Source organism: Chamaea fasciata, unplaced genomic scaffold (genome assembly GCF_029207755.1).
Source record: "Chamaea fasciata isolate MVZ Bird 193981 ecotype frontalis unplaced genomic scaffold, bChaFas1.0.hap1 SCAF_10, whole genome shotgun sequence".
Lineage (NCBI taxonomy): Eukaryota > Metazoa > Chordata > Aves > Passeriformes > Sylviidae > Chamaea > Chamaea fasciata.
In genome coordinates this window covers 2056258-2179344 of record NW_027094095.1, presented here as the reverse complement: position 1 = coordinate 2179344, position 123087 = coordinate 2056258, and the positions used below count along the sequence as shown (strand labels likewise).

The 123087-nt window shown below is 54.4% G+C and overlaps 6 protein-coding genes across 9 annotated transcripts; all 6 read left to right on the top strand.

Moving 5' to 3' along the window:
* The first annotated feature begins 30594 nt into the window (after nt 1-30594).
* NOS1AP (nitric oxide synthase 1 adaptor protein) lies at nt 30595-68674 on the top strand. 3 transcript variants are annotated; one of them, XM_066191995.1, is made up of 10 exons: nt 30595-30760; nt 40374-40445; nt 59413-59505; nt 59906-59964; nt 60570-60678; nt 60863-61004; nt 62196-62335; nt 62882-63049; nt 64902-65067; nt 65625-68674. In XM_066191995.1, the coding sequence occupies exons 1-10, from the start codon at nt 30656-30658 to the stop codon at nt 66026-66028; spliced, it is 1458 nt and encodes a 485-aa protein (XP_066048092.1). In that variant the 5' UTR covers nt 30595-30655; the 3' UTR covers nt 66029-68674. The 3 variants fall into 3 exon arrangements, with proteins under 3 accessions (XP_066048092.1, XP_066048091.1, XP_066048090.1); XM_066191994.1 differs by having other exon boundaries at nt 59891-59964; nt 65628-68674; XM_066191993.1 differs by having other exon boundaries at nt 59891-59964.
* CUNH1orf226 (chromosome unknown C1orf226 homolog) lies at nt 66123-73178 on the top strand. Its single transcript, XM_066191997.1, has 3 exons — nt 66123-66188; nt 70676-70943; nt 71043-73178. The coding sequence occupies exons 2-3, from the start codon at nt 70687-70689 to the stop codon at nt 71530-71532; spliced, it is 747 nt and encodes a 248-aa protein (XP_066048094.1). The 5' UTR covers nt 66123-66188; nt 70676-70686; the 3' UTR covers nt 71533-73178.
* Nucleotides 73179-73762: 584 nt separating this feature from the next.
* Nucleotides 73763-88424, top strand: UHMK1 (U2AF homology motif kinase 1). Its single transcript, XM_066191992.1, has 8 exons — nt 73763-74136; nt 75141-75433; nt 78017-78208; nt 78980-79074; nt 80007-80083; nt 83379-83477; nt 84355-84443; nt 84890-88424. Exons 1-8 carry the CDS (start codon nt 73845-73847, stop codon nt 85034-85036), a joined length of 1284 nt encoding a protein of 427 aa, XP_066048089.1. The 5' UTR covers nt 73763-73844; the 3' UTR covers nt 85037-88424.
* A 1502-nt stretch (nt 88425-89926) lies between these two features.
* Nucleotides 89927-97407, top strand: UAP1 (UDP-N-acetylglucosamine pyrophosphorylase 1). Of its 2 annotated transcripts, XM_066191990.1 has the most exons (10): nt 89927-90230; nt 90302-90506; nt 91192-91367; nt 91639-91811; nt 92928-93121; nt 93501-93644; nt 93997-94185; nt 94630-94677; nt 96549-96615; nt 96844-97407. In XM_066191990.1, the coding sequence occupies exons 1-10, from the start codon at nt 89927-89929 to the stop codon at nt 96934-96936; spliced, it is 1593 nt and encodes a 530-aa protein (XP_066048087.1). In that variant the 3' UTR covers nt 96937-97407. The 2 variants fall into 2 exon arrangements, with proteins under 2 accessions (XP_066048087.1, XP_066048088.1); XM_066191991.1 differs by lacking the exon at nt 94630-94677 and having other exon boundaries at nt 89974-90230.
* A 1894-nt stretch (nt 97408-99301) lies between these two features.
* Nucleotides 99302-112658, top strand: DDR2 (discoidin domain receptor tyrosine kinase 2). Its single transcript, XM_066191989.1, has 16 exons — nt 99302-99485; nt 105016-105118; nt 105239-105470; nt 105554-105701; nt 105842-105947; nt 106312-106495; nt 106567-106810; nt 106927-106989; nt 107114-107244; nt 107754-107964; nt 108442-108665; nt 108781-108917; nt 109287-109478; nt 109612-109840; nt 110388-110537; nt 110969-112658. Exons 2-16 carry the CDS (start codon nt 105039-105041, stop codon nt 111104-111106), a joined length of 2469 nt encoding a protein of 822 aa, XP_066048086.1. The 5' UTR covers nt 99302-99485; nt 105016-105038; the 3' UTR covers nt 111107-112658.
* An 853-nt stretch (nt 112659-113511) lies between these two features.
* Nucleotides 113512-119796, top strand: HSD17B7 (hydroxysteroid 17-beta dehydrogenase 7). Its single transcript, XM_066193076.1, has 9 exons — nt 113512-113585; nt 113667-113870; nt 113975-114067; nt 114910-115024; nt 115487-115681; nt 116603-116707; nt 117736-117792; nt 118325-118423; nt 118826-119796. The coding sequence occupies exons 1-9, from the start codon at nt 113551-113553 to the stop codon at nt 118919-118921; spliced, it is 999 nt and encodes a 332-aa protein (XP_066049173.1). The 5' UTR covers nt 113512-113550; the 3' UTR covers nt 118922-119796.
* Nucleotides 119797-123087: the final 3291 nt, after the last annotated feature.

Genomic DNA, 123087 nt, shown 5'->3' with positions numbered 1-123087 from the left:
CTCAGCACAAACTGCTGTCCCAGCCTGCCCCTGAGAGTTTGCAAAGGACCAGGCGGTGCTAATGGCAGCTAGCCGAGAATCCCAAGGGAATATGAGCTGTTGCCTTCCTTCAAGATGTGTTTGCTGGAGCACTTTCCAAGGAGAAAGCTGTGCAGAATGCTGAGGGCAGAGGGGCAGCTTGCACAGGGCTCAGGGACTCACCGGACAGGGGAAACAGCAGCAAATCCCTCATTCAGTGTCCCCCCTGTGCAGGGACCCACGCAGGCCATAGTCCCTGCAGCCTGGGCACAAGCTCTTCCCTGTTCACCCCAGGCTGCCTCCCAGGGAAGGGGGATTTCCTCTGAGCAGGGCTTTCCCCAGGTAAATCAGGGAGTTCAGCATCCTGCTGTCTGTCCTTCAAGGTTATCACCAGTGTCTCACAGCGTTGTTGCCTGGCTGCTCCTGCTGCACCTGCCCTTACTGGTGAGATTTTCTGGGCCATCAAAGCATGCAGGGCTGGCTGGGACTCCTCATTTGGAGAGCAGAGACCCACTTGCCTTTCAGGGAGTGATAATAGAGCTGTGAAATTTCATCTGCTTTATTCCACAGGCAGCCTCCAGCACACTGGTGTTCCCACAGACTGCCAAGTTGTGTGTTCTCACACCACATTAGCTGTGCTCACTGCAGGCTCTCACCTCTCCTTGTGAGCACCAGCATCTCCCTGATGGATGCAAGGATCTGCTCCTCAAAAGTCAAGCTGCCAGCCCCCGGTGCTCACACAAAATGCAGTTTTCTAGGTACTAAATCTTACTCTTGCAGACTTTGCACTGCCTGAAATTCAGGTCCTAGTGAGCCCTTCCCTGTCAGAAAGATGCTACTGGCAGCCTCTGGCTTGTCACCCACTGAGGAGCTTGGGGACGAGCTCCCAGCAGAGCTGCACAGCCCTTGGCACAGGGACACTGCCACAGGACCCTTCTTCACTTGCCTGGGCTGGTGCTTCTCACCCTGAATTCAGAACTTCAACGTTGCATTAAAATCCTTCCTCGTTTAACATTCCATCTCATCCACGGAGGATCTCCCATTGAGACCCAGGGCCACCTTTCCGTTTCATTCAAGGCCATCACCAGACTCCATCTTACAGTTACCAAATGCAGCCATTTATTCCCTCTGCAAAACACCGCCTTCCTTGGCTTTCAGCACGGTGCTGCCACTGTCCTGCCAGGAAGGAGAGCCACAGGAGCTGCCTCTCAGGAAAGCTGTCTCTGCCCAGCTGCTGGTGTGGCTGTCAGTCACACCTCGGACAGGCTGCAGTCAGTGGGGGTGTTGCATTCTCCAAGCCTACTGCTTGGCTCCATCCTGACACTGGAGACCCTGGCTCATACCAGGGAACAAACCCTGTGAATTATTTTGGCTCTGTCCCTACCAGTTGCTTTCCCTGGGGCCTGGTGGTTGCTCTGCTGGTGGAGCAGAGGCCACAAGTGGCATTCTGCAGCTTCTGGCTGGTCTCTGCTGCTACGTTCCCCTGTCAAATGCTGACACAAGGAGCACAGTCAATAATTGGAGCTGATCAACTGCTTGAAGCAAAGACTCTTACCCCATGTTAACATACACCACCAGGATGCAGGAGAATTAAGCAAACTCATGAAGCAGAAGCCAAATTATCTGCAAATGAGTTTTCTTTCCAGAGGTGTCAGTCACTTTTCAAATTATTTTCCCTAGCTGGGGCTGATGAGGGAAGACATCTGGGATAAAGGTGCCTTCTGCTGCCGTCATGCTGAGCGGCTGTGTGACAAGCCTCTCCACCTGACAGGCCTGAAGAATCAGATCTTTTCTCTGTAAAGTCAGCTTTCACAGCGATGTCCCTGGGAGCCGAGGATGACAGGCTGGCAAGGAGCAAGTAGCCATGGCAGGATGAATGCCAGCAAGGGGCAGAGCAGCTGGAAAAGTATGTGAGAGCAGCCTGGCCAGTGGTCCGTGTGCTCTAATGGAAAACGAATTCCAGTCCGTACGTTTAAACAAAAAATTGAATCCTGTCAAACCCTGTGTGGTTTTTTTTCCATCTACTTACAAGGTTGATGGATAAAAGTGAATGTGTTGGCATTACACATAGGCACCTGTCACGGTATCATCCACCAGCCTGATTAATACACAAGGTGTGCATGTGTGCAGTTTATAGCCTGAAAATTGGCTCACAGAGGGATATCAAAGTACCTGGGAATGGAAAACCTTCACCCAATGGTGGTAATTCTGCGGCACCCCTCAGACAAGCAGTCTTCTGTTGCATTATTTTCTCATTGAGATGATTCAAAGTGAGCAGGAATGAGTTTATTTAAATAATAAGCAGGCAGGGCCGGGCGCTGCTCTGCAAAGCTCCACATCTATTTGCCCCTCGAGCTGCTGCCTGCAGCATCCATTGCTCAGCCAACAGGATGCTGCAGGACGGAGAGCAGGTCAGGCTGTGCTGCAGGGCAATGCTCTTCCCCTAAAATCTCCTTCCAGCCTGGAGGGCTCTGATACAGCCTCTGAAGTGCACATCAAAGCAGCAGCATCAAAGGAGACAACGGTGGGGGAGAAAGGAGCTTTCAAAGGCACGGGGCCAAAGAGAATCTATTTTTTATCACTTCCTCCTGCCCGTTGCACTGGGCTCTCCCTGCCCGAGGCATGCAGTGAGTGAGGGCAACGTCTGCTGCCACTGGAGCCAGCAAAGCAGGAGAGCAAGAGATGCTACCCAGGGCTAACGACATGTGAGGAGTTAAGCCCGTAAAAATAAGAGGTCCCTGAGCTTCCCTGGAGAGCGAAGGCGTTGGGCAGCTGGGGTGCTTCTGCCTGCTCCAGCTGTGCCCTGGGGACAGCCGCTCCTGCCCGTGGTGGATCCTCCAGCACCCAGCCCTGACAAAGCAGAGGCAGCGGAGGTTTTCATCAGTCACATCAGGAGGCATCTTGCCTTGGGAATTACTCCTGACAGGCAGCTTGCTTCCTCTGCATGCTCATGTGCTGCTGCTGCTGCTCTTCCTCCTGCCACCCTGGCCTGCACCTGCTCCGAATTTGCTCACATTTTTGGGCTGCTTCTGAGATTGGTCACCCTATGCCATACAAATCCTCCAAAAAATCCCACTCAGGACCAAACTCAGGTGTGAGACCAAAAACATCCAAGCCAGAAGTCAAGATGCTCTTGAGCCAATCTGTCCCAAGGAGCCTTCACCCTCATCAAAAGGAGTGAATAAAATGATTGCGACTGCCCAAGTTATTGCAGAAGAACCCAGCTGCTTTGCCTTTTCAGTGTTTATGACCCTTTTTATTTGTGAATGCTCGGAAATATCAGCTTATGCTCACATTGGTGGAAAGGAAATGTATCACGTCTGTTTAAGAGCAGAAAATAAGGAGGGAATCTTCCTGTCATATGGAAAACTCCTTTTATTATCTGTATAATAATTGCACAGACTTCCAGTCTGCAGATAATTTGCAGAGGACAAGGTGCTCTCATTAGGGATAAAATCTCATCAAAAATAAACCTCTTTTTCTGAAAAAATATTTAATTTGGATTTGGGTCTGGGTTTTAAGCTCATGCAAAGTGCCTTTGCAAATCGCCCCCCACGCACATGGTACCACCTGTCTGATGAGCACAACGAATGTCTGTATCTCCAGGGTTCAAAGGAATTCACTGTTTCCAACATCAAAACATTTCCTGACAGTTTTTCAGCTGAAACACACAGCTTCTTCGTAAATGCTTGATCTCTTGGAGTGCAAGGGCATTTTGCTAAGCCTCGTGATTTGTTTTGGGATGGATATCCACCATGCATCCATGGGCCTACACCTGAAAACACGGTCTGGGGGTGATAATTGGCAGTGCATTTATGGAGGAGGCAGCTTCAAGTGCTCCAGGAGATGGACACCATGCAGTCTAACCATGTCTACCTTGGGCCAAAAGCAGCAGGGAGCTGGTCTGCATGCCAGGACCTTGCTGGGCCAGCCTGGACAATCCCATACCTACTGTCCTGCTCTGTTTCATATGTTTCATACATAGATTTGTTTCATATCTAGATTTTTTTTTAAGGAATAAGCAGGCATTCATACAGTATCCTGGCACCAGAACATGCAGCATCCTGAAGTACCAGGGTGAGGCAGGGCAGGGAAGGGGTTGTGCTGTGGGCGGGCTGTTCACCACATGTGCTGCTGGCCTTGCATCCTCCACTGCTCAGCTTCCACCCAATACAGCCCTGACTTCCCCAAGGCCCCCACCAGCCAACGGCTTTTTCCTTCCTCTTCTGCTTCCAAATCAGTGTGAAGTGGAAAGCAGGAGGAAAGATTTCCATTTGAACGCTTCGAGGCTGATTACACTAGAAAAGCAACTGGGAATAGGGCAAACATAATCATAGGTAGCGGTGTGAGCATCATTAAATCAGGCACTGAAAAAGCAGCCTCTTCCAAAAAAACTTCATTTCCTCTAATTCCTGCCTTTTGCCAGCCTGGCGAGGTATTTATAGCACCTTGTTTGGTATTAAAATCTCTGCAGATGCTGTCCATGGAGCAGCACACAGACTTGGCCCCCGATTAATGGCAACCTGTCACAAGTGTCACCTCTCCAGCCCCGGCAGACAGGGCTCAGCCCTTACTGCTCTGCAGAGAGGATGGCACCTCAGAGCTTCTCCCCAGAGCTGGCAGACTGTTTATGTGTTCCCAGCTATGTGACAGGGAAGGGAAATTCTGGGGAGGCAACAAGCTTTCAGGAGAACAAAGCAAAGACTTCCTTCATCATGGCAAGGAAAAGCCCTTATGTATCAAAGTTGTCAAAAGGATGGCCTGAATTATTTAGGGAGAGCTCTGTGATGCCTTCACAGAGTGCAGCAAACTGCTGTATCTACAAGGTGTGTGGGAAGCAGCTGCTCTGGCATCTGACACTGAACATCAGGAGAGGGCCCAGGCTGGAAATGTTGTTTTTACAGCACTAATAATGGATGCTGCTCCAGCAGATATCCTCTGCTTGGAGCTTTGCTGCTCTGCGAGCTACACTACATCAGCCTGTCCCTGGGAAAGACAAGTTCCACGAGGCAGGTGGAAGAGTGCAGGGGCAGCACGAGGAGTCCTTGGATGAGGCTGGTGGACTCAGTAGTCACATGGATTTACTTTTCAGATGTCTCCTTTTGCAGGGACACACCAGCACGGCCAGGTTACAGGAACGCCTCTGGTCCTGGGTTTGAGTGGGTTAGGTTCCCTGGAGTATTTCAGACGTTTCTTTTCTTTTCTAAATATATGCCAAGCCCTCAGCAGATAGGATCTCTCCTACTTCAGCATTTTCATGCAAGCTTAATTCTTGATTTTACTAGAAGCTGGTGTTCTCTCAGAGTTGCCATAGTTACTGATGCATGCGTTTCTGATTTCACATGCTAATGACTGTCCCAACCTCTTGTTTGTGGAATAAACTATGTAACCCTGAAAGCAACACAAAATGAAATATTAAAGCACTTACGGTTCAGAAAGCAGACATCATGAATCAGCAATTGGAATTAATTGCATTATCAAGCCTGGATTAAAATAATCCAAGCCTCTAGGCCAACCAAGAGATCAGGACGCCCCCCCAAACCAGATTTTTTGGGGATGCTCCAAGTCGGAGAGGCAGTGTGGTGTTGTGAGGAGTGTCGGCCCACCCCTGCACACCAAGATTACCCAGGCAGTGTTTCCAGCTTTGCTGCCGCATGAAATGATGGAGAGATTTGGCAGCCTGGCACCAGAGGGAGGACGGGTGCAGAAGCCATGCCCTGGAGCAGCCTGTCCTGAAGAGCAACTTCACTACTTGAGGGACCACCCCCACTTACAATGCTTTTTTCCTGCCCCAAGGAAAGAGGAGATGCAGATATTCTGGCTAGCATTAGACAGCGTCCAGAGTGGCGTGGGGACGGGTGAAACAATGGCCATGGAGCAAAGCCCAGCCCTGCAGCCTGGCTCTCAAGTGTCCTGGTGGAATCTGTAGTTCCGACTCCCACTTGGAAGGCTGATGATGCTCTCCTACCACCCCAAAGCTGCTGTCTCTGCCTGCCCCCACACCACAGCCATGCCCTGGGGACTGCCAGAAGTTCTGATACATCCCTGTGCTAGCCCTGCTAGCCCCAAGCCTGATAGTGTCTCTGTCCTCAGAGAGGTCACAGGGCAGCAAGGGGCCCCTGTCAGGGGCATTGTCTTCACCTGAAGACACACGGGGTAGGTGAGCAGCGGGTGGCAGGCTTTTACTTATGCCTGTGCTGATACAACTCATCACACCCTTGACTGGCTTGAGACTAAATTATAATAAATGAAATATTTGAATTTCCAGCAGTGGGGTAGAAGCGCAGCATTGCTTCCCCTGCCAACAGCAAGCTCTGCTAACAGTGGGCCTTTCCCCAGGCACTGGGAGGCCATTGTCCCATGTCCCTGGCAGCTCCCAGGGATCCCATTCCTCCAGGCATGGCAGCTCCCGCTGGGAACCCACTGTGGTGTGCTGACCTCGGCTGTCTGGCAATTGAAATAAATTTGGATAGTCACAATTAAAACAAACACCAATTAGAGCCGAGGCAGGCTGGGGAGCAGCAGCAGCAGCAGCAGTGTGCTGCCCTCGACGCTTGTGCTGGGTCTGTGTGCAGGTGCCACCCAGAGAGCTGGGCCAGCCCTGTCCGCTCCATGTGCTGGACAAGCACTCACCCCATGGCAGGACAGAGCCCAAATTTAAGCAACCCTTCCAAAGGCTGGCCTGTCCTCTGGCACACACCCTGTCCCTCTCCACTGCTCAGGAGCACAGCTGAGCTCTGCCTGGGAGCAGTTTCCAGCCTCAGTGCCATGGATGCAGGGTTATTTTTAACCCCCTCTTGGCTCTGGCAGACGCCAGCTTTGGCAGGAGATCTTTGCCATGTCCCAACGTCAGGCTAAGCTGGGGTACATCCCTCTGGGAGGGACTGCTGGAGGCTGGGACAACCAGTGGGCTGCAGCTGCACGTGTGCCGTGCCAGGTGCAGGGCAGAGCCCCTCTGGGAGAGCCCAAGGTCCGAGCCAGGCCACTCCTGTCACCACCTTGGCCGCTGTGGGCCGGGCAGCACACAGGGAAAGCAGCAGGAAGGTTCCTTCCAAAGCCTTCTTCATGCAGTGCCAGGCCAGAGACCAAAGGGGGGTTGCACTGTGCTGTGGGCACCGGGCTTTGGGGGCTTTGGCACACCAGGACAAGGGAAGTGCCCCACGCCCCATGGATGCTGCTTGTGCTGGAGCGCTCAGTCCTGCTCTTGGGCCAAGGCAGCAGGGAAATCAGTGGTCCTTCTGGTGGGGCTGAGACCCTGGTGGGTGCACTGAGGTGCAGTGGGGAGGAGCTTCATCCTGGAGCTGTTCTCTGCTGCCCCTGCACTGGGGAATCCCCAGGGGGATCTGAGGCTTCATCTTTCTGTCAAGGAGCTCTCCACAGCCAGGCCAGCAGCTCATCAGGCTCCACTGTGTGCTCATCCCAGGCTCATCCCACCGGCCGCCACCATCTCCCAGTCCACACCTCCCTCTGTGGGCTGTCAGCACTGGGAGAGGCACACAATGAACCCATGGCTAACCAGCCCCTGGGGCACTAGGGCCTCGCCCCCATTACACCTAGGGGGTTACACCTGCCAGGTCCCTGCATCCAGGAGGTTTCCAGCCTGCCTCTTCCTGGTACGGAGTCCCTCTGACAAATAGGGTTGCAATAGCTTGAGATGAGGAGGAGACCACAGGATGGGAACCACAGACATAGAGACAGAGAAGCAATAGGCACAGAGTGCACTGAGTGCTGCTTTCCATAGGAAGCCAGGATAAAATCACTTCTGCCAAGCTGTGATCACATTGCTCTGTGTGATATGGGAAACATACATGCATGTGAAAATTCAGAATTTTAGAAGCATATAATGCTTCTAAACAGGTGAAGGGGAGAACAGAAATATATATAGCTTATTTAGCAATTTAGTAGAAGTAGAGAAACAACTTCTACCAGAACACATAGGGGTGTAACTTGTTAGGTAGAAACAATTAACAGAACACACAGGAATTTAGTTGCTAGGTAAAGGCCATAGAGATAAGATGTAGATTGTTAAAATTCAGTAAAGCGGGACTTAGGTATTGTGAAGACCTCATAAAGCAGAACCAGTTGATTAAGAAACCAGCAAGAACCAGGCTTCTGGTTTGGACCAGGGCAAACTGACCTGGGAATCAGCCAGACCTTCACTGTGCCTGCCCAGAGATGGAGGAAGGCTTCTTACTTCATGAGAAGACCCCTGCCTGTGACCACCAGGAGGTGTGGCACCACAAAAGGCTAATCTGAATCTCAAGAAGGCGGAGAATGGGCGGAGAATGGGTGGGCTGGGGAGTGTGGGTTTGTGGGATCTATGTGTACTTAAACCAGGAACCTGTCTCGACCAGGTAGGCGTGTATGGTGGAAAATCCCCCATGCATCCCAGCTGGAAATAAAACATACCTGCTTTACAATTTTAATTCTAAAGTCCTTATTCCGGAACTCATGTGTCCCAAATCCTGACTCCAAGGTAATTAGCTAGCCCTTCAGCTGCCTTTACACCAAAGAGTGACTTAAGGAGCTCAGTCTGTCTCGCTTATTAAAGAGCTGGGTAAAGAACAAACATGTCCACACTCTTTTAGCACCTGCCCATGGAGACGATGTGTGACATTAAATAGGTTTTTGCAGTAGATGATGAAGAGAGTACAGTGTCCAGCACAGAAAGCACCGCGAATTTCAAGCAGAAAATGCAATGACCACTTTGCTTGCAGGAGCAGCTGACTGTCCAGGAGATTACCAAGACCCGATGGGCTCAGTGCCACTCATAGTCAGGTCACCAGCAAACTGTTGGCATCCTCTGTGGATGAACAGGGAGACGCCCTGGCTCAGACTTATGCAGGTGCCCGAATGCAAAAACCTGCACAAATCCTGCTTGTCCCAAATCTGCATGTGAGCACAGGAGGGCTGCCCTGAGCAGGGGGTGATGGATGGACAGATCTCAGGAGAAAGCAAGCACTGCATGGAGCAGGAGGACAATCTGTGAGTAAAGGGAAGATTTATAAGAACCAAAACTAGAGAAGGAGGCTGAGCAGGAGTCCTTTAGAAAAGGCACAGGAGAGAGTGTATTCCAGGCAGGCTTTCACTGTGTGCTCTGTAATGAGAGTATTCCCTATAAATACACTGAAATAACGGCTTTCCTCCTCCCTGCTGTGGGCACCAGTGTATGCTTTAAGTTGTCCCATCATTGCCATTTCCAGTTCTTCAGCTTCCCTCTGAATTGCAGCTTTACCTTATCTCTGTAAGTACAATGGAGGAAAAATTGTAAAACGAAGAGAGCAACTAATAATGTTAAATTTTAATTTTTTGTTAAGTTGTTGAAAGGACAAAACTGACATAATTCCTTAGCGCAGCATGTGCTCAGAAAAGACACGGAGCAAGGATGTAGAAACACATGATAGCCACATCACTGTCGTGTGATGGCATGGAGCTGGCCGTGTCTCGCAGGTCCTGGCTCCTATCTTTGTAGAAACCCAGAGGTCCACAACGCCAAGGGACCCTGAGGGTGATGAAAAGCAGCATATAGTATCATAGAAAGGCTTGGGTTGGGAGACAACTTAAATCGTTCAGTTCAAACTCCCCTGCCATGGGCAGGGACACCTTTCACTATCCCAGGTTGCTCCAAGCCCTGGCCAACCTGGCTTTGGACACTTCCAGGGATGGGGCACTCACAGCTTCTCTCTCAGAACCTATGCCAGGGCCTCACCACCTCCACAGGGAAGAATTCCTTCCTAACATCCGACCTGAATCTCTCCTCTTTTGGAGATGACACATTTTGTGAGACAGCCCAAGGTGTACCAGGTACTCGGTGCTCCTGCCAACCGCAGCCATGGGTGGGGGGGGTGGCAGGGGGGTTCAGGTCTCTGAGCAGGTCTCACAGGGCCTTGGGGATGGTGGTGAGCACCAAAAGTGTTCTGACACCTTTTCTCTTCCATGCCCTGGCAGCCTGCACTCCTGGCTATCTGCATGGAGCAGCAACTCAGTCCAGAGATTCCTCAGTAATTCAGGGAGGTGTTTACTTTACTGTTTCATATTATGTATTTGCATACATCCAATTTACAGTTCCCATCATTGAGCTGCCTCAGTAATTGGGCAGCTGGTCTCAGAAATGCTGATTTACTGCACTACTGATGACATAATATGTGTTTGTGCTTACAAGAGGCAGCCACGAAATCCCTCTCCCCTGAACTGAATTCCACTATTGATTTTTTTCTATTGGATTAATATTACTGTGAGCTGCTGTTTGAGTCAGCACATTTGATCCACTGGCAAGGATGTGCCCATGCAGGTCTTTTGCCACAAACTGCATCTCCCGCATGGGGCACGTGCACCTCGCCTCTACTGGCACTCTTGCAAGGGAATAATAATCCCTGACCACTGGGAACAGGAACAAGACTGCAGAGAGAGTGCAAGCAGTGAATATCACCTTGAAATGTTTATGGTAGTGTTGGGCTTTGCTCTGCCAACACCTCCTGGTCTGGGAACAAATTCCTGCTGCCTCTGCAAAACTCACGGAATGGTTTGGTTTGGAAGGGACCTTGAAGATCATCTTGTTCCAACCCTCCTGCCGTGAGCAGGGACACCTTCCACCAGGTCAGGTTGCCCAGAGCTCCATCCAACCTGGCCTTGAACACTTCCAGGCATGGCTTATCTCCCCCTGCCCACCACCAGATCTGGCTTGGTAGCTAAGCAAAGGGTTTTGCATGGCTGCTGGACTCCAGACATCAAATGTCACCCGCACTGGCAACAGCAGAGATGCCCAAGCTGCCCATCCCACATCAGTGTGGCTGGCTCACGGAGGACGATGTGCAGGACAAAAGAAAATGGCAACAAAGTGTTCCCATCACAGAGCAAGAGCACTCCGAGCCAGCTTCCCACATGGCCAACAGCCTCCTGAGCTTTTTACGTTTGGTTTCTGTCCAAACTGAAATAAGAGCAGTCTCTGTAGGGAGGCGTTTGTCGCTGCCCAAGAGGACTTGCAAGCAAGGTCAGCCTGGAATGCTGCTGCTGCAGCGTGTCTTGATGCTCCCTTGCTCTGGAGAAGGGCATCAACCCCCGGGCCCCAAACCTCCATCTACGTTCCCTTTCAGCCTCCTGATGAACAGCAAAGGAATCAGCTGCAGTACAGGCTCGACACAAGTAAAAAGAGCAGGAAAACAATTCAACTTGTAGACATCCTTATTCTTACAGCCTGATTGATTATTTTTTCCCTGTAGCTGGTAATTCCTGTATTTTCTTATTCCTACAGGAAAGCTTTCTCTTCAAAAGCAGAAATGACAAGTACTGGTGCCAGGTTCATGCAGTGCTTCAGAGGTTTGCACATCCCTGGCACAGCAGAGAGCTCGTTCCTGGGGGAACACGGTGTCACTTTGCATCACCCACTGCCTTGGGACATCCAGCAGCACAGGGCAAGGAGCTTTGAAAATTTCTGTGCAGTCCTTATGTACCATGACTTACGAGACTCTCTTTTTCCAGCACTACACAACACAAAGGATTCAGACATTCACCTTCATGTGCTTTTTTGGGTAGCAGAAAACAGGCATCAGGAAGATAAATGCAAGCGAGCGAGCGACAAGGAGAACATCATGAAAATTAAAAGCACTGGAAGAGAACACATGCAAACAGCAAGCTGAGGCTGCCTGGAGGGGACTGGGGAGCAGATGTCCACCTCTCTGATGGGAGCAGCCCCAAGGCAATGAGTCCCAATCCCCAACTCCATGCAGCAGGTGGGCTTGAGGAGATTAAAATGCCAGTCTCCCCACTTCGCCCATGTTAATTTTCTCCTGTCTCTTAGTAACTGGTTGGTACAGGTTATGTTAATATGGATATAAATTCTCCAAAGAGCAGAAAATTAAAGGAAATTATGAATCAATTTACATTTCATCTGATTCATAAACCTACACACTCTACAAAATGAGTTGATTTGAAATAATTAAGGTTAAGAATGTCCTCATCACCTCTTCAATACTCCTACTAGATGCACTGCATCTTCCCTGTCTGCTCCTGCTCTCTTTAGCATTTCAAATTACACATCCTCCATTGTTTTCTTCTAAGATACTGCAATTTTACCAGGCAATTAAATAGTGATATGTAATAATAATAACAACAGCAAAGCCAATAATGATGGCAGCAGGCCGTGTTTGCAGCAGAAGGAGTAGAACGCCAAAGGGAAGGAGACGGATGGGGAATTCCTGCTTAGATACAGTCCTGGCAGAGCAACTCCAGCACATGCAGTTTGTCAAGCTGTGGGAATCGAGTTGTTTATCAGCCCTTTCACGTGTGAAAGCAGGCCACAGCAGGGGGACTCCTTCTCTGCAGGTAGGCTCTGCCTGCAGCTTCAAACACTCTCCAGCCAGCAGCCTCTGACTTCAGCAAACGTCTTCCCCAGAGAGCTGGTGGAGGCTCCATCCTAGAAATGTTCAAGATCCAGCTGGACAGAGTTCTGAGGAACCTGCTGTAGTTGAAGATGTCTTTTCTTGTTGCAAGGGGATTAGACTAGATGACTTTTAAAGGTCCCTTCCAACTCAAACCACACTGGGATTCTGTGATCTGCCTTTCCCTAGCAGACATCCATGCCCTGCTCTCAGAATTCCTTCTGCAGAGCTGTGAGGACAGTCGCTCCAACCCTCCTAAGAATTTCTCATTAAGGTAAATTTTTTCCCAGCAGGTTTTACTGTCAGGATGATACATTTGAATCAGCTCCACCACAGCTGACTCATATGTGAATAGCCCCCAGTGAAAAGCATAACCCACTCACCACACAGAAATTTTAAGGGGAAATAGAGAAGGGACTTTTCCATTGCCTCAGACCTGGCAGGCCATCTGTATGGGAAGGTGACCCAGCTGAGTCTAAGGCCCCACGGAGCAAATGTGTGGCAACTCTCTTTACCCAGTGAATGTAAAAGAGGCCGAATGGCAGTTCTTGTGGGTGCATTTTTTGGCAGTGGGATGATGTGCTCCAGTACGTGCTTGCTTCCATTGGTGTTTATTATTGGCAATTATAGATTTGTCAGTGATTACAGTAATTCTCCTCATTGGGAAATAAACATCAGCTACATGCAGCTCTGCGGTGGCAGCAGTATTTCTCTCCAACATACAAGTTCTTTCTGTCCAGATTTTTCCGGCCATAAAGCAGAAGGAAAATGTCATGTACCTCCAATACTGCTTCCAAGGGTCTCTGGGAGTGATGATGTGTTTTTCTCCACCTGACCTCAGAAAAGCATTATGGCAGGGATTTGCATGCAGGAAATTCCCCAGTTCCCTGCTTGGAGTCAGAATGCAGCAGGGAGAAGGGTTCCCAAGAAGCAGGGCCCATTGCCATGAGGAGGCAGTGCCAGCTGAAAGACTCTGCAGCATTTCCAAGGGAGCAGAAGGGCTCTGCAGGCACCAACTTGTGACGTTAAATAGAAGTGAATCCTGACTTTCCTTGGCTTGGCTTGGCTTGGCTTGCTGAACCCTTCAGTGCTTTGCGAGAGGCAGGGTGCTGACTTGATGGGAGTGACGCAGAAGCTCAGCTTCCTCCTCTGTGCATTGACCCAGCTTCATCCACTGCCAGCCCGAGCATTTCCTCCATGGTGGATGACCCTGTGGCTGGTGGGCAGCTCTCTGCCATCTCTGGGAGGACAAGAATTTGTGTGTTCCTCCTGAGAAACAAGCCCATGGGCATGCCAGTCTGCACAAGCATGGCAGGACAAGGCAGCCACATCCTGGCCTACTTCAGGAGGAGCAAGGCCAGGAGATGAAGGGGACTTGCTACCCTCCTCTGCTGGGTGCTGACAAGGCTGCATCTGAAACAGAGACAGTTTGGGTCCCTGCCCCCAGGTCAGGAGCAACCTGGAGAAACCAAAGGCAACTAAAACAGTCAGGACCAGATGCAGTGCTGGTGATAGCCCTGTCCTGAGCCAGGGGCTGGACTAGGGCCAAACAGCCAACTTTGGTGATTCTGAGGTTCGACACACAAAGCCTTCCCTGGAAGGGAAGGACTGTGATGTCTGTGGGGAGGCAAGCACATCACCTCTTGTCATGCTGCAGAGACAAGCTGAAGATGCTGAACCCCTGTGAACAGTCTGAATTTCAGCCCTGCCAAACTGACTCAGCCGCGTTTGAATGGCGAGACTTATATCCAGGGGCGATGTCAGACCCTGGGAAATGCACAGCAATTACAGCAGCCCTGCCAACAAGGCAAGCCTGTGGCTGGGGAGAGCAGCTACGCTTTTCCCTTCCAGCCTTCTGGTCTGTATCGTGCCTTGGGAACTATTCCTGATATTCCTTCTCTTCCTCCCTGTGGTGTGGACCGGCAGCCGTGATCCCACTTGTTGACACAGCTGTAAATCACTCTTGACAAGTTTAACTATGACTCAAGGGCAGCAAGGAATCAGCAAAGAATGGACGTTGTTCCTGCCAAAACCGAGTGCCTGGCCAGGTGCTTCCCCCACGGCCACCGGTGCCCGGCTCCGTGGGGCTGGGAACACGTGCCCAGCGCAGCCAGAAAGGTCACTCACCCCACTCACAGATAAAATGCCAGATCACAGCTGACATTTAACTTAGACTCCTCTTACTGAGTGTGCTGCAACAGGCACTGGAGCCTGCTCCAGGCAGGCTGTGCCAGCCAGGGCACAGGGAGCCCTTGGCACTCCTGCACCAGGCTCTCCTCCCTGGGTGTTGGAGGCTGGGAGTGCTGTCATCCCCAGGAGCTAATGGCCACAGGCAGCACAGGTCCTGCTTGAATCTCTCCTGCAAGCTGCAGCCCTCCACAATGAGATACTGGATCCCGTGGATGCTGCTGGCTGGCAGGGGCTCCCGACCAGGCATCCTGCAGAGCAGCCTGTCTCTCGTGTCATGCTGCCAGCAAAACAAGGGCTGAGCTTTCTCCTGGCAAAGAGGCTGGAAATGGAGCCACAGCTCACTGTGCCAGTAATTCCCCTGGGGGGCTGCAGATCACTTCTCTCCTAAATAAAGCCACGGGGCACAGTCATGAGACCAGACCCACAGCCCATTAGCCAGGATGGCACATGCCCTTCTGCTCCCTGCTCCGGTCCTCAGTGGCACGTCCAGAGCACACAGTGGGCACTGTGAGCAGCCCAGAGTGGGTCCCGGGGACCCACAACCGGGAGGGTGTCTGAGACTCCCCTCCAGCAGCACCAAATCTGGCACTTGTCTACCAGGATGCCTGGTTCTTACTGCCCGTGCCCTGAAGTCACCCATCCCCACTGGCCTCGGAGCAGGGCTTTTCACGAAGACAGGCTCCTGTCTCCGTCTGTTCTGCCTTGATTTGCATGTTCTGCTCTGCAGACCTCTGAGCTTGGGTGCTCAGTGTGCTCCCAGCAGGACTGCATCAGCTGGAGAGGCAGCCCGGGCTGGGAGAGTCTGATGGGCTGTTTGCACTGAGAGCAGCAGATATGATGGGAGTGAATATCAAGCTGTCATCTCCGTCGTCTTGTGGCCAAGGTAACGGTGGGAAGTGGGTTTGCCTTGTTGAATCCCTCTTCAGATGAAAAACAGTGAGCATCAAGCTGCTCTTGTTCACAGATTCCTCCTGTTCGGTTTCTAATATAATGATCCAATTTGCTCAACACAGCTGCAGTTTTTGGGCTCCTTCCAGCTTCCGTGTGTGATACAGACACCCTGCCTCTGGCACTGAAACCAGCTGTCCATCCGCACACGGGATCTGTCCCCCTGCCCTTGCAGTGCTCCCGGGACACACCACCCCCATGCCCCAGGGACGGGCACACACAGAAACCTTCCCTTTACCACCAAGGATTTCTTGCCCATGGCAGAGAGTTTGAAGAGTGCAGACCAGAGAGGGGATGCCCAAACTGACACTGTGCAGTCACATCATCCCCTTTTTTACCCGCTGCTCTTTCCCAAAGCACTGAGACCTCTCCCTTTAACAGAGGTAGTGTGGCCCCTGAACTCCTTTGCTGCAAGATAAAGGCGTGTGGCAAAGAAGCAGAGCTGTCCAGATGGTGTGGCCCTGGGACCTGCTTGTCCAGAGACCCCTATTTCTCAACTGGATGGGGGAAGCAAACACTCCCTGAATCACCCCAGTCCCGCAGGAGAGGAGGCTAACGTGGAAGGGGATGCCCTCATCCTCCCTACAGGGTTCTGTGCAGATAGCTCAGAGCTTATTCTTCTTAACCGTGGCTTTTTCTTACCCTGAGCAGCAGTGTGGGTCAGCAGAGCCCCCTGCCCATGCCACACCACCTGTGGGTAGGATCCGTTTTTCCATCCCTGCCCAGAGCCATGCTCTGACACCGCTTCCAGGGGGAAGCCAGCGTGCTTGCAGATCCAACAACCTTCCCTCTGCTTCAGCAACAGCCCTCTAAAATACAGCCTTGCCCTGGGCAGCAACTTGCCAAGCTTCCCAGGTTCTGTGGGATCTGTGGGGCTGTGAAAGGCACAGGAGGGCTGCCAGACCCTGCCCATGGGGCTCAGCACCCACAGCCAGGCACTCGCTGCATCAGCTCTGGGGCTGCTCTGGCTGACAGACCCCTCTGACAGCCCCCATCTTGCTGAGCGGCCCTGGGAGGGGATTTATCCCCCTCAGCATCCTCCCACAGAAGGACAGCAAGCTCTGCACCTTGTCCTGTCTGTGCCAGGCCCCAGGAGGGGAGCCCAGGGAGCTCTGATCTGTGCAAGGGGAGCACGCAGGGAGCAAAGCAAACCCTGCCCCTCTGCTGCCAAGGCCAGGCAGGCACAGGGCTCCGCCACTGATGCCCCCCAAGGGTCGTTCCTGCCTTGCTGGCAGCGAGAGCAGAGCGAGACAGGCATGGGAGCAGGCAGGGGCACAGCACAATGCTGGCCAGGCAGGCACTGTGCTCATGCAGCTCCAGTCAGCTTCTGGAAAATGTTGTCCTACTTATTTAATCTTTGGGAAAGATGCCTGATGGGTTTTATAAAGTGTCTGAGTGTGGTTTATGCTCTTGGGTTGCAGGAAATTAAATGCCTTTCGGTTGTCTCTGAGGGTAGTAAAGAAAGAGTTCAGGAGCCTTATTAGACTTCATTTCCATTTCTCTCCGTGTTGAAGGAATACTAAATAACTTCATCTTGGTGGATTTGAAGTATCTGTCATTTGCTTATCTGCAGTACAAGCCACAGTATAGAGTATTACAAGTTCAAAATGGAAAAATAATCTTACTTATTTTCTTATTTACTTTACTTCTCACTTTTTTCCTGTACCCATCGTCCTGCAACTGTAAACAACTTGGGCAGCTGAACTACTGCTTCTCTCCAGTTTCACTGCCCTGACTTGAGCCTCTGAGACTCCCTGTAGAAATCCAGACATGAAATGGCTCCCACAGGTTCTTATGCTGGGATCACATTTCTCAATTAGAAGTCTCCAGGAAAAAGTGCATCGTATTTAATCTTCATTCTGGGCTCAGAAGAGTTTTTCTGCCGTTTTGGATCTTTTTCTCTGAATGGAGCAGCCTGAGGAGGGCCAGGCACAAAGCAAGTGCAGGCTGAGGTCTCCCAGTCACTGCACCTGCCTTTAAATTGGCCCCTTTACTTCGTCCCTGAGTTCTTGCACCCAGGAAGGCCCCAAGCCCTCGGGACTCCAGGAACTGGACAGAAAGGGAACAATTGACCTCCAGTGAGGAAAGGCAGCTTTCCCTTGGGTTGCTGTCTGACTCTACACCCCTGCTTGTGCCATGACTTCTCAGGGCTACTGAGCAGGTAGTAGGAGTTAGTGGGAGCTGGGTAGAACTCAGGTCAGGTCCTGGGAAGCAGGAGGGAGCTGTTTCTCATTTTCCTAAAAACAGCACAAAAAGCCACTTGCTGACTTACTGCTAGAGATGGAATTCATGCTTTTTTGACATTTTTGTTTCCATGGGACATTTCTCTTTTATATTCTGTGTATTAAAATATATTTGAAATGATTATTATGTCACAAGGAAATGGCATGGCTATTTTAGTAATGATCTGATTTATAGATTCATAAGCTCTAGGGCCAGAAGGGACTATTATGATCTGCAGAGCTGTGGCCAGAGTCACTTGCCTGATGAGCCCCTGCTTCAAGCCCAGTGTTTCTGGCCGAGTGACAATCCATCTTCACAGACAGAAACCCTGTTAGAACCAAAACGCACCGAATGCTGCAGAACTCACATCACCTGCAGACACCCCATAGCTGTGTGAGGTGCTTGGCAATTGTCCCCAGCTCCTCAAAGCTCCACTGTGGCCAGCTCCCAGCTCACTCTTCCTTTAACACAGAGCTCTGTTCATCGTAGGAAAAAAAAATTCTGCTTCAACCATTTCCTTGCAAATGTCTGGAGCAGTTTCAGGGGCAGGTTTGGCCGTGGCTCTGATTCAGTCAGCGGCTGCCATCAGGGCGGGAGCATGCACAGGCTCCCCTCTCCTCACCCTGTCCATGACATGCCTTGTCCCCACGGGCCAGAGCCTGTCACATCCAGGGCAGCACAGCCAGACAGCACAGACTCTGCCAGAGCTCCTGAGCATTTCACTTATTTTCCTTCCCTTGGAGCAGAAATGCCTGGAGGTGGGACCCGGGGTCTTTGCAGAGATTGCTGCTCCAGTTCTGGGGTTGTGAGGACATTGAGGAATTGCCGTGGTGTGAGTTGTCCATCTGTTACCTCCAGTCCTCTGTGGAATTTTACGAGTGAAGTGGGCAAAGACCAACTCATTCCCCACATCATGGGGCCCCAAGGAAGCCACCACCCCCAGTGCCAAGTCCCTTGGGCTCACTGAAGCAGCCGTGGGCCATTGTGGCACCATGAGCTGTTTCACCTGCATGCACAGCGGGGGACAAGGAATTAAGTGGACTCCAATTTTATCGTCAGGGTTCATTAGGTTAATTAATACTGTGGATGCACTCTGTTAATCAGCTTTGCAATGGGAGAGTGGTTTCAGCAGGAGTCGAGGAGCTGCTCAGAAACTGCTCTGTTAATGGTGCTAAATCCAATTTCATGCAGTGGCACAGCACAGGGAGATGATTAATGGGTTTCATGTCTCCCCATCTGTGGGGGCTGTCCCCCAGCTCCCATGAAGATAGAGAGAGCAGGTCGTTGCTGGCTATCAGTGTGGCAGAGCCCCCTTTGCTCCTTGAAACAATCTCAGGATATGGGCAAGGGAGAGAAAAAGTTTTTCAGTGCTGATGTCAGCATCCCAGTGCTGGGCAGGGCCAGCTCAGGTGAGCCCACCCAAGCACCCAGAAGTGCCAGGCCCCCATTCCCACTGAGGTTCCGGCTGGCAGGGAGATGCTGATTCTGACAGCAGAGTACTCCGGTGCAGCACTGAGGCAGTGCCAGAGTTTCCAGGTCTGGAAACAAATTTGCCACACAAATAAATTGCTGGAGTCAATGCTCTAATGCCATTTGGAAAGGATTTGCATTTTCATATGTCTGAGAGGAAGATTAGAGACACCACCTTCAAGAAAGCTCTCACGGGCTATTCCCTCCTCTCTCCTCGAAACACAAAAAGTGACTTTGAAATATGAAACAGCATTGACTGCAAATTAGTTGGAAAAAAGATACTCGTTACGTGACCCAAAGGATTTCCTTGTGGGGAAAGCTATCACCTGAACAAGTAGGAGGAAGTGATTGGTGCTGGCTTGAAGCCTGGGCTGCCGGCAGAGCAGTGACACAGCCGTCCCTGTGACAAGGGACAGCCCCAGGCTGCTGAGCTCAAGCAGGAGGAGGGAGGGTGATGGGAAATATTTTAAAAAGTATATTTTCCCCCATGGCATGAGAAGGAGGAGAGAAGAGGTGGGCATCAGTGCATGCTAAAGCTAGGTACGTTGGTTGAAGGGCCATGAAGGTGCTGGTGAAGGGCTGGTGCTGGGGATAGCAACCCTCAAATAAGGGGCATGTTTACTGGGATTCGGTAGTTTTGGAGCTGGTGATAAGGAGAAAACCCATCCCCATCCTCTGACTTCTGCAGAGACTCTGTGCACATCAGATAATTCTGATGTTGCTCTTTGAAGAGATTATGTCTTTGGCCAGTAAAGGTAACAGCACAGACACAGGAAAACACTTTGGCTTTGCTGGCATTTGAGTCGGGACAGCCTGGCAGTCTGATTTTAAAAGTTATCAGGAAAAGACACATTATGTGAATTAAAATGTGGCTGACAGACTTTTAGACTTTTAGAAGGCAGCTGAGCCAGAAGCTCCCAGCTGACAGCATTGGTGGGGTCAGGGCTTGGCATTTCTGTCAGTAACTTCACTGCTGGCAGCATTTATTCCTTGACAAGGATGGGCTGAGTGGACAGGGCTGTTTTGCAGCCTATGCCAAGCACAGGGGCCCAAGCACAGGGACAGAGGCTTCTCGAGTGCTCCCCTTCCCTGGGCTCAGCCAATGTCACTCTCATCTCCTCCACCTACAGCCTGTGCTGCTGGGCTGGCTGCCATGGTGGCATCGGTGGGGTCCCTCCAGGATGTCCCTGTCCTTGTGCCAGCGAGTCCAAGCAGCTGCACGAAGCATTTTCCCCCCATCATCACAGAGGCTCAGGTCACAACGCTATTTTAGAGGCACAAAAAACATCCATGTGTGCTTTTCTTACGGGCAGTAATTTCAGCATCTGTTCAGGCTGCAGAAGCACCTTGTAGCACTGGAATCGCGTGCTCCAATATTTGTTAGAGTGCAGCATTATTTTCCGTTGATTTCAGGCTAATCACACAAAGAAAAGCAACATCTGCTGAGTGAATGGACTCCCAAGGAGAATTAACTGCTCTCACACACAAAAGAATGGGGAAGAGTTGAACCAGCAAGATTTTTTAGCAAGAACATTTATTTTTAGTGCCTCGTGTGGCCCAATCCCTCCCTCCCTCCTTTCTGCCTGCACCAGTTGGAGGCAGGAAAATACCGCTGGGATTGGCTTTTCTCCTTCTTCCCCATCCACCCCATCCTCACATTTTGACCCCCTCACTGACTGAGCCATTCAGGAAAAAATGCAACTTCTAGCAGGCCATCCATCTGCGGTGCACATAAACTTGTTTGCCAGTAAAATGAGAGCAACTGAGATGATTTGAATCCATGCCAGGGTTCCCCATAACGCACAAGTCAGCTGCACAAAGGTGGAGTGGGGAGCCCGGGTAATAAGATGGAAGCAGTAAAGTATCCTAACGAGAGTGTGGTAATTAGGATTGGGCTGTTTGTTTCCCTTCCCAGGAAGAGTCAAGCCATAAATCAGGGAGGTGTCTGCCATGCAGGATCCAAGGGCTCTCAAAGCAGTAGGAAAAAGCCATCCATCACTGTTAGCAGAAGGAGGATTCAAGTTTAAATTACAGATATTCGAACTGTGCATTTACAGCTGTTTGGAAACGAAGTTTTCCCTGATATCTCCCCTGAGTCTGGGAGAGGGCTGAGCCAGCTACGGCAGGGTGCAGTTGATGCCTAATCAGGCCCCAAAAGGAGCAGAAAGTAAAAATCTGATGGGGACCCCAGACACCCGCACCCACCACTCACCTTCCTTGCCTTCTTCTCTTTGTGGGCATTTTTCCACAGCACGTTTCCAAAATAACCTGGTCCTTGAAACCGAGAGAAGGCAAAAGAAGGACAATCTCAAGAGTTTCTTCCAGCTGAACAGTCCCTGTGGCACATGTTCCATGCCACTGACCTCTCTGTGCTTCCACAGGGACGCAATTCCTGCGTGCCCAAGGAATGCTTCTTCCCCCACACCCTCCTGAAACGCCAGGCACCTGCTCACAGCCCAGGGCAAATCCCTGCCCCCTGATTTTGGATAGATGCCATTCCCTGGGTGCTATATTCAGCTAAGGCTATGAAAATGATCCCAATTGGATCCCAGCTCCAAGCTCCTCTTGTGAGGCTTTATTATCCCCCCTGTGCCCATCTCACAGCCTCCTGCCACATCCCTGTTCCCCACTCTTATCCCACTGGCATGCCCAGCACCTTGCCACATCTCTTCCCATTCCTCCTTCCATCCATGTGTCCACCTGTCCAGGCAGCAGCAAGCACCTGAGCCCCCGGGCACCCACCTGAGCTGCTCATCCCTCCTTTCCCCAGTGTCCAGGCGCAGTGCAATTATGTAAATTCCACAGTGATGGAAGCCAGGACTGTTGACTGTGCTGCTTTAATTCTCCCCTGGTATTTACAGTCATTGGGATTTGGGAGCTGGTATTTATTATTGTTTCATCTGAATATATCTCCAGGCAAGAAAGTTGAGCTGCAAGCCCAGAAATGTTCATTTCTCAGATATGAGAAGTCCCTTAGGAGAATATATCAAGAGCTACAGAGTTAGCCTGTAAAATATGTGGGCGTGAGAGTGAAATATTGCCTTTGCTGGCCAGCACCTATCAATAGGATGAGAGAAGGGCTGTGGGAGAAAGGCAGAGCTGGGGGAGGTTTCCCAGGTAGGGATTGGCACACGTCCCCAGGGGTTCATGTGAGTGCAAAGGCAGGGGTTTGCTGTGGCCTCTGCCCCAGCAGGGCTGGGCACGGGGAGCGTTCCTGGGAATGCTGCACCCATCGGCAGGCACCTGCCTGTCCTGCACCGGCACTGCTGTAGTCTGTGCCCTGGGGGATTTCCACGGCCCCTTGCCCTGGGAAAAGTGTACAACCATTCCCACCGAGCCAGAGAGATCCTGCCCCAGCCCGGTGGGCTCCACAGGGGTGTCCCAGTCCTCACCTCATCACCCTCCTGAGTCACCACATGTCAGTCCCCGGATAAATGCAGGCTTGTGGCAGAATTAATCATTCTGGCAAGTTTACAAGGCAGTTAAAGGAAGAGGCCGTGTATCTGATTATGCAGCAAATAAGCCTTGGTGAATTACAAACGTACCAAAGGTAGTTCCAATTAACTGCAGTGATCCACAGGAGAGAGCACCCAGGGTAACGCCTCCTCCTCTGGCCGGTGTCCTGCACTCGGGAACTGAGCAGTAACACGTGTGAAGATCATAAGCTGCATTCCCACATGAAGAAGCATTGTATACATTTATCAGCCAAAATTGGGGGATTGCTGCCAGAAGCCTGAACAGCTAGACACTGCAATTAATATATTTGAACATGGCTACATGCTTGCCACGCAAATGAAGATGTTCTTCTTGCTCCTCATAGGCTGAGAAAAACCACACTCCTTCTTGTCTCTGATGCAACACAAAAGCCACATCCAACATCGCGTCCTCTGGACTGGGATCGTAGGGACAAGATCAGCCTGGAACCCCTGGTGCCTTGACCACTTCCTGCGGAGATGGGAGGTCTTGCTGTACTAGTTCCTCCACACAGAGACAAAAACAACCTCAAGACCATTCTTTCTGCAGTCATTCCACCTTCAGAACAGCATCATGACAAACTGAGAAGGAATTTCAGATGATGTTGTGCCCCTGGAATGGCTAGTTGTGGCGACAGCCCTCCCTGCCAGCCCATGGCACCAGCCTCTCACTGCAATGAGCATCTGTTAACACAGTTACTGATTAGTTCGCTGGCAATTACTACAGCTGATAAAGCTGAGAACGGCCAAGAGTGATGTTTATGCACGGTGTGCTTCCCAGAACACCTTTTAGGGGTGTTCAGTGGGATGCCAGTGAGATAAGAGCAAGAGGAATATTATATGGGATGGCTCCTGTAAGGCTGTGAGATGTTCAGGGCATGTGGACGCTGCTCCAGCCTGCAGTGGGAATACTCCTGCTCTGTATGTGGAGCCCTGTGGGAAGTTCCGAGGAATGGGCTCCCACTGCCACCGGCTCCCCCACATGGCAATGGGACTCTGGGTGCCCCAAACCTTCCAGGCTCTCACGGCTGCCCTGCAGTCGGTGGTGGGGCTGGCTAGGGCGGGCAGGGAGCAGTGTTAATTTTAGCTGGCACCTGCTCCACTGCGCACGGAGCAGAAGCACTGAGTGTTTGTTTTTCTGTAACAAAAATGTTTCAAAACTTTTGGTCTGTGGAGAACTTCCAAAATCTTGGGATAATTTCAAATTGAAAGGAAACCACGGTGTGAAGATCCAAAATGTCTATGAAGACAAAATCTGAGTTTTCAGGTGGTTTGATTAGCAGTCTGCCTGCACCCCACTGGATATCAAAGATGTGCCTGTTTTCAAAAACAGCTCTGAAGCTGTTTCCAGGCCCACCTTTAAAATAAATAAATGCATACATAAGTGTGTGCCTGATGAGAATGAGCTCTGCCAGCTCATCAGAATAAAATGTCAGCAAATGCCAGCAAGTTCCTGACCTTAATTCCAACAGACTTCCCTTCCTCCCCTCTCTGAGGTTATTTGCTTCCTTCCCAGACCTTGCTCTTTAGATGTTGATCACTGGGTTTTATTGGGCAGAAAAAGCATGTGCTGGTGGTGCTAACCCACACACTGCTTGGTGCTGCTGCCTCCTGGGGCTGTGCGGGTGACTGGAGGGACAAGGTGACTCCCAGCACAAACCCACCGTGGGCTCACAGGTAGCAAGCTTCGGGATGCCCTGATGCCATGTGTGGCTCCAGTGCACTCTCCAATTGCAGGGCCATGATCCTGAAAGAATGTGCTGCTGTAGGATATTGTGGAAGGACATCAAAGAAACGGGGAGCACCGACCTGTGAACTGGATCCCAACTTTGCTGTGTGACTGCCCGCCTGAGGGCCAATTTGCTTTACAAATTACAGTGCAGAGCTGCAAAGTCTGCCATCTGCTCGCTTCTTCTCACAGCCGCGTCCTGTGATGTTTCCCATTCCCACCTGCATCCAGCACAGTAAAAAATACTTGCACTCCTGGCCAAAAGCCCTTTTATTATTTCTCTGGGAGGAGGAGCCTCCTGAGCACAAGCTCAGGGTATATTCCCCAAACGCACTGTGCTGTGCTACATAAATGACAGCATATTAAACCCCTTGTTTTGAGAACACAGGCAGCAAGGGAAGGGAGTACCGGCCTCCCGGGGCTGGGGTACGTGCTCACCTCTGAGGGCATCTGTCTTCTCCTCCCACGATGCTGTGGCACAGGAATTGTGGGGGAAGTTTTTGGGAAGGTTGCAGTTTCGTCATGCTGGCACTAACAGCGTTTGAGGTAGAAAGTGCTCTGCAAACGTTGCATTTTAGGTTACATAAAAGAGGCTCCTGCTACAGACAGTGGATATTAGAGTAACATATAAGACTTTCTGGTGGAAAAAGAGTGGTATTTTCACCGTGGTGTTTTATAAGGGTGAGACTAGGTGGTGCAGGCTGCTATTTATAACATATTCGTACCACATGATCTCTTTTCCACCTCTGAGACCTGCCAAGACTTCGGGATGCTTTTGGACAAACTTTAACCACCCTGACCTGCTCTTTTAGGTCCTTTGCTGGTGGGGCGTGTGGCTCACTGCAGACCAATGCACAGGCGTGCTCCCAGGCGGGATGACGATCGTCTCTCCCCGCTGCACCCCATGACACCCCAGCTGCTGCTGCTGCTGCTTCGGGGCTCCACAGCTGGAGACGGCCCCTCCGCGGGCACACAATGACACGGGCTCTGTCTTCCTATCGCATGAGCTCCGCTAGAACTGCCAAAGGCAGTCTGGGAATGGCAGGAGGGGCTGGTTTCCCTGGGGCTCTGATGCAGAGCAAGGGGGGAGCGACCTACAGGCACCTACACCCCGAAAGCAGGGGAGAGGCTGAAGAAGGCGATCGCGGACCCTCAGTCCAGTTTGTTTTCCGTGCCGCATTTCTCGGCCTTCCCAGGAGATGGCAGGCCAGCCTTACAAATCCACATCCCGCAGATTCCCGGGAGAGGGGGCACCGGCACCGGGAGAGGGACAGAGCCGCCGTCCCCGCCCGCTGCCGCCGCGGGGCTGCTCGGAGGGGTCACGGGCGAGCCCTTGGGAATGCCCCAGCGGTGGCTCAGGGTCGCAGAGCCGTGTTCCCTGCCATCCGAACCCCGGTCCTGGTGGGATCCCCTCGGGCTCGGGGGACACCTCAGCCCCAGAACGGCGGGAGCAGACGGGAGAATCCCGGTCCCGCCACCGGGTGGGGACGGACAGGGATGCGACAACGAGCAAACCGGTTACACCACCTCGACGGGTTATTCCAGGGCTCGTAATTATTGATTTCGAATGGGAGGAGACAGGTCCTGGACTTGCAGGACAAACACGAGTGCGAGTGTTAATTTCCTTCCCTGTCCTTCCCGGATCTCCTGTACCTTGTGGTGTTGGTGAGCTCAGCTCGACACCCTGGAATCGGCAGCCCGGAAAGGCTGGCCCAGCAAGAGGCGGTGGTTTGGCAGGGAGGAGCAAGGGCAGGGAGGTGTAAGGTCACAGATCACAGGGATGGAAAGAAAAAGAAAAAAAAAAAAAAAAAAAAAAAGAGAGAGAGAGAGACCTGTCTGATTTTTGTAACATAACGAGAAGGTGGAATAATGAGAAGTGCCGCAGGTGTCCTAAGCTGCTTGTGTGAATGGCTGGAGCACTGCCTGATTGTAGCGGTTTCACATTTGCCAAATTCTGTTTTGCCAAATTTAGTGTAATGGCTTGAGTGTCTGCTTTTTTTCTTCTTCTTCTTTTTTTTCTTTTTTTTTACCTCTGGGAGATAGGATTTTGGGAGAAAAAGGCGAAACAGGCCCAACTTAAAGGTAAACAGATAGTTTATTAACATACACTAAAGAAAAGAAAAGAAAAAGAAACCTTCAAACAACTTTCCCCCTACCACAAACTGTTCACTTTCCCACACAACATAGAGAGAAAACTGTGATTTTCAGTCAGTTGCAACCATCTAGACATAATCTTGTGCTACTTTGGGAGAGGAGTCTCTCTAGAGTGTCATGGAGACACGTGCCACAAGAAAAAAAGTCTGGGGGCTCTCAATGTCACAAATCTACAACTGCACAGAATTTTGCAAATCTGTGCAGTCCCAGCCATTAGCAGCCTTTCTCCTGGCTGCTCATGGGCCTTGGCATATTTGGGGTACCATTTTAAGAATGCTTCCTCTAGTATAAAATAAGGATTCTCTTCTTCTATCTCCAAAATCGTCTCCGTCTCAAAAGAAATGGAGACCTCCCTTTAGCCCAGGAGCCAGGGCTTTAAAATCACTTCCTCTCTAGAATCATCTTCATCTCAAAAGCTGAGGCCTCCTTATTTTACCCCAGGAGCCAGTGGGCTTACTCTGTTCAAAATTCTCAATTAAATCTCAATGATATCAATACACACAACCTTTGGCTAGAACCTGCATTCTCCCAAACAGCATTATGATACTACAAGAAATAGTCCATTTCTCCATGGTTTACATCCAGAGAAATCCAGTCAAAAATGTCCACTTCCTCCGTCCCTCCTTCCGATAGTCTTTATCAATTCTTTCGCTGACTTTGTCTCGTGCTGTCTCTCTACGTTTTAAATCACTGTCTTCCATGGAGGAGGGAAAGGGTTAATGTCTTTGCCCAGAGCCTTTCTTTTTCTCCAGCTGACTCCTGGAACTTCAAGGCCGAGCAGGTGATGGGGGTGTGGGAAGCACGCTCAGGAACGCTGATGACTCTCCCCCATCCCTGTTCAGATCCAAAGCAGACTCAAACTTGGATCAGCTCCCTGGGGCTCTGGAGAAAGATTCTCTCCTCCCCTGGGCCAGCGGCTCCGCAGCCAAGCCAAGGGCACGGCCGCGGCGCAGGGCCAGCACCGCCAATCTGCAATCTCCTCCTCCTCCCATCGGGAGCTGACGGGGGAAGAGGGGACACAGCCGGCCCGGGCTTCTCTCCCGTGGGGCAGCGGCTGCCGGAGGCCCGGCCCTGACTGCTGGGAGGGTGGCAGGGTCTGCACCAGGACTCTAACTTACCAAGTGATATTAACTCCTTGCCCGCCGGGAGAGCAAAAAAAGGGCCGAGTCACCTGGGGTCTCTGATTTAAGCCTGGGCTCTCCAGAGGCATGAGCAACTCTCCAGTTGGTCAGCCAAGCTGCCAATACCTGTCACAACTTCCTTAGAGAGAAAAAACCCCCTCACACCCGTGCTAAACTACCACGCTGCTGCGGTGAGTATCCCCCGGTTGCACCTGGGGCATCAGGCAGGTGGGTTTGGGACAAACTGATCATGGCAGAGCTGCTGTCCCCCATGCTGTTGTTTCCCGTGCCCGTGGTGCTAAAGACCCACGAGTAACTGCAGAGGGAGGCTTGTCCCTTGGTTCAACCCCAATATCTTGAGAGCTGGCTCCAGGCTGGCTCCAGACACTGCAGCAGACGGAACAGTCACCACACGGCAGGAGAAGCCAGAGGAGCAGGCTACGGACTGCCCAGGGCATCTGTCAGGAACCCCAGTGCTGCCAGGCAAACCCACTGGGACTGCCTGGAAGGAGCCGGTTTGTTCCCTAGGCTCTGAAGGCTTTCCATCAAATGCCCATGCCTGCACCTGGGGGAACACCTCCCTGAGGGCACCATTCACTGGAGAGATGCTTGCAAGCCCTCCCACACGGGATTCAGTTCTTCCCCAAATCCATGGGGCTTTGCTGGCTCTGGAAATGCTACAGTCTGCAAGAATGTGTGCCTGTAATCAAATTTAGCACAGAAACAGAGAGGCTGTGGGATCTCTTCCTGGGGATACTTGCAGTATGCCTAGACACGTCCCTGAGCTGCTGCCTCTCCTCTCAAAGCTGAAACTTATCCTGCTTGGAGCAGGCATTGGATGAGAGACTCTCAGGGGACTTATGTGGTGTCTGTATCATTCCTATCATTCCCGGCACCTGGGACTTCCATGCTGTCAGCCAAACCTCCGCTAGAGATAAACAGAAACCTTCAGCAAGAACCATGGAGCAGATCCAGACTCAAGAATGTTCCACCGCCAGCTTCTGCCTGTCCCAGGCTGAAGTGAGTTCAAGCAGGTGCACAGTTCTCTGTACCGTTTTTCCTCAGGGATCTCGGTCACTACTGCAACACACGAGACTGATCCCCTGCCCTCTCCCAAAGCCAGGAATAAAAGTTTTCAAGAGCCCAGGGCTCGCTGGTGTCTTTCTTTCAGTGGGAAACCATCCTTTGATTCACTTGTCCAAGCGCTGACAGCTCTGTAAAATCCCACCCTGGGCCTGGCATGGGGAAACTGGCAGCACAACAGCTGTTCACATACACTTCTCATGGCATGATGGAGCACAGGGATTTCTCAGCTTGTCAGGTAATTGTCTATGCCCAGACTGCCAGCTGAGCCTCTGGGGGTGGTGGGAAGCCCGCTCCATTTTGAGTGGAACAATACATTTTTCAGATGTGGCTGGAAGTGTTGTGGCTGGCACTGAACCATCTTAGAAACTCAAAGCAAGCTTCACCACATCGATTCAGGCTGAAAAATCAATGGCCCTGGATCTGTTCTGCCCGGGGAATGATCAACAATCAGTGCTGCTCTTTGTACTGCAGTAATTTGGAACCCTGAGGGAAGTGGGCTGTGGCTGTAGGAGCATGCAAGCATGGCAAGGCGAGGGTTTTGGGAGTTGTGGTTCTCCTGTGGAGAGGAGTGCCTCTGAGGCCAGTGTTGGCTCTTCAGGCACACTGTGGGAAGATGAGCTCTGCAGCATCCGTGGATATCTGAACACAGAAGCTTGGAGCCCTATCTGAGAGTGCACTGTGCACGTGGGGGTAAGGGATGCAACAGCCCAGACTTGAGGACAAATATATGTGAGTTGCTCCCTGAACAGCTGGAAAGCAGCTCTGGGCTGCTCTCAGCGAGTGGGAAGCGTATTCATAGCTTTGAGGACTTTGGTAAGGGAGGTCCTAGTAGGGTCGGGGGTCTGGTCTCAAGACCTAATCTTTCTTTAAGCGCACGATGGAGATTTTCCACTTCCAGCTTGCTTGGTTCCCACCGTGTCCGGCGTCGAGAAAAAAGAATTGCTTGCGGAGCTCCTTGGCGCGGGCTCGCCAGCCCGGAGGGACACGGGTCCCGCTCCCAGCAGCGGCCTTGCCCTGCGCTGCCCCGGGGGAGCGGCCGGCGCCGCCCGCCCTCCTCGAACCGCTCCTGAGGCATCGTTTGCCATTATCCCTTCTTTCGTTTTCCGCCTATTTGAAGTTTGGCGGCGGGGCGCAAGCCCGGCCCCGCGCACTAGGTCTCCGCGCCGCCCGCCCGCGGCGCTCCCGCTCGGGTGCTGCCTGGGGAGGGGGCTCGGAGCCCCCGGGGCCGGTGCTGCCCGGGGAGGCGGTGCAGAGCTCCCGGGGCCGGTGCTGCCCGGGGAGGCGGTGCAGAGCTCCCGGGGCCGGTGCTGCCGGGGAGGGGGCGCGGAGCTCCCGGGGCCGGTGCTGCCGGGGAGGGGGCTCGGAGCCCCCGGGGCCGGTGCTGCCCGGGGAGGGGGCTCGGAGCCCCCGGGGCCGGTGCTGCCGGGGGGGGGGCGGCGCGGAGCTCCCGGGGCCGGTGCTGCCGGGGAGGGGGCTCGGAGCTCCCGGGGCCGGTGCTGCCCGGGGAGGGGGCTCGGAGCCCCCGGGGCCGGTGCTGCCGGGGGGGGGCGGCGCGGAGCTCCCGGGGCCGGTGCTGCCGGGGAGGGGGCTCGGAGCCCCCGGGGCCGGTGCTGCCGGGGAGGGGGCTCGGAGCCCCCGGGGCCGGTGCTGCCGGGGAGGGGGCTCGGAGCCCCCGGGGCCGGTGCTGCCGGGGGGGGCGGCGCGGAGCTCCCGGGGCCGGGGCGGGCCGGGGAGGGGGCTCGGAGCCCCCGCCGCCCGCCCCGCTCACTCCGCGCGGGCGCGTCCCCGCCCCGGGGCCGGCCGGGGCGGGCTCGGCGGCGGCGGCAGGGCCGAGTGGCTGCGGGGCTGCCCGGCCGCGGGGCCGCCATGCCCGCCAAGTCCAAGTACAACCTGGTGGACGACCGGCACGACCTCCGCATCCCCCTGCACAACGAGGACGCCTTTCAGCACGGCATCTGCTTCGAGGCCAAGGTGGGCGGCGGGCGCGGGGGTGCCACGGGGGTCGCTGCTCCCCGACGCTCCGGGATGCCCGTTTTCCCAGCTCTCTCTTGGCATAGGTGTGGGGGTTTTCTGCTTTCCCCCGAGCCCTTTGACTTGGCGTTGCCTGGTCTCCCCTAAACTCAGCTGCGGAGTTGGGCGAGGCTTCCAACCTGTCCGGTAGGGATGCCCAGGCTGCTGGGATGGGTTAGGCTGGAGTAGGGTCACCCTCCTGCTTGACCCCAGCATCCCTCTCTGGCCCTGCATCCCTCCAGGGCTCCGCGTGGTGTTGCTCGGGGACGCTGGCCCCAAAAGCGGGGTCCGCGTGCATCTTCCCAGGCAGGGAAGAGCAGAAGGCTCAGGCTGTGCTCTGTGGCTCCGGCGCCGTGGGCAGTGCCGGAGCGCCGCTGGGCTGGGACGCGGGTGGTTGGGGTCTGCAGGATGCCTTGGACCCTGGTGCTCCTCTAGTGTGAGCAGCCTCGGATGAACCGTGTGCCATTTGCGGTGCAGGCGGTCAGGGACGCACACCCGAAATTAGCGCTTGTTGTTTCTCTTTACGTATATAAACCATCCTTGCTAGTGGAGTGCTCTTTTCTTTTCGTCTTTTCCATTGGGACTTTTCATTCTCTCGCTCCACGTCGGCTGTGGCTTCCCGCAGGCTGGCGCTTGCCATCTCGCAGCAGGCTGGCAAAAGCCAAGCTACCGAGCAAGGCATGCTGGCCAGCAGGAAATTGGGAAGGAGCTGGCCAGAAGATTTGGAAAGGGGAAACGTAAAATCCTGCTCCCTTTGCTTCTCCCAGGGCTCACGGTTATCATCCGACGGAGATACTCAAGTGTGGTTGACTTAGGAAAAAAGCCTGGGCTAAAACCGTTTTGAGCGGCAGGAAGACAGGCGTCTGTCACACATTGTTGTCTTTGGAGAACATGTGCTGTCAGGGGAAGGAAATTTGGCATCTAATTGTGTGCGATGCCCTCGGGGCAAGGGTGCGGCTCGTCGGAGGGTGTCAAAGTGTTATTTTCCTCCTTTTCTCGGGGCCGGGGGGCGGGGGGGGGAGGGGTGGGTTTGTTCCTCTGCGGAGGCCATCACCTGCTCGATGGCAGGCACTATGCTGCAGAGAGCAAACCAGTTGAGGAATTGTTTATGGAGCAAACTTAAATCCGCTTTGCAACTATTTCTAGGAAAGACTGTTCAAGCTCAACTCTGCAGCCTTTTGCTCCTGGGTGGTTGGAGCTCATTGCTGTTTTACTGCCAGCACCTGCTCACCCCTCACTCGCCGGGAGGCTGCAAAGCATCTCACCTTCCAAATCCCAGGTGCCTCTTCCATGCAAGGTTCGGGTGACCCAGCTTGGGGGCTGGGGCGTGGGCCAGGGTGTCAGCAGCCCCTGGGTCTGCTCATGGCTCATCTGCTCCGCGCTGCTGGTCTGACTGTGTTAATGCAGTGCTGCATATTAGCCTTTGTTAGCTCCTCTTATTTGGTATCCGGTGGCATGCGCTAATGCCAAGCACAATCCGTAAAAAACCCAGCTTCCGAATTCCTGCCTTTCTCCAGAAGCCCTTGATGCCAGATACAGAATGCAGATAGCTGAGGCAATTACTCTATCCTTTTATTAGATTGCTGGAGATTAATTAAATGCTTACACTTCTTTACTTCCTTTTATCCCCAAGAATCCCAAGCGCTTACACTCGCACAGTTCTTGTTGCAGCCAGGCACCCAGAGTGAGTCGCAAAAATGTGGAACTCTGGTTTAGAGCAGAACTTTGGGGGAAGATTAAACCAGAAAAATGCTCGTCTGGGGTGTCGGGACTCAAGTGGCTATCTCCTCAAATCCTACTGGGACAGTGATAGTGCAGGCGGTGGGGATCCTGGTGTTACAGCTCAGCAGCTGGACCAGTGCTATTTGCTCCGGCAGTCTGAGATTCCTGACGAGCTTGCTTGGGGCTCACTGTAGGGGGGGAGTGTGGATCTGCGTCAGTAAGTCCTGATGTATTGCTTTAATTTTTAATTGTATTTTTACACTCAGACCTGCTGCTGTCTTTTAGTTGCACGTGCGGTGGATGTAGCGCATGTTTTGGTCCACCAGCAGCAGCAGGCATCCGTGGTGTTGTCCCCCTTGTTTCTCTCCTGAGGGTGTCTTGGCATCCCAGGGGCGACTGGGCGGCCACAGGCAGTCAGAATTTGAACCTTTGTCAAGCAGAGGGTGATGCATTTGATGTGAGGTGAGCGGTGCTGTCACTAGAGCTGCAGTGCCATCGGGAGGCTTGTGCCCCTTGTCCACACTGGAGCCACTTGCAGCTGTATGTGCTGGCACAGGGTCACCGAGCCCGAGCAAAGTGTCCCCTAAGGATTATGTTAATCCATTTTCTGGAGATAAATCCAAGGTATGGAAAATCCCACTCCATCTTCTTAGGAACAGTAATACATTTCACGCATTTGGATCTGTTTTCATTGGGCACTTCTCTTGGCACCAAACCCCACTGTATCCCAGAGATGCCTTGGTCAGGCTGCAGGGAATGAGAGGAGCTGGCTCCATGGGGAGACAGGACATTTGTTTTCTTCTGTGTCTTGCAGTTTGAATTTTTGATTAAAATCAAAAGCCTGGCTTCTTGGGTTAGCTGAAATGTTTGGATGAAAGAACTGGGAGCTGTAGCATAGTGCAGGGGAATGGACAGAAATTCCCACTTGTGCAGTGGTTTTCTGGTTAAATAAACGGAGACGTAGAGAGGAAAGACACCCCCTGTTCTCTTCCACCTCGATGAGGAGGACAGGGATGTGAGCTTACTCCTTATCTTCCCGAAGCCCTGATGCTGCAGGACAAAACCCAAGGGCCACCTTGTGCAACACCAGCAATTTTGTGCATTCAGAAATTATGACTCAGGCTACTCCCAACGCCTCCAGAGAGGGCAGCAGGCAGAGGGAATGGAGTGGTGGAGCCTGGCACTGGACTGCTAGACCCCTGTCTGTTGGAGTGCTGGGTTTGCTCAGGGAAGTGGTTACTATCCCTGTCCTGGGAGCTGGGGCTGGGTTGGGTTGGGCTGGGCTGGATCCTCCTGCCCCAGAGGTCTTGTGGTCCAGAGCAAGGTCCCACCTACCAAACACCCATTATTTGGAAGCACCTCTTACTCCTTCAGTCCCATTAATCCCTCCTCAGTGCCTTGATGCGCGTGGTTTCCAAAGAAGGGGCAGATGGGTACGAGGACCCTCTCTGCTGCTGCCCCCTGTGCAGGCAGGGGGAGAAGTGGCTGCCCAAACACATCTCAATCCTTGGTGGATCCAGTGCCTGTGGTCTGGGACTGCCTTGGGCCTGGGCATCCCATGTGCTGAAACCTGCTGTTCCTGATACCAGACCTGCTGACAGGTAAATGTGGGACTGCAGGCTTGGGAGGGTTGCTGTTCTTCTGTGCAGCAGGTGGGGGTTTTGTGTTTGGCTGGTGGGGTGGTTTTTCTTCCCTTAAGTGGTCTTGGCAACCAGGCACTTTCTGTCATTTTTGTCAGTGCTTTTCTCTGCTTCTGTGCGTGGGAAACTGAAGTTGAACTGAGCATCTGCTGCTGTCTATGTTTGGAGATGGGACATGGAGGAGACTTTAGTCTGCTCTGTTAGGTCCCTTCCCCTGAACCAGTGCAGCCCACCTGCCTGCCACCTTCCAGGGGCTGTGAGCACCGGCAGGTGCTGCCAGTTGCTCCAAAGAGAAATCCTTTATCAGGAAAACGATTATAGCCTCAGGTGAGCACTAAGCAGGGAGTACATGTGTGTTTCCACTTGTGTGTATATTTTTATGTACGTAGGGGCTGCCAATAACAGTGTTGGAAGTGAACTGAATTGCAGGCAGCCCTGATGGAGGTTTCAGTTCCCTTGCACTGCTTCAGGCTCCCTTCCCAGCAAGGAAGGGCTTCCTGGAGGGCTGGGAAGCAGGAGACAGGTTTTGTGGTGCTCTGCACCAGTTTGGCTGGCTGGGAGGGAGTTGGCAGCTCTGTTTGGGGGCTGTTTGTACTGGCAGCTCTGGTGTGCTCTGTCGGGGCTGCTCAGCCCAGAGCAAAGCTGCAGTGTGCCTGAGCCCGGGATCGCTCGCTCCAGGCTATAAATAACCTTCCCAAGTCTACAAAGGTTCTTGTCTGAAACAGTGGCATATTTCTGCCATGCTTGTTAAGTCAGTTCATAGGCTGCTTAGTGGAGATCTCAGCAAAGAAAACTCCGTCTGGCTTTGGCAAAGCCGTGTGTGCCCAGGCTGTGGGTCCCAGGCGGGCGGCACGTGGGCTCTGCAGATGCCAGGAGGTCCTGTGGGAGCAGCAGTGGGGGTGGGATGCTCCCAGCCCTGCTTTCTGCGGTGCTCTGGGCTTGCACATCCCTGTTGTAGCTGGGCAGAGGTGCAGGAAGCTCAGGCCCAGTGTGAGGGCAGCTGTGGGCGGCTGAGGATGGAAACACGGCGAGTGGACAGTCGTGCTTCACTGGCATGGCAAATCTCCATCCCTCCTTGGCGCCTGCTGGGTCCGTGCCCTACTGGCCCCGCTGCACGGTCACCTGCAGCAAAGGTGTCCCTTTTTCAGGTGAGCCCTGTTTTGGCTGGTGGGAGGGAAGGGTGGGTGTGGTGCTCGTGGCTCTGGTGAGTGTCCTGGATGCCCCAGAGCTCCGTGTTTCTGGCGCTTGAGCCCCAGGGCAGGTCCTAAGCAGGGCAAGTGCTGCTGGGACCAGCAGACACATAGGCACTGGTGTCCTTAAGGGTTCTGCCTGCCTGCTCTGAAGGTCCCTGGTGTGTCAGTGCCCAGTGTCCAGCTGCATGGCTCTGACACACTGCCTCAAACTACCTGGATGTGTTGTCCTCGGGGTGCAGAGCCCTGCTCAGGAGGAAATGGGCAAGGCTGAGGTGCCCAGCTCAACAGAGCACCCATCTGCTGCACTCAGAGTAGAAGCCATGGCCTTTTTCCATTAAAGTCAGCTGGCATTTTGAATTTTCCATCCCTTTTGGCCTCTGAGCCCGCACCACCACAGTCTGAGTAAACGTCCCCCTTTCCGTCCAGCAAGGCAGGGTGTTCCTGAGGTGCAGGGCAGAGCCAGGGCCGTGCCAGCCCAGACCCTTGGCTCCCCGGGCTGAGGCCATGCGTGGGCAACTGGAGAGCAGGAACAGTGGGACGGCCGAAGTCCTGGGAATGGATTTCTTCCTGTTTTCCCTGACAGCAGCAGCCTGGGGAGAAGCCCTTATCAGCCAGACTGCAGACTGGGTGTTCCCCGGGTGCTGAAGGAATATAGAGGTTTCAGACTGGTGCTCGAGCACTTTGTCCCTCACTTCGTGGCACAGCCATGTGTGGCAGGGTCAATGTCCCAGTACCTGGGGCAAGCCTCCCACTACCCTGGCCTCTGTAGAAATTTGGGGACCCTTGTGTCCTGCATCCGGTGCCTCCCACCTGGCTGCTGGTGCCTCTGGTGACCCCTCCCTAACGTGGGGACAGGACTCCTTGCCCAGACAGGGCTCTCCTGGCCCTGAAGATGGGCTGGTGCCAGCATGTCCCCCACCCTACTGCCTGCCTGCAGCTCCCATAAAGAAGCAGTGGCTCCTCCTCTGTGGCAGGGTCTCTGGCTCAGGGTGGCTCTGGAAGCTGGCAACCGGTAGCCAGTCAACGCAGGCTCCCCTGTAAGCTGGGGATGATTCAGCCCTGACCTTTGCACGCAGTCCTGGGCTGTCGGAGCAGCAGGAAGGCAGCATCTCCTCCCCAGGAAGGCTTTGGCTACCCACCTTTGCCCACCACCAGTCTCATCAACACCCCTTCCGAGGTGTCCCCCGGCAGTGATGCGATTGGCCTTCAGTTTTCCGAAAATATCTGCCACCTGCTGTCACAGAAAAAGCGACTTCTCAAGAAAAGACATTTCTGACAGAGTAGAAAACAAGCACTATTCAACAGCCACGAGGAAAAATGAGAAACTGAGTGACTTGTGCAAACAGTGCTTTGGCAAAGTGTTCCCCTTTGTTTTCTGTTTAAAAAACAAATTTATTTTTTTTCCCTGGCACTTCCCAGAACTTGGGCAGGTCTTTTGTAAGCCATGGGCAGAGCGTGCAGTGGTGTAGGCTGTGTGCAGGGGCGCTGCCCACTGAGCCTAGGACAGAGGGGAGAGCCTGTTTGCATGGGGAGGGAACAGCAAGCAGAGTCCCTTTGGCTGCTGAGCAGCCTTGATGGGTGCTGCCACCTCCCACGGCAGGGGGAGGGATTGCCCCTTCTGGGGCCCTGGAAGGATGGATGGAAAGCTGCATCCCATGGGGATGAGGAGCAGCGGGGTGTATGAGGGACCGAAAGCACCCTACAAAAGAGGTGCTTTGTGCTGGCATCAGTCTGGAGCAGCACCGGCGGTTGGCGGTGTGAGGGCTGCCTTTGTGGGGCTGCCAAGGGCACCTGCTGCTGAGTGACCCGCTCGGCTGCCCATTCGCCCAGCGGGTGGCCTTTCTTCCCCTAATTGGGCTGGGGAGGGAGGAGGAGGCCGCCCCGGACTGCCCGTGGGGATTTGTGACCCCCTGATCCCACTTGGCTCTCCTGGGTGTGGGACTCCAGTTCTGTCCCTCCATCCCTTGGCGGGGCGGTGGGGCCGTGGATCTGGAGGTGATTATATGGAAAAGCCACATCCTGCACATGTACACATGTTCTCCCCCGTGGTTCGCGGGGGCTTGGGGAGGGTGAGTTCTTTCATGGCTTTATTTTCTTTGTCAGCTCTTTTGCACAGCTTTATTTTCTTCCCTTTTGTCTCGGGCACCTTCCTTTCTCCTTCCTGCCTCCCTTTGCAATGGGGTCAGCTCTCTGAGCCCTGGGAGCCAGGACAGTGGCCCCTGCAGGGACCGGGACCACCACTGTGTGCCTGGCACCTCGCTGGGGGCACTTGTATGTTAAAGGAGGGCAGAAATCTGTGCCTGGGAGTTCCCATGCTTGGGGGTCTGTGAGCTCCCGCCCTGGCAGAGAGGGAGCTCAGTCTCAGGGGTGGGGTGAGTGGGAAGTATTGCACTGTGGAAGCTCTGGCTGCTTTGCTTATGCTCATCTTTGCCTCACCTGCTTGTTCCCACACCTATTCCCATAATTAAAATCGCTGCTGTGAGTAGGAGGGCTGCAGGAGAGTGGAGCAGGAGCAGCCCTCGGTGCGTTCACTGCCTGCAAATCACTGCTGGATATGGATGGTTTCTCAGACAGTGCCCCCAGCTTGCCTGGGAAGTTGTTTAGCTGGAAGACCGACCCCCAAGTCCACATTTTGGGGGCATATTCACCACATTGTGAAGGGTTACTCTTCTGCAGCGCACTTGTCACATGTGATTTCTGCCCTGAAGGCAAAAATAATCTGGAGAGACTTTGTCCATCTGCTGAGTTGTGTGAAATGTGTAAAAAAAATACCTGCCTCCAGAGTGGAGGGAGAGGGGGATTTTTTTGAGGCTGTGAGCACAGTCATTATGGGCAGTGAGTCCACCCTGGGGCTGGATGTGCCATGGGCTCTGGTGGGAGCACCGCCAGGCTGTGGAATACAGCAGGATGCTCTGGAAACCAGGCTGGAGAGCAAAGGTGAATCCTGCAAGGGTTTGTGACCCGTGTCCCTCTGTTTGGGTACAAGTGGGCATGAGCACAAATAGGGCAGCTTCCAAACAACCCTACTGCTGATGCTGTTTCTCAAGAGGCCAATCCAAAGAGGTGGTGCCTGGCCCAGGGTTGTGTCTGGTTGTGCTTGCAGGGCATCCCAGCCCTGCTTGCGCACACAGTTGTGGCCGTGGGGTTTGGTGGGCAGCCAGGAGCTTGGCATGGCTGGAGTTCCTGTGGCCGTGGGAGCCAGGGTGGTGCAGCTGCCTCCTGCCCAGCTGGCACTGCCTGCCCTGTCCTTGGGCATGGCTGTGTGCTGCACCTGCCTGGGCAAGGAAAGCACAGGGGAAGGAAGGGGATTACGAGGCAGTGACCTCGTGCAGCTGGGAATAGCTGGAAGAAGACAGGCTTCCTCTGGCTGCGAAAGTCTGTCCTTCTCACATAGCATAAGAATCCTGCATCCCCAGGTGGTCCCTGGCAGAAGAGTGATGTGGGAAGGCTTGGTGGGGAAGTACAGCAGGGATGTTTGCCTGGCAGAGCAGGATGGGGAAAGGCTTCTTCCTTAGGTCCTGCATGGTGACTGCAGGTTTGGGGCTTCAGCTGCCTCTGCCCTCCTTCTCAGCTCCTGCTTTTTACTGATGGTTTCTAGATCTTACCTCAGAAAAGGTATTGATGTCTGAGATGCCTCTCTCAGGTGACCTGCCCCTTTGAAGGGGTGGCAGGCTGTGTAGGGGGTGTGCCAGGGAACTTACCCGGAGCTGTGTGCCCTCAGCAGGGCGCCATGGGCTGTAATTCCCACTTACATAAGGCTGCCCTGCGCCACGCAGCCTGCGTGGCACTTGATGGACATGCCAGCTGTTTGGGGTTTATTTTTATATCCTCTCTCTGCACATCTCCTCTCGGCACCGACTGCCCTGTGCTGGTCACTGGACGCCTGCCTCTATGTCCCCCCCCAGGCAGGAGCTGCGCGTCTGGGGATGGCCTGGCCATGGGGTGGACGAGCAAGGAGGTCTGTCCGAAACGTGGGGCTCCCTGAGTTTCTGTCCCAGAGGGCCCTCTGGGGCACCTCACACACAAAGCCCGGGTGTGGTCGTGCATCCCCTGCACCATGCCATCCCTCCTTAGAGGTGGCAATGCCGGCGCAGGGGAGCTGGAAGTCCTGCAGCGATGCTGGGAGAGAGATAAGCCCTCTCAGCCTCTGGCTGAGCACGTGTTCAGACACTTGGGCACGCATCTCGGTGGTGCTGCTGCTGGGAACCAGCCACCTGGGCTTTCGGGGTGTCAGCAGAGGTTATGGCCACATTGCCAGGAGCACGTAGCTCTGCTGGGTTCGGTGCCCACACTGTGCTGCCGAGGGTTACGTCAGTCCTTGTGTCGAGATGAAGCGTGGGAGCACAGGGGGCCAGTAAATAGGCTCAAAACGCTTTTCTTCTAACTACACGTTTTTAGTGCTCAGCATTGACTCTTCACGGCTTGTCTGTTTTCTGATCCTTCTTCAGAATCTGCCCTCTTCCATTTTATTTTTGAAAAGGTTTTGTTCTGCATCTCTCCGTGCTGGGTCGCAGTGGCGCTGCCTTTGGTCCCCTTTGAATAGCAGAGTGGCTCTTTGTTCAGGAGGCTTGGCCTGGAGGCTCAGCATTCCTGCAAAAACAGCCACGGGTTTGGCAGCGCTGCAATTAAATAATGGAGGGCCTGTCAAAGGACAGGTTGGTGTGGCTATTTTAGGGATATTCCAATATCCAGGTCTGTAATAGCTGACTCACCGCCACCGAGGGGATATTTGCTTATCCCTCTGTGCTTTGATCATGGCCTAGATGAGTGAGTCCTGCTGGCCTGATGGCTGAAGTTATTTCATTGCTAGAAAAAGGGGTTTTGACTACTTGCTCTGTTGTGGCGAGGGAACAGCTTCATGGCTGGAGGCATGCAAAGATTCAGGTGCAGCAGGCAGAACGCTGCTCGTTCCCCAGAAGTGACCCTGCGTTCCCTCTGCGGATGCCACTGAGGCCATGGCGGGGCTATGGGGTTCCCAGTGCTGTAGGAAGCGGACTAATCTCCTTCCTTTCCTTGCAGTACATCGGCAGCCTGGATGTGCCACGGCCAAACAGCCGTGTGGAGATCGTGACGGCCATGCGGCGCATCAGGGTGAGTGTCGCCAGGCTGCTCCTTCCCCTTCCCCGTGGCAGTGCCCGGCCTCCTCCTCCCTGTGCCCCTGCAGCTTTGTCTTGCATAAACCCTGTCTCCCAGCGAATTCCTAACTCTGTTTTTCCCTCTCTCCACGGCCATCTCCGTGTCACCCGGGCATGGTGCCTGCAGGCTGTGTGGCACAGAGTCCTTCCTGCAGCGTGGCTGTCCCCCGTGGTACCCGGGTGTTGCTGTGGCGGCAGCCTGGGCGGCGGCAGGGCTGTGTCTGTGCTCCCAGGGCTCCGTCGCAGGAGGCAGGGATGGGCTGGAAGGTGGATGTGGCATGTCAGGCTGCTGGCACCCGATGGTAACTGTAGCGTGCCCTTGATTGAGAGCATTTCCTCATTTGTCAGTCCCAGTAACAAAGTAACAGCAAGCTATTTGTGCAAGAGTGTCCCTGGAGTTTTACTGCTTGTGAAAGAGTCTCAGCAGCACCAAGATTTGGGTGCTGCCTGGATGTGGCAGCGGGTTAGTGCTAAATGGCAGTGTGCAAATTAAAGTGCAGAGTATGGAGCTCTGGGGCTGGCCAGCAGTGAGCTTGTTTAATGGTGAGTAGTTCAGGGGGTATCGTCTGGTAATGAAATCATCTGGCTTCCCAAAAGTACTAACAGTCAGGATACTGGACGCCCTTGCTGTATAATGCTGGGCCAATAGCCAAGAGAGGAGCTTTTCTTCTGCTCCCCAGCCTCTGGCCAGCAAATCTGCAAGGTGTTCAGAGCGGGCTGGGAGGGGAGCAAACCATGCACCCCATAACTCGCTGCCCCCCAGGCGGAAAAAAGCAGGAGCTTGGCCCTTCTTCAGTCCTCTGTCCCAAGCTGGCCCTTGGTGTGGAGTCTGTGCCCACAGGCACAAGTGATTTGATCTGTCCTTGGGCCACAGCAAGGAGTGTGCCCTGTCCTCCAGGGATGGCTCTCTCCTGGGAATAACACCCTGGACTGGAAGGGCCTGAAGGCACTTGGGTAAGGGATGAGCTGTCTTTCTGCTGGTCTCATGGGATCCCGTAAGCACCAAAGCTGCTCCTGTCACTGAGCAGCTGCTTCAGAGCTCTGCTCCTCTCAGCCCTTCATGTAGACCCTTGCTATAATCTCATTTTCTCTTTCACCAGAGGAGGAGAGGGGTATCATATCCCAGGGTAAGGAGTGCCACATTCAAAGGACAGAGATTTCAAGGCTCTTCTGTTTCAAACTTTCAGGGTATAGTTTGTGGGCTTTCCCCAACAGCTTTCCTACCTACTGTCCTGTCCTCTCCATGGGGGTTATTGTTGTGATTCGGGCACAGGCTGGGAAGGCCTTTATGGCATTAAGTTTGCTCACCCTGTGTCCAGACAAAGTTTGTGTCTTGGTTTGGTATCTGCCAGGGAAAGCTGAAGTCTCCCTTGGAATGGAGAAAGTAAACCACCCCCCCTCTTTTTCCAATTATAAATTTGCAGTTAGAGGCTTTTAGGCAAAAGATTTGGGGATAGAAATAGCAGTTCTTTACTAGTATATATAACAAAGCAAAGAAAAGCAACGACGACAGCTTTTGAACAAATGCACTTCCAGCCCCAAAATCACAGAACTCCATCTCAGTGTGGAAGGGCTGGCACAACTTCGAGGGCTTAAGTAAACCCTGGGGGAAGAATAAGAACACCAGAACGTCCTTGTTGACCAGTGTAAGTAAACTGAGGCACAGTCTAGAACATTCATAGGTACAGCTCTGAGTGGCAGCGAAAGGACATAGAATAGGGTAAAATAATGGTTTCTTGTGGTGAATGATGTGTTTGAAGCATGTGCTCAGGCTTTCTTCACCTAGTGTAAGACAGGAGAGATGCAGGTCATTGAAAGGCCATGACTTTGCAGATCAGATCTACCAGAGAGATTTTGAATGTGTGTTTATTTGCTGGTGGGGGGGAGGGATGCTGTTTGTGAGGGGGATGCCAGGATGGTTGGTTTGATGCCTGTTTAGATGCAAAGCCCTCCCCTGGTGTGCTGTGCTTTGCCCTGGCTGGGTGCCTGGCAGCAGGAGGGACCACAGCCTTGCGGAGGACATTTCTGGCTGGGCTGTGTGCTGGGGGCTACTTTCTGTTTGGCTGGAGCTGAGGGAATGCACGTCCTCCTTACAGAGCACGGCTACCCTTCTGCTTTAAGGCATAAAATAATCCCATAATACTGGCATGGAGAAACCAGAGGAAGAAAAAATTTTCTTTAGGCAGAGAAAACAAGTGGTGGGAGATGGTCAAGTGCAAGCAGCAGCAGTTTTGTGTGTAGGATGTGAAGCAGCTGCTGACCCTGAGATTTGTGTGGGTTTTAATGCAGTCCTCGGTTTAGAGGGACAGTGCTCTGTCTCAGTTTGTTCCAAGTTAGTCACTGCTGATGAAGAGACCCTCACCATCCCCTCTGCTGCCTCAACTCCTCTTTCTCAGTGCTGCCTTCACCATAGCTGCTCCTTAGGCTTTGCCTCTGGTTACTGAGTGATTTAAAAAATGGCCCTGCAAAGAAGTGAGAATGCTGTCTGCCCGAGAGTGGGGATCCCAATTGGGAGAATTCCCTGGAAGCCTCCCATGACTGCCTGAGCTGGGCCGGAAACAGGGAGGGACTGGGACAGCAGCAGCAGCACCTCCTGTAGCACTGCCTCCCTTCTACTCCCTCACACTCGGGGCCTGGCCTCCTTTTTAGATGGAGACCTGACCCTTTGAGGGCACAGAGGACAGTGCATAGCTGACATTGCTGGGATGCTCTCCCCAGGCAAGCCCACCCTGCACGGCAGAGCCACGGGTGAGCAGGACAGCTCCACCTGAGCAAAAGGGGTAGGTGAAGCCCAAAGCTGGTCCCTTTTGTGGGCCAGGGCTGAGAGGAACTTTAAACAGGGGGTTGGTGTTGTAGGCAACAGATGCCATCCCTGTCTCCCCACATGGTCCTGGCCGGAGGGAGTTTCTGTCCAGAAGCAAGAGAATGTGGAGAATTCCTGGGATTTTTGCAGCTCAGCTCCGGGTGAGGAGAGAAGGGGAGGTGCTCAGTTGACTGTCTGCTTTTCCTTCCTGCATGGGCTGGGCTTGTGTGAACACAGCCCTCTCTGCACTACCCCTTGGTGTAAATCCCTGGCCCTGAAATGACTCGGTGGAACGGGACATTAGCCACGCCAGAGATGCGCTTGGAGAGCAATTTTGTGAGCGTTTGCTGCAGCTTTCCTCCAAACCCTACACCTCTCCTGCAGATCACTGATGGCCACATAGGTAATAAATACAGTAGACCAGGGCTTGTTTCCTGGGCAAGCAGTGGGGCTTCTGTTAGTACAACTGGCTGCCGTCTCCTCCTCATCCCAAACAGGCTGACCCAGTCCATGTTGCTTCATGCTGGAGTAGGTTGGCTTTCCAAATGCTCCTTGGCTCCTCTGGATGCAAGATACAAGGAACTGATCTGTGAGTCCAGAAAGTCACCTGAACATGCAAAAGCCCCAAACTAAGAGTGGTGTATCTTCCAAACCCTAAGGATTATGGGCTGTTGCGGATTTTAGTTGAGAGTGCCTGAGCAGGTGGCAAAATATCTTTTTCCTTCTCCTCCCTTCCCCGTGAGCTCATGGGCCCTAAATGACAATGACAACTGTATATTTCTTACATTGTCATGATGTAAATCCATGCAAATGCTTTCCTCTCCATGCCCCTGGCATGTCTCCACGGCAGCCAGTGCTTCCTGGCTGAGGTTTGGTGCCGTGGTTCTAGAGAATTTGGAATCAACCCTTTTGGATTGATGAGTGCAGCTTTGATCCAGGTTTTCTTTGGAGCCAGAAAGGATAAAATCCTGTATCGGCACTTCTTGAAAGCTGCCTCTGTGGAAGTTTTCTCTGCAAGGCTGTTTCTGGGAAGTGTCCAGCTGAGTTTTGCAGGCTCAAAACAGGGAGGCATTCCAAGCACTTGAAAATCTTGCTCCTCTACACCTCCTACTCTGTCAGGTACATCTGATTTTGTGGGGCTTCTGCTGCTTTGCATAGCTGAGCTCAATTTTAGCAAATTGGCAAAATTGCTGAATTTCTACAAGCTTGTGTAAAGCAAGATTTCACATCCTCTGCAGGCCACAGTTGCAGTTGGACTGGTGTGAAAATTGATGTGTGTGGCCAGTTATTAGTGTGGAGCTCCTGGTGTAACTCTGAGCTCATTTAATGAGAACATTTCTCATCTATCCCTGCTCTTGCCATGGTGAGTTTTTAAAAGCATGAGGCCATTTACAGTGATGCCTTCCTTTTTCTTCTTTTCTCTCCCTGTGCACGGGCATCCCTTCTGTAAAACAGAGCAGGATTTGGGAGCAAGCTCGCCCTGAGTGCCTGGGGCAGCCCACCCCTGTCTGTCTGTGAGGACCAGCACAGTGGGAAGTGGGGTAGCCAGGAGATGCTCAGGCTCTGGCCACCTGAAGAGCGCAGCCTGCTTTGGGCCAAGTCATGGCACTCGGTGCAAGGCGAATTTTTGGCAAACTAATGCCTTGATGTGGTTGTCCAAGATGAACAAGATTATGTTGTATTAGATCTGGGAGAAACTGAAAGGATGTCTGTAATAATTTCAGTTGCTCTTTCAGTGCTCTGACAGGTACAACAAAGGGGTGAAGGCTTCTGGGCATGCTTGTATTTCTCCTGGCATCACTCGTGCCACTTAATAAAATAAATGTTAAATTTAATAATAAAATAATGACTAGTCTGGTATTGCTGCCACCATGGCATGAGATAGGCCAGGATCTCATCCTGTGGTTAGTATTTAATCAATGAACCGGTTAAATTAGTACCCAGATTGATTACAGCAGCCTTTTGTCCAAGACTGCCCACGTTTCCAGGAGAGCTGTGGCCAAAGCCTGGTGACCCTGGCTTTATTGCCTGCCTTAGGGTCATGGCCAGGATGGGGAGTGAGTGTTTTTCGGTGGAGCTGCGGGCTCCAGTGGGGTGCTCTCCAGTGGAGCAGTGAGTTACAGTGCGCACGAGTGAAGTGAGTTCAGGGTGGTAAATGGCTCCATGTGGCAGAAGACTGGCATCTGGGCTGTTGGAGAGGTGTGAAGTGTGAGCCATTAATGCTGGAAAGCAAGGGCTGAGCCCTGGGGGAAGGCACTGAGCTTGGGGCATTGCTTGCCGGAGAGACTTTGGAGAGGCAGTGAGAGCACCGAGACGGGAGCGAGTGGTGCCTGTGTGTCTCCTGAGCGTGCTGGGTCCTGCAGCGGCAGCAATGACAGCGCCCAGCCGGACGAGTGACCCTGGCCGAGAGTTCCCTGCCAAACCTGCCACAGCAGCGCGTCCCTCGCGGCCAGGCTCCAAAACAGGGTGGGGTGGCCAGCCTGGGGCAGGAAAGAGCAGGGGGGTTCCTAGAGGGATGGACAGCTCAGTCGAGGAGCCATTGAGGATGAAGGAAACCATAACCAGGGGAGGGAGTGTGGTTTGGGGAAGCTCCTGAGCCAGGAGGTGCGTGCCGTGTGGTCTTCCCCGTAGCTCCTGTGTCCCTGAGGAGCTCAGCGCTTCTGCTCTGGGCGAGTGTCCCGCAGGCAGGCGACGCTCGGGGCTCTGGCAGGGACACATGGGCTGGCGCTGGGCGTGCCAGCACAGGCAGCAGCCTTCCTGGTGGGTGATGCTGGCCTGGAGCCAGCCCAGTGCCTTTGAGAGGACTGGAAGCCAAGTAGGCACCAAGCCCAGGGCAGGACTGGAGTTGCCAGCAGAAGGCTGGGAGGCAGCAGTGCCTTCTGTCCTCTACACCCTGTCACACATCCTTGCCCTCCGTGTGCTTGGGCTGGACTTTCCTGGGCTGGACTCTGCTCCTTCTCTGGGAGCCTGCGGTGTCTCCCTGTGATTCATCTCCCTGCCTGCCTGGGGGCTTTCCCCACCATGCTCACACTGAGTCACTTCACTGCCTTGCCGTGCCACTGTCTGAGCCATCAGCAAAGATCTGCAGGGACCTCGGGGGAGAGGATGGGGGATAATGTCTGCCAGGCTCCCTGAGCGTGGCGAGCAGACCTCTGCTGTCACTCCTTCCCAGCCAGGGGATGCTCTGCTGGCTCCCACCCCTCTCTAAGTTGATGGCCAGCATGAAAAGCCAATTCACCACTGTCCGTCCTCTGTGTGCCCTTGTCTTTCCTCCTCTTCCTCCTGCTTCCCAGTCGTTTTTCCTCAGAAATGGTCCTTCAAGCCTGTTTGAAGGACTGCACTGGTGGGTTGCACTATCTGTGGGGCACAGCAGGCTGGCTTGGTAACCCTTGCTTTCTCTGGCTCCCTCCTGTGAGACTCCTGCGTTGCACAGATGGCTCTGGCAGGGCGGCAGGCTGAGCCCAGTGCCAGGGCTCAGCTGCACCAGAAGCAGGGGAATGTGGAGCTGCAGACCCTGCTCCTGGAGCGCAGGCACATGCGGAGTCTGCGGGACTGCAGATGCTACAGGAGCTGCCGACGGGGCTCTCCTGCCCTGGCTTTTCTTCCTGCCTACAAAGGAAAGATTTGTTGCTCACTCTGCCTCCCAGGCATGAATGGTTTCGGGTTTCAGCCTGGCTGTCGAGGTGAGGAGGTCTGCAGCTCGTTCTGGGAGGTTTGGGGTTGTGCTAGCGCTGGTGATTGCTGGTGGTGAGTGTTTGAAGAGTTCCTACAGAAGCCATCATCCTTTGATAGCCTTCTGCAAGGTGACAGAGCTTCCTTTGATGGCCTGAGCCTCAGGCTTGCATAAACCTCTGCTGAAGGTGTTACTGTGGGAAAGGGCTGTGTTCAGTGTCACCAGCTGTCACACACACAGAGCTCAGTGCAGAGCAGCCCCACCACTGTCACCAAGAGGGTGGGTGACAGTCTATCCTGCTGCTAGAAAATTGCTGCTAAAGATATCTGTCTGCCCTTCCCTTTGTATTTTAGAGTAAATTTCTAATTGTGCCTAAGAATAAGCTCCTGGCTACCTGAGAGGTTGTTGATATGAAAAAATAGGTTTCAGAGGTGTGCTGAGGTTTGGCTGATTTCAGGCTCTGTGACTCATCCTAGCATCTCAGCAGGATCTGGGCAGTGCAGTGAAGAACTGGACCTTCTTCCTGAGTTTGTGTCTCTCTTGACATTGCTTTTATTTGGAGGGTTTTTTTTTTTTTTTCCCTTCTTATTTACTACAACATGGAATTTTCGTGTGTTTTTTAGCAAAACAGTGTTTTCATCAATTTTTTGCCATCTTGGCAACATTTTGCTCTTGGGATGCTGCATGGACCTGAGCAGTGGAGATGCAGGCAGCCTTATTCTGGGCAGCCACATCTTCCAGCCAGGCTCGAATGTGTCCAGAGATAATATCTCACTCCTGCTCCATGGTTAAAGGGCGAAATAACCTAGGAAAAGGAGACCAAAATGTTACTAAAGCTCACAAGCAGGGGTCGAGCAATATTTAGTATCCATTTTATGGGTGAGAACCTAAGACACAGGGAGGCTGTGACTTGTCAGACTCCTTCCAAGGGAGACATCCCTGTGCAGGGAACCAGGCTGAATTAAAGTCAAACCAAACTGAAGTCAGCCTTGGCTGCTTCTCCTGTGTATGATCCGTTCTGCTCTTGTGCTTCCCTGCTGGTCCTCAAAGGCCAAGGACCCTTTAATTTAATCTGTTGTGGTGTTCTCTGCTGCATCACCTCAGAAGACAGACAAAAGCCTGGGGCTGCAGCCTTCCAAAAAAAAAAAAAAAGAGCCAGCCACGTGCCCCAGTTTCTTCCCTGCTAAAATGTATTCTTGGTGGTTTTGGCTCGGTGGAGCAGGAAGATGTTCCAAGGGAAGCTATGCCCCAGGGAGGCAAGGAGTCAGAGCCTGCCCTGCTGCCCGCAGCAAGGTGAGAGGGACGTGGGGTGTCACTGCTTCCTGCCCTGTGCAGGAGCACAGGAAAGCAGCACATCTGCTTAAAAGAAGAGGTTGCAAAATCTATTGTGTGAGCTGGTCTGTGGAATGGGACTTTAATTAGGGAGTGGGAGGAAAGGATGGATCTATTGTAGGGCAGCAGAAGGAGCAAGCCTGCCCAGAACAAGGGAAAGGAGCCAAGCACTCTCCTACAGAGCATGCTGAAATCCCTGGAGGTTCCCTGCCTCCTCCTGCCTGCTCTTTGTCACCTCACGGGGAGACTGCCAGGACCACACGGGGCTGCTGCTCCTCCACGTGGCACTGTGGCCGTGGCTGCTGGCTGCTCTGGTGTCCCTGCAGATGATAGTTGGTAGGGAATCTGCTCCAACTGGGATTTTTGGAAGGCACGGATTTTCCCATCTTGGAGTAAAGTCTACCCAGGGCAAAGACTCTAGACTAAGAATTTCCAGAATAGGAAATGCTTCCTTGTCAGGCCAGGCTTCCCTGACAGAGCACGACAATCCCAGTGATTCTTAATCTGTCACTTGGTTTTCACCAGTGGGAGTGTAACACGGTCGGGAAAAATCCCCAACCAAACCAGTTCCCTGTGTCATGGGCTTGCGTGTGGAAACCGCTGAGCTGTTCCAGCAGAAGCTGCAAAAACCAGCCTGAAGGGTGTATTTGCCACTGGAAACTTCAGCACAGATGGTTAAATTTCAACTTAATTCTTTAACAGGAAACAGCCCGACCTGTGATGTTTTACAGTGTTGTTGTTGGATTGCAGTAGTGATATGCATCTGAGAGAGCCATCTCTTTCTTTTTCTCTTCGAGGCCTCCAGTTTTGTTCTAGCATTTTGCTCCAATAAGACATTTTCTTACTCCCTCTTAACATGATGGATGGGACTGGTCTGGACTCCTTCAAACATTCCCTGATCCTTGGGAACTTGGGGGATGTGTGTGTATGCCCAGCACAAAGAGCACATCTGTGCTGGCCTCTGCTTACACGCTAAGAAATCCACATTATCTAAAAGGAGAAGAGAAATCCAGAATAATTGGCCAAAGCAGTTGGTGAGTGTGACTCGGGGTGCAGGTCCCCTTGAGCTTTCTGTGAAAAGGCCTGTCTTTCCGTGGTTTGGGTAGATCCAGCTTCAACTCCCAGCTGGTTGATTTTGTACATTTGCCTAAAGTCAGGGCCTGCAATGTGAGGAAGCTCTTCCCAAGTCCCAGGTCTGAGCTGTGGACAAGTGCCCACTGAGCCTGTTCTGTGGACAAGCCAAACACAGAGAGTTTGTTTTAACCTCTGGGATGCAGGAGTCTGGGGAAACTGCCTCATGTTCTTGTTGATTTTTTCTGAATTGTTTTCTGTTTCTTCTTGGAAGTGTGTGTTAAAGCAGAAGATGTTCTGTAGGAATGGATTATATTGGTAGTGATTTCAGTGGTGCCGTGGTTTGAGATAATGTCACATTTCTGTTTTCCTGCACGTTGCCCAGGCCCACACTGTCTTCATAGTGTCCTTTGAACTGGGATGACACCTTGCAACGCGTCCAGGGTCTTTTTAGGATACATTTCTGCATCTTGGCAGATGCAGCTTCTCTTCCTTTATCCTGTGAGAGGCTGCTTGGCCAACGCCGTACAAAATCATCCTGAAATAAGTGGATGCCAGATTCCTGTACGCTTGGCCTTGATAGCAAATACTTTTTTTTTTCTTCTCCCAGCCCTGCATAGAAATGAGCATTGCTGAGCTCTCCTCACTGGGAAGGAAGCTCCTTCTCCTTCCTGGAAGCACAGTGACATTCTGTCCTCTGTCCCTCATTGCTTCATCTGGGGCTATGCTGCTGAGCTGGATTTCATCCCCTCTTTCTAACTCCACCTAAAATCCTGGTACTTTTATTTCTTGGAAATTTTTTCTATAATTCTGTCTAAGTCCCTCTAAAGGACATTAGTCTTGCTGCCATCAACATGTAGAATTTAGTGAATGGGTTTTAATACCTGCATTAGTCATTGTTGAAATAGGAACTGTGACGCAAGAGTGATATGAATAATTACCTCTTTTCTCCAGTTACAACTCAGAAACATTGTTGAGCACTGCCAGATCTAAAGAGCCCCACAGGGCTGGCTTGTTTCTGATGCACCAAGCGTTTAATGCTGCCGCTCATTCATTCTTTATTAATTGTCTGAATTTCACAATTGCTGATTTAGTTACATTATTCCCAGCCTGCCTTCCTTGGCGTGTCTCTGCCTGGCTATTCTCATTTGCCTTCTCGACTGGTCTTACTCAAGCTTTTTATGCAACAGTGGGAGAGCAGCTTTGTGGTGAGCAGTAAAAAAAATACCAAAATAAATCCTGTGTTTCACAACTTGGGGCATAAATATCACCGCGCTGCGATTTGGCTCGCTTCCTGAGCTGACACCCTTCTGAAGTGCTGTGTGGAGATCTTCTTAGGGTGCCCCTTGTTTTGTCACCTGCCCTCAGGGTGGATTCGGGGTGACTCTGTGCTCCTCTGCAGTATCGGCCCTGCCTTCGACCCATCCATGTGGGCAGGGATTTCCTCAGCTGCCTTGAGGCAGGGCCCGTCTTTGGAAGGATGCATTTGTGGGAGAAAGGTGATTTTGAACACAGGAATTTTGTTTTCCTTCTCAGATGGAGGAAAGTGCTGGGCTGGACGTTGCCTGTACTGCTCAGTCCTGGGGTCCCCCAAGGCACTGGGGTTAGCTGGTGCCAGAGAGGGAACAAATGCAAATGGCAGCACTGCTCTTTAAGCCAAGCTTGTTTTAGCACGTGGGCTCAAACCCACTCTGGGCTGGAAGAACAGAAGCCATTTCCAGGCTCTTGTAGTTCCTTACCTTCTTCCAAGAGTGGTTGCACCAAACAGCTTGTGCTGCCTCTGCCTGCATAGGTCAAACCAATGCATGTCTAATTAAAAATACCACGAATTCCAGTCAGATGTGGGCTTTCCAAGGAATGCACTTCTGCTTATTCTAGCAACAGGTGGTAAATATTAAAACGTGTACAGCTCATTTCTCGTGCTCTCCCTCCCGGGCCGTGAAAAGCAGTGTGAGAGCGGTGCCCGCAGATGCACACAGAGCCCGTCCTTGTTTTCCTGAACTGCAGGAAGCAGCTCAAAGCCCGGCTGTTATTTTTACAACCAGTTTGACCAGTGTCCCACACACACCCACACACCGGTTAATTCTCACCCCGCTGTGGTCACCAGAGATGGCGGCAGCATGTGAAGGCGGGGGGGAGCTTTGCCACCTCCCACGTGGGTCCAGCCCGTGCTGTTATCGCTTCCTCGGATTTCTGAAAGGAGTTTGGAGATGTTTTCAAGGCTGGGGGATAGCAGGGTCTCCACTGACCTTCGTGCCTGGCTGAGAGGTGCTGCTTTTCCCAGCCCATAAGCTCTGCTCCCACTTGGAGCTGTCACTGAACGTGCCCAGGCTGGAGGAGAAATTACATGGCTGGGCTGGAGTCCCCAGCTTTTGTTCATAAGCTTGGTATTAATCAAGCCGCCATGGAGTGAACAGTGATGCTTGCACCGGGACCCCAGTGGCTTTGGTGAGCTGCTGGTGGAACTGAGGGATGTAGCTGGGAAGTGTGCTGCTGCTGCTGCTGCATCCCCCATGGGCTTCTGTGGCACACAGCAAGCTGCTCGTGTGCCTCAGGCCTCCTTTGAACCTCTGACTTTAAGGTGTTTAAAAAAAAAACCCACACAGGTGTGGAACGCCTGAGGATTTCTTGTAAGGGAGGTAAATCATCATGCAAATGGAAGCCTTCCAAAGAAAGGGTTAGCAGAAGTTGTTGCCTGTTAACTTTCTCCATTTAACTCTGTGACTGATACTGATTTAATTCTTACCAGTTCTGATTTCTCTGAGCTTCCTGTGAAGCTGCATCTCCTGCAGATGGCTCGTGAGTGTGTCCCAGTTTGCCACCTCAACTTGTGAAACTCGGAGGTAGTGAGGGGAGGCTGGAGGAAGCGGATGGAGGCAGCTCTCCGGGAGGAAATAGCAAACCGAGCAGAAGGCATTTATTGTGAAGTATTGGATGTTATTGGAAAACATATTTTGTGTGATAGATGGGTATGCTGCAATCCTGGGGTGGTTTTGAAGCAGCAACCTTAACTTTGCTCTGCTGCTCTCACAACACGGGTATTTTTAGCCTGATTCCCATTTATACCCATCGATACGCACAACCATCACAGACAGTTACCGAAATTAAACCTGAAGTTGGATGGGAAAATAGGCATTGACCTTGTCAGTGCAAACCAAAATCATATCTATTTCAGACAAACACATGTACCTCAGAGCTGCATTTCCCATATGTGCAAATCCAAACTCCAAGGAGCTGTGGGAGGGTTTTAAAAAGCATAGTTAAGCCCAAGAACAAGCATCCAATACTTCATTATTCCTCCTCTCTTCCAAATTACTGTGGCCTTAAATTTAAGTCCAGCTCGTGCCAAAACCACTAGCAATGGGGTGTAGGCAGGAGGACAGGGGTGATTTAATCCTGAGGAATAGTTTAAACCCAAACTATCAGGAGAGCAGAAGTGTCCAGCATGTTTGGCCATGCCATGCTGGCAGTCTTGCCGCTGCAACGGGTAAGAACCTTCATCCTGGCCCCAAATATCTGCGTGCTTCTGTGCCCCACAATGGGACCCATCCCTGCTGCAAGTGTGAGTGCCACTGGCTGGTTTTGTCCTCAGATTTGGTGGCAGGAGCAGGGAGCCCAAGCAAAATGACCACACTGAGGAGATCCCCAAATTTCCCCGCTTTTCTTGTCTTTCCATATCCCAGCTCCTGGAGGGAGCAGGGAGGTGCTGCCGGCATCCCATGGCAGGTGCCCTGCTCATGTGTGGAGCATGGGCACAGCCATGGCCTGATTTACAGATGCACAGAGGAATTGGGGTGCAATGGGATCCCCCAGTGAAGGGTATGGGAGTCCTAAGACACAGCCACCAGCACAGCGCTTTGGTAGGAAGGCTTAAAGCAGTGTTCTGAAAAAGTCCATTTATTGCTGATCACATTAGTAGGCTAAGCAGGTATTTCAGTGTGCTCCCCTTCAGCAAGCCGGAGTCCCCTGAGGGCATCAAGTGTAGCCCAGAATAGTGGACTGTCAGATACTCTGAAGCCTTGTTCAGATCAGAAATGCCTTTTGGATGAATCTGTCTGCCCTCCTGGGAGGTGCCCTGCTTTCCAGCCCTTTCATCCCCTGACACCTGCTGCTGCTGCTGCTGCCCCAGCGGGGCTGGAGGAGCCGTGGGCCAGGGCAGGCTGGCAGGTGCCTTGCTGTTTCGGGGGCAGCAGGCTGCAGCAGCAGCAGGGAGTGATGGATGCTCCATGGCTGGGGAGCCCCTGGCAGGACTCCGGCCCTTTGCTGCCTTACCTTCTGACCCCGGGCTCTGGGGAGAGGCAGTGCTGCCTCTGCTCCCTGCCCAGCTGGCTGCTGGACACCGCACATTGTCACAGCTCGGATGGTTGCCAGCTCTTCTGACCGGCAAGGCTGCTTCTGGCCAGATTATATCTGTATGCTACTTTTAAAACCCAAAGCTGTATATAAAACCATTCCCTTCTCTCCAGTGCTCTTTTCTTTCAGGCTGAAAGGTACACTTCTCCTCCAGTTAATCAGAAAGAAGAAGGAAGGTGTTCTGGCTGCAGTCTGCTCCTGGTGCTTTGGCAGGACCCCGGCACCAAGCTCTGGATGTTGGTTACCCCACCAAGGGCTTGGGGGAAGCCAGCGCTGCCTTCCTGCTCCTCAGGTTTTCCCTGCCCAACGCCAGGGTGACTCGGCACCCCTGGCCAGGAAAAGAAGTGCCTTTCCCTCGCGGGTTCCCATTCCCGCACAGCCCACAGGGCTGAACCATCCCGGGGCACTGTGGCTGGTGCCGTTTCCGTGTGTGGGTCAGGAAAGCGAAATCCTCGTGCCCCGTACGGAGCTGTGTTTGCCATTCCTCCCAATTGCAGCTATTCGGACCCCAGCAAGGTTTCTCAGGCTCCCCGCCGGGAAGCTCCTGAACAGTTCTGAGGTTTGCTGTCGTTCCCCATGTTTTCAGAAGCAGGAATTGTTAGGTATGTGCCTCTCCCCCTCCATTCGTTAATTCCTGGCGCCGTGGAGCCTGTGCTCATTGAACTCGATCCCGGCTGTCATTTTATAATAAGTTAATTCTTCATCAGGAGCACAGCCCTGCTCCTCCCCCCGAGTGCTGGGAGAGCCGGCGCTGGTCTGGCACGTCTGTCATTAGCCCGGGCTGACCCGGGGTTAAAGTCTAACCGGGGAGGTATTTTATGAGGTATTTTACGAGCTGCCGTGCCAGCCAGCTGCAGGAGGAGGTGCCCGGGGAGCTGGGGGGCACAGGCAGGGGTAGGGCAGCTCAGAGCTGAGGGTGCTCCAGCAGGTCCTGCCCAGCCAGCCCTCTGCGTTCAGCACGGCTGCCTCGGGGGAAACCGGGCTTTGCTCACAGTTCCATGTCCTTGCTGCATAAACACACAGAAATGCAGCTTTCATGCAAAAATTGCATCAACCTCTGTGCTTTCTCGTATGGCAGGTTTTCACCTCCTGCCTCCCAAGCTAGCAGAGCAGCGGTGAGTTTTGTGGGAATTGCTTTTTCCCTGTTAATTGAATTCTCAGAACACTGCTCTTTCCCCAATACAAGATACACGCCTGTAACCTTTCTCCCCTTTTTTTTTTTTTCTGTTTGTAAGGAGGGGGATAGAGGGGGGATGGGGGCAGCTCGATGCACTTAGAGCAACTTCCTTTTAAAAATATTCTGTTTATTTGTATTCTGCTGACACAATGTGACCATAAAGCATTCCTGGTACCTTCCCTAACTTGCAGGCAGTGCTAGTGGGCAGACTTAAATCGTACCTGAGGCACTTTAGACGGGCCGGAATGAAATGAGGGCATTTTTATTCAGGTTCACATTTTTTGGATGCTTGTGAACGTGAGGGGGTGATGGATCTAGAAAGACATCATCTCTCCTCCTCAGTGCCTGATCTGCCTGACCTTGTGTGCTGCGCGTGGTTACAAGTTTTCTCACACTTCTGTGTGGAAACAGCTCGATAGGGATGGGTAGCATCTTTCTAGGGATGCTGAGTTTTCCCTGCTTTTCACACATACTCGTCGCTCTTGGATTCATACATAATTTTACTCCAAGCTGACAAGGTTACATGCGCTCTCTATTAAGCAACATATGTTACTCAGTTCTCCAGAAAGGGCAATTTTAATACTCTGCCAGTAGGAATGTGTTGCGCAATGATGCGTACACCAGCTGGCTTCCTTTCTTTCCAAAGTTATTTAAATTCTGAACTCTGCACAAAAGACAGATGTTGGAAATAGACTCCCACTAACCCAAGGTCGATGGGAAGGCTCCCATGCTCTGATGAAGTAGATGTTTCTTCCATTTGAAAAGATGAATATGTTTTTTTGTGGGCAGGGTAAAATTAAGGGATAATCTTTATTCACTTAGTTGGTTGGATTTTATGAGTGATCTTGTACTTCTTTTGCATTACTGAGACCACCTTTGCTTTTCTTCTCAAATAGATGCGGGGCTTTTTAACTGAAATATCTCAGATGTCCATTTTCAGTCTTTGCTGAAAAATTTTAATGCAGCTCATAGGGCTTCAGTGGGAGACCAACTGTGGAGCTGTGCAAGTCCAGGAACAGATGATTTTGTTGTTTCCTTTCCCATTTTCTGTTCATTTTCCTGAAATTAATTCTTCTCTTTTCTTGTGGCATTGCCACATTGTTATAAGCAAGAATTAATACAATTAACCCAAGCTTGCAGATACTTAAAGGTACAGAAACATACCCAAGATGGGCAAAATGCTTGGGTTGAAGGCTGAGAAAGCTCTTCTGTTACGGCATTTAATTGGTTGTAAGTAGTACAGTGAAACCCTGCATGGTGTGAAACCAAAGGGGATCATGGGAATGCTGTGCAAATCCTCTTTCCTTTCTTGATTTCAAGCTGGATAATTATTTCTGTATCAGATCTTTATTAAGCTGTAGGCTAGGATTCAGCTTTCCGAGATAGAACCATGGGTAGCTGAGCTTATAACGCATGAAATATGGGTTTTTTCTCCAGAGGCAGTCACCAAATCCCAGTGCAGTGCCCAGCAAGTGTGGGGTGAGTTGCTGCCACTCAGCTCCCTGCACCCAAATACAGAGATGTTCCTATTGCACATCTTTGGGAATGCATCCCAGCAAGGATTGGGTGGCAGTGGAAACTTGGGTTTCCTTTTCCTGTGGGTCAGCCAGTGCCTGCTTGTTTTGGGTGCAGCAGCAGTGGCTGTGGGTGTCCAGACCATCTCAGAGTCCCTTTGGTGGCATTTCCAGCCCTGCCATCATCACCTCTGCCCTTCTGCCAGCAGCAGGAGCAGCTAAAATCCTAATGCTTTGCAACCCTCTTAAGCTTTCTCTCTTTGTTTCGCAGTAGAAGGAGGAATGTTAACAAACATGGGCAGGCACAGCAGATCTCTGTGCTGGGGAAAAGTTGTCAAGAGCAATTCCAAGCCAGGGAGGTCCTGATCAGTTGTACAATGTTCTTCCATGGCCCTGTTAAGTAAAGGGTTTTGGTTTCACCCCTTGCAGTCTCTGTGGCTCAGATCTCACTCAGAGGAGCTGCACAAAGCTGACACTTCCTTAGACCAAATTAGGAAGCCCCTCAAAATCAACAATGGCATCTCCTGGCCCGTGGGACCCTGCGTGCTTTCCCTGCACAGCCCCGGGATGTGAGAGGCAGCTTGGCTGAATTGCTGTCCGATTGAATGCTCTTCCTTGCTGATTTGTTACTGAAGGATGGTTAGTGTTTCATCGGAGCCCCAGTGGGCAGGAGTTCATCAGCGTTCTGCTGGCTGGAGCAAGGGAGGCGCAGGGAGCCGCTGGGCTGATGCCTCTAATGAGCTCTGGATGGGCTGGGATGGGCAGCAGCTCTCTAAGCACATGGCTCAGGCTTGCAAAGGAGCTTGGCTCTCCAGTTGGTGTCAGGATAAAGGCCTGGATTTATGGAAGGGCTCAACAAATCTGTCTGCTCTGTCCTGAGAATTTTACTTCTTTGCTTCCAATGGATTTTGCTGGAGTTTTGCCATGACCCATCAGCACAAGGGGGCTTTGGCTTCAGCATGGCAGAGGCTCAGCAGCTCTTCCCACAGCACTGCCCAGTGCTAGGCTTAGGGTGCGCCCAGGCAGAATCCCTTGCCTGCAGCCAGGGATTGTGGAAGGCTCTCCAAGGAGCTCTGCATGATTCTGTCCCAGAAATGTGCCAGAGCTCCGGAGCATCTTTGCTGAAACTTCCTGGCCTGTCTGCATTGCTGTCCTGGGGCTGTTACTCACTCAAAAAACAGGCTAAAAATAGTCTGTCTTACCCTGAGATATTTTTCTCTCTTCCAAGCCCACATCAGTTAGCACTTGGGATAGCCCAGAGTAGAAACCCCACAGCACCAGGAGCTCCAAAATGCAACTGGATGTGTATAATCAGTGATTATTAGGATCAATAAATCAGACACCAGCACCCGAGGTGCCATGCAGTCACCCTGGATGCTGCAGAGAGCTTCCAGATCAGCCTGCAGCTCCTGGAAAATCACATGCAGAGCCTCAGAAAAGACTGGGTTAATTACTCCAAGGTAGTCAGGCCAAAGCTCACCTTTTCAGGGCTAAATCAAGACATTTCTTTAGTGTTAGGTACCAAGCACTGGTCTAGTGTCCTGACAAGACACAAAGAAGGGGGTCTTGAATGCCGTTTTGTCTCTGCTGGTAATGATGGGGATGGCGCTTGGAAGTCCGCATCGGTGTGTTCTTTGGTGAGACCCTTCTCCATGAGGAATAAGCCGTGCAAGCAGGGGAGTGTGCTGGGGGCTTTGAGGCTGACCAAAGCCACGGTGGGAGCCTGAGCTCTGCTTTCTCCAGCCCATCACCATGGCTTCAGCCCCAGTGTGGGTGGGTTTGCCTGGTCAGTGCTCAGGAGAGAGCGGAGCTGCGTTCCCAGCACTGTTTTCCAAGCCTTCTGAATCTCCCATCCTCTTTGGCCACTTTAAAATGGCTTTGAGGAATTGCACTTTCAGGCCTTTTATCATCTGATCACAGGTCAGGGCCAGCAGCTTTTCCTGCCGGCTGGCTCTGGCTGCCAGAGCTAATGCATCACGCGGTGCTGGAAATGTCACAGCGATGCTGGCGCAGGCCGGGGCAGGGCGCCGCTCCCTCTGCAGAGACACTGCTGAAGGAATGAGAGGATAAAGCTAATCCCTCTGCCTCGGGCAGCCGAGGGGCAGGAGGCAGGGCTTTTTCTGGGCACGGACGGTCTGTCCCTATGGCTGCGCACAGCTCCCTGCAAGTGGGACCAGCATATCGGGCGCCTGATGTGGCTGCACCTGTGGCAAACCAGTTATGGGACTTCTCAAAAGTCCCACGGCAGGATCAGCCCAAATGGCTTGTTTAGCCTACTCCTCTGCCGGCCTTCTCCCCGCTTGTAACACTCTAAATGCCAAAGTGGGTGCATTTGGGGGGAATCTCGTTCTCTCCCCAGGCCAGAACAGAGCTTTTTGTTTTGTCACCTTGGAAGTTCCCATTGGGTTTTTTTCCTGTCCAGTGACTTCGAATTGAAGTGGGTAATTGCATTATCCCGTCTGCCCTGGAGATGTAACGGGGGAGGGGGATTGGATTTTGTGAACCCTAGAGGTGTTCACAAAATCCTCAGCAATCATCTTCAGTTTTATACTGAGCCCAAAAATACCCAACTCAAAATGCCATTTCACTTTCCAGAGCCCAGCAATGGCCACGAGCCAGCGGGGCAAGCGCAGCCAGGCTGCAGATCCCCTGGGGGTGTGGTGGTCCCTCTCTGAGGGGGCACAGCCCTTCAGAGGGGTAGAGCAAGTGCCTTTGAAATATAAACTAACATTCCCAGCAGCATCCTGAACTGAGCAAAGCATTATCTGCTTCCAGGGGTTGGATTGCTTCAGTGTGTGCTCCTCCAGATGCTGGGCACAGGGACACTGCAGGGCAAAAAGACCCCTTATCCTGTCCTAGCATGGATGTACAGGTTGATGTGGGATCAGGAAAACCTGTCACTGTCCCTCTTACCCCTTCCTGTTGGAGCCTCTTCATCCCTCCCTGGGGCTGTCCTGACACAGGAAGGCTACTTCAGGTGTTTTCTTCCATCTCCTGCAGTATGAGTTTAAAGCCAAGAATATCAAGAAGAAGAAAGTGAATCTCATCGTGTCGGTGGACGGCGTGAAGGTCATTCTGAAGAAAAAGAAGAAGGTAGGCAGCACTGGTCCCTGGGGCCAGCAGTGTCTCAGCAGCAGAACCCCTCCCCTCCTGGTGCAGGGACCTGCAGCATCCTTGAATTTCTGGGGAACTCTGGCGGGCTGGGAGATGGAGGGAGGGATGGGCTGGGGTCAGCCTCGTGTGAGTCATGTTCCTGCAGGGTGGCTGAGCCAGTCCTGGTGTGGTGCAGAAGGGCTTGGGGGCCCTGTGGGAGGTGCTGTGGGATGTGGCTGGTCCCAATAGGACCCCACCCTTGGCAAAGGGTTGCAGGGGAGCAGCAGCAGCAGAGCTGTGACAAGAGCTTCTCAAGTATGTTCCCGGACTGCCTCTCTGCCCTGTCCTTGTTCTCAAGGACAGCATCTGACGTACTCATTCTCAGCTTCTTTCATTGCAGAAGAAAGAATGGGCCTGGGATGAGAACAAAATGCTCGTCATGCATGATCCCATCTACAGGTAAAGCTGTTGGGCGAGGGGACAGAGGCTTGTGTGGCTCTGCCGTGCCCCTTACCCACACCACACCAGCACTGTGCTGGGCACTGGAGAGCTGCCACCATCCTGTGGAGGGCAGCTCATGGTGCTTCCAAAGTTCCCAGCTCTCCTCCATCTTGTTCCCAAAAGCCAAAAGCAGGGTGTGTCTGTCCCAGGGAGGCCAAATTGGAGCGAGAGAGGCCCCCAGCCATGCTGGGGAGGGGGTGGCAGGCACCTGGGCCGCCAGGTGCCACCACTCAGCTCTGTGAGTAGGCCAGGAATGGGGTTTGCTCTTCTGCATCCCTGGAGGTCTCCTGGGCCGCTGATACTGTCCCTGGGGGCTGAGTAGAGAAGTCTCGTGCTGTCTTTGCAAAATGTTTGCTGCTGCTGAATCAGCAGGCAAATTTTCCCAGCTGAGGTAAAACCACTGCCAAAAGAATTTCTGATGGGCTTTAGCAGGGATGTGCTGCAGAGGTTGGGCATCTGCCAGCACCCCGTGCCATGGGAAGCGTTGGTTGTGGCCTTGGCAGTCACCTGTGCATGTGGGTAATGTGTATGCTTATATCCTCCCATCCATTCTGTCCTTGCAGGATATTCTATGTATCTCATGACTCCCAGGACCTAAAGATCTTCAGCTACATTGCCAGGGACGGGTCTAGCAATGTTTTCAGGTGCAACGTTTTTAAGTCCAAGAAGAAGGTAAAGATGCCGGGATGCACATCTGGTCCCGTTGTACTCTGGGTGCAGCAGCTGGGGCAGGACCCCGTGGCACTGCACTGGAGCTGCCGGTCCAGGCCACCTGGGGATCTGAGACCCTGTGGCAGCACAGAGACCTCTGAGAGCTGTGCCTCTCCCTCTCCCTTTCCCCTCTCCCCCGCTGCAGAGCCAAGCCATGCGCATCGTGCGGACGGTGGGGCAGGCGTTTGAGGTGTGCCACAAGCTGAGCCTGCAGCACACCCAGCAAAATGCTGATGGCCAGGAGGACGCAGACAGTGAGAGGAACGGAGATGACCTGGACGTCCCAGGTATTCCATAAAGGTGGAGCTGTGGGGTGGCATGGGGCCCCCAGAGCCTGGCAGATGTGGTTCACAGAGGCACTGTCTTCCCGTATTGCCCCTTGATGGCTGATACCTCTGGGCAATGGATTTGCACAGCAATCTGGCTTTCTGTGCTCCAGGCTCAAGCTGGGATCTTGCCCAGCAAGGAACCTTCTCTGGGTGTTAGCCATGATCCTCTCAGACATCCCCCTTGCTGAGAGCCCATGAGCAGCGCCTGGGGCTCTGCTCTGTCCTTGGCTGCGCACACTGCAAACATTCCCTCGATGCTTCTGCACAAGAGGCCCCAAGCACAGACCTTCCTCATGTCCTGAGGCATGGCTGGGTCTGGGGCCAGCTCTCTGCAGTTCCCAAAATGGACACAGCCGTGTTTGTGGTCTCCCATCAACCTGTCAGGGCTACAGGCTGCAGACCCTGCTCCTTCTCAGCCCTGTGAGCAGAGGGTGCAGGGATGCCTGGCTGGGGGGCTGCTGGTCCAACCCCATCACCCTGAGCTGTGCAGGGTCCCAGGGAGCTGCCTTGCTCCTTGGTGCCGGTGCTGGAGGGGAGGCAAAAGTTTTATGAGACGTTAGTCAAACCCTTCCAGTGCCAGGTGGGACACTGGCAGGTCCTGCTGCCTGTCTGTGTGTGGATTCTCTGCCCTGCTATGCCATGCTGTGGGCTGCATCCCCCACATCCCAACGGGAGCAGCCTGGGCTGGGCTGCGGTTTCCTGCTTGCCTCTGTGACCAGTGCTGTCCTGATGACCTAATCACTGGGCTGCCCTGGACCGGTCATTGTTTGGTTTTCCTCCACACAATATCCCAGCCACGATACGCAGCCCCCTGGGGAATTCAGAGCATCTGTTTTTTGTTTTTCTTTCCTGTAATCTCTTGTTTACCTTTCTTCAGCTTTATCTGTGTTTTCTGTTCTTGGTGGCCCGTTTGTCCCATATCAGGGCTTTTGGCTGCCGTTGCCCGGGTTTGGTGTGCTGGGGCTGGGGGTGTTTTTGGCTGCAAGCCTCCTGCCAAGCAACGGCAGGAAGAGCAGCTGTGTCCCTCTGTACCTGCCTCCCACCAGGGCTGGAGGGCGGGTGGCACGGGGGTGGTGGGCACCCACTGTGGTTGCAGTGCGGTGCTCCAGATGCAGGCAGGCCGTGCCCTGCCCTGACCCTGTCCCGCAGCCTGTCGCCTCTCTGGCGTGGAGAGAGCAGCCACCTCCGCCGAGGAGACCGACATCGACGCCGTGGAGCTGCCTCTGCCTGGAGCCGACATCCTGGACTTCAGCCGCGGCGTCACCGACCTCGATGCCGTGGCCAAGGAGGTGGGTGCCACACGGAGCCCGGGGTCCCTTGCCCTCCGCTCGCAGGGGGTGGCACAGCCCCGGCCCCATGATTGATGTGCGTCCCGAGAGCCCGAGGGCTTAGGAGGGACTGTGCAGCATTCCCCAGCTCCCAGATCAAAGGCATCTGCCGCTGCAGAGCTGCCCTTTGGCTAGGGCCCAGGGCACTCCTGGAGAGAGCTGTGCCAAGGCTCAGCTATGTGCAGCCACATGGAAAGGGCTTGGGGCAGACCTGATAGGGATCTTTTTACTGCGAAAACACAAAAATAAAAGACTTTTTTTGATACAGTGGAAATTCCCATGCTTTTCGGGAATTTTCTACAAAAGTATTTGGATTGTTGTTGAAACTGAAAAAGTACTGTTTTCAAAGGCTGTAAGCACCCTCAGCAAAGTGTACATTAGCTTTGAATGCAGCTGCCTCTTTTCTGGGTATTTTGGGCGGCTGCTCGGTGCCAAAGCTTGTGTGTGCCCGGTGGCTCTCTGAGGCGAGTGCCAGGGCATCACACCTTCAACACTGGTGTTTTGCAGAGTTGCCTCCACCCTGAAGATATCCTGACAGCGTCCCCCAAGATGCTGCTGCCTTCATCTGCCCAGCTGCCTGACCTGGGAACACCCCTCTCTGCCCACCACCAGATGCAGCTCCTCCAGCAACTCCTGCAGCAGCAGCAGCAGCAGACACAAGTGGCTGTGGCACAGGTTCTCCCCTCCAATCTTTCCCAGGGGCAGTGGCAGGACTGGGGCACACTACTGAGGCCCTTGGTGCTGTTGGAGTCTCCTGACTGGAGGCAGCAGTGAAGGCAGGCAGCTCCATGGGGAGGGAGCTCCGTGAGGTGCTTGGCTCTGCTTGCCACCGGGTGTCTGGTGCCTTTGGCCCGTCTGCTCGCCAGTGCCCTGCCCCAGTGACTGGTGTGCCTGGGGCTGTGCAGCTGGCAGCTCATTCTCCATGCAGCTATTTCTCATTGAAGCACCTCTGGCTGCTTTATCCAACTCATTACCTGAGCTTTATTTGTTCCCTGACCCCTCACAGAGCTCACTGCCATTTATCAACTTTCTTCGTGGCCCGAGTGATGGGCTCCAGCAACCTTTCTGTGCTGCCCTGTGGTTTTGCTCCTCTCGCATCAGTAAATCAGTATTTGTTGATCAGTTCTGGCTGAGCTGCTGCCTCCAGAGCCCACATGCCTTTTGAGGTCACAGACTGCCAAGTTGCTTTCCCCTCTGGAAGAGGGATCTGCATTCTCAGGGAATCCTTTGTGTCTGTCCAAGTATAGTGTTGCTCACAATCCAAAAGGCTCCATAGTGCCTGTTTGGAGTGTAAAATATTGCACCCCTTGCTCTTGGCCTGGCTTTGCGGAAAGTTGTAAATCCTCGTCCTTTGCCTGGTCTCCTGTCACTCCCAGGCTTGCTGTGCTTCAGCTCGGCTCTGCCAAGGGCACTGCTGTGCCACCTTGCTGGCCACATTTGGGCAGCACCTGCCTGCCAGCACAGCCGGCAGTGCCTCCTGGTGAAGGAGGTGCCACCCATTGTGGGGGCAGGTGGCCTCCGGCTGGGCGGCTTCAGGGGGGCTGCAGCTGCAGCAGCAGCTCAAAGCTTGGCAGGTACAGAGAGCTTCCTCTTCTTCCTCAAGGTCACTTTCTAGGCCACGGTAAAACAGCCTTTTGTGTTTGGTGGGGATATTTTTGTTTTGGATTTTTTTAAAAATTTAGTTGTAAATCTGTGCTTTTCTGGTTCCAGACCTTGCTGAAGCAGTTTTAGGAGCCGTGGGTGGGTGCCAGGAAGGGGTGCTGAGCCCAGTTGGCCCTCAGGTCACTGCTGTTCCCTTGTGCAGTGTATGTTTCTGGGGTTGTCCTTGCTGAAACGCAGATGAGAGCTGCCCTGGGCAGGAGCCCTGGCTGTCTGCCCTCAGGGGCATGGCTTTGGGAACACAGATGTTTGCATAGGGGTAGTTGTGCTGAAATCAGTGGTGGTCTTGCCTGCAGGCTTCCTGCAGGCATTGCTTCCCAGAGCCAGGCTGAGCAGCCAGCCTGCACCCCAGAACTGCACCCCCTCAGCAGCACCCTGCCATCTGTGGTGCTCCAGCCCCTCCTTGTGACAGAGGCCACTGGCTGGGCCCTGTTTCTGGGAAAGCTGCCCAAAAAGACAGCTTTTCCAGGGCCAGCTCTGCTACACAGCTGCGCCCTTGCGCTACTGGATGGCAGCACCATCCAGTCGGTCAAGTGTGTCTCCTCTGCTGCATCCATCTGGCTCCTTCCGGGCTGCCCTCTCCATGCACATCCACAGCTCACATGCACCCACTGACAGTTTGGTCAGTGCTGCCCGCCTGGCCTCGAGCTTTTCCATCAGGGAGGCCAGGGGACAGTGTGCTGAGCCCTGGTGTGACACCACCCACACGCTCCCCATCACATCTGCAGTACCTGCAGGGAATGGCTGCTTCATCACTTTATGGGGTGGGATGCTGGTGAGCCCCGGGAGATAAGCAGGGATGGTCAGAGTCGAAGCCCTCAACCCTGAAGCAGGATCTGCCCGTGCTCACCTGCTGTATCCTGTCCAGGTGCACCTGCTGAAGGACCAGCTGGCAGCAGAAGCAGCAGCAAGGCTGGAGGCCCAGGCTCGTGTGCACCAGCTCCTGCTCCAGAACAAGGACTTGCTGCAGCACATCTCACTCCTGGTCAAACAGGTGCAGGAACTGGAGCTGAAGCTGGCAGGGAACACGACCAGTAAGCACTGCCACCCCTTCCTCTCCCCTCGCAGCTAGCCAGGGCTGTGGGGGGACATGTATGTGGGTGTTTTTCTTGGGTTTTTTTGTGCATTTCCAGTCATTTTGTTCAGAGGGATATTTGTGCCCTTCTGGCCTGCCTTGTGTGTGTGCAGCAGGGTGCTTGCGTGGGGAGGGGCTTGGGAGGGCTGTATGGACAGGTAGTCACCTACCTGCATCAGCTGTATGTCCGCTTTCCCCAGTGGCTGCATGCTCCAGGCCAGTTCCATACCTGCCCAATAGCCCCTGCTTGACCTTCCTCTCCAGCACATGTGGCCATCAGCTCTGTAGGAGCTGGGCTGGAAGATGGTTAACTTCTTGTCCTGCAGAACTGGCCCTTTATTGGCCAGCAACAGCTCCGGGCATTAGTGACACCAAATAAGCCCCTCAAAACAGCGACAGTGGAGAGGTTGATACCCAAATGACCCCAGACTGTCCTCTGGCCAGTGTGCAGCCAGCTGTGGTGGCCAGGGGATGCCCAGGCAAGCTGGGCCTCTTAGCCGTGCCCTTTTCTTGCAGCAGGCTCCCAGGACAGTCTGCTGGAGATCACCTTCCGCTCCAACGTCCTCCCCGTCCTCTGCGACCCAACCACCCCGCAGCCTGAGGACACCCACCCGCCGCCACTGGGCCCCAGCTCGGCTTTCCCCAGCGCCATGGGCAGCCCCATAGGTAGGAACGACTGTCTGGTGAAGCTGGAGTGCTACCGCTTTCTGCCGGACACGGGGCCACCCGCCCCGGAGCCAGCCCTGGGCAGCCTGGAGCTCATCAAGTTCCGCGAGTCGGGCATCGCCTCCGAGTACGAGTCCAACACGGACGAGAGCGAGGAGCGCGACTCCTGGTCCCAGGAGGAACCGCCGCACCTGCTCCACGTCCAGCCCAGGCAGGATCTGGGCGACAGCCTGGAGGACGAGATCGCAGTGTAGGGGTCAGCAGGAGGTGGTGCAGAGCAGCCAGGACCTGCTGGAGCTGGGAAGGATCCTGGCCGCAGCCCCACGGCCCTGGCAGGGACAGGACAGCCCAGAGGGAGAGGGAGCAGAGGAGGGAGCCAGGAGGATTCCAGGGCCCATTTGGGAGTGTGTGGAGGTGAGGATGGAGCCGTGCCCATGGCGTGTGCTGGGCATTCTGTGCTCTGGTGTGCCTGGGCTTATGTGCTGAGCTGCAGCATCCCTGCTTTGCAGCAGACACTGAGCTGACAGCTCCCTGTGCTCCTGCCTGGCCTCATCTCCCTTCAAACTGTGTGTCAACCTCAGGCAGAGGCAAGGGACTTCTGCTGGATTAGCCCCTGCTGCTGCTGGGAAAGCAGTAAAGCACTGGAAGGGTTTTGCTGGGGGAATGGGAGAGCAGTCTAGGGCAGTGAGCACCGAGGGGGCAGCTCCAAGGCACAAGAGGCACTGAGGGGGCAGCTCCAAGGTGGTGAGCAAGGACAGAGCAGCTGGTCTGGCTCTCTACATGATGGGCAGAGTGGGGGACGAGTACAGGGCCATGCAAGGTGAGGATTGGTGATGGTGCATAGTCAGAGTGGGTCTGTGAGTGAGAAGTGAGGCATTGAGGGACAGCGGGGATGAGCCTGGAAAGGATTTGAAGCGGTGAGATGAGGTTGCATAGGCTGGCCAGGTGCAGGCAGTTGCTGGCAGGGGGATGGGGCACTTCCAGGACAGGGTTTTTCCATGCCAAGGCAGGTGGAGGGCGTGCAGGCAGCACCCCCTCCTCTGCCAGGCTGTGGAGCAGAGAGGAAGGCACAGCACAGTGCGGAGCAGGGAGCCAGGACATGCAGCACCAAGCTGTGGAGTGTCCTCCCCTTCATCATCTAATCCTTTGGCTCCTTGCTGCAGCTGCCAGGTTTCAAAGCCGTTATCATGCTCTCAAGGCACATTTTCAAGCACTTCCCATCACCACAAACTCCCTGCTTTGCTTTATAGACAAACTCTCCCATTTCCAAGCAGTTGTTTTGCCCCAGACCAAGGCTGGGAGCTGCAGTGCTGGCATTGGCATCTTCAGGGATCAGCACACTTCCAGCCCTTGATGGGAAGTGAACTGCTAGTGTCTGCAGGGGTGCTTCATCGCACCTCTGGTTTCCACCCTCTGGAAAAGTGAATGCAGGATCTCGGGGTCCCCCACCGGGCCTCAAGACACTTACGGCTGAAAGCCATCTGTGGGGGCCTCCAAGGGATCCAGAGCTTGTTCCTTTTCTGCAAACACTTTTATCAGCTGTCTGGTGCTGAGCCTCTAAGAGGCCGTGATTGAAAGGGTACGAACCAAAGTCCTCATGTCCACTCTGCTTCGTGTGGAATCACTCAATGAGGTGGGGATTTGGCACAGTTGTCTTCCTTCCCATCCTCCCTCCTGTCCTGCTTCTGCTTTGCTTTGTTGCTTCCTTGCTGCTCTGTCTCTGCTCAATCTGCCTGCAACTAACCCCTGGCTGACACCACCTCTTGCTCTTCTCCAGGGCTTAGCCTGGCTGCTGAGGAAGGCCCATCACTTCTCTCTGCCCTGGTCCCCTTGGGCCTGAGGGCTGCTGAGGACTGATGTGTGGATGAGACCCCCAGGGTCAGCATGAGCTGTGCTATGCACCCTCCACCACACAACAGGACTGGATGGACTTGAGGAGCTAGAGGGTCTAGTGGGAAGGAAAGAAGGACATGTTTCAGTGTCCCCAGCAGTGCCCTGATGTCCTAGGGAGCTCTGCCCCAGCCACAGAGCAGGCAGAGTGGGAGAGGGTGCTGGTTGGTACGTGGTGCTCCTGTCCTCTAGGCACCACTGCCTTCATATGCCTTGTCCCACACGGCTGTGGGGACAGCTGTGTGCCAGCCCCTCTGCTGGGGACCCAACATCCCACTGCCAGCCTGCAGCAGCTGAAGGTGAAAGCAAGGGGGGTGAGGCTGGTCCAGCTGGGATGAAGAAGTGGGCATGACAGCACGCACGAGGCAAGGCACTTACAGGGCAGGGATGTTGGAGCTTGGACAGGGATTTCCGTGTGGGCAGACAGATCATTCGGGGGAAAGGACAGCAGGAGCTCAGCTGTACACACAGGGCAGATGAAGGGAGAGCCTGGGAGGAGCAACAGCAGGCCAGAGGTGTCTTACAGGCTGGGCTGTCTCAGGGAGCAGGTGGGGGGAGCCATCTCCTGAGCCACTGCTGCAGTCCATCCCTGCTGCACACACAGAGCTCAGGCCATGTCCTGTGAGGGGCTGTCAGGACCAGCTGTGGCCTCGGGCTCTTGCCCCACACTCTGCCCACAGGACAGTGGCAGGTGCCCCACAGGCCGAGGGGGTGCTGCTGGGGCTGGGTGGGATCCTGCCAGCCTCATGCTGCACCATGGGTGTACACGTGTCAATGACCCCTCCTAAGTCAGCGCTGCCTCCAAGACTCCTCTCTAGCCTCTCACTTTCATTATGGACCTTGACAGGGGTTTTATAGCTATATTTTTTGTCCTTTCTTTTCCTACAACTGTCGTATTACTAACTATTGACTCTATCTGGGAAGCCAATCTGTCAATGTAAGTGCACTTAACCCTTGGGTGTTGTCATTAGTCAACTGGCTTTTGCTAAATAAATCTTTCTATTTCTCAAGGCTTTCTGTTGTCTCTTTCTTCTCACTGACTTTCTCTTTCTGTACTTCCTTCGCTCTCCATGCTGGGTGCCGGCACCAGCAGTGGCATCCATCCTCTGGCCTCGCAGAGAGCCCCTCCAACCTAAGCTTCCTCTCCTGTGGGACCCCTGCTTGTGGTGCCAGCCACAGGATGCCCACGAGAGCAAGGTGCCCGGAATATTGCCAGGAGTAAAGGTGTTTCAGTCTTGCCCTTCAGCTACTGCACAACACAGCCTTGTCTCGGGGCTGATCCAACAGCTGGAGGGTGCCGGGGGTTTTCTGGCATCTGCAAAGCCCCCCACGGAGATGCAGAGATGCTAATTGACACTTCCAGGGGCTCAGGAAATTTTTGGCTGCTGGTAAAGGAAAAGTAGGGAAGAGTCTCTCTTAAAGGATGGCAGAAGTGTTGTGTAGGCCAAAGCAGTGCACAGGCAGGAGCTGACTGCTCCTGAAACAATTCATTCTGCTCCTGGCAGGAGTGATGGAGCAGTGCCCTCCCGTGGCGGCCGCCTGGCTGCTGGGGCTGCACAGACACCCCGGGGGCCGCAGCCTCCTGCGCCCTGAAATCCTGCTCCCCCCCAGAACCTCGGGCCTGCAGTAGAACCCCTTGCAACTGTAGCCCTCCTGGGAGCTGTACTGGATCTGAGTCTTGAGCACCATGTTGTGGGGAAGATGGGGCAGCACAAGGTGCACTGCTAGCCGTGCTGGAGCACAGGCTGGCACTTGGAAGCAGTGAGTTTGTCCTGGACCATGATACTGGCTCTGCTGTTGGCCAGCCTGTCCCTCAGCAACTGGAAGTCATCTGAGGAGCCAGAAGAGAGCTCTTCAAGAGGTTGTCAGGCTGCCCACACTCCCGAGAGCTGGTGTCCAGGCTGGAGGAGAGGCTGCCCAGGCACTGCTGAGTGGCTCTCTTGGTGCAGATGAATAGCTGTAGGATGAACCCCAGGGCTGGTAGATGCTGCAGGTGCAGGTGGGGAGCTTGCTGTTCAGCAGGACTCTGGGACCACAGAATGCAGAGGAAAGGGCCCACAGGGAGCTGGGGGTCCCTGTAAGAGTCCAGCCCACCATGAAGTTGGAGTAGTGCTGGGAACCCTTCCTCTCTGCCTGTCCCATGGGATGTGGAGGTGGTTGTCTCTGTCCCAGTATGTGCCCCTGGGATGCAGAGGTAGAGCTGGGCAGAGGATGCTGAAGGGGCAGCGAGGCCCCAGAACAGCACCAGGCTCACCCAGGATCTGGCTGGAGCAGTCATACAGACCCACACTGACATGGAGGCAGCCACAGAGGTTTGAGCTGGCACTCCTGGGGAAAGCCCCACAGCTTCAAGGACTCTTGCTGGGAAGCCACGGTGGAGAAGCCAGTGTAGCTCAGAGGTGGGGTGTGATTGCAGAGACCTTTCCCCAGCAAGCACCTGCTGCTATCCACCACAGAGACACAGCCTGGGCTGAGCTGAGGGAGCCCTGGTGGGGTGGGCAGTGCACAGCCCACCCTGTGGGTGCCCCAAGAGAAGGCCCTGTGGCTTTACCAGGGTGTGACTGACAAGGGACCCCTATGCGAGTCCCATCTCTTCAGGCAGCATGGCAGGTCTGAGCAGGGGGTTGGCAGCACATCTCACCTGGCAGTGTGGAAGGGACAGGCCTCTTCCCTTTGCCTTTCCCCTGGTAAATGCTCACTCGCTCTCTCTCTTTTTCCACAACCTGCTTCCCAAGTCGCTCGGTGTCAGGTAAGAGAAGCTCTCGGTGTGTTGGCAGTGCCAACGTGGGGCCCTGGGCTCGCTGCTACCCTGTCTTGCCCCACGCTGGTCCCTCATGCATGCACTGCCCTGTGCAGCCCTGGCATGGCCTGGCTGCCCACAGCCTCTGCGGGGCTGTAGGAACATCCTCCCAGTCCCCAAAATTGTGTTTCCACAGCACTGGTGAGCTGGCTCTGCTGGGATCCCCCCTCCAACCTGGCTCACGTTCTTTCTGTTCCCTTTCCCCCTCCAGTGGACCAGAGCATGTTTGAGAATGCCAGCGCCAGCACGGCACCCATGGCACGGGCACAGCACGTCCCTGCCGCGGCAGGCACCCTGCCCCAGCCCTGCCGGCCCACGGGCAGCCAGCACCTCCGCAACCTGGGCAAGGCCATGGGCGCCAAGGTGAACGACCTCCTGCGCCGCAAGGAGCCGGCCGGCCTGCCTGGCGTGGGAGCCATGGAGGTGAATGCCAGCGCAGGTGCTGTGCTGGGCACGGGACAGCTGGCTGCTGAGGATGGGTGAGTATCCCCATGGTGTGCACCCCATGCCAGGGCCATTGGGACAGGCTGGAGGGACCCAGCATGGGGCTGCATGCGACTGTCCCTCTGTGCTTGCAGGGCTGTGGGGCTGGATGCCTTTCCCCGCCTGGAACCCCCGCCCCCCATCACCAAGAAGCGGACACCGCGTGCCCTGAAGACACCCCAGGACATGCTCATCGCTCCGCAGCCAGAGGGGACCAGCTCGAGCAGTGGCACCCAGGAGCCTCCCGAAGCACCCACAGCCCACCCTGACCCTACAGAGGAGCAGCTGGGGATGGGAGACCCTTCTCCACAATGCCCTGGGGTCCCCAGCATGACGGGCGCCCTAGAGCCCAGTGGGGACCAGCCTACCAGTGCCTTACCCGTGCCCGACCTCATCCATAAGGGCAGCTGGGACAGCCAGTGGCAAGTGGGTGAGAGGGCCACTGAAATGTCACCCAGCACAGAGAAGCCCTCATGGAGACCGGGGCTGCAGCATGAGCCACCAGGGAGCACGGGGCGGCCAGAGCCACATACCCCTGGCTGGGAGGTGGAGGGGACCCATCCCGACCTACTGTCCTTTGAGTAGCAGTGGCTAGCTGTGACAGGGGCACCATGGAGTCTGGCTCCCCCAGACTTGTCTCTCGCTGCCACTTGCCATTTTTGGGGTGATTATTTTGGAAAGGGAGAAGCCTTGGGGTGGAAGGAGCCAGTGCTGCCCGGTGTGGGCTCTTGGGAGCCAAGACAATGTGCTTCTCCCCAAATTCCCCAGAGGGGCGCAGCCTGTCCTGCCATGGCTTCTGCAGCCCCATTCTGGGCCTATTCACCCTGGTCAGTGCCAAGCTCCTGTCCTGCCACACTGCCACTGCCACCCTGTCTGCAGCCAGGAGCCTTGCTGAACTGGGGACCAAGGGGGTGCTGGGGGTAGAAGTGCCAGCCTGCCACAAACCCCATTGGATCTGCTGCAGTGACCATCCTGTGAGCATCCCACGAGCACCACACACTTGCCTGTGTCTGCACTGCCTGCCTTGGTCCAGAGAATTTCCCAGCTTATGCCATGTGCTTGCTGAAGATACCCCATCCTGGGGTACCAGCAGGCTCACCCAGCCCTAATGCCTGGTGCCAGTGAGCCAGGACAGCAGCTGTGTCCAGGGCCTTCTCCAGGGGCTCACCTCGTGGTGTTACTCTGCTGAGTGCCATCGCCTTGCAGTGGAATCCCAGATGCAGGAGACCTGGGCTCTGTCACAGTGCAGGGCTGGGCACCTGGGACTGCACTGATAATGGCCAGGGGGCTTTGGCAGCCAGCTGAGCTCTCTGTGAGACCCCCTTCCAGCTCCTGCTTGTTTCCTGGTCTTGTCCCAGCCACCACGGACGGAACTGTCCAGGCAGGCAGCCCTCTCCAGGTGGGCCAGTGTCACTGCTCCCCTTTATTTCCTGGGACAGTGGTCTCTGCAAGACTGGGACACACAAAGCCACGTGGTCCTCTGATACTGCTGTGTGAGTGTTTCGCCATGGATGACAGGAGGGGCTAGCCCGCCTGGGGACACCTGTGCCAATGCAAGGAAGCAGCTGTGAGATGGAACTTCTTGCTTAGAGCTTTTATGTACATCCTCACCACAAAGGTGATTCTCAGAGGAAAAGCTCCAAAGCCTCTGGTTGGGTTGGAGGAACCCAGGAGCTCCTGGATGGGCCTTCTCACAGCTCCTTCTGGGCCACGCAGAGCGGTAGGGCTGAAGAAATGTCTTCCACCACCCGAAGGCGTGCTGTTCCACTGAAGAAAGGAAGCTGTGAGCATGGATCCCATTGCCCTGGGAGCAGCCACCCATGTCCTTGCCGTTTATGTGGTGGTGCCATGGTGGCGCTGGGGCCCTGCAGCTCTGGGCTCTGGGAAAGCCCTGCTCAAGAGTGAAGGGATGCAAAGTTGCACAGAGCCCGTGTTCAGTGCTGAGGTGTCATGCAGCCTGTGACAATGTGATCACGGCCACCTCCACCCTCAGATACAGAGGTGTGCGTGTGCATTGTGCATGTGCTGCCCAGGTCTGCACTGCAATGTAGGCGTTGATGGAAACCGGGACTTGTAGCCCCTCTCTGAAGAACCAGTATCTTCCATCGCTGTGATCCCAAGGGAAGGTCGTCGCTCACAGCTCCCTCTGTTTATGTTGTCAGGGTGCTTGTGTGTGGTTTGGGGCAAGAGATGCAGATTGCACAATAAATTTTTTTTTTCTTTTTTAGTCACTGATGTGTGGCATTCCCTTGATGAAAGAGGACAACCTTGCACGACCCTGGCGCCATCCCGGTGGGGAGCCAGGGGGCGGAGGGGGAGTTTGATGGTGTGCAGATTGCGGGGGAGAACGTGGCTGCCCTGCTGTGCTTGGCACTGAGGGGACGGGAGCCCTGGATGGTGTCTGGGCTGAGGGCGTGCGAGCCCCGGGACTGCTGAGGGTACCGGGCCCGCCCGTACGGGGCACAGCGCACGGCCGGGTACCGGGCCCGCCGTACCGGGGCACGGCGCACCGCCGGGATACCGGGCCCGCCGTCCGGGGCACGGCGCACCGCCGGGTACCGGGCCCGCCGTCCGGGGCACGGCGCACCGCCGGGGTACCGGGCCCGCCGTCCGGGGCACGGCGCACCGCCGGGTACCGGGCCCGCCGTACGGGGGCGCGGCGCACCGCCGGGTACCGGGCCCGCCGTCCGGGGCACGGCGCACTCCCCCCGGCGGCGCCGAGGGCCGCGCTCGCTCCCGGGCCGCGTGCTCCGCCCCGCCGAGGCGGTGCCGCCGGCCGTGCCGCCCCGTTTCCGGTGTCATGGCGGCTGCAGCGCGGCGGCGGCGGCCGGGGCCGGGGCCGGGGCGGCGGCCGGGCGGCGGCAGGACGGCGATGTGAGGCGGCACGGCACGGCACCATGTCGGGGTGCGCGTGGGGCGCGGCGCCGCCGCTGCTGGAGGCGCTGGGCCGGCTGTGGGAGGTACAGGCGCCGCTGGGCAGTGGCTCCTCGGCTTCGGTGTACCGGGTGCGCTGCTGCGGGGACCCGCGGGCCCCCCCCGGCGCCGTCAAGGAGTTCGTGCCGCCCCCGGGGCCGCGGCCCGGCCCCGCTCGCCGCCCCGGCGCCCGCCCGCCCGCCGCCGACTGCGCCGAGTACGGGTTTCGCAAGGAGCGCGCCGCGCTCGAGCACCTCCGCGGGCACCGCAACATCGGTAACTGCAGCCCCGCACCCCGCAGCCTCCCCTGCCCCGAGCCCCGAACACGCCTCCTCGGGCACCCTCTGTCCCTAGAGCACCCCCCAGGGCAGCCTCCCCCTGCCAAACTGGTGTCTCCATGCCACCCTCCCAGCCAGGGAAGGGAACTCCCAGCTCCTTTGGGAATACAGGCAGCCTCGCTCCCAAACGCGCCCGCAGGCCAATGTCCCCCTCGGCCCGGCACCTCTGGGTGGGCAGATTTGCGGGCCCCTTAGGCTGGACACCCCAAGGCAGCTTCCCTGCAGTGGGTGCTCCTAGGTACCCCACCCCTTCCTTGGGTGGAGGATCTGCAGGTGACATCCCTAGGGTGGGCAGGAGATTCGGGCAGAGCGGGTCACTGCAGGCAGAGCACCCCGGAGTCCTCCTCTGGGCTGGGTGCCAGAGCCCCAGCAAGGACTGTCCCCTGCAGGACAGCAGTGGAACAGTGTGTTTCCGCTGGGCTGCAGCTCCTGGGCTGCCTTCGTGGGTGGGAATGAGCCTGGGAAGGGGGGAAGCTTGTGTGTCGGAGGTAATTGCTGGAAGTGCCGAAGTTCACCCACCACTGATACTTTTTGTCTGCGAAAATGCTTTTTAATTGCTGTACTGTGCCTGGACAGCCAGACAGCACATGCATTCCCACTCTGCAAAGTTTGTCACAGAATGAGATTGACATGTCTCTAAAGAGCGGCACTGTGTCCAGCTTGCTCACTGGGACGTGCTTATCTATATCCCAGAGACTGTCCTTCTGAGCACGAGCATTTGGCCCTGTCACTTCAGCAGAGCCTGGGGTGTGTTGTGACACCAGCCTGTCTTCCGAAGCTTCCAGGGGTGACGTGGCTGGTTTTCCATTGCTTCTTCCTCCCTGGTCCTCCGTCTCTCGGAACATGACCTGTTACAAAACATCCGAGCTGCCTGCCACAGCTCTTGTGGTGTGGAGTGGTGGAGGGTGCGTTACCGATGCCTGTCCCCGTGTCTCATTGTAGTGACGCTCTATGGCGTGTTCACCAACCACTACTCTGCCAACGGCCCGTCTCGCTGTCTGCTGCTGGAGCTGCTGGACATCAGTGTGTCCGAGCTGCTGCTGCACTCCAGCAACCAGGGCTGCTCCATGTGGATGATCCAGCACTGCGCCCGAGATGTCCTGGAAGCCCTGGCTTTCCTGCACCACAAAGGCTACGTGCATGCAGACCTCAAGCCACGCAACATCCTGTGGAGTGCAGAGGAGGAGTGCTTTAAGCTCATTGACTTTGGGCTTAGCTTCAAAGAGGGGAATCAGGTTTGAAATGTGCTGCTCTTGAGGCAGATGCTCTGTGTTATGTGGCTCTGTAATGTTTTCCAAGTGACCTGCTCAGAGTAGGAGCTGAGCTGGTGCTGAGGGTTTACTGGAAAAGGCTAAAGTGTTGTCTGCCCCAGACACTGAAGCTGTGTTCCCATTCTCCCTGCATGTCTCTGGTTTCTGTTGATGCCTTAGCCTTTGTGCTACAGATTCCAATGTTAATGATGCACTGAGAAAAGTGTCTCAGCTTCCTGGAAAGCTGGCTAGTTTTTATGTGGTCAGATGAGTGGGAGCACCCAGAAATGCAGAATTCCCTTTTATCATCCCTTATCATGTGTAGTAGTAATCCAGGCTTTGCCATCAGCCTCCCCAGCCAAGTGTGTTATCTCAGGGTGAAAGTAAAGGCAAGCACAAGGACACTGCCAATCTTCAACAGCCTCCCTTCCTCAGGAAATCTGGATGTTTCTTTCCCACACGTATCAAATGTCCATAGTCTGGTCCTGGGTGGGCAGTGTCTGTTCTTTACTGACACAGACAATCTCTGCCTGTTCTACTCTTTGTCCCATTTGTCCTGCTCAGTCTTCTTGCAGTCACTTTTGTTGTGGTGATACTGAGTAGTTTGTCCCTGCCGATTTTATTGTCTTCCATGGCTTCTGATGGAAGCAGAGAGTCTCAGGAGGTGCTGCTCTTGGCTTGATAGACCTTCCTTTCACAATGCCTTCCTACATTGTCCTGGTTTGTCCCTATTCCACACACTTGACTCGCTTAGCAGTTTTAAATTTATACACTTTTTTACTGGTTTACCTGGTATTGACAGTACAGCCCACTTGTGAATATCAGAGGGTTGTGTGGGTGACCTATCTCTGAATTCTTTGGTACAGGAGTTACTTTTAATGTTTGGACTTCTTAACTCCCCCGTGTTGTCTTCAGTTCTCCCACATTCTTGGCTGAGTTTCTGGTGGTAATCTGTTGCTGTCTATCAGCAAAATACACACTCTGGTGTCCTGTGTCTAATGCAGATATTTTTATTTAATTCAGGTCTGTGTTTTGCTGCTTGCTGTGTGAGTTGCCTCATAATAGTTGATGGGGCTTCCATGGTTTCTCCACTTTTATTTGGCTTCCATGGTTTCTTCCAATCTGCTTTCTTTGGGCTGAGTTTCCTTTGCCCTTTCTCAGAAACACACTGGTTGTATGGGTGAACCTTCTAACCTTGCTCTGAGTGTGCACCAGATACCAGTGTCCTGTCCTCACCTCTGCCTTGGGCCACAGTCCACATGCATCATTTCTTTATCTGAGTCAAAGACCATGCTGCTTTTATTTATGACAGTCCTGCCAAGCTTATCCGAACACAAAATTTCCTGCCATTGCTGTTTAACAGGGAATGGTTGTACACATGGCAAGGTCTCAACCACTTACAGCTCTCAAACTGCTTTAGGTGGTAGGAGTGAAATTCCATTTCGCTGTTTTTGCTGGTGGCATTGACCGCAGTGTTTTCTCTGTCTCTAAACGTTGTTTGGGGGGCTGCCAAGTTGCTGCTGTTGTCATTCTGGAGGTTCTGCTCCCTACTGATAGGAGGAGGGACACGGATGAGCAGTTTGTGTATCATTTTTCAGTTCATAAACCACTTTTGAGCTCTGTTGCTGGAAGATGTCTTCTGTAAACTTTATTTTCAGTCAGAGAACCACATAATCTTGCCTGAATATATTCTCATGGTAAGAATTCCTAATCCCGTGCCTTATCCAGGAGGAAGTAGGCTTGCATGTTCTTCTGTCATTCCTCGAGTTGCATCGGTGTGTGTAAAATGAGCCCCCATGTGTTAAAAAGACCCAGCATGCAGTTTATCTTTGGACGCTTAGAAGACTTGGCTGGACAAAGCCACAGTTGACTCACCAGCTATTGCCTTGGAGCAGGAGACTGGACTGAAGCCTTCAGAGCAGCCCCTCCAGCCAGTATTTGTGTGAATCCATAGTTCCCTGTTTTCTTTGGAGCAGGCAGCTTTATGGGCGTTTCCTCTCACTGTGGCAGCTGGGCAGGTATTGATTGCTGCAGCACTTGAGGCTTCAAGGGGGGATGGAAGTGGTGCATGGGAAGTGCCTTTGACGATTTCCTCATCTGAGGATTTTAGCTGCCTGCTTCCAGGGAACATCAGGACGTGAATAATGGCAGCAGCTCCTGATGCTCACTGCTCAGACAGGGCTGTTTGTGCTCTCAGGCAGACGACGTGGGAGCGTTTTGTGGGTGTTTAACCCTTATCCCAAAATTTCTAGCATCTGCATGTAGGAGAGGTTAAAGGGCCCGTCCACAGGGACATCCAGCCCCTTCCTCCCAGCAATGCTGTCTTTCAGAGGGCATCTGTTTTGCAGGGAGATGTTTTTCTTCCAGACAGTCCTGTTTTTCCCTCAGCACAGCACTACAGGGAGTTGAATTGCCTGCCTTGCACAACTGGCTCTACAATGCTTTCTGTCAATTTAGCAGTAGTATTTTGGGGACCCCTTTGGAAGGATATCTGAACTGATTTAAGGACAGAGTGGAGAACCTCAGTGTGGAAAATCAACTTTTTCCGTGTGTTTGGGTTTCCTGTAGGATGTGAAGTATATTCAAACAGACGGGTATCGGGCTCCAGAGGCAGAACTGCAGAACTGCCTGGCGCAGGCAGGGCTCCAGAGTGAGACGGAGTGTACCTCTGCTGTGGATCTGTGGAGTCTGGGAATCGTTTTACTGGAAATGTTCTCAGGAATGAAACTGAAACATACAGTCCAATCTCAGGAATGGAAGGTGAGACAGCTCTTGCTTGCACCAAATGAATCCTTGTGCTTCTTGTTCATAATCTGGATTTGTGAGGTAGCACCTGGCAACTAGGTAGTGTTTCCAGGATGTTTATCTAATCCTATTGCCCTGAGAATTAACATTCCCGAGCCTTAAAGACCCACCTGCCCTGTGGGACTGGCATGTCTGAATGCCACGTGTTCAGGTCACTGAAATAGGAGTGTTCCAGGAGTCTCTGTTTGGAGCCTGTGTCTTGCCTGGATTTGGTAAGCAAGCCGTGCTGGCTGTAGTTGTGGCACAGGAGGAAGAACAAAAATCAATGGCTGACGACTGTCAGCTAGTTCAGCAGCACAATGGCAGAAGAATTATTTGCTGGGTTTAGTTTAGTGTTAGCTGTAATTTGGGAATCTTCTTGTAAGTCTGTATCCTGAAAAAACAAGAGGAAAGCTCTGTGTTGTGAGCCTGGAGCCTGACTGTGCTCTGTTCTATGTGAAATAACTTTTTGTATTCCCAGAAAGAGCATCCTTTCAGCACCACAATCTCCAGAGTATCAGAAAAGTTTCCTGCATGTGGAAATTTCCAGCTTTTGCTGGCAAATGGGAAAAAGTTAATTTGATGTGAGCTTGCTAGTTTAACATGTGAGGGTTGAACATTGAGGATCTCTCCCAAAGCCCCAGAGAGCCACAGTCCTCTGCATTTGCTCTGGAAAACGATAGGATATTGCAAGCTTTGCACAGTCTGGTTTTTACCTCCCTAACCACTGTTTCTTTTTCTTTCCAGACAAACAGTTCTGCCATCATTGATCGCATATTTGCCAGTGAGGGGGTGGTTAATTCAGCCATTCCAGCTTATCACCTCAGAGACCTTATCAAAAGGTACTGTAGCATATTTGATAACTGTTGCTTAAAGATGTGCTCTGTAAAGTCAAGCCTTGCTCTTAGCAACTCAGAATTCACACCTGACACTTTTTTTTAATTATTTTTTTTTAATCTCCCACTGTGCTGGTAACAAGTGCAAGCATTAGCAGAGATGTTTCAATTCCTCTGATTTTGGCACAATTTGGAATTAGCACATAGAGAGTTTCAGTCATGATGTTGATCATTTGCTGTTTAAGTGCTTTGCACTTGCAGCTGAGAGATTGTAGTTGGAGAAAACTGCAGATTTTGCTGCTTTTGGGGATTGTTATCATGAAAATGAGGGAGGGGGCAGAAAGTGCTGATCTCCACTGCTGCCAAGATTCAAAGGCACTTTTGCAACTCTCCTGAGGAGTCTGCCAAGGGGATTCTTTTCACTGTCGTGTGACTGTGCTCTGAGGCTGTGGAGGGAATGAGGATACAACTTGGCAGAAATAGCATTGGGAGCCCCCTGGTAAAGCCAAGTTAAGGATATTCTGAGGCAAGCTCTGGGTTATTAGCTGCTTTGAATACCATTTGTGAAAAGATGTGGGAGCACCTTGGAGTGTGATCATTCTCATGAGACTGCATGTATGCCTGAGGTGTGGGATGAATGGCCTGAGGATGTGGAGCTGGAACATGCTGTGTTCCTTGTAGACTTGTAAGTGAGCAATTTTCATTATTTGGCGCTGAGAGACATCAAGAAGGAAAGCCTGCTCTGCCATCTACCCAAAATGCATTCAGGGGATCCTTCTGGTGTGCTTCAGCTGCAAATTGCAAGATGCTCTTCTCATTCTTCTTGTACCATAACCACCCCAAAGATAGTGCTCCTCTGTGCGAGCTTCCAGCCTGAGTGGAATGTGTCAGCGCAGGAATGTCACATGCATGAACATAAAGGTGTCTTCTCTTTGCAGCATGCTTCATTGTGACCAAGGAAAACGAGCCTCTGCTGAGAAGGCTTTATGCAGCCCGTTCTTCAGCATTCCCTTTGGTAAGCTGTGGCTGTGGCCCCTGCTCAAGACTTTCTCAGCATGTGCTGGAAGCAGCACTGAGGGCAATTAACTGTTGTTTCTTGTTCTGGCCGCTGTGGCACTTGCCAGCTCTCCATGGCACCACAGGAGGGAGGTCAGAGTGATGCCTGTGCTCTCACTGCTGCCCTACTCCTCCAGCCCCACAGGCTGTCACTTTTTCCTAGCTGGACTCTGATTAAACTCAGCCTCCATGAGTGTATTTGCAGCAGCATTTATCTGAGGGCACAGAAATAACCAGCGTATTTACCTAACATTCTGACTGTTTAGGTGCTTTTGAAGAGTGCAGTGCTGTTTATGGTGAGTGGGTGGGTTTTCTTACACCAAGTGTTCCCAGTTCAGAAATCACCAGGAATGTAAGTGCCTTGGGCAGTGGCTGGTGGTGGCATCTGCTGCTGCTTCTGCACAGGTCAAATAGTCCCAGTTTGTTTGGGGTGTGAGCCTGCTTCCGCAGTGACTGGCCTGCCGTGACTTACGGGGCAGGTCATGGACAGATGTCACTGTCACTTTCATCTGGTGCTGTCCCTTTGGTTTAATAAAATAGTGGTGTTTCCTCAAGACATCCCCATGGGCATTGCGGGCAGTCAGCAAAGGTAGGCTGAGACTGCCCTGTTTAGGCTTGTGTTCCTCCCTGTTTTCTGTTCTATATACAACTCAGTAGCATTCTCCAGAGCTTGGCTGTTTTCAAGAGCACCAGTGACAAGCTGTGCATCCAGGTTTTCTGCAGCATAAATCAATGCTTCAGGCTGAGCTAGCATTTCCCCTTGAATCTTAGCCCCACTTTTCTTAAGCTCCTTGGTGTACCTTGCAGCAAAGAATAAGTATCGCTTCTTATAGATACTGATATTTCTGTATGTTAGGCAAAGGTAAGAAACTCATTCCTGTTTTCAAACTTTATGTATGTCTCAGAAACTGGGGCTGTTCTAATCAAAGCTGCCTTCCAAGGCTGAACCTTGCAGCCAGTACTGCTTTAGAGCAGAGGGAATTGTATATTGGCAGTGCTTTCTGGGCTGGTTTTAAACACACAGACCTCTAACTGTACTGAGGAAGGTGCTTCTGTGGTTAGCACTTGGAGTTTATATAACAGCTTCCATTTTTCTTAGTTCTTTTTGCTGCTTCTTTTCTTTGCCAGACTTGCACATACGCTTGTCTGCACAAAGAAGCATTTACTGCTGGTTTCCCAGCAAGTCAGAAAATGATTTGTTATTGCCTTTCACTTGGACATGGCTTTTCTGTTTAGAGCAAAGGCAGCTGAGAATAGCTTTCTTTGTCATTTACAACTAAGTCTTGACTTTCCAGTTCATCAAGTTCTTTCCTGTGTTGTCAGTGTGTCACCTGGCATGAGCAGAGGAGCTGGGCAGAAAGTGTCACCCAGGGCAGAGGGGGATTGCCAGAAGTGTATTTGTCACTTGGATACAAGACCAGGTATCTCTGAGGTGTAGGGGTTGGTTTGTCTCTCTCACTGGAAGAAGACATATGAAATGAAGGCTGGGTTTGCTTTAGTGTCTGTCTTTTCTCCCAGGTAGCAAGTGACAGGACAAGAAGAAACAGCCTCAGGTTGCACTGGAAGAGGTTTAGATTGGTTGTTAGGAAAAATTTTTTCAGCGAAAGGGTTGTCAAACAGGCTGCCCAGGAAAGTGGTGGAGTCACTATGCCCATTAAAAGATGTGTAGATGTGGCACCTGGGGACATTGTTTAGTGGTGGGCTTGGCCATGCCAGGTTGGACTTCATCATTTAAAAAGTCTTTTCCAACCTAAACAATTCTATGATTCTGTGAATAAAAGGGGTAGCGTATAAGACCATGGTGACAAATGTTCTTTCAGTCTTCAGTTCATCTGATGTGTCCTGCTTGTAAATAGTCCTATGGAAGAATAGTCCTAGAGGTGCACTAGGAGCTGGAACATGCCTGGTTATCTGAAGATAGGCAGCTTTCTTCAAAAGGCTGCCCCTGAGAGCTCTCTGGGCATCATCTGTACTCACAAGGCCTTTCACATTCTCAGCTTTTCATAAGGGCTCTTCTATGACAGGCAGGAGCTTTACAGCTTGTGCTTGCCTTGCATCTCTTTTTGCAGTGTGAGATCAACATCTGACTCTGCCTGGCAGAGACGTCAGCTCCCTCACACGCATTGTGTGCTTAGCTGGGAAAAATATTTCCTAGGAAATAACAGCTCACTTTGCAGGCATGGTCAGAAGGCTCAGACTGGAGAAATGAAGCCATTTCCCTTTTCTCTCCCCGCTCACTGTCAAGTGGCGGAGCTGTGAGGTCCTGCTATTGTGTTCAGCTGCTGTAGCTGCCAAAACAAACACATTAACACTCTCCAAGTACTGCAAGTTGGGTGTCCAGATCTTAAATTCATCAATGGGCTGTCACTAGTGTACAGGAACATGAAATCAAGCTTTTTTTTCCTGCAGAAGTGACACTGTCTCTGTGGCTTTGAGTTTCTAGAGGACCGATTATCCTCAGACTCTTAGCTTGTCATTAGCCTTTTCTCCTTGACTGTTGCCTTCTCCCACAGTGGCTTCTGTGCTACTCTGCTCCAGGCCATCCTGGAGCTGCTTGTTTTCTAGAGCCAAGTGCTCCATGTCCAGCACCCAAAGGGTTTTATTTCTGCTCCTGCGGAGTCCTTCACAGGATCACTGTTCACACCTTGTGGCCATGCCTGATTCTAGAGCACTGCATTGTTTTTGTAGCTTAAATATGGTGGTCCTCAAAACAGTGGATTGCAGTTGGGTTTTGAGGGGAGGAGGGTTTATATGGTGTTCAGGGAAGAACTAAAAGATATTCTAAGGAGATCTGAGGCCTGTGTCTTAGTACAGCTGAAGAATTGGAATTAGAGAAGCTGGTCAGGCTGTTTTCAGCTTGTCTGGGAGCAGTGACAGGAGAGGCTTTGATCTTCTCACATCTCCATATAGATGGGGTAGTTTGTTCAACCAGCATAGTTCTTGAGGTCACACCAGTTTCTGAGACTGGGCTAAGTAGACACAATTCTGGCCTTAATTTGAAAAGCAGTTTCAGATGCTGGCCTCAGAATAATTGCAGAGTGCACTGAACCCTTTGGAAGAGTCTCTCAGTGCACAGGTAAAGATAAGACGGAAGTGGAGAATTCAGACTATAAATGCAGTTAATAGAAGAGAGAAACAAAAACTGTACTGCAAAGAGCAGTAAGTGCTTGAGTATCACAACGCATATTTTGAGTCAGCTTCCTGTATGCTTGCTCCATTGACATTGTTTCTTTTATTCTATGGGTGTCAAAAAGCTCCCCATATTGAAGATTTGGTGATGCTCCCCACACCTGTGCTGAGGCTGCTAAATGTTCTAAGCGATGCTTCTCTGCAGTGTGAAGAAGAATACGAAGGTTGGTGCAATTCCCATATAGCAATGTTATCTTACACACTCTCTTTTCTGTGGCTCTGGGAAATGTGAGAGCAGGCAGGTGAGCAATTAATAGGCACAACAACAGCAAACAGAGCTGCCCAGCTGAGCTTTGGTTGCAAGGGGTCAACTGCACCAACAGAGAATTGAGACTGAGATGGAGAGAGAAAGCAGAGCTTGTACAAAATTCTTGATGGATCCCAGATTAAAAAAAAAAAAAAAAAGTCTTCTTTGTTTAGATGCCCACCGAATTCAGAGTGTTCACAGTGTGTTTGTGGCTCTGAGCTTCTGCTGGATATGTACAGGACTCTGAAGCCAAATAGCACAGATCCTTAAAAATTTGCTAATGAACTTAGCAAAGGTCTCAGCAGAGAACTAAAATATTTCACTAGAGTTCCTAAAGTGTGGTGGATGGCAGGCATGGTGGTGGGATTTACATTTCTGCTTGCTGTCAAATCCATGTGAGTGGTACAAACGGGAGAGCTCTGGGGATACGAGTTGAGAGGCCGAGTTCTGCTCACACAAAGAAGGGTTTGTGCCAGCTCCTTTAGTTCCCCTCCTCCAAGTGCCATAGCAGGCAGTCCTAAATCCCCATTGTTTTAGCTACTGGAACGTGCTGCTGGAGGTTCACTGCCTGCAGGTCTCTGTTCCTGAGCCTCAGTTCAGGCACTTCCACCTCATTACGTGGCCATTATGCAGTGTAAGCTTCTGCTGTGCCACCTCGTGCTTGTTTATTTTAAATTGAGGGGAAAGGAATATTTGTTGTCTGGGTGTTCTTGATGTGTTCATCTTGCCTTCATTTGTTTCTTGGCTCACCCTGGTTTGCAAAGTGAAAGACAACCAGCTCTTTCCTTTCCCAGATATCCTGGAAGACATAAGGGAGGAGTGTCAGAAATACGGACCGGTAGTTTCCTTGCTTATTCCAAAGGAGAATCCTGGTAAAGGCCAAGTAAGTGAATGGAGGGAAGAAGCTGTGTGTTCCTACGTATGCTCCATGTGCTGCAGGACTGCTGCTCAGTGCCTGAGAATCTCCTGCCTGATGGCAGTGCTAAAAATAAATGGCTGTTTTGAAGGACAGCACAGGTTCCTTCCTGGTTATGTAAGGTTACCTAACCTGGGAGGTGCCCAGTCAGCTTTAGCATGGATGGACAGATGAAGGGGAGAAGCCAGTATGTGGGAGAGGAATTGTTGAGGGTACAGACCACCAGCATACTTTCTCCCACCTTACCAAACTGAAATCCCAGTTTCGAGGTTCAACTCTTAGCTCCAGTCCTCTCTGCTCAACCAAGGATGGAGGGGAAAAATTTGTTTAGAAATGGTTTCCCCCATTGCATGGGTGGGAGGGGGCAAGTGGCATGGTGCACTGAAGTCCTACTTCTCCTCTCTCTCTTTCAGGTCTTTGTTGAATATGCAAATGCTGGTGATTCCAAAGCTGCCCAAAAAATGCTGACTGGAAAGATTTTTGATGGCAAGTTTGTTGTGGCTACGTTTTACCCACTGAGTGCCTATAAGAGAGGATATCTGTACCAAAACTTGCTGTAGGCAGTAGCAACAGTCGGGAGAGTTGTCTTGCTCTTCTTCCTCACACGTTTTACAGTTGAATGTGCAAAAGAGCTTCCTAGCCCTACTTCTGAGTCATCTGTGAAGGAGAGGTGCAAAGGACTTGAATGGGCTTTGAAACTTTACTGCTGCTTTGTGATGTGCCGAGGAGGCCGGGACGCTTTCAGCGTGTGCTTGTGTGTGTGCTGTGCTTGCTCATTTACAGGGGGTGTGGCTCTGCCCGGGGACATCCGGGTGGCCGGAGTGGGGACAGGGGGAGCCCGGGAGGCCGAGCAGATCCTGGCAAGGGCTTTTCAGTGATTTGAAGTGAGACCAAAGCCTTGGGCTTGGCTTAGGAGAGAGGATTTCTTTGTTAAGCTTTCCTATAATGCAAGTACTTCTCTCCATTGTTGGGGGAGGAGGAAGAGGAGGAGGAGGAAGGCTTGCCTGCTTTTTGTTGATGTCTGTTGTAAATAAAGAAGCAGAAACACCATCCTCTCTAAACCAGACCAGGAGGACTTCTGACACAGAGCAGAGGGAGGCAATGGCATTGGATCTGCTGAGCCTGTGGGCTTACCCTGTCATCCTGACCTGAGCAGAGCCACGCAGCTGATGCTGGGCTGGGCAGTGAGGTGTGGATGATGCTGCCTGTGGGGAGCTGAGCTTGCTTGTATGCCTGGGGTGGGCTGATACTGATGGTGGAGACCTGGTCAGAGCAGTACCAGCCTCAGTCCCAACACAACCTGTAAGCACTTTGTAGCCTGAGTAGATGTGAAAACCCCGCTGTGTGGATTCATCTTTCTAGCACATACCCTGTGCTGGCACTGATGCTCCCTAGCTCTGATGCCAAATCATCTGTGACATGTGAGCGTCTTTCGGTGACATTTTTGGAAGGGAGTGCTACAGCACACAGTATTCTTTGTGTCTCAGCAGGACTCCTGCCTTGGGAGTCTTGTAAGAACAAATATTTGTCTGTTTGTAGGTCCCACACTTCGCTTTTCTGTGTTGTGCGTTTTGGATTTGCATTAACCCATTAATACTTGTAGATTAGAAGCACTGACACTTTTGGTCCTTCATAGGTTGCAAAAAGGGCTTGAGGCAGTCTGAGATCCTGTATGGAAAGGGCTTAATCGGCCATCAGACTGGACTGGCCAGGAGAAGGTCTTTCACAGAGTCAGGGACAACAGCCACATGCCTTTGGGGAAGACATTGTGGCACAATCCATGCATGTGGGCAGCGTCACTTCCCCTCGCTCTGCTCCCGTGGCTTCAGTCAGCTGCTGCCATGGGGCAGGCAGAGGCTGTTTCCCAGGGATTTCTGAACCCATGCACTGGGCAAAGCCTCTCACTCCAGGGTGGGCACTCTGCTCCTGCTGGGCACCGTGTGAAACAGCCCTGTTTAGAGAGTCACCAGCGTATTCTGGCTTGTGGTCTTGGTCCCAGTTTTAGTGAGGAGGAAAGCCCTCCTGAAGTCTTTTCTTCAGATGAAATACTTGTGGACAGCTGCCTGAACCATCCCCAACCTTCCCTGGAATAATACCTGAATTACTTTGCAGTTTACTGTTTGCATTTTGCTGATGCTAGACTTGCTGGAATCCTGCACTTAAAAAGTTCCTCTTGATTTTTTTGCCCTGTGCATGGTGTGTCAAGAGATCCAATGTCTGTAGCATTTCATGAGTCCAAGTTGCTCTCTGTGCTGGTGTATAGTCCTGTCTACTGTGGCCCTTACCAAACTCCCTCAGAAAGGACCAATCTCTGAATTCTTCTGTTGCCTTTGAGACGGCGGGCTTGCCAGGGGAAAGAAAAAAAAAAATAAAAACCCACGAAAAGTTTTAAGGTGTGATTTGCAGGTCAGATTTTTCTGGGAATGATGCTACTTTGGTGTACATAGCTGTTCAGCAGCCTTTGCATAGTTGCGGTGTGTGGTTCATTGCTTTTAATTTAACTGTCCTTTTAGTGAAGCACCTTTTAGTGTCTGGGAGGAATTGAATGATTAACTGGGTGAGGGTTTTTCCTATGTGGAAAAATAGCAGTGTTTAAAGGATGGTTTAAACCATATGTAGACCTCCTCAGCTCTGCATTACTGCTGTCCCTGTGGGCTGAGCCAGGGGTCAAAGCACTTTGGTCCAGACATGCACATGTTGAGTGCCACCATGTCAGCAGCACTGAGCTGGCAGGAGCAGACCCCAAAGCTCCTGCCCTGCTGAGTGCCAGCCCAGGTGGAGCCACAGGGAGCTCCCCTGGGTGCAGGGTGTGAGGCCTGTCACCTACAGCAACACTGGGACAGGGAGATGCTGGGATACAGGTATGGAACTTAAATGTGTTTAAGGTTATCACATGCATTTGTCTAGGACTGTGAGCTGCTCTGTCATCCTTCAAGCATGACTTTTTCAGTCAGAATTCTTTCCACTAAAGATAGAGCTGTGCCAGGATTGATCTTCAGAGAGGAGCTCAGCCTGTTCCTGCAGCATGGCAGCTCTTCCACCAGAGTTTGGCTGGGGTTTTGTTCAGCTTCTTTAACAGGGGCTAAATAAATCCTCACGATGCAAACTCCTGCTACCAGACATTCTTTTCCAGATGTTCATTGACTGGGCTTGAGCACTGAACTGGGTAAAAACCCCAAAGCTCCTTTTCTTTATATTCCTCCTGGCAAAAGTTGAAGATGTTGATCTCTGTCCTGTCACTGGATCCACCCTTCTGCAGGCTGTGGGGTACAGGGAGGTTTAGAAGCATTGTATTGTTATTCCTTACCCTCTGCCTTCAAAGACTTTTCCTATCAAGATGAAGCTCACTCTGGTGTCTCAGCGACCAGTTGGTGTCTTGGCCACAAGACAAGTTCCTTAACTCTAGATTGTATCTGAAGTGTGCACGGTGATTCAGTCCAAGGTGTCTGTCGTGGTGTGTCTGGGACGGGCCTGGCTTTCCTATGGGCCTGGCTTTCCTCATGTCCAGATTACTGCCTGCTTGAGGTGCACAAGTGTTGAGGCTTTCCGCTCAGATGCTCGCTGGGTTTCCTGGTCTATGCTGCTCCCCCCCAATAACCCTCAGTGTTCTGGGTCAGCTGTGAAGCACCGACCTACACGTGAAGCACCTACCCTAGTCGTAGGGTAACTAGTGTTCAAATCACTGGCCAAAGCACAAGTCAGCTCCAATTTTAGCTGTATTCCTAATTTTATTCTCACTGGTCTTCAGCCTCTTAACAACATAGCCCGAGCACTGTGTTGTACCCAAGTTCTTTCCAGAGGGTTCAGTACGCTTCCTCCTGCCGTGCCGGATTCTGTAACCATGTGCCTCCCTTTGGGTTAGATGTCAACTGTTGTATCCCATCATGCACCGTTGCTGAGCAGATGTGTGCTTGATACAGGTGATCAATAAATGATGCTTCAGTATGAGGTGGTTGTCCAGCGTGCCCTTCTTGTGGGACATTGAAATGTCATGTAGCTGAGCAACTTCTCTGTCACCATGCACCAGGGCCTCGGTCTGGGGGGGACAGGCGTGTGACCCAGCCATGGCAGCGTTGGTATTTGTGCTCGGCAACTGTGGCTGTCAGAACTCCTTCCAGTTCCAGTGAGGGGTGGTCATAGCTTGGAGGTGGGGCACTGTGGGATGGAGGGGGCTGTTAACATTATTAGCAGTCTTCAACGAAGCAGGTTCATCTGAGGAGGGGGATTTCAGCACAGCTGTTGGCTCAGCAGCAGGACTGATCTTCCCCTGTCTCCTGTGGTTGACGGGGGATATGCAAAGTACCCTTGCCATTGAGTTCCCCCTCCCTGCCAGGATTTCCACGGAGCCTGGATGTGCTGTCTCCACTCCGCCTCACCACTCCACTCCATCCCCCTTAATATGTGTGTTTGTGGGAAATCATCCTGGAATAGTTTCAAGTCATGCCAACTGCATTCCATCCAGGGAGCAGTAACTCTGATTCACCCTATAATTTCCGTACTGTTACAACTCCTGTTAAGACACTAATAAAAATCTTCACTTCCCTCTAACTGTACCCCCAGTGAGGTGTCCAGAGTCCCCGGGCATTCCCCCCAGCCTCACAGGCCGGCGTGGCCTCTGGCAGGCCGGAGCCCGTCGCGTCCCCTCCCGCTCACTCGGCGCTCGGCTTCCTGCGGCAGCACCGCTTACTCACGCCCCACAGGGGCGCGTCCCACCCCGGCGCTGGCGCAGGGTTCCCGGAACGACGATCTCCACAGGCGAACCGCGCGCTGACGCAGGACTTCCCCGGGAGCCGCTGCGAGTGCCGCTGCCTGGGGGACGCGTGGGCCGAGGCGGCGGCGGGTGAGCTGTTCTTTGGCAGCAGCCCGCTCTGTCTGACACTGCCGCGTCCCGGCACCGAGCCTGGCAGAGTTCCAGAGGCATTCGGGCACATGGTGTGGCTCCCGGGGGTGTCCTGTGCAGGGCCGGGAGTTGGACTCGATGCCCCCGAAGGTCCCTTCCAATTCAGCACATTCTGTCATTCCGGGATCCCGCGCGGCCCCGATGACGGCACGGGCGGCGCCGCGTGTCACCGCCGGTGACGCCTCGAGGGTCGAGGGCCGCGGGCCCGGCTGGGGCGACTCCTCCTCCGCAGGGACCTCGGCGGCGCGTTTTGGGGCGGATTTGGGGTTTTTCCCTCCCCTCCCCTCCCCTCCCGCCGCCCCCAAGCGCGCCGGGGCCGCGCGCTGACGTGGCGCGCGTTGCCATGGCAGCCAGCGGCGCGCGCCCCCGCCGGCGCCGCAGCGGACGCTTCGATTGGCTGCGGCGCCACAAGGGGGGCGGGTCGTCCTGCCCCTCCCCCGGCGCCCATTGGGCGGACGGCGCGCACCACGTGGTGCGGGGCCCGGCCATTGGCCGGCGGGGGCTATAAATGGCGGCGGGGGGCGGCGGCCCGCCGGCGGCGGCGGGCGGGATGGAGACGGCCGGGTGTGACGGTTGTGCGGTGGCGGAGCTGCGGGAGCGGCTGGCGGCGGGCGGGCAGGACCATGTGCTGCGCTTCTGGCCCGAGCTGGACGGCGCGGCCCGCCGGGCTCTGGCGGCCGAGCTGTGCCACATGGACGTGGCCGAGATCAACCGCTTCTTCCGCCGCGCCCGCGGGGACGGCGGCGGGGCGGCGGCGGCGGCGGGGCTGGACGCGCGCATGGAGCCGGTGCCGCGGGACGTGCTGGGCAGCGCCTCCCGCGACCGCGGGCTGGTGCCCCGCTGGGAGAGCCGCGGTAGGTGCGCGGGGCGGCGGGGCTCGGCGCGGAGCCGGCGCGGCGGGCCCCACGCGTGTCTGTTCCCCCAGGGCTGGCGGAGATCGCGGGGAGCCGCGTGGCCGTGCTGCTGCTGGCCGGCGGGCAGGGCACCCGCCTCGGCGTCCCCTACCCCAAGGGCATGTGCGACGTGGGGCTGCCCTCCCGCAAGACCCTCTTCCACCTCCAGGCCCAGCGCCTGCGGCGGCTGCAGCAGATGGCGGAGGAGCAGCACGGCACTCCCTGCCACATCCCCTGGTGAGCCCCGGCCTCGGAGGGACAGGGCTCGTGGGGTGGTGTCGGCAGGGCCCAGCTGGCACTGGTGAATCAGCGCCCGGCAGATTGGCATGGCCCTCTGGGTGTCAGCAGCCCGCCATCCTCTGGGTCGGTGCGGTTCCCTTTGGCAGCCCGAGGTTAGCCGCGATTGGTGCAGTTCGCCTTAGTAGTCCCTGGGTTGATGCAGAGCCCCCCGGCAGCCCAAAGACCACGGACTGGCATAGCCCCTCTTTATGTCAACACTTCGCGATGGGCGTAGCGCCTTCGAATGAGTGCTTCAAGGCTCAGGATGGCACTGGCAGGTCCCACGTTGTCAGACTCAGTCCCACAGCCCTTGAGAAAGGCTTTTGTGTCCCCATGTAGGACAGCAGCCATGAGAGCTGGGGGGCAGGGAGATGAGCTGCCAAGGTGCTTTGTAGACAAGGCAGGAGCTGGCCACTGCAGCTGGGTGTCCCATGCGCTGTGTTGTATAGTCTTGGAGATACGTGTTGCAAGGAAGGGTGAAACCCTTCATTGGCTTGTCAAAGTGGTGGGACCACAGCAGGTCAGATCCTCCTAAGTGTGGAGGGGAGAAAAGCCTGCCCTGCGTGTTTCCCACATTTGAGATGAGTAGTGTGAGACCCTGCCTCTCCTTCCTGCTTACTGGGTGTCTTCTACTCTGCAACAGGTACATCATGACAAGTGGCCGCACTATGGAGTCCACCAAGGAGTTCTTCCAGAAACATCGATATTTTGGCTTGAAGAAGGAGAACGTCATTTTTTTCCAACAGGGCATGCTGCCTGCCCTGGGATTCGATGGGAAAATCCTGCTGGAGGAGAAAGGAAAGATTGCTATGGCACCAGGTTGGTGGCCAGGAGCTGACAGGAGAGGTGGCCAGGGATGAGACATGGTGCTGAGGAGCAGCTTTTAGAGCTGCAGTCTTCACTGTGACCTGGCCCACGGCTGACTCAGGCTGGGAGGTGTCTGTGTTGGCAGGGAGAACCAGGCGGGGGTGTGGCTGGGCTGATGACCCTCCACATCAGCCCATGGGGAAGGAGGAGGATGCGTGTGGGTGGCGGGTGGGAGCGGACAGTGGGGCATTGCTGCAGCCCCAGTGGTGTGTTCCCTCTGCAGATGGCAACGGGGGCCTGTACCGGGCCCTGGGCTCACACGGCATCATGGATGACATGGAGCGGAGGGGGGTGCAGAGTGTACATGTCTACTGCGTGGACAACATCCTAGTGAAGGTGGCAGACCCCAGGTTCATTGGGTTCTGCTTGGAGAAGGGAGCAGACTGTGGGGCCAAGGTATGGTTTTGAGAGTAGGCAGGCAACTACTCTGCTTCTTGCAGAGCTGGGTGGGGTCTGTCCTGCTTCTTGCCTGGCTTCCCTGATTTTTCATCCTTCATTCACTGGCTTGCCACAACCAGGAGAGAGAGCTGAGTACCTGGAGCTCACTGGTGAAGTAACACATGCTGCCAGAGTCCTGCCTGCCCCTGGCATCCTGTAGGATGCCTGGCACTGCTCTTCTGCCTTGCGCAGGAATGTGGCACCCACGGGCCCAGGGCTCAGAGGTCCCCCTGGGGCCAAGAGGCTGCTTGGGAGCCCTGGCGCACAGCTGGATGCTGGGCAGCTCTTTTCTGGGTGGCTGTGGGTAGCACAAGCAGACAAGATCCTTGCAATAAGCTGCCAGCTGTCCCCAGCCTGACATCCTGAGCACCAGACCAGGACGTGGTGGGTGCAGCTGACACTGGAACCCAGTCCCATGTCTTGTGGATAGGACATTGCACACTAACAGCTTTACTTAAAGATTGGCTTGATAGCCAAGGATTTTGTTTGCATTGGGCTCGGCTCCGGCAAACAGGTGAAAGGACTTAATGGCCTTGAAGCTTTCAGAGGGTAAGCTGAGAAAGGAAGGGCAGTTCCTCCTCCTGGTCTGCGTGAACAAAAGAGGAAATAAACCTTAAGCATGCAGAAGGGAGAAAGCCCTGCACTCCTGCACGCCACCGCTCTGTGGTGACAGGGATGGGTAGGGATTTGCTGGGGTGTCCCGCACCCAGATGGAGGCGTGTGAGGTGCAGGGAGGGGAGAGGAAGGTCAGGGGATGGCTCTGCTGAGCCGGCAGCCCTCTGGTTGTGTATAGCAGGCTGGCTAAAAATATCTGTGCCTGCTGCCAGCTGCACATTGGCTTGGTGCCACATCCTGCTGTCACCTCTGGGTGTGTCTGGCACCTGTCGCCCAGCCCGGCCATCACAGCCTAGTCCCCATTGCCAGAAGCACCTGGGAGGGGAGGGCTCCAGCATCCCCATCCCTGCACCATCCCAGCAGAGGAAAAAGCCTTATCAGGACCCACTGTTTACAAGGGAGTGTGTTTGAAGTGCGGGGTTTTGGGTGCCTTTCCCTGACAGTGCTTCCCTCGGGCAGGTGGTGGAGAAGACCAACCCCACGGAGCCGGTGGGTGTGGTGTGCCGGGTGGACGGTGTGTACCAGGTGGTGGAGTACAGCGAGATCTCCCTGGCCACTGCCCAGCAGCGGGGCCCGGACGGGCGGCTGCTCTTCAATGCTGGCAACATCGCCAATCACTACTTCACCACCGCCTTCCTGAAAGATGTGGTCAAGTAAGGGCCTGCTGGAGTGCCAGAACAGGAGTGCTGGTGCTGAAGTGCTGCTGCTGAGCAGAGCTGGCTGTGCCTTGCTTTCTGCTGGTTGAGTGCCAGGTGTGCTGGGATGAGGCCCTGTGTCTGGCTCCTGCGCAGCTGGTCTGACCCCCACCTCTCTGCACAGCCCCTTCCTTGAGATAAGGTTCCTCCGGGCCATATCTGGATGCTGCTTCCAGAGTGCAGAGTGGGGCCGTCTCTCCTGGCTGCTGTGGGGATGAGAAGCTCGTGCCTTGGGGCAGCCGGGGTCAGAGCAGGGCAGCCATCCTGCTGCAGCAGTGTCTGAGCTGGGGATGTGGTTTGCTCGGGCAAGTGATATCTCTTTCCTGGCCTATTGCAGCACTTACGAACCACAACTGCAGCACCATGTGGCTGAGAAGAAGATCCCGCATGTGGACCTCACTACAGGGCAGTTAATCCAACCTGAGAAGCCCAACGGGATTAAGATGGAGAAGTTTGTCTTCGACATCTTCCAGTTTTCCAAGTATGTCCTTTGCTCTCCATGGGGTCCAGGCTGGCTGCTGGCTCTCCCTGGGGCAGCTCTGAGAGCCTCTGGAGTTGTGCCAGGGTGTGCCCACTGGCAGTGCCCTGGGATCAGGATCGGATGGCAGCTGGAGGGATGGGTGCTGTGTGCCTCTTGCTGGGCTGAGCCCTGCTCCTGTGCCAGAAGAACATCTGCTGACCCTACAGGCCAGGCCCTCCCCTCCCTCCTGCGTGGCTGTGAAAACAGCCTGTGGGTGTGGACTGGGGGAGGGCCGTGGGCCAGCTCAGCCGCCCTGGCAGGGGAGGCAGCCACAGTTTCCAAACCTGACCCTCCCACGCCTGTGTTCCCCCAGGAAGTTCGTGGTGTACGAGGTGCTTCGTGAGGACGAGTTCTCTCCCCTGAAGAACGCGGACAGCCAGAATGGCAAAGACAACCCCACCACAGCCCGACACGCCTTGATGTCCCTGCACCACTGCTGGGTTCTCAATGCAGGGGGGCACTTTGTGGACGAAAATGGCACACGCATCCCTGCCATCCCTCGGTGAGTTGCTTCTCCCGTCACCTCTGCTCCTTTTTGAGTGGGCTATTAAGCACAAGGCAATCCCAGCGCTGATAACGGTGTCACAGAAGCGACCAACTATGGGGCCTCTCTCCCGGGTGATTGGTGGAGCAGAGCTGGGTATGAACTGTGTGATGGCAACAGGAGTGGTGCTCAGTCAAGCAGCAGCTTTCCTTCTCAATTCAACACCTGTGAACTGAATCCTGCCAGCCTCCATTGCACAGTGAAGGTTGCCTCTGCAGGGGGGAGGTGGCTCCCTAAAGTCAGAGCACGCCAGCAGATCCGTGCAGCAGCCAGGCTGGCGTCAATGCATCCCTCAAGACTTCCACAAGACTTCCTGCCACCCTCTTTAGGGATCAGCAAACCCCAGACTTGTTTTGCTTTGTTTTTGAACCCCCCTGCTAACCCTTGTTTATTCCCGTGTAGCATCACAAATGGAAGCTCAGCTGCCAGCCCAGCAGATGTCAATGACAAGTAACTATTCGTGTCCCAGGTGCATGGTGGCGGGGCTGTGCTTAGGGACTAACGGGCTGCAGGCAGAGCAGTGTGCCAGGCTAACGAGGCCGGGGGCCGCATGCGGGCGATGGGGCATGTCACCACTGGCACAGGGGATGCCGCTGCTCATGGTGGCGGGTGCAGGCAGCTCTGCTCCCTGCTGGGCTCCTTTCCGCAGGGGCAGCTGGATGGGGTTCATGCTGTTGGTACAGATGCAGGACGGCAGCAGCCTGATGCTGACTGCACACAGCCCCCAAAGTCACTCCACAGGCAGGATGCTGTTGGCAAACACCCTGGCACGTCCTTTGATGCCCCTCCTGTGTTTGTCAGAGCACAGCAGGGACTGGGCCTTGACGGTCCCAGAGCTGGAGATGGCTGCCATCTCCTGGTGTCCACCAGGCGTCCAGGCAGACCCAAACGGGATTAAAAACATGAAGCAAACGTCAGGCAGGCTTTTGATGTAGCACGTGTGAATCTGAGTGCAGCAGCCAGCTGGGCTTTGTGTGACTCCAGCTCTTGAGTTTGGAAGATCCAGAGTGTGACACCAGGGAAAGCCCCTGGCTCAGTGCTTGAGGGTTTATGGGAATACACAGGGAAGCTTTAATTCTTCCGTTATGTTCTGTAGGCACAGGCATGCTGGGACTTGGAGCTGGTGAGTGTAAATGACTCACAGAGTAAGCAATCCTGTTACCTTCCCCTCCTTCAGAAGCTGTATCTTCAGGTACTTTCTGGTGGAATACAGCTGTTTTATCTCTGTTTTAATATCAGACTCCAGGTGTTTTCAGGCTCATGACTAAAGCCCTCATACTAGTTAACATACAGGAGAGAGGATGCACCTTGTCCTGCATTTACTCTTCATTACCACTTAACGTCAATTTTTTTTTAAGACAACTATCTTGCATCTAACAGTCAAGCTAAATACCAGTGTGGGTTGGGATGGGTGAGTTTTATTTGCTGACACGTGAGACAGGAGGGGGCTGAGTGAGTGCCTAACAGCAGGAACAAGCTTCAACCTGGGTGAAGGGACCATTGTCTTGGATGGCATCCTGCCATGCCTGCCTGGCTGCTGTGGCCACTGGCTGGGAAGGGGCACCCTGGGGTGCTGCTGCCATGGCTGCTTGTTGGGTCCACATAGCTGCACCCCTAGACTTACATGCCAGCTGGATCCAGGGATCATCCAAGAGTGTCCTGTGAAGGCTGGTGGCAGCAGGAGCAGGGTCAGGGACCCCACATGGGCCCCTGCCCAGCAGTGCTGCTGCAGTGGGCAGCACTGGTGTGGTTTTGACATTTTGCTCACCAGCTCACAGGCAGAACAGAGGACCCAAGGCAGTTGATCTAACAGGCAAAGGCAGGAGGAGCAGAGTGCTGCAGGGAGTGGTTCTGAGTGAGCAGAAGGGCTTATGCTGTGTCCTCAGGTGGTGCTTTAAGCAAGAGAGGGCTTAAAGCAAGACCTTGTGTCCAGCCAAATGGGAAGGTGCTCTGTGAGTGCACCTCATATCACCCCAGGGCTACAGGAGGAGGAGGAAAGGGTGACTCGTTTCCATGCAGCATCAAAAACAGCAGGGCTGGGGGCACAGGCTCTGCTGTAGATACACACAGGGAAAGGCATCAAGAAAGTCCCGTCTAAAGCTCTTTTCCCTTTCAGTCGCTGCTGGTATCTAAACTTCAGCTGGCACCTCTGTGGAGAGCACGCAAGGCTTGACTAACCCAGGGCAGCTCTGCGCTGGTGGGGTCTGTGTGGGCCTCAGACAGCCCCTGGCCCTCTACCTGGCCTCGGCAGATCTTGGGCCCCATCTGTGTCTCCCCTGGGCTGTAGCTAACTCTCCTGACTCTATGTTTTTTCTCTGCAGCTTGAAGGATGCAAACGACCTGCCAATCCAGTGTGAAATTTCTCCCCTTGTCTCCTACGGAGGAGAAGTGAGTACTGGCTCTGTGGAGCCTGGGGGTTCCTTGCAGACGGACTGGGCTGGCAGGGCACACATGTGAGGGGATAAGCCACAGAAGTGACTCTAATTCACTGGGGAGCTTTTTGGGGTAGGGCTCCCCAAGTTGCCAGCTCAGGAGGGGAGCAGAGGCACCTGTGAGCAGCCAGCAGAGCAGGTGATGTGCAGCATGTTCCTACTGAGCTGTTTCTCGTTCCCGTAGGGTCTGGAGGAGTACGTGAAGGACCGGGAGTTCCGCACACCGCTGATCATTGATGAGGATGGGATCCACGAGCTGGTGAAGAACGGGATGTAGTGGCAGCGGGGTGCCCAGGCAGGGCTGCCTGTCTTGCCAGAAGCTCAGGCATGTGAAGATTGATAGCTGGGCCAAGTGGGGACTGCTCCACCTCGCTCTGGCCCTGCACAGAGGGGGATTTGACCCACTTGGTTCTTGGCACGTTGTATGCTTCTATTTATATTTTAATTTAAAAACCAAACACTATGGATTCCCCTGCCACAAAGCACAGCTGTGGTGCTGCTCTTTGCACTCCAGGCTGTGGGCATCTATTTTTAAACATGTATATAGTAATAGTCATTGTACATGCAGAGAGAGGATTTTTATGGTACGGGCCTGGGTTTAATCTTGAATTTTTATTTTTCTTAAATCTACATGACTATTTTTTTTAATAGGGTCCTTGCCATTGCCCATGTCCTCCCTTTTGCTCATCCTTTGTATATTGCACAACTGGAAGTACCCAATTAAACTCTGAGTCCCTCCTGTTTGTCATCTGGTGGTGTTTGAGTGACAGTGACTTTCCACCAAGAGGCTTATGGAGCAGAGAGCCGACTGCATCCTGCCATGTGCTCCATTCAGTTCAGCAAAGGTGGCTGTCTGGGGTGGCTGCAGACAGGGCCTCTAGCCTGCAGTGCTCCTTTGGGGTGTTCCTGGGGGAAGCAGAGTTGCACCCTCCTCTTACATTTCTGCAAACAGTGGCAAACCTTGAGCAAGTAGGAACAGGCAGGTGTGTTGCACTGCTGGAGTGCTCAGGGTGAAATCAGCCTGGTACTGAGTCCTCCACCAGTGCCACGTGCCCTCTGCTTTTCCTGGAGGGGCTCTTTGGCTCCTGCGTGAGCCCACTGCTGAGGAGTGTGGTGTCCTGATCGGCTCAGGCAGAGCAGCTGTGCTGCCTCCCCTCCTGTTTGGGAAGAAGGATGTAGAGCTTGGTCAGCTCCTCTCCTGATCCTGATGTGGTCACAGCCTCCCACTGCCCTGTTGCTGCCTGGGGAGGGATTTTCCCCTGCAGGCCTGGGAATGGGACCCAAACCACTCCCTCTGGGCTAAGACACCACATGCCCCCCGGATGCAAAGGTGACTGCTGGGCATCCTGAGTTCAGCCAAGCACTTGGTTCCCTGGGCACGGTGCCTGGGCCACCAGGGTAGTGTGGGGGGTCCTGGCTGGTGCTGTGCCTGCTGCTGGCTCACCACAGGCTGGTTGAGCTGTGTGTGGCCAAGCCTTTGGCTTTTTGGCTTTGCAGACCACCACCTTTGCATTGGGTCCAGGGGGCTGGCTGCTGCCAAGTTATTTGAGCAGCAATTCATGGTAGCAGGAGGGCAGTGGAGCAGAGCTGGCTGGTATCTGCGCCGGTGTGCACGTAGGGCAGCCTGTGCTGATCTGGGGCAGCACATGGGGCACTGCTCCGACCTGCTCCCTGCCAGCCCAGAGGGAGCTGTGCCCTGCCTCTCTCATCCCGGGCAGTGCTGGCTCAGCTGGTGCTGCAGCCCCTCTCTGGTGGCGGGATGAGGGTCACCAGGTGTCTGCTGAGGGCAGGGGCTGGCTTCCCCTGCCTGTGATTCGGCTGGTTTGTCTGGAGACTTCGGGCTGGCAAAGAGGTTGGTTTAGGAGCAAGGCTACAGCCCTGGGGCTTTGGGGTGCCTACTCAGACAGCAAAGCCTTTTAGGGAGTTGCTGGCTTGCTGCCAGTGGTTGCTACTTCCCATAACATGAGCGTGGAATTCAACACAGCCAAAACAGTCTAAAAAAATTTCGAAAAAGTTCTTTAATTGTGGTTTTTGATGTTGCACAAAAATTAATGTGAGCCCATTACTAGTAGTATTAGTAGTATTACTAGTTATTTTCTCCCTGCCTCATCTGCATAGCTGGTGGCCGCCGTGCCAGGCTAGTGCCTGGAAATTATGTCAAGCCACCAGCTCTGCATGAAGCTCGTGGAGCTGGAGCACTGAGCCCGTGCCCTGAGCCAGGTTGGCTCTCTGGCTGCTGTCCTGGCCACGTGTACCCTTGCAGGAGCCCCAAATCCTTCCCCCAGGGGCCTGAAGAGGGGCAGTCCACGTGGGACCCTCTGGGCCAGCTCTGGGGTCTTGTAGAGGATCCCCATCACCGGTATTTTGGGGGTGTCCTGCGCGGCCCCACAGTGCAGGAGGAGCGTCCTGGACACGTGTGCCATGCCACAGCCACGGGGCAAGCACTGGAAAGTCAAACGTTGCCTATTGCTTTAAGTTCCCTTACTGGCCACGGGACCTTTTTTTTTTTTTTTTTCTCTTGCGCTATGAATGGGTTTTGCTGTAAATTATAGCTTTGCGCACATTCCCTCGGGCCGAGGAAAATAACCTCTGCCAAAAAGCCAGCCCGGATCGCTGACTGGCTCCCCCTCTCCGCTCCCTAATTGAAACCAAATGTGCAAGATGTAGGATTGTGGGACTTCTGGCCGGCTCCCAGGAATCCACAGAATGCAAGTGAGCTCCCAGAGGCATCTTGCATCAGCCCGGGGAAGTTCACTCCTCACCTGGCTCCCCCGGCCCGGGCGAGGGGCGAGGAGCCCAGCCGCCCTCCGCCGCCGCCCCGCTCCGGTGAGTCGCTCTCGGCTGCGTGGGGACGCGTTTGACCCTCCGAGGCTTGGGATCTCGGGGGGATATGGGATCTCGGGGGGACAGGGGATCTCGAGGGGATATGGGATCTCGAGGGGATACGGCTCCGGCGTGCTCTGCGGCGGAGCCCATGCAGAGGGGCTGGGGGTGGATCTGCCTGGGAAGGGTCTGGGGCAGCAGCAGGGCACTGTCCTCGCTCGGGGAGGTGACAATGGACCCTCTTCCCCTGGTGAACCCCCCAGTGCCAGCGTTTCCCCCTGTGCCTCGTGCCAGGACAGCGTTTCCTGGCGTCCCTCCTCAGCTCCCACCTCTGTGTGTGTTGGCAGTGCTGGTCAGCCAGAGAGGCGCTGCTGTCCCCAGGGTCCCCCAGCCAGGCACCAGGTCACGCTGGGGAGGGAAGTACAAGGCCACCGCTCTGGTGCCCCAGTGCTGGCGCCGGGAGCCCACTCGTGGCTGCCCGCCGTGGGTGGCGTTGGGGCGACGCTGCAGAGCCCTGCCGGCGGCGGGGCGAGGCCGTGCCACGGAGCGTGGGGCAGGGCTGGGAGCTTTTGGCTGCCGGGGAGCACTTGCTGGAGGCAGCGCCCACGGGACGGTGTCCCCGGGACCCCGGCCCTGCTCCTGGCACGTCTGGCCAGGGCAGCTGGAGCCGTGGGGACGTGCTGGCTGCTCCTCGCCCCGGACGGCTGCGATGGCCCGGGCTGAGCCAGCCAGCCCGTGGCTGGCGAGGCGCTTGCTGCTACAGAAAATGGGGCTGCATCCAGCACAGAAAAAGTCTAAAATGGCATTTTTGGAAGGGAGGAGGACTACAGGTCCCGGCATGCTGCACTGTGTTCCCGCCGAGGCTGCCGGCGGCACGGCATGCTGGGGGCTGTAGTGCCAGCTGCGGCAGGGATCCTGAACCCCGTTATCCAAACACCCCTGGGCCAGGGTCACAGCGAGCCTGTCGTCGCTCAGGGACATTTCCTGAGTGTGGTTTTGATGTGTCGCACCCCCAGCGGGATGGCAGCCCCAGCCCCATGTGAGGACAGAGGCTCTGCAACAGGCGCCCTGGAAGTCCTGGCAGACTGTCGTGTCCAGGATCTGGTGTACTCGTGGGGTGCAGGCTGCTGCCATCCAGGCCCCTCCCCAGGGATGATGCTCCTCCAGTGCCAGCAAAGGTGGCAGTGCCCACCTGGGAAGCGAGCTGGGGAGCTCACCCAGCTGGGGACCTCGCCTGGAACGGGCTGGCAGCAAGAGGGACCATGGTTCGGGCGGGGTTTGTCTCTTAACAAATGTGGATTTAGTTTTTTCCCCCAGTTATTTCCCTTGGTTATTTCAGTAGAACAAGGAAGGAGGGAAATAAGAAGGGAAAACAACAAAAAAGCAGCAGCCAAGGGAAACTCGAAGCCTGGACGATGCCAGGGAGGAGCTCCAAAAACTCTCTGCACTAAAACTTTCCAGTGATTGAAAATTTTCAGCAAACATTTTCAGTCAGAATGTTGCAAAGCCATCCCTTTTGCAGGGCTTGTGGAACAAAACTGATTTCCAGCTGGGCTGCCAGTACTGCCTGTGTGTCTGACTGCATGTCCCTGAGCCCTCGGCGTCATGGCCTGAGTCACTGTCCCCCGAACTGTCCCCCAGCCTCACAGCCTCACGCCCCTGAGGAACAATGAGCGCTTCCCAGTTGCTATGTGGGGATGATTTCCCTATGCTAGGCTAAATGGAAATGCATTCTCTGCAGGAGATTACAGCATCTGGTATCCTGATGCTTGAAGAGTTTATTCAGCCTGAAAGAATAGTGGAGAAAACTATCCCTGGATATTTTTTGGAATGCAGAAGGAAATTAAGATTTTAATGTCGGGGGAACCAGCCATCATCAAATGCAGAGCCTCCTGCAAGTGCCTCTCGGAAATGCAGCTGAAATTCCAGCTTGCAGCTGAGTTAGTTCCAACCAGCTACAGTTTCCCAGCTGGGAATAGGGGAACAAAAAGCAGCCACATATGTGCTTTTCAAAAAAAAAAAAAAAAAACAAAACAAAACAAAAAAACCCCCCACAGCAACAAAAAAAGAAAAAAAAAGAAAAAAGAAAGAAAATTAGAAAAAGAAGTGTGTGTGGGGGAATGATCCCAAGTACAGGTGTTTACTTGTGCCCTCTGCAGTCCTTGTGGTGTTTGGCAGAGTCCCCCAGGAATCCAGCAGGGGTCTGTGGGGTGCAGAGAGCTTCTAGCAGAGTGCAGGTGGCAGTTCCTGGGGTTTTGCTCTCCCCTTGGGTGCTGGTGTGGCCACAGCCAGCCCCAGTCTTGCTCCTGCCATGCCAAACCCCAGCCCGTGGCAGCGACCAGGGTCATATCCAGCACCTCCCAGCTGGCTTTGTGGGATGTGGGCAGCTGGTTTGGGTGTGTTCAGCCTTTCTCTTGGTGGTGGGGACAAGGCCGTGGGGTGATGCAAGGGGCACAACCAGGCATTCACCTGCAGTGTCGGTGGTGTTGGGCTGGTTCAAGGGTGTGCCAGCCAGGACAGACATCCCTGGTGCAGTGGGCTTGGCTGGGATTTAACCCAGCAGCCAGGCCCCATTTGGCCAAGAGCTGTGGTCCCTTTAATCCCCAGGTTAGTGGGGTGCTCTCTCAAAGGTGAATATGCTTTTAAACTAGATTAAAACAGCCCTTTTTAACAGAAAGAGAACTGATTGCGTCTGGTGTTGGTGTGAAGTGTCCTCTTGGCAGGTAAGGGAGCTCAGGGAGCCTGGGGCAGGGCTGGTGATGCTTAGAAGTGTCTCTGGTGTTTCCCCCCACATGGTGCCAAACCCCATGGTGGTCACCCAGAAGTGTGTGGGCACAGTGGGAGCTGCTTGGGCTCTGGGGGTTCCTGGCCACTGAGGGCTGGCTGGAGCCAAGGCGATGGCTGCAGTGACAGCCCTGACACAAGGGCAGGCACGTCCTGAGGAGATCCCCTTGTCCTCTCTGAGGACCAGCCCCAGCAGCACCAGTCCTTTTCCTCGCCATTCCGAGGACCTCCACGTTGCCTCCAGCCCCATCCCATGCTCCCTTCAAGGCAGAGGGTGCAAACTGGCTCCCGCACCCTCTGCCGCACCTTTCTGTGGCACACATGTCCCTGGGATCCACTCTGCAATAGGGAGCTGTCACAGTAAATACTCTGTAAATCTCGGGTGATTATCTGCTCTCCTCTCTCCCGAGCCAGCAGGCAGGAAACCGCTTTGACACCCTGCTATTATTGTCTTATATGATGGGGTTGTGCAACTTCTTGCTTTCAAAGGTAGCCAAGGGTGGGCGGCCAAGCCAGAGTCTTTGTGCCCTGCGGTGGAGGTGGCCAGTGCCGGCCCTGGGCAGAGCCCAGGGAGCTTCCCGAGGGTGCTGTGGCACAGAACACAGCACTGTGGCCATTCTGTGTGGATGTGGCACACCATGGCTCCCAGGGGTGTTGTCCGGGACCCCTGTGACCACCACCACAGATTGGAGGCTTGGGGCTCTGTTCCTCCTCTGAGGCTGAGGTGGGGTCTCATGCAGGAGAAGCGCTGCCATCCTCAGCTGGCTGCCCCAAGCAGGGCTGGTGTTTGCCCCCTCCTCAGCTGCCTCAGCGTGACGAGCCCTGGTTGTGTCTCCACAGGACTGCTGACATGTTGGCCACCCCCGGACCGGCCCTGCTGCCACTGCTGCTACTGCCACTGCTGCCATTGCTGCTGCTGCACGTCCCACATGCTGCCAGAGCTCAGGTCAACCCTGGTAAGTCAGACAGGGACCAGGTGACTGCAGGTGCCATAATTTCATTTCTCCTGCCAGGTGGCCAAGTTTGGACTCGCATCGTCTCCATCATCTCTGGGACTTTCTCAGCTCTGGGAGCAGTATGTGATGGCCCCCCAAGCCTGCACCTGCCTGGTCACTCTGCTGTCCTGCACCTCCCTTGGGCACCTGCAGTTACCTGCAGAGCCCCCTCTGCGTGCCACAGGTGCTGTCCTGGCCCTGGCAGCTGGCAGGGTGGTGGACATGGCAAAGCACTACAGCCAGAGCCCTGGGCTCTGAGCGCGGCCCTTGCCCGTGGGGGCTTACTGAGTCTGGAGGCTTCCAGGTGCCAAGCTATTGTTTTCTCTGCTGGGCTGTGCCTTCTCTGGCAGCTTTGCAGCAAACCGAGGCTGGCTTTGGTGAAGTGGCTTGACTGGGTGCCTGGCTTCTGCTTGGAAACCAAGACACTGTGCCAGCCGGCAGCACAAGTGTGTTTAGATAGCTGTTCTTGCAGGGCTCAGCCCCATCCTGTGCTGCAGGGGTGGACAGAGCCCAGGTTTTCACAGGGTTTCCCCAGGGAGTCCCTTTAACAAGCGCCTTCAAAGGCTTCTTCCATCTGTGGGAGGAGTTAGCTGGGTTTTCCCTGGCGGTTGCATGGTGCTTACTTAGAGTCAATCCTGTTCCTCCTGCAGACATCTCTGGCTAGCAGAATTGGATTTGCCTGGCCAGGATTGTTATTACCAAGACAAAAAAACCCCAGAGCTGGCTCCATGTTTGGCAAGAATTAAATGGGAATTCAGTGGGAGCTGTGCTCTGCAGAGCATCACAACTGGGGGAGCAGGAGAAAAGAAGAGATGCTCCCACTGTGTCAATGCTCATGATGAAGATGCGCTCATCCCTCTGCCTTCTGTCGGATAGGGTCCCTGTGTGTGGTGTCCCGGGGATGGTGGCACAATGGGACTTGGGTTCTTTGCGGGTGCAGTGCCAGGTGAGCCAGGGGCTGTGGGGTAGGAGGTGGCTCAGGCACAGTGTCCTGCCCAGTCCTTGGCACCTCGGTGTGGGTGTTTGCTCGGGGTGGTGTGTGGCAGGAGCGCGGTGGGCTGGAGCCGGCGGCCAGACTGTAAACATGGCCAAACAAGCCGCCCTTTCAGCAGTGCTCTTGGCAGCCAGGCGTGAAAAAATAACTCCCGTGAAGCAGCGAGGATGTGGAGCTGAGGGAGTCAGCTGCCACTTGGGGGTGCTCACCTGCCACCCCGGGTACTTTTCCACTCGCAGCCAGGCCGGGAGCAGGGCCGGTGATGGGAACTGAGGGGTTAGCAGGGCGGACAAGGGCCTGTCTTGGTCACTTGTTCCCCCAGGCAGGGACAGGGTGCAGCGGGGCAGCACGGCACAGTTGCTGCTGGTGAGGTTTCTGGCCAAGTGGCTTCTGGAGTGAGCCCTCTGGAGCATGGGGACAGCAGGGCCAGTTCACAGATTCTCCACTGCAGCCAAGATCCTTGCCAGCAAAGCTGAGGAGATCCCCGGGGACAGGGCCCAGTGAGCCTGTCAGCCCTTGGAGCCACCTCCCCTTCTTCCCACTTCACTTGGAGCTGGCCTGGCATCTGCTTCTGGCCAGAGGCTTCACTCACTCAGGAAGTTGCCTGCTTTGGCAGGACTGTCCCCTCTTTGCTTCATCCTCTCTCTGTAAGCCAGAGGGATGGAGAGTGCTGCCCTGGGGCATGGTGGATGTGCCCCAGCCCAGGCCATTTCCATGGAGGGATTCCCTCCTGCTCAGCGCCCTGCCGGTGTCATTGCAGCAGTGTGTCGGTATCCCTTGGGAATGTCAGGTGGGCACATCCCTGATGATGACATCTCAGCCTCCAGCCACTGGTCTGATTCCACAGCCGCCAAGTACGGACGGTGAGTGTGGGCACCCTCCTGCCATAGCCGCAGCAGGATCTGGGCTGGCAGGGAGGGAGAAGGAGGACACGGGGCTGGTCTCCGCCACCTGCAAACACCTCCTCCACTCTGGGCTCGCAGGCTGGACTCGGAGGGCGGCGATGGAGCCTGGTGCCCCAAGACCCCGGTGGATCCAAACGACCTGAAGGAGTTCCTGCAGATTGACCTGCATGCTCTGCACTTCATCACACTGGTGGGCACCCAGGGGCGCCACGCCAAGGGCCACGGCAATGAGTTTTCCCCCATGTACAAAATCAACTACAGCCGGGATGGCACCCGCTGGATGTCTTGGAGGAACCGGCATGGGAAGCAGGTGAGGAGGTGGGAGGGGGCTGCATTGGATGGTGGGTGAGGAGGCTCCTCCTGCCCATCCCCACCATGCTTCTCTCTCTCCAGGTGCTGGATGGAAATACCAACACCTATGACATCGTCCTCAAGGACCTAGAGCCGCCCCTCATCGCTCGCTTTGTCCGCTTCCTCCCTGTCACTGACCACTCCATGAATGTCTGCCTGCGCGTGGAGCTGTACGGCTGTGCCTGGCTGGGTGGGTGGTGTCGTCCTGTGCCTGTCCCCATGTCCCCAGTGCCCATCCTGGGGTGCTGGCCATCCTGGTGGGGGCTGTCTGTCCTGCAGCACAGCCAGGATTGGTGAAGTGTCCATGCACTCACCCTTCCCTCCCTGCAGATGGGCTGGTGTCCTACAGTGCGCCGGTCGGGCAGCAGCTCATCCTTCCTGGAGGCACCATCATCTACCTGAATGACTCGGTGTACGATGGGGCCTTTGGGTACAGGTGAGGAGTGGGTGCCATGCTGGGCAGCAGGCGAGGGGGATGTTTCTTCCCTGCATTGTCAGGCTGATCCTTGGCAGAGCAAATGCTTGCAGTGTCCTTGAGGTGGGGGACAAGGCAAGCCTGGGAAGGCTGCACATCATGAGGGGGACAGTGTGATGAGGGAAGCAGCCCCAGCCCTTCTCTTGGATTTGCTCTAGCTGCACTGCATTTTCAGCACCCCACCGCCTTTTCCACAGAGAACATCAGGAACAAAATCCCCTCCTGAGCATCCTGGGGCCCATGAGGAGCTGCCAGGGGGTGCTGGGTGGTGCAGGTTTGTGGGACTGGTGAGAGTCACGCTCCTTCTGTCCCCTTGCACTGCCAGCATGACGGAGGGCCTGGGCCAGCTGACGGACGGGGTGTCGGGGCTGGATGACTTCACGCAGACCCACGAGTACCACGTCTGGCCGGGCTACGACTACGTGGGCTGGCGCAACGAGAGCACGGCTGGTGGCTACGTGGAGATCACCTTTGAGTTCGACCGCATCAGGAACTTCACCGCCATGAAGGTCCACACCCCACCCCGCCCCGTCACCCTCCCTGTGCCCCTCGGCGGCCGTACTGACAGGCTGCCCCACAGGTCCACTGCAACAACATGTTCGCCAAAGGTGTAAAGATCTTCAAGGAGGTGCAATGCTACTTCCGCGCCGACGCCAATGAGTGGGAGCCCAGCACCGTCTCCTCGGTGCTGGTGCTGGACGATGTGAACCCCAGCGCCCGTTTTGTCACCGTGCCCCTGCTCCACCGCATGGCCAGTGCCATCAAATGCCAGTACTACTTCGCTGACACCTGGATGATGTTCAGTGAGATCACCTTCCAGTCAGGTACCGTCACCACGAGCTCTGTGGGGACCAGGCTCTTTGGGGTGGGAGGCTCCAGGAGACAGTGGGGCTGTGGGGCGTCCACACCCCCATCCTGGTGTTCTGTTTTCCCTGGCCAGATGCAGCCATGTACAATAATTCAGTGCCCCCCGCTGAGGCACCCGTGGTCCCCACCACTTACGGTAAGCACGGGAAGCGTGTCGCCCTTTGCTGGGTGGGGGCTGTGCCCAATCCCACAGAGGAAAGGGGCAGGGGTCTCCCCATGCCCCACTGTGACCAGCCCTCACTGTCCCCTTCTCCGGCTAGACCCCACGCTCAAGGTAGACGACAGCAACACACGCATCCTGATCGGGTGCCTGGTGGCCATCATCTTCATCCTGGTGGCCATCATTGTCATCATACTGTGGCGGCAGTTCTGGCAGAAGATGCTGGAGAAGGTGGGCAAGCGTGGTGTGGCTGGTGAGGTGCTCTGTGACGGTGGGCTCATTCTGGGCAGGTTCTCCTGGGAGCTCAGCATGGAGAAAACAGACTCGGTGCAAGGGCTGATGCTCTCTTCCCTTCCTCAGAAAGTCTGTGCTTCTCACTCATCTCCCAACAAGGGCACTTAGCTGAGCAGGGTAGTGACTTTGGGACTTGCCTGTTTGTCCATCCCTCTCTCCTGAAACTGATCCGGGGAACAGGAACCCTCCCTGTTGTGGAGGGTTCTCACCACAGCTACTACCTAACCAGGGTTGCTCACAGAAGTGATGAAGCCCAACCCTTCTCCATGGAGGCAGACAAGAGAAGGGGGTACATGAGGACAAACCCAGGCAGGTGCTGTAACCTAGGGGCAAGGCACTAGAGAGGAGGTTTGGGCACATCCCTGGTACCATGGAACACAAGACACCCCACCCTGCCCGTGCTGTGGGGAACCCCACCTCTCTCCTCCCTTGCCCCGCTGTCACAGGCATCACGGAGGATGCTGGATGATGAAATGACCGTCAGCCTCTCCCTGCCCAGCGAATCCAGCATGTTCAACCACAACCACTCCTCCTCCTCCAGCGAGCAGGAGTCCAGCTCCACCTACGACCGCATCTTCCCCCTGGGACCCGACTACCAGGAACCCTCCCGTCTGATCCGCAAGCTGCCTGAGTTCACCTCAGGGGAGGAGGACACAGGTGAGGACCAGGACGCCCTGTGTGCTCACAGCCATCTACCATGCACTGAGCCTGCTGCAGCCCCCTCTCCCCAGCCCCAGGTTTTGGCCACTCTCCAAACATTTTGTCACAGAGGGGAGAGGTCACACAAGCGCCCGTGCATCCCACATGAAGGTCACACAAAGGCTGTGACTGAAAGCCATCACTGATGTCCACTGCCAGACTAAGCTGTGTCCCACAGCATCCTTGGGATGCTCTGGCACCTCTTCCTCAATGATCTGGAGGTCAGGCATGGATCTCTGCTCATCCGGTGCTCAGGGCTTGGTTAGTGTGTTTGCTGTTGGTGGGGAAGGAGTGGAGCAGCCTGCGGGAATGCGGCCCTGTGGGACAGTACGGGGGCTCTGGGGCAGGCAGGGATGCAGTGTGAGCAGCCACCAGGGAGCAGAGGGTGCAGGGCAGGACGCCCATGGCAGGGCTGGCCCCGCTGTGTCCATCCAGGCTGCAGTGGCCCCACGAAGCCGTCCCAGGCCAGCGTCCCTGAGGGTGTCCCGCACTACGCAGAGGCCGACATTGTGAACCTGCAGGGTGTGACAGGTGGCAACACCTACTCAGTGCCAGCCCTCACCATGGACCTGCTCTCCGGCAAGGATGTGGCCGTGGAGGAGTTCCCCAGGAAGCTGCTGACCTTCAAGGAGAAGCTGGGGGAAGGCCAGTTTGGGGAGGTGAGTGGGAACTGGGCCTGCTCTGAGCGGGGCTCAGGCAAAGCTCTTCCCAGCTCGCAGGGGCTGTGGAAGGCTGTCACTGAGCAGAGGTAATGGCCGCCTCTTGCTCCTACAGGTTCACCTCTGTGAAGTGGAGGGGATGGAGAAGTTCACAGGGAAGGACTTTGCCCTGGAGGGCTTGGATGGCAGCTTTGACCACCCTGTGCTGGTGGCTGTGAAGATGCTACGGGCAGATGCCAACAAGAATGCCAGGTAGGGGCTGAGGGGGGCACACACCCCAGCACTGCCCCCATGCAGAGCCTTACCAGGAGAGCTGGGATGCTTGCAAAGCATCCCCTGTCTCCATCAGCTGTATGCTCAGTGCAGCTGCAAGGACCACACACCTGAGCTCTCTGGGGATGCTGGGCTGTCACGTGTCAGGATCCTTGGTCCTGACCAGCTCCCCAATGCCTGTCTACCTGCTGAGCCCACCCTGGAGCTCATCTTCTCCAGTCCCAGGGGAAGGGGCCCACAGGCCCCTCAGGAGGCTTGGGCGAGCGGGTGGCACTCTTGGCCAGTCTGTGCTCACCTCCGTGCCTCCGGGTCTGTCTATCCGATCCGTGTGGTTTCTGTTCCGGAAAGGAATGATTTTCTGAAGGAAATCAAGATCATGTCGCGGCTGAAGGATCCCAACATCATCCGGCTGCTGGCGGTGTGCATCACAGATGACCCCCTGTGCATGATCACCGAGTACATGGAGAATGGGGACCTCAACCAGTTCCTGTCCCGCCAGCAGGCAGGCAGCCCCGCTGCTGGCCACGCACCCACCGTCAGGTAGGGCTGCCTGGGATAGCAGGGGCAGGCTGCGCTGCTTGCTCCTGGGACACCCTGCCTGGAGCTTTGCAGCTTCTGGCTGCCGTCCTTCCTTCCTTCCTTCTGCTCATTGGTCCCGTTGTGCCCCTGGCAGTGACCTGCGGTTCATGGCCACCCAGATCGCCTCAGGCATGAAGTACCTCTCGTCCCTCAACTTCGTGCACCGAGACCTGGCCACACGCAACTGCCTGGTGGGGAAGCACTACACCATCAAGATTGCCGACTTTGGGATGAGCAGGAACCTCTACAGCGGGGACTACTACCGCATCCAGGGCCGGGCGGTGCTCCCCATCCGCTGGATGTCCTGGGAGAGCATCCTGCTGGTACACGGGGCCTGAGCTCCTCTGATGGACTCTGACACGGCTCTGGGGATGCTCACTTCCCTGTTTCCCTGGGCTGGGGGGTGCAGGAGGGATGGCGAGGTCTCTGCTCACTGCAGCCCAGATTTGGGGTGAAGCATGGGGAAAGAGGGAGTGGTGGCAGCTTTTTGAGGTAGGCTGGGGGGGGGGGGGGGGCGGGACTGTGGTGATTTTTGATGTCCCAGTGCAGGACATCCTTTAAGCGGGATGCTTGGCATTTTATCCTGGCTGTGGTCAGACCTGGAAGAGGGAGCAGTGTTGGTTTTTACCTTTGCAGGGAGCTGGGTCCTTGGCAAGCCCCAGCTCTCAGAGCAGTCACTGCCAGCCAGACCTGGAGCTCACCAGGCTCTGGCCCCAGACAGAAAGCAGGTCTGTGGGGCCCAGCACCTCTCTGGCCCAGGTCTGGACTCTGAAGCATCTAGGACAAGGTTTTGATCCCTGAGCACCTACAGCTTCTGGAGCAGGATGGGGTAAAGCCCATGCCTGACCCCGCTCTGCTCCCTCTGGCCAGGGCAAGTTCACAACAGCCAGCGACGTGTGGGCGTTCGGAGTGACGCTGTGGGAGACCTTCACACTCTGCCGGGAGCAGCCCTACTCCCAGATGTCTGATGAGCAGGTCATCGAAAACACCGGCGAGTTCTTCCGGGACCAGGGCCGGCAGGTAGGGATGGGACAGGACGGGATGGGATGAGAGGGCCAGTGGTGCACCTGGGACATCAGAGGCCTGGGGGGAGGCTTTAAGGTGACCAGACAGGGAGCTTGACTGAGGCAGCTATGGGACAGGAACTCCTCCGGGAAGGAATCCTAGTGAAGGGCCTGTCGTGGCAAGCCCTGCACTTTACACAGCCCAAGGCACTGCTTGCTCACTGACCCCACTGCCGCATTTAGGGTCTGGGGGACAGAGGCAGGTGTCCCCAGCTGCCTCACTGTGCCATCTGGGGGTCACCTTGCCCCAGGGCGTACAGCAGCACAGCCCCCACCCCGGGCCATGGAGAGGTGGGGCACCCTGAGAAACGGGGCTCTCCAGGAGCAGTTTGCACCTTGGTTTCTTGGCAGTAATTCTCTTTGCCATTTTTGCCTTTTGTTTTGCAGACCTACCTTCCCCAGCCCATGCTATGCCCTGACTCAGTCTATAAGCTAATGCTCAGCTGCTGGAGACGGGACACTAAAGATCGTCCCTCCTTCCAGGACATCCATCGCCTTCTCCAGGACTCAGCCAGTGAGGAATGACCCTCGGCTCCCACCTGTCCTGGTCCCCATCCTTCCCTGTCCCCAGAGGAGCCCCATATGCAAACCGAAGCCACTTCACTCGGACTTAGCCATAAACCCCGAGCAGCTGCTCGTGTTCTCCTTGTGCAGTGAGGCCTCAGAGGAGACCCCCAAGGACAGCGAAGCCCCACAGTGTGGGATGGCTCAGACCTCCCGCTTCCTCGCAGGCCTGAGCCCGGGAGCAGCGCGGGCTTGGGTGAGGGTTATTTATTGATGCAGTGTGTTCCTGGTGACAAGGACCGTGACAGAGCACCTTCTCTTCCCTGGCTGGAGGGGACAAACTTCAGTTGGACGAGGAAGCGTGGCCCGCGTGCAGGGCAGGCGCCTGGGGAAGGGATGTGTACGAGTGTGTGCTCGCTGGAGCAGCGACAGACCAGCAGCCACCACCTGGGAGCTGCCACCAGGTCTCAGTGGGCTGTGCAATCATGGGGTGAAATCAAAGACTCCAAGGACATTTGGGGCTTTGGACATGCCATATGGAGAGGCAGGAAGCGCCCTTCCAGCTGGCCAGCCCCAGCTGCACAGGGAGAAGACTGAGGGCACTCCCGGCACCTCACCCAGCTGCTGGAGTGTGCAGCCAGGGAGGAGCAGGCATCCTGTGCTGAGGGGACCTTCCCTCACCGACCACAGCCACTCCAGGGCAGCTCAACTGCCCACGAAATGCATTTTGGATGTCCCATGGGTGGTGCATGGCAGCTGGCAGCAGGGTGCTATCACCTTTTACTTCCGTGGAGAAGTCTCCATGTCCTCCTCCACCAGGGTTAACCCAAATCTTCATCCGCCAGGAGAGGAATGCATGTAGCAGAATTTAATTGGCAGCTGCCGGATGCCCATGCCTACAACAACCCCATGGGCATGGAGCAGGGCACTCCAGCTCTCCCTGGCTCTCAGCCTGGGATCACAGTCCAGCTGAAGCACCTGAGCTGGGTTCTGCCACCCAGAGCACCCCACAGCGTTCTGGCACAAGTCCGTTCTCCAGACCTGGCAGCCTCCTGAGCAAACTGGGCAGGTGCCAAAGCCACGTGCCCTGGCAGGTTACCCACTGAACCCCAAACTCGGACCTTCCTGCAGCTGGACAGGAGGAATTGTGGACTTGGAGGGTCTGTGGACCCCTCCACACTTTTGTACGCTTTAGTTCAGCACCATCAGGCGCACGTGGCACGGTTTCCAGTATCCCATGGCTAAGGCATGTGTATATTCAGTAGATGCACCTATGTGTAGGGGCAAACCCGCTGAAGAGACACTTGGTACGTGAATCTGGCTGTGTGGTTTCCTTGTGGTGCTTCTGCAGGCCGCTCAGCTCGCCTCCCCTGCAGGCACTCTGGGGCTGGGGGGCTCTGGAGCTGCACTGTGTGCCTGGCATGTGGTGTGGGAATACAGGTAACAGCCTGAGAGTTGGAGCAAGGATGATCAAGATGATCCATGTCAGGATACGTCCAGCAGCAGGACCGGGGAGGGCAGGGATGGTGGGCTGTGCCCCGCAGAGAGGCTGGCTGCTCTCCAGCGTGGTCCTCCTGGCTGCAACAGAGGGTGTCTCATCCCTGCTGAGCGTGTCGAAGACGAGGAAGGGCGTTGTTCATGTCATGGAATTGGTGCCCCTCTGCCTGCCCCTTCGGGCGCCCTCTCCGTGCTCAGCGTGCGTTGTGGCCCATCCCAGCCGCGCCTCAGCAGGCTGGGAGCACTGGGGCAGCTGTGGCACATAGGCAGCTCCCAGTGCCCGGGCACCCTGCACGATCTGCACGGCCCCGCATCCAATAACACGCTGGGGTGTCTGGGGAGCAGCTGTGCGGTCCGGTGTGCCCATCCACTGCTCCAGCTGGGACCCCGCCAGGAGCAGGGCTGTGCCGGAGGTCTCCCGGAGGGCCCTGCGCACTCAGACCTCCCCGCCACGGCGGCACCGGGCAACTGCGACCCGCAGGGCATTTCTGCCGGGCTGCGAAACGTCCCGCGGTGGCAAAGGATGGCAGGGCTGAGCAGAACGGCGGTGCGGGGCAAAACGGGCGGGAAGGGAAGGGAAGGGAAGGGAAGGGAAGGGAAGGGAAGGGAAGGGAAGGGAAGGGAAGGGAAGGGAAGGGAAGGGAAGGGAAGGGAAGGGAAGGGAAGGGAAGGGAAGGGAAGGAGGGGACGGCGAGGACGTCCAGCGCTCTCCGCCCTGTGCGTGACCAAACGCGGGGTGGGCGTGACCACCACAGTGTGGGCGTGACCTCTACCCAGGGGCGTGTCAATCGGGGGCGTGGTCATGGGCGCGTCCCGGAGGCTCCGCCCCCCGCCCTCGGCTCACCATCACGCCACCGGCTGCGCGAGCCCCGCCCCCCTGCCGTGCGCCGATTGGCTGGAGGGCGGGACGGGGCCGGGCCGGGCGCGCGCAGCACTTATAGCGCGGGGGCGGCGGGCGCGGGGCAGCGATGGAGCGCGTGGTGCTGGTGACCGGTGCGAGCGGGTGAGCGCTGGGGCCGGGGACCGCGGCTGGGAGGGGAGGCCTGGCCTGGGCAAAGCTCTCTCTGACACCGTCCCGTTGCAGCGGCGTGGGGCTGGCGTTGTGCCAGCGGCTGCTGGAGGAGGATGGCCGCATCCACCTCTGCATCGCCTGCCGCAACGAACAGAAGAGCGAAGCCACGCGGGACCTCATCCTGGCCACCCACCCCGCCGCCCAGGTGTCCACCGTGGAGGTGGACCTGGGTAACTTGGCCTCCGTCCTGCGGGCCGCCCGTGAGCTCCGCTGCAGGTATGGGATCTGCCCCCCATCAGACACCCCCTGCCCGCGCTCCACCCCACCGGACACCCCGGACCCCTGCTCTAACCCCGACTCCTGTGCTCTTCTCCACGCAGGTTTCAGCGCCTAGACTTTGTCTACCTCAACGCTGGGATCATGCCCAACCCACATGTGAACTTCAAGGCTCTCTGGCATGGTCTCCTCACCGGGTAGGAAATGTTGCTGGGGGTTCCCAGTTGTGGGAAGCACAGGGTGCTGGCATCGTCAAGATGTGCCCTTGGGTCCGGTGCTGAAGAGCCTATCTCCCTCCCTGGTGTGAGATAGAGCATATCCCTGTGGGATGCCCTTTCTGACGTGGGGTGGGTTTGGTGGCTGAGTGCTATGCTGGGGTGCTCCAAGGCACCCAGTGCCATTTCTGATCACAGGTGTGAGCCCCACTGGGTGCATGGGGAGGGCAAGAGTTCACCCAAAGCCTGTAGCTCCCGCCTCTGCATGAGAAATGCTGCTGCGTTGAAGTCTGGGTCTCCTTACTGTTGTTGTGATGCCAGTGTAGGTTTTTGTAGCTGTTCATAGCTGTGGATCACAGTGTTTTGTGAAGCTCGCGGCATTGGTATGAGCATTGCGGTTCGATGGGCAGCGTGGGGAAGCTGGGCTGAGGAGCACAGTGGCTTGTGTTGAGTCTCACAGAACTGTTGGGGTGTTGAGCACTGGTGCCAGACTGGTTTTCTTGCCTGCATTAGGTATGGCCTGAGGGCTTGGTTCCAATGCTGGAGCTTGATTAAGTTATCTGAGTGTGAAATGAGGGAACACTTTACCATGGGAAAGTGAAGGAATGGACAAGTCTCTAGTCTAGTCGGTATTGAAGCACTTGCAAATAAAGGACCTGGGTTACTCTGTAGACCTTTCCCGTCTATTTTTTTCATATTGTGCTTGAGGGTGAAGCTGTGCAGAGCCTGGGCGGGGAAGGGGGGTAGTGCTGAAGGACTGAAGTGGGGGAGTGGTGGATTCCTCCTGGCAGTGTTCCTCACTAACTCCTGTTCTTGGCTTCCAGGAAGGTGCTCCACATGCTGACTACCGCAGAAGGCATCATGACCCAGACGGACAGGCTGAATGGAGATGGGCTGCAGGAGGTGTTTGCTACCAACCTCTTTGGACACTTTATGCTGGTAAGGCTTTGTATGAAGATTGACTCCTCAGTCGGATGTTTGATGTGAGTAGGGATGGGTCTGAGCAGTACAGATCTCACAGGTCCAGATGCTGATGGAGGCTGCAGCCTGACAGATAAAGAATGACAGGACAAAGGCCTTGACATTGCTTTAAATAGCAATAAACGGTGATTTTTTTGTTGCAAGAGTTAATATCATTTTGAGGTTACTCTAGTGAGCCGGCAGGTAGATGTCAATCATATGTAGTTCTCCATCCAGGATAAATACTAAGGCTTGGCTGTATTAAATTCTGAGGTGCTCAGCTGAGCTGTCCAGCAGAATGACAGCTGCTTGTATAAGTGTCTGCTTTTGGCTAGTCTAGGAAAAGCTGGCTGAGAGAAGCTCACAGCCTTGGGTGCCATAAAGTTATACCCTAAGACTGGGAAACTGGTGTGTTAAATAAGTTAACAATTCTTTTTCCAGGTTCGTCAACTTCAGTCTCTACTCTGCGGTAACGAGAAGCCCTCACGACTCATCTGGACCTCCTCCAGCAATGCTAGGGAGTCTGCCTTCAGCCTCTCTGACTATCAGCATGCCAAGGGGCAGGAATCATACAGTTCCTCCAAATATGCTACTGACCTGACAAGTGTGGTTCTGAACAGGAAATTTAATGGCGAGGTGATGATGGGGTTTGTGTTGCTCCTGAAACCTAATGAGCTGCTACTGTTTGCAATTATCATGACATTGTTGTTACCTGGTTGCATTCATTCACTCATAGCAATCTGGTGCCTTCCTTAAGGCACCTTAGGTAAGAACTTAAAACTTACCTAAATTCCTTGGGTAAGAACTAAACATGGCTGAGGTTCAACTGGTGGTATAGGGGCTGGAGAATCTGCTAGAGAGATTGCCAGAAAAGTTTCCCAAAGCTGGAGATTTTTGGGAGTGGTTCTCACCTTGCAAGCTTTTCTCTTCAGATCAGAATTGATGTTAAAGAGCAAAGAGCCTCTGCCTCTTTCAGGTGTCCCTGTCTATCAGCACAGGGCTGCTCTGGCTGTGCTGCCTGCAAGCACTGGAGCTGCAGGTACTGCTGGTGGCTCTATGCTGCTGCTCAGGTTTGTCACAGTGAGAGCTGTACAAGCAACCTGCCTTCCTGTCCTGGGGGTTTGATGGAATTTGTTGGCAACTGGAGCCCTGGTCCAGCAGTAGTGGTTGTGCCACTCTCAAACACTTCTGGAGAAAATGGCTTAGTCTCAAAAGGCTGAGCACTTACATCTTAAAGAGGAGGTAGCCTTTGGTCTGAGTGGGCTGTAATTTGTGGGATATCGGCTATGGCTGCTGAGCTGCTTGGAGATTGCACCGGGAGGCTGCATTTTCTACCCTGGGGCTTTGTAATGGGTGTGGATTTAACACAAACACTTCCAATTTGGACCTCTTAAAAACCATAACATCTAATTGGTCTCTGCTCTGGTACTTAGTGGAGTATTACTGTCTGATGTCTGTACACACCCTGTCTTGCTGAGGAGTACTGGGAGGGAAGGAGCATGACCCATTCTTTTAACTGCAGTGCAATTGCACAGTGACTTTGTTTCTTCTCTGCAGGGTCTGTATTCCAGTGTCGTTTGTCCTGGGCTTGTCATGTCCAACATGACCTACAGGATTTTGCCCATTTTTCTGTGGAAGTTGCTAATGCCCATCATGTGGCTGGTGAGTGGATGTCCTGGCTGGTTTTGGGCTGTGACACACTTCACTGCAAGTGACATACAGCCCAGTTCTGGCTCCTTGCTGCCTGTGTTGGTATAGATTTCTTCTTTCCCTGTTGGGCTGAGCAGACTGGACTCTCTGCAAAGTTTCCCTTTTTCATCTTGGGGCCCCAGTTTCCAGGCTGAGTTTGGAGGTTTGGTGCTGGGCACTGTGCAGAGGGGCAGGGTTCAGCCCTTCAGTGTTTGTCAGGGCTCCGCTTGGACAGTTTGCCAGTTGTGCTTGGGCATGTGAAACACCATCAGCTTGCTGGCAGCAGAGCTCAGGATGTGGCCCCAGCTTGGCCCCTGTGCTTTGAGATTCTGTTCATTTCTAGAACAGCCTGTTTTTCAGTGTTTTTCTTTCCATTCCTCTAGAAGGCAGTGTTGTTTTTTCTTTCCAACCCTATGGAAAGCAAAGTCTCCTGCTCTCTATTGCCTCTCCCCCTGCTTCCCCAAAAGTTTCCTTGCCTTTCTTCCTCTGGCCTTCAGTTTTCCCGGTTCACTGCAGTTCTGTCCCTGAAGGCTGCCTGCTCTGAGCCTTGATGCTCTTGCTGCAGGAGTGGCCCTTCATCTTAAGCTGCCCCAGTTGCAGCAGCTGATCCCAATGGATCACATTTCTCCTGGCAGCAGAGGCAATGCCTTCTCAGTTGTCCTCGAAGTTGCCACTCCTGCAGATCCCCTCTGCCTCTTGCCATTCCTACCCTTGAGACCCTTCCAGAGAAGGCATCTGCAAGGTGTGTGGGCCCTGTTGCTCCTGCCTTGGGGTGAACTCTTCGTGGGAGTGTGGAGTGACGCTGACTTGCTGGAGGGCTCCAGAGTGCAGTTTGTGGTGATAAAGGGATGCTTTAGTCAATGTGCTAAGTGTGTTACCTATTGCCCCGTTTGAGAAGCATTTGTACCTCTGGTAGATTATCTGGAGTGTTTGGGCTGCTCAGGGCTTACCAACAAACCTCGGGCCACAGTACATATTCTGCCATGTCCTTTTCCCCTCAGATCCGATTTTTTGCCAAAACTTACACTCTGACACCCTACAATGGAGCAGAAGCTCACGTAAGTAGTTCATTTAACATTCCATCCTTCTGGGTAGCTCTTCTGGGGTCTTATGGCCTGACCAAAGAGCCTCTCAGCAAGGCTGGTGGGTGGGTGCTGTATTTGACCCCCAAATACCACAGCAGCGAGCGTGGGGGACCAGCTGTCCCCAGGGCTGACCTGCCACATGGTGCTTTATGACCTTCATCCAGTACCCGTAAAAGAAATGATTTTGGGAAAACATCCTGACCAGGGAGAATGACGTGCAGCACAGGGGATGGAGGTGGGTGACGGGGGCACAGTGTGTCTCAAGCACAGTGGCAGCAAGTATAGCCATGCCGAACTGCTTTAGCATAAACCTGTGTTACTCTTTGCTCGGGTGGGTCACATCTGAGGAGAGCCAGCTCAGAACCTTACATATCACATCTTCCCCTGCTTGGTGGGAGCACCTGTGGTGTCTTCTCCTGTGTCTGCTGGCAGTCAGGCCTTTGCCCGCGGGCTTGTCTGGGAAAGCATGTGCTGGGCTTGTACATCTTTGTGCTGTTCTTCGCAGGTGTGGCTGTTCAAACAGAAGCCAGAGTACCTGGATTCTCTTGTCAAATACCATAGCTGTACCTCTGGACTGGGGAGATGCTATGTGGAGCCTCGAAAGGTAAATGGAGAGGGAGCTTCCTGCTGCCGGGGACTTGGCTGGGGGTCTGTCATCTGCTTTGCATGGGAGGGCTGGTGCCAAGGATGTTCTGTGCCTGGAGTGGAAGGAAGATGCTTGTTGAATGCTAAGTAGCAAGATGGGATGTGGGATTATCTGCAGTACTTCCTAGGGTAATTCCTGGTTTAGGCTGGAGTCTGGAAGATAATGGAAGTGATGATCAGAACAGGCTAACTGTGTAATGATGTTCTGGCTTATGCCCCGGTGACAGATGTCTTTAGTTGGCTGTTTCTGAAGGTTGAAGCTCTGGAAATGCACCCTGCTTATCCCCAGAGCTGCCCTTGGTGTCTGCACTGAATGCCACCAAGGTGATGGTCTCACAGTACTGTTTTCCTTGTCTTCCAGATGGATGTGGATGATGACACTGCTGAGAAACTTTACCAGAAGCTGTTGGAACTGGAGGAGCAGACTCTAGAGAAATACCGTGATCTCTTAGATTAAATAAAGCCAGTCTCAGTGGGGTGAGAGTCTTGTATCAGTAACGTGGGATTTCTTCCTTCTGGTGCTACCTGTGTTGCCAGCTGTTCTGCAGGCATACAGCTTCAGGCACAATCTTCCTTCTCTACAGAAGGTGAACAGTTCCTAAAAATGGAAGTGTGAAAACTGAAGAGAAATACTTAGACCTTTTGCTATAGGATTTTTCTTTTGGCATAAAACTGGAGACCTCGAGTAGGCAGAGTCTGTCATAACACAGTTGCAAAGCAGTGCCTTGCAAAAGCATGACTGAACTGTGTGTGGTTCAGGAACAGCCTCAAAACCTGTGGTTTCAAATCTGGCTCAGTGTAGTAAAGGCAGCAGTCTGGGGTGCTGCCCTGCATCTTGGCTCTGCTGGTGTTTGTAGATGGCTCAAACACATCACCTGTGGCTGATCCTGATGTACCTGAAGGCTCACCTTCAGGAGAGCTGCCCTTACACTTGCTCACCAAAGCTGGAGCTGGCTGTACAGACCTGCTCGACAAGACCAGACCTTACTGGCAGACACGGTCTGCACAGCAGCTGGAACCAAGCTCCCGGAGAGCTTGAGAAACACATGCCTGTGTCAACTGTGAGAACAGATGCCTTGCTGTCCCCTGGGTACGGGCACTTGAGGGTTTTAACCATGACTGGCTTGAAAGGATGATGTTAACCTGGACTCAAGGCCAGTCTGCTCTGTTTAGAGCAAGAGTGAGAGGTTACCGTGTTGTTTTATCTATTTAACTCTTTTTATATCAATCTACTGTACCAGCCATTCTTCCTGTTGTTTATCTGGGGATCTTTGTCAAGTCTCTGCCACCAAGTAACTTCAAGTGCTGTAATGAATAAATGACTGAAACTGACATATCCTTGATGCAGTGGTGTTTTTACTCCAATATTCATCTCCTTTTGACTTGGAGGGCTAGAAGGAAATTTAATTTGTTGCCTTGCGCTGTAAAGTTGCGCGTACCTGGGAATTTGTGGAGTCTCCTCTCTGCCACGGAAGAGCTGTTAACCACCTTTTTGGCTTACTTCTTTAGTTAAGGAAAGACATGAGTGATTTCTGAAGACTTCGGTGTGGTTTTGTGTGCTGGACACCTGTGGGACATTTGAGACTATTCCCCAGCCTTAGGCTCTTGGGAGATGTCTCTGGTGCTTGCTCACCCTGCTGTGTCACATAATCAACTGATAATTAACCTAGCAAGGGAGCCCAGGCACTTCCCTGCTCAGAGGTTTGAGGGAGGGTGTGCTGCATGCCCAGGCTGGTGCCTCCTGCCAGGGTGCCCACAAAGAGGGGTAGCTCAGGGCTCTGGGTAGGAAACCTGCACAGAGCTGGCAGCCAGCAGAATCCAGGCTCTTTGTGGAGTTGGCTTGCAGGGATACAGATTTAAAGAATCTTTGCAGCCACTGGATGGGACTGTTTTGTGGGATGGGAACTATAACCACCTCCCACATTTTGGCTTTTGTCTTGAAAGCACAGGTAGGACCTGGATCCTTGAACCAGGGACAGGGGTGGCTCAGGAGTTGGCTGCTCCCAAGGTGTGGTAGCCCACCACCCAGCTGGCTGTGAGAGCTCCCCGGTGCTGTGGATGTGCCGCTGTGCCGAGAAGGATGGCTCCTCATGCCCTGCTCCCAGCTAGCAGACACCTGTGCATGGAGCTTAATCCCTTTCAGCTGGACCCAGCTCCTCTGTGCAATGAAAACAGGTCCTGGCCAGAGCACTGTGGTGCGGGGTGCTGAGAAATTCCATCTGGGGTAGGAAAGAGCTGGCAGTGGCAGCCACGAATCACTGCAAACACAGGAGCTTGCTCTTTGTGATTCTTGGATATGGAGCTTTCCAGGGAACCTCCAGGGCAGGTCTTGAATGTGAAAACTCTGTGAAATCCTGCACAATCAACTGTGTAATCTGATATTTCATGACCGTGCCTCATCCTGAGCCACTGGTTCTTCATCTCGGTGAGCAAACGCGTTGCCTTGATCCAAACACAGCCTGAGTTCTCCATTGCTTTTCAACTCAATCGTCTTTCAGCTATGTAGGGCATGGATAACAGAAGGGTGGGTGGGAGCTGAGCCCCGGCCAAGGGAGGAGAAAAGTTGAGATGGGTGTGTCAGAGCTGAAATCCCTGGCTGGTTTACCTTTGCCTCTGCAGGAAGGGGAGGGAATGTGATGGAAGAGAACAGCTAGGGTTGGCATGTCCCTGTAAACAGGTGGATATAATACAGCCAGCTTGTTTGGAAAGATCCGGGCTAAGCGGATGGCAACTTTGTTGTTTAAAGTCTTGGAGGGGAGCTGCCCAGGGTGGGGAGAGGAGAGACGTAGCTCTGAAGAGCTGGATGAGAAACAGGAAGGAGAAGCTCCTCTGAGAGTGTTGCAGCAGCATGACATGTCTGGCTGACAGGGAAGAGCCAAGAGGGACCTGGACCTGGGTGGGTTTTGCTGAGACTGGGGAAACTGTAGAGCCAATTTGCCCCCAGGGTCAGGGAAGATTGTCAGCACTGCTTTGAAAAATGGAGCTGTGCTCAGAGGAGGAATCAAAAAGGGATTTGGCGGATGAGTTCAGGAACAACTTGAAAAAAGAATCAGTATGGGTGGTAAGTTCCTTGTTAGGCTCATCAGTCGATGTTCCTGTGTACAAGCAGAGCTTGGAGAGGCTGTGATGCTGCAGTTAACATTTTTGGCACCAATGCTTAGTGAGAGGGGCCTGGAAAGGCTGCCCTGCCAGAACCCCTCTGCAGGTGCAAGGGTTTGTATCAAACCAAAGTGCTAGCAGGGGAGATTACAGGGCAGGCAGATGACATTCACCTTGAGGCAGAGCAACTGAGCTGCTCGCTGTGCATTCATTTCTCCTCTCAAGCTGCCTCAAGCACAGCAAACAGGAGTGTGGCTGGGTACCCAGCCGGGGCTTGGCCTGTGCAAGGCAGCACAGATGCTGAACACGTGTGTAGGACCCTCTTTGGTGAAGGAGAAGCTACTCCAGACAAAGATGGTGTACTATGGAGGCACAGCTCCAGACTTGGCCCTCTCTGTGTTTCTGTCTCAGCAGAAGCTTTGGTCAGCTCAGCTGGGCTTGGCGGAAGTTGTGTTCCTTGGAGGCTCCATGAATCACCATGGCTGGCACCCCTCTGGGCAGCACATGGCAGGTGCAGCAATATTTCATTCTGTCATCTGAGCAGAAGGTGGCTCATTTTTGGTGAGCAAGGAATGAGCTCAGCCGAAAGCCAAACTGGCTGTGACGGTTCGGGTAAGTCACTTCTAAGCAGCAGTGTGTGAAGGCTGTAGGGATGCTGCTCTGTCCTGGCTGACCTGTGGAGCCCTGGGACGTGTGTGCATGGCCACCGGGTACCAGGGGTTTACTGATGGCCTTGAAATGCTAACACCACTCAGAGCAGATCCTCACTCTGCCTACCCACATCTGCCTGGCAGCAGCTGTCACAGCTCGGGGTTCAGGAGGGCTGCATCGCATCCCTGTCTTGAATTCCTTGGATACCTTTCAGCAGATCATGACTTCCTTGGCTTTGGGCAGCTCTTGCTTGACTCAGGCTCTTCCTGCTGTGCCCAGCTCATGATAGGCATTCTTGTCTGGAGAGGGATGTGTTTTCACCTGGGTCTGGGTTGCGTTGATGGGAGCAGGCAGAATGTCGTGGGAGGCAGACCAAGCTGATGTGCCAGCAGAAGTGTCAGAGAACAGAAGGGTTGGAGGCCAGCTGTGAGGATGGGTCCTCCTCTGGGCCCTGGGCTTGCTGCCAGGCACTGGCAGAGGTCAAGGTCAGTGAAGTTAGGGAGAGGAGCCCATAAGCAGGCACATTGCCTCATGTTTAGGCTGGGAACACTGGATCAAGGTCAGCAAAACAGGAGTGGCAGGAGCAGTTGGTAGCTTAGGCATGGCTCTGTACACAGGCAGTGGGTCACATCTGCGGTGTTTTCTTACAGCCCATGATGACGCAGACTTTGGAGGTCCGTGGTCAAGGATGTCCCTCCTGGAGCATGAATAGGCAAAGCATTAATAATCCACCTCTTTGTTCCCTGCAGGGCCACATGGTGATAGCCATTCTCCTGCTCTCCTTTCATGCCCTGAGCTGTGAGGGTTCTGTATCCAGGTGTCTTAACGGCTGGCGTTGGGGACCTGAGGGAAGAGGTCCATCCTCTTACCCAA

Excerpts from the sequence above, each read along its gene's own strand:
- DDR2 (XM_066191989.1), top strand. The coding sequence starts at position 105,039 with ATGTCAGGTGGGCACATCCCTGATGATGACATCTCAGCCTCCAGCCAC. Across the intron at positions 107,965-108,441 it reads CTCAGGGGAGGAGGACACAG|GCTGCAGTGGCCCCACGAAG; the intron begins GTGAGGACCAGG and ends GTGTCCATCCAG. Across the intron at positions 108,666-108,780 it reads GGGAAGGCCAGTTTGGGGAG|GTTCACCTCTGTGAAGTGGA; the intron begins GTGAGTGGGAAC and ends TTGCTCCTACAG.
- HSD17B7 (XM_066193076.1), top strand. The coding sequence starts at position 113,551 with ATGGAGCGCGTGGTGCTGGTGACCGGTGCGAGCGG. Across the intron at positions 115,025-115,486 it reads TCTTTGGACACTTTATGCTG|GTTCGTCAACTTCAGTCTCT; the intron begins GTAAGGCTTTGT and ends TTCTTTTTCCAG. Across the intron at positions 118,424-118,825 it reads GCTATGTGGAGCCTCGAAAG|ATGGATGTGGATGATGACAC; the intron begins GTAAATGGAGAG and ends CTTGTCTTCCAG.
- NOS1AP (XM_066191993.1), top strand. The coding sequence starts at position 30,656 with ATGCCCGCCAAGTCCAAGTACAACCTGGTGGACGACCGGCACGACCTC. Across the intron at positions 40,446-59,412 it reads CGGCCATGCGGCGCATCAGG|TATGAGTTTAAAGCCAAGAA; the intron begins GTGAGTGTCGCC and ends CATCTCCTGCAG. Across the intron at positions 59,506-59,890 it reads TTCTGAAGAAAAAGAAGAAG|CTTCTTTCATTGCAGAAGAA; the intron begins GTAGGCAGCACT and ends ACTCATTCTCAG.
- CUNH1orf226 (XM_066191997.1), top strand. The coding sequence starts at position 70,687 with ATGTTTGAGAATGCCAGCGCCAGCACGGCACCCATGGCACGGGCACAG. Across the intron at positions 70,944-71,042 it reads CAGCTGGCTGCTGAGGATGG|GGCTGTGGGGCTGGATGCCT; the intron begins GTGAGTATCCCC and ends CTGTGCTTGCAG.
- UHMK1 (XM_066191992.1), top strand. The coding sequence starts at position 73,845 with ATGTCGGGGTGCGCGTGGGGCGCGGCGCCGCCGCTGCTGGAGGCGCTG. Across the intron at positions 75,434-78,016 it reads GCTTCAAAGAGGGGAATCAG|GATGTGAAGTATATTCAAAC; the intron begins GTTTGAAATGTG and ends GGTTTCCTGTAG. Across the intron at positions 78,209-78,979 it reads TCCAATCTCAGGAATGGAAG|ACAAACAGTTCTGCCATCAT; the intron begins GTGAGACAGCTC and ends TTTTCTTTCCAG.
- UAP1 (XM_066191990.1), top strand. The coding sequence starts at position 89,927 with ATGGAGACGGCCGGGTGTGACGGTTGTGCGGTGGCGGAGCTGCGGGAG. Across the intron at positions 91,368-91,638 it reads AAAGATTGCTATGGCACCAG|ATGGCAACGGGGGCCTGTAC; the intron begins GTTGGTGGCCAG and ends TTCCCTCTGCAG. Across the intron at positions 91,812-92,927 it reads GAGCAGACTGTGGGGCCAAG|GTGGTGGAGAAGACCAACCC; the intron begins GTATGGTTTTGA and ends TCCCTCGGGCAG.